Here is a 144179-nt window from a genome sequence, read left to right on the forward strand (position 1 = left end):
GTTCACAAAGGAAACTACTGGGGCAGACTGCTTGCAAGGTGAGAGAATAGTTGTCCAGTTTTCATGTGTGGATGGACTAAGGAATAATCACTCAAAATTCATAATTAGTTGTCTCTTCCTATAGTCTGTGAGCCAGTATTAACTGCAAAAACTGCACCTCTTCTGTGGCTAATATTAATTTCATAATGATCCTTTCTCCGTGAAGTCAAGCAGCAAAAGTTAAGTGATAATGTGCAAATACTACTGGCCCATTCTGGGGTGAACTAACATGCAAGACTAGTCTTACATGTCAATGTTTATCACACAGAGCGTCCATCCTTTGCTGGGAAGCTTAAAAAAATACTGGGGGCATAAATTAAGAGTATACCCACTTCTCCAGACACCACTACATCACTGAGAATAGGTAACTATGGAGAAGGTTTCGAAAAGTTACAATTATACACAACATATGGGTTTAAGTTCACTAAACATACATAAGTGTCAAATCGGTCATCAAAACGTGGCCTACAGCTGAGAATGTTATAAATTACCTTATCCCATGCTGTGCCATCCTCTGTCAAGTTATTCTCTCGCACACTCCAAATAAATGAGCTATATCTCCAGCGGTGTGTCCCAAAAGGAGGTGTGACTTGATTACATGCGAAGGTAAAAGGTATGGTGCACGTCCCATGTATGTTTCCGTTTCTGAGCGCATGTGAAGCTGGCCTGCTGCGTCTTGAAGATGCAAATCATTAGCAATGGTACTTAAAAAACCCGGAATATTTAAATTTAGTTATACTTAAGTCATTTCTCGTCCTCCATAATATATAGCCCATGTGGGGTCCTTGTGTCTAAATGTCCCCACAAGGATAGTAAAACCTGAGATCACCTACATTGTAGGGACCAGCCAGTGGTCCCCACGAGGGAAATTGGTTAATAAACATACTAAATTATATTTTTGGGAAAATGTAAAAATGCAGAAAGTTTTGTGTGATAGGTTTAGGGGTAGGGTCAGTGTAAGGGGGCAGAATATACAGTTTGTACAATATAAAAACCATTACGTCTATGGAGAGTCCCCACAAAGATGGTGAACCAGACTGCGTGTGTGAGTGTATGTATATTCTTAACTTAATTTATACAACACACTATTATTGGTCTAAGATTCTGTCATTAATTTCTTACCCTCATGTCGTTCCAAACCTGTAAGACCCGTAAGGCAACTGAGTCAATTCCTAACCTCTCTGCGCTCTGTGTTCCAGTTCCTCCTGCTCTTTAGTCACGCCAGCTCCGTCGTGGTGGTCACCATTCCTGTCAACTCTGCTGTGGCAATGTTCAGCTCCACCGTGGGGATCTTCAGTACCGTCTGCTCCACCATGGTGGTCTCTAACTCCTCAGAAATGGTCTTCAGTCCCATCAGTGCCCACAGGGGGGTGGGGGGGGGGGGGCCTTTGTCACGATCACCAGTTAGAGAGCCCTTGATAGGGCACTTCTCCCTAGTCCACTGCCATCAACATGGATATGAATATGATTTCACTTTTCTAACTTTAGTTAGTGTGTAATGTTGCTGTTTGAGCATAAACAACATCTGCAAAGTTACAACGCTCAAAGTTCAAAGCAAATAGAGATATTTTCTTTTAAAGAAATCACTTTTTATCGACTACAACAAACGGCTGGTTGGGACCACATGACATTCCTCCCGGGTTAGTGACGTCACCAACCCTAAAATTTACATAAACCCCGCCCCCAGGAACGCGATTTATAGATTATCAAGACAGAATATGCTAATCAATGACTAGAAGATAACTACACAAAAGTTACATAAATTCACCAACTAACCATTCAGAAATGTTGTCTACATGTTTTCTTGAGTCTCTCCATCTTTCTGACTTCGGTTTGAACAATTTTCAGTGCATGTCTGTGTAAGATAAAAGTACACAAGCTCTTGAAGCTCCGCCCTCTGTGCCGGGAACAGCAGTTCATTTGCATTTAAAGAGACAGACAAAAACGGTGCGTTTTTGCTCACCCTCAAAAAGTGACAACTTTAACATGCTATATAAAAATATCTGTGGGGTATTTTGAGCTAAAACTTCACATACACACTCTGGGGACATCAGAGACTTATTTTACATCTTATGAAAAGGGCATTATACCACACCTTTAAATCAGTATTTCCACTTGCCATTGTGGAGGGTTTACTACCGTAAAGCTGACCGAGTGAATCTCTGAGCTGGTGTGAGTGAGTGGAGGCGGGGCTCATTTGCATATTCATGAATCCTCGTATACTAAATGAAGCAAGGGTATAGAGTTACATTCAAGCTATTTTAAGGCATCAATAAATAAAAAATTCATAGGAAAAAAACTTTTAAATATGTTATTTTGGTGATCAAAGATGAGTTTTAAGGGATACAATTATTGACCACTTACTCTTTAAGTACTCTATTGATACTTTTTTAAGTAGAGTAAAAATTTTAGCAATGTGTTGGTTTGTCCTCAAGGTGTCACTATTGGGTTAGAGATCACACCGGTTAGAAACCGCAAGGATTGCATGTCATTGGCTCACATATTCATTATCAAAACTGTTTGTAACTATAACTACTGAAAAGTTCGGAAATGCTCATACTGATGATCCACTAACATAATTTTAGTGTCTTGCGTGGTTATAAGGCTTGTGCATCACTTTTAACTGTGTTTCAAATGCTATTTTTATAAGATGCATGAAGAAGAGAAAGTGTTAATGAATTTATGTAAAATTGCATTATTTATTTTGAAACTTGTGTTATTTATTGCATTATTTATTTGACATGTTACATCATTATTGTTTATTGTGGTTGGATATCAGTTGGGTAATTTCCATGCTTGTCTTTGCCCTGACATGTCACTGCAAAGTTTTCCTTTCCAACAAGGTTAAAAACAACGTCACCCAACGTGACTGGCCACGCCTTGATATCGTAGACGGACGAATGAGAGTGGTCGACTTTTGTTAGTGCAGATGCAACAGCCAATCAAAATAGATTTTGCTGATCTTTGATTTGCATGTGTCCAATAAGGATTATACTGCTCTCACTCATTACAGCTCTCAGTTCAAGGAAATTAAATCGAATGCAACGGCTCACACAGCGTCAGATTTAACCGGTGACAACCAGAGACAGAAGACCTACGAGAACTCGTGTGGATTTTAAAAGGAAAGTTATTCAAGTCCGTGCTGGATTTTACGTGCAACATGACTTTTGAGGAACTTAATGGAGATTACTCTATTGAAAGGTAAAATTGACAATATGCATTCACTTGGCAATTCAGAGATATAACATTAATATAGTAATTTACCAATAATTGAATAATGTACTTATAAATAAACATAAACTATGTGAAATTAACATGATGATTTGGAACATATTAAATAAAGATATATCTCAAACACATGTACCGGGTGAACTGTCAGTCAGCGGCACGAGCTCAGCTCACGAGACTCGAGTCTCACGAGACTTTTCGCTTGTGATTTGCCGGATTTTGTAATCTTTAAAATTTTGCTAAATTATTTTTGCTCATATTTTATCTGCTTGTATATGAAAATTCTCGGTAAATTACTCACTTACTCGATCAAACTAGCATATACTCTAATTATTAGATTTCAACCGCCGCAGTCTTCGTGTAAACGGTGCACGAGCTGTTGCCATGCACAAATGTTCAATCGTCTCGACTTTACTAAAGTCGTATTATTTAATAATATATCCAAATTTTGTTTTTTACAGGATGGATTCTGTGATTAAAGCTCTAGAGGAGGTCCTGCGCTCCGCATTACCGCAGGGATCTATTACAGTTGGGGTGTACGAGGCTGCAAAGTCACTCAATGTGTAAGTTTATGGGCTTTTTCAATGTTACTGGTTTTCAAAGTCATTGCATCTAGAGCAGTAGTTTAGTAAAGGCTAAATGACTAAAATCTCAACTCTTCTGCTCAGGGATCCTGATAACGTGGTGTTGTGCATCCTGGCCACTGACGACGACGATGTGAAAGATGTGGCGCTTCAGATTCACTTCACTCTCATTCAGGCTTTCTGCTGCGAGAACGACATCAACATCCTGCGCGTGAACAACACGCGCCGCCTCGCGCACATCCTCGGGGGCGCGGGCATGCACGGGAGCGAGCAGATGGATTTGCACTGCATTCTGGTCACTGTAAGTGTCAACAAATCATTGCGTCTGTTCTTAGAAATCTAAATAGTAAGAAAAAGCCACAATAGGCCAGTAAACAGCACGTGAGCCACACTTAGTAACTTGTCAGGATTTTTTATTTACTTTTTACTTGTCAGGACAGGTCCAGGTGTAACTGCCACTGCATGACATCCACATGAACATCCTGCTCTGTACTCATTCATATGCAAATAGGAGTTTCTTGACTTTATGTTCCAGGTTTCTATTTGAATTTTATTTTGAAATCAAATGAACAGCTGCCTCGGTATTCATCATGCTTATATTGCTTCAAGAGACTTCATAGGAAGCATTCAATAAGATTTGCATACTCCCAAAATCACTGGTCATTTGAATTGTCATCTATTGCAACTTGACTTCACTTTGACTCCTACACGAGATTTGTTTTGGGAGGTCAAGGGGTCAGACTCATTAATGGCCAATACTAAAATGCAGAGAGCAGGATGGCTGTGGTGGAAATAATGTTATATATGTAATCCACCAAAAAAATTATTTTACATTAAATGTGCGCTATCCATAGACAGTGCTGTCTGTAAGAAGAACTGGAAAGGACAACGCTTAGAAGTTACACAGCAGGACATGTTCTAGCTGATACAAACAGATTGTAATCCCATCTCTTCCTCTGATGTTCACAGGTTCCACATGCATCCACATGGAAAAACCCAGCTCTGGGAAAAGTGAACCACTTCTGCAGAGAGAGTCGCTGTATGGATCAATGGGTGCCCATTATCAACCTTCCAGAACGATGAGGACAGCTAAAACCAAGAGGGGGAAACATGGATAAAAATATCTAGTAAAAAAGATAAAAGATAAAAAAGGATGGTCTCAAAAAGGACTGATTGCCTAGACCGGCGGAACAAGGGACTGACCTTTAGTATAAACTGGAGGAGGAGCACCTTTATGCAATCTGAGATGAGTCAGCGCTTTTTGGCTTTGTTTGTGGGACTTTTTAAGGACGTCACATGAAGCTAATTGTGAATGGAAGTGAGCACCTGAGTATCTTGTGAGATAGTTTATTGGTGGGGTGTCAAAGCACTTCGGTTAATTACAGGATGAAATATTTCTCAGAGCAACACATGAAGCACTATTTTTCAAAGAGGCTGGCCTATTTTTGTATCTTTGCCATCGGTTTGGAACAGTATACCATCAGTACTTGTTTATTAATAAATCATTTTAAAAAGGAACTTGCTTCTAAACCACTGAGATGAAAACTATGCATTCACAGTATCTGGTGTGTTTTTTTGTACATAAGTTAATTGTTCTTTTGTGGTCTTTAAATTATTTCTATTCTATTAATTTAAAGAAGTATTTATGTAAAAACTTTTTATACTATTATATTCAAACGTGAAAATGAATTTTGTGTTGCAATAAAGTATTTTTGAACACAACGTGGTAGTCATGTGAGTTACTCTGTTGGAGGTTTCTGGACTAGTGGAATTGACCCGACAACACCAGTGGGGATCAGCGGGGTCACGCTGGACTCGGTGGCCTTCGTGACTCCCTGTTACAGTCCGACAAAAGCCATCCAAGCCTTTCTTTTGTCCTGCTTTAGTTTGCGTGACCACTGCGTCTATTCATCAGAATCCTTTTTCAGCTGAAATGCATTGCTCAGGTTCAGCTTACTGTATCGCTTGCTCATGTCAAGGTCAAACTTGCTGTCATAAATCAGTTTGCTCTTAATTGTGCTATGCGTGACAAACTGATACTACTCTGTAGGCCAAAAGTAAGTCACTGCGTAGCAAGTACGCAAGACGTTACACAAGCCCATCTGGAGAACGGAAGCGCCTCAAAAAGTGTGTAAAAGGTGTGGTTGTGATCACATGACTGGCACATATTGGGTCAGGTTTCCAGACGCCGCATACCAGTAAATCAGTTGTGTAAGCCACCACTTCCTACACACAGGTTATGAAGCAAGGTTTGACTGATGTTAGGCCGACGCAAGGCAGGTAAACCCCTGTCATGTGACATCAGAAAAAACGGATTTGCTCAAGGACAAAATAGCATTTCTCAATGACAATTTACATGCTAAACATGTCTCTGCAAATAGTAGATGAACCAAGCAATCCAGGTCAAAAGTCAGCTAGTGTCTCAACTTAAATAATGAATGCGCCTTTAGGCGTTAGCCAGTTTCAGTTATTTGACATCACTAAAAGGATTATTTTTAGACCGCAGGTACAAGGACCAGGTGATATAAGAGCTGTTTTGTCACAACTTACATCAATGCACCACCACTCCTTGAGCTCAGAATAACACACAGCACACACCACATTAACTATCCTTTACTAACAATCATTTCTGTCACATCTTTGATGGCTAAGATGAATTTTAAACATCATCCAGAATATAGTATTCACTTTAATAATGATATTTTGTTATTTTAACAGCCGTTCAAAACTTTTTTTAAGTAATTCATACTTTCAATCAGCAAAGATGCATTAAAAGTAAAGAAATTTATAATGTTACAAAAGATTTTTAACCAAAATAAATGCTGTTCTTTTGACATTCTATTCATCAAAGAATATGGGGGGGGGGATGAATCAAGGTTTTCACAAACAATATCAAGCAGCACAAATTCTTTTTGAGCGCCAAATCAGGATAAAAAAGTAGTGTTCTGTTTCCTTTGTGTACAATAAAGGGATCATTCACCCATATGACTTTCTTTCTTTCTTTGAAACACAAATACAGATATTTAGCAGAATGTCTGAACTGCTCTTTTCCACACTATAAAAAGTGGCTAGAGTTACCATTCACTTTCAGGGTACGTTTACACAACAACGATGTGCTAAAAACGGAAAAGATGACAACGTAGACAAAATGATCCCCATTCACACGGATCTGTGAAAACTATTAAAATCGCTGTATTATTCATGCTAGGCCAGTAAATGGCGATGTCACTTAGTAAAGAAACATTACGAACATGTGACATAGGCTACACATGCACATGAAGTCACCATTTTCACAAATTTGCATTTTTGTAGTTCACGACGATGACGGTATGGTTTTCAAAAACTTGCACTTTAAAATGAATGAATGTGTAAATGAACAGCCAAAACGCATACAAACTTTTCTGTTTTTAGTTGAAAAACGGCCCCTCATTCTATGAAAAATAACCACATTTTCAAATGATACACTAATATAATAAAAACTGTTTAAACATTAAGACACATGTATGCGATGCATTTTGTTTTACTAATTCACAATTTAATAAAATCTTTCTTTCAAGGTACAGTACGTATAGCACATGTTATGAAGGCTTGCAAAAATACAGAAATTAGAAAAGAAAAAAGAAAAACAACCAAATAGAAACTATTTTCTTCACAGAGATACTGAGGTCACAGGGATTTGGTCTCAAATCTCAAATACTGCATAACTTCTGATGTCTCTAAAATAATACAGACATATCCGCATCGATACATGGTTGCTCGGTCAATTCAAGGTGTGAATGTTAAAGTAACGTTTCATGGCTGCCCTGTTTGGAAAAATCCATTCAATTCATAGACAAGATCAAACAGTAGTGGTCTTCGTTTCAAAATTGTGTCTTGACAGGAAAGAAACGTTTAAAACAGAAGGAAAAGGCAATTGAAATCTAAAGAAACATCAGAATAGAAAAGTTACTCAGGGTCAACATCTCATCTTTTCAGTCGTATACATCAATAAGTAAGGATTGCTTTGAAAAATCTAAGGCACATGTTTGAAAGTGCAGGGTAAAGGAATCGGCTCTCTTTTCCCATAAACCACTCTAATAACTTTTCTCTAATGGCTTTGCACATAGTGGTACTGCCTTTCATTGAGAACAAATCAGTATTTGTGTGATGTGATATTGCTTACTATATTGTTTGTTTACCCAGCATGCACTTGACCATTGGTGATTGCAGAAGCCACATCAGACACATTATCCAGTACGAAAAATGGATCTTTAAATTCCACTTATTTCAGTCAGTCCCTTTGCTATAACATTATTCATAGAAGCTACTAGAGGAATATTTAACCCACGTCTACTTATTAGACATTAAGAGGGATTTCATCAGTTAGTGTATATCTGCAAGCTCTTTATATAATAATGTGACGATGATATCTTTAAAAAGTGTAACTAAAGGCACCATTTGGTGGAAAGAGGAAATTAATCACAATTCAAGCAGTTTAGATGTTTTAAAACTGTGTTATTTCCGGGAATGACTTCAGTTTGGCCCAAACAGCCAAACAGGCAACCAAAATGGCAACTAATTAGTACTGATTGGAGTTTATTTACAGTAATAAATACTGTAAGAGCTAAATATAGTTAAGACATGGCACAAAGTTATACTAAGGAGCTAAGGCAAAGTTGAGTAGAAGTAATTAAATAAGACGAGCGTACACTACAATATAGTGCAGGGCTTTCTGTCCTTGAAGGGGTTTTCTGAGGCAGGGATGCCCATGAGCAGGGGGTCGTATTTGGCGTTTTCTCCACAGTAACGCATGAGATCAGCAGAGGCCTTGGACACCTGGATGAGACAAGGCAGAATGTGAAAAATCTTTTTTATATTCATTTAACCATAGTGCATGAATCATTAAATCACAAGGAAACTATATCTTATGGTTTATTTTTACTTCAAAACAAGAATTTATACTTCCGTTCAAAAGTTTGGGCTCGCAAGATTTTTTTATTCACCATTAATAAAAAAAAATTGTTCACCAAGGCTGCATTTATTTGATCAAAAATACAGTTAAAACAGTTATAATGAGACATATTATTACTATTTAAAATAACTAATTTATAACTAATTTATTTCTGTGTTCAAAGCTGAATTTTCAGCTTCATTACTCCAGTCTTCAGTGTCACATGATCCTTCAGAAATCACTCTAATATGATGATTTACTGCTCAAGCAACATATCGTTATTGGCCGACATATGTTCATTATTAATGATATCGTTATCGGCCCGATAAGAAAATTTTGCCGATATATTAAAGCAGATAAATAATGGATTATTTCTTTCAAATAATAATCCAAACATGTTCATCATGATGGTTCTGAATTGCTTGAAATATGATTGGAATCACTTCAAAAAAGGGAAATACACTATGCAACATGCAAAGCACTAGTCTGTCATACAGGCTACATAACATTTTTATGAGAACATTATGATTGTGTGCTTGGGACATGGCTTTTAATGGTGAGACTTTTGTTTTTGTAATAAGGCTCTCAAAAATCTGCCAATATATCGGTTATCGGCTTTCAAATATGAAGAATTAACTGTTATCGCTATCGGACAGAATTTTCATATCGGTGCATCCCTATTATCAATGTTGAAAATAGTTGACCTGCTGAAAACCATGATACATTTTTGAGTTTCTTCTTATTCTGACAAACACAAAGTTCAAAAGAACCTACATTTTTTTGGAATAGGCTATTTAATGTATAATTGCTGAATAAAAGTATATTTAAAAAAGTTTTTTTTTACCTTACCGACCCCAAACCTTTGAAGGGTATCATACCATAACCTTTTTCAAAAATGATTTCCTATCTCTATTACAGCAACACAATCATGCACATAAATCCTTACTGTATTGTACATCACTATTTTACCCAAATCGATTAGTCGCTATTAATCGCATTTAACGTGTATATATATTATTAAATGTATATATCCTATACGTCGGTGTGTGTGTGCATGTCTGTGTATATGTACATATACTGTATATGTGTGTATATACAGTATATATACACACACACAGAAATACAGTATATAATATATATAAATTTAGTTTTATATATTAAATTCTGTGCCCAAGTAGCAGTGCTTCGCCTGTGCTTCACCCCAATATAGTCCCAAGCCAATATCTGCCTAGGAAATCGCCTCGTCTTAATCTGCATTGCTATTTGTACTCGCTGTGAATACGCAGGCCACAAGAAGTAATTATTTTTTTTAATTTTTTTAATTTTTATCACTTTTACTCATGACATGCTAGCTGGCAACAAAGGATTCCATTCATTATGCTAAGCTAAGCTAGCGGTGGCGCTTCCAAACTAAAACAATGCATGCACTGAGACAAAAATGCGTTTGCCCATCTATCTAAATGTAGGAAAGACGGTGAATAAGCCCTATTTCAAAAAACGGTGGAGTGTTTCTTTAATGGTTCTATGACGAACTTAACATAATTAAAAAAAATCATAAATATTTTTTAGTTTACATGAAGAAAAAAGTGGTTATTTTAAGTACTTTTGACTGAAAGGTTCTTTTGGGAAACCAACAAATGAATTAATAATGCCTGAATGAAAATGTTCATTATTTTTTATTCTATTAAAATGTACAGATCACCTGGAATAAAATATATTCTAGAGTTATTTGGCGTTTCAACCACTTTCGTCAGCCATGTTGTATTTATTTTGTTGTAAATAAAAAAAAGCACAAATCACACAAAAAAGAGGATGTTCATCTTGGGAAAGGGTCAAAGGTGATCATCCATGCTGGTAAATAAAACGGATCTGTTCACAGTAATGTACACCAGCATAAGAGGGTTAATTCACAACATAACATACCTTTATCCTCTCGATACTGGCCTCGACTTTCAGTTGCTGGACCATCCTCCTAGCATGTGTCAGGTTGTTTGAGCCCGCCATTTTAGAGGACATTTTTTAAACCATATAACTGCAACAAAACACACAAAACATGCAGTTACAGAATAGATGTCATAAAACACTCACATGTTGTTATATGCCAGTGTCAGATAACAGAAAGTCATGACAACATCGCATTAACAAATCCTTCCTCCAAACTTGTCAAATCAACACCCATACAGTAACAAATGAAATCTAGAGCAATTTCACAATAAAAAGGCACAAAATGGATGCAAACGAAAACAGTCTTCCTAATATAAAAACATCTGACTGTAGTGTCATCAGTTAACAGGGACGTTCACTATGTGCCCTTACCCACACAACTCAATACGCAATAGCTACTGACAGACACTCAATTGACGCTTAATTCTCTGCAAATAAAATGTCAAAACCTTCTCAGGAAGCAAAGTAATACTGGTATTCAAGTGCTTGTACTGTGGAAATCAAATTATTCCCTGAGCTTTTAGAGGCTAATAGCACCCACAATTGAATTCATTATAATGTCAGTTCTGTTATATATGCATTTCTGTCATTCCTTGCTTTCATTTTTAAAAACATTTTATGCCTCTCATTACATCTCTAACCTGAAAGACTAGAATCTTTTAACAGGACAAACAGGATCAAATTAAAGAATAGCTTCTTCATTCAAAGCAGGGGTTGGTCATGATGGTCAACAAGTTGACATTTCCTCTTATCTATTGTTTTATTCTTCATGTTTAACACTAAGATTATTTCAGTTTATAAAAAATATATCTCTGCATTCAGTTCACAGTCAATTTTTAAATGCAAGAAGAAAGAAATGCATCTGTAATCAGGTCAGGTGAATTTAACCAGCATGATTACATAAATAATTCAAAAGTTCCTGTAATGTCTTACATAAATTCGGTTTCCAGTTTCCTGCATTCCCTGCATTGAGGTAGTCAACAGCATCTATTGTCACTCATAAATACTAACAAAATACAAAAGGTTTAGGTTCTGGGCAAAGGAAGAGGAAATATTGCAGTTTTAGGTTACTAGTCCACAAAAACAAAACTTAAAAAAAAAAAAAGTATGTCCTACTTTCCCTGGCTTGAGGAAGTTTGGCAGTGGCATGATGTCACGCACTTACACAACCGGAACAGTGTTACAGTGCTCTCTATCGGGAAAGCTTACATAATCACAAATGCTCCTCCAGAATATACTGCCCCCGGTCGACAGACAAACTGCAGGAGACCGTGTCTCCACTACAACTGAACAGTTTAAGCTATTCAACTTAAGTTATGCCAAAGAAACTGATTTAACTATCATGAAAAATCATAGCTTTCCAATTATTATCTATATGACATTGTCTGCAAGGTCATTTCCCGTTGATATTACCCATGAAGTCAGAGAGGGACATTCCGAAATAATTTATTATGGTGTCTAATAAAATCCTGGAACATTTAGGCTAAATATAGTAACTGAAGATACAAAGTATACACAATCTGCAGCACAGATAAGTGTGCGTCTCTTTGTCTGAGTCACAGAAAATGTGCTGATGGCTTTATGTTCTGCATAAACGGGGGGTGTATGGATGCGTGTATGGGGTGGTACACTTTTGGAGAGAGCACAAAACATTTCCCTGTCTGAGTGGTGACCTATTAGCCCTGAGGTCATCAACAGCTGCCACTACACAGTTTATTCAGCAGATGTTATCAGCTGCTCCTGCTAACTGCTCGTTTAGTCACATGATCTCACGGTGACACCAGCACACCCTGATCAACACACTGTAGAAATGCAACTCATTCTCACTCAGCATGTACTATTGTGACTATTCAGCACATTTAGACTTGTATCACCCGAAGGCAGCAAAATTGTTTTAGGTAAGCTCAGGTTTTATGCAATAAACATGCTAATTCAATATGCAAAAAAAAACAAAAAAACATTGTAAACATTGCAAACAGATTTAAGAAAAAAGTCCAACTGCAATTTAGTATATGAATATTACAACAACGTCATCAATATCCGTTATTTCTTTAAATGCATTGAATGAAGTTAATTTTACATTTTGAGGAAAAAAACCAGGGCTGAAATTATCTACTAAAAGTTTGAATGGCTTTTGGCTGAATTATTTGCACACATTTAAGGCTTCTCAAACAAGAGGCCCTTAGATGTCTTAAAGCTGGCATGCAATTAAAATTGAGATTTTTAAAAATGAGGTTTAAAAAAAATTGACAAAATTAACAAAATGCCATAATTAGATTTTCCTTTGAAATTGCCAGACTTCTCTCTGGTGACATATGCCAGACTTCTCCAATCATTTCGTACACATAAACCCCGCCCCTTACAATTGACTGTAAGCTCGCATTCAGATCTACCTCCGTCCAATCAACAACAAATGCAAATTCCCCAACCTAATTTTTTATTTTTCGATATTCCTTTTCTCTCAGACGTACGTCACAATATGAAAGATATGAACTGTCACTATTTCTAAATAAACATGCTATGTTTCCTTCGAAGAAAAAAAAAGACCCGCTGAGCAGAGTAACAAATCTGCATCTGGAGAACATCTGTTGCATCGGGGTTTTACACTATGAAATGGTCATTTCATGATGAATGATTGACAGGCTGAGAGATGTAAAGATAACCAGCCTAATATCTTACAGCCATCTCTCTTTCTCCATGGAAATGTTCTTAGTTAGGGCAGAGCCTTCTACAGAAAGTGATCTGTTAACCCCCAGGGTCCAGTTCTGTAGAAACAGAGATCTGCATGCACAGTCAAATGTGAAGTGGTTTCGAGAGCTGACAAAGAGAAGCCAAAACAGTTATTCTACAGAACGCATCAGCCTAGACCATTTTTCATATAATCACATTTATCAAAAGTACACTACAGACAGAAATTACTCAGAACTCTACCGAGGAATAAAAGTGTAATAAACGTTCAGTGCAGCAGAATTAACTACAATGATTGATACCAATAAATGAATAAATATATCAACCTATGTAAAATATGGTCCCAATGTACTGTGTGCATTCTTGGTTTAATGGAAAACAAAACAAACATCATATTCAATAAAGGATCTCTGCTAACTAATTTGGGAGTTTATTAGACAAAAAAACAAAACATTAAAAGCATTGTAGCACAATCAATGTGGCCAGTTTGCTTTAGTATTTAACAACTATAATCTGATTTGCAACCAACAGCGTAAAGCACAAAGGTAGTGTCATGCACTTGCCCAAGCATCATTCAGTATTAATGACTAAGTCAAAAATAGCCACAGTGCAGTGACTCCCAGCAGATGGGAATATGTGAATAAATCCTCAAAAAAGAGCCAATCCACAATGAACAACACAGGGCCAGGGCTACATAATGGGCCATTATCAGTCAACACCTGGGGCCTAAACAAACACCAGCTCTTGGAGATAATGTCTCATCTACGTCAGCATGTGTGTGGGCCTGATAACCAGGAGCTGTGTGTAAAGGTTTCACCCATTGGAAGACAAATAGCTTTGTCGTGAGGGGATGAACTGGTGCAGAGGTAGTTCCCGAAGTCAAGCAACCCAGGAAAATTCTGGGGGAGGGAACAGTTGGAAAGCGAAATAATCATATTTCTGTTATTTTTTGTGGTTTAAGGGGAATTACATGAGAGAGAGAGAGAGAGAGACAGAGATGCAGCTGTGAACGAAAGGTTGTGCGTGTATTGTATGGGAATGATGCCAGATATGCTGGTGCAACAGAGGTGCAATAAAACTCCCATCCATTGTGTTCTCTGCCTGCCACCCCCATCTAAATGCCCCCATTCATCTCAGCAGCTGAGAAATGCACAACTATTCAACTTCGAACAACAAACTCACCCCAACAGAGCTCTGCGTTTAGACTACAGCCCTAAAACAAAGCAGTCTTTATGAAGCCCCGGTCACTGGCAGCTCCACTGTGTATGAGTACATCAGATTATATACCGCTATCCAAGGCCAAAGGTCTGCGCTCGGCTCCTCCCAGTTAATATGCTGGATGGCTCAATAACAGGGAAAACACTGTAATGTCACACAGCAGTGACTGGTTTGGGTTTTTACAGGGAGGCTTTGTGCAGAGGGGCTCCACTATAGGAAAATTGAGACAAGAAAACAAGCAGAAATGTAGAACGAGAGAAAGAAAAACTTGCTGTGAGATTATGGAAAACAAGTGATCTTTAATAAGATAATCTTAAAGGGGTCGCTCACCCAAAAAAAATCCATTTACTAATAGTCCAGTCATTTTAAGCCAAAATGGGGGTCAACCGTGAACAAATTGCAACAGAAGCAAACTCAACTGATTTTGTATCCTCAATATGTCCTGAATAAGGGAAAAAAAGCCCAGAAGAATCCCATTAGGGGAAAGTTCCGAAAAAGACCCAAATATAGCCTATTCATTCTTTTTCTTACGTGAATAGGGTAAAAATTTTAACCTTTAGATATCACCATGAAAATTACTGAGTGGATTACTTACATCAAGACAAACAAAAAATGTATTACAAGTTTTTTGAAATTGTTTGTTAACATGGACAAACGGTGCATAATCTAATTACGTATGTGCTAATTTGCATAAATAACACACCAGGTCTAAACATTGGGTATAGCCAGGTGAAAATGTCTTGTTGAATCTTGTTGACATATAACAGTAAAATACTTGATGTTAAGGTCTGAATGGAACCCATTTAGGCTACCCATGAGACAGGCCCACGGACCCAGCCCCAAACCCCATCTCTGCAATAATAATTAATAAAGTCTGGTTTAAAGTACTTCTTCCTGCCTCTATGTATTAATGTTCATGGGTAGCCTAAATGGGTTCCATTCAGACCTTAACATCAAGTATTTTACTGTTATGTGTCAACAAGATTCAACAAGACATTTTCACCTGGCTTTACCCAATGTTTAGACCTGGTGTGGTATTTATGCAAATTAGCACATACGTAATTAGATTATGCACACTTGTAATAAATTTTTTGTTTGTCTTGATGCAAGTAATCAACTCAGTAATTTTCATGGTGATATCTAAAGGTTAACATTTTTACCCTATTCACGTTAGAAAAAGAATGAATAGGCGTATGAATAGGCTATATTTGGGTCTTTTTCGAAACTTTCCCCTAATGGGATTCTTCGGGGCTTTTTTTTCCTTACTCAGGACATATTGAGGATACAAAATCAGTTGAGTTTGCTTCTGTTGCAATTTGTTCAACCTTTTTTCATAAAATGACTGGATATAACCATTAGATTGTTCCAAACCTGTGACTTTCTTCTGTGGAAAACAAAAAATGTATTTTGAATAAGATTTTTTTTTTTTTTTTGCAATTTTGTTTACACCCTAATGTTTATTTATAATATTTTCTTTTGAGTTCAGCAGAAGAATAAAAGTAATACAGGTTTGGAACGACATGAAGACAATCAAATTATGACAGAATTTCCTGTAAAGAAAGTATCTAAATGACAATATTGGTTAAAATTCATTCATGTATTGATATAAGTTGCAACTAGACTTATATTTTAGGTAGTTCAGAGTGTTGCTTTGCAGTTGCTTTGGTGGTTTTTAGTTGTTATGCATTGGCAAGGGTGTTTCTGGGTGGTTTCCAGGGTGTTTTAGCAGTAGTTGATCGCCTCACCCCCATGTCTTTATGATATTCTGGTCCCTATAAGGCTCCAGTCCAGGGCTCCAGACTAGAAAAAAATGAGTCAATGGCTCCTAAAATGAAACATATAGGAGCCAAATTAGATGCTTGTTCAACAGCATCAAAAAATGCATGCACCACTTGATGGAAATACATGTTGTGATGGTATTTCCATCAAGAGGTACACTCTGTAAAGTTTACTCCAGCATATCCCAAGGATTTTCAATGAATTTAAGGTCTGGACTCAGAGGTGCCAATTCATGTGTGAAAATGATTCTTCATGCTCCCTCCCAAGCATTCTTTCACAATTTGAGCCCAATGAATATTGACATTGGCATCCTGGATAATATGGCCATGATGTGTCTTCCTACATGGTTGTTTAAGAAATGAAAAGCTACACACTCCATCAATTAGGGTTAGAATAAATGTTGCCAAACATATAACATGCTAGAAACATAATAATCACTGCAATAATGATCCAGTCCAGTCCTATGATATATATAGGCTCTAAAGCATTTGCCTATTTAAATCCAAACAGTGACTTTTGTTTTGTTTTTTTTTAGGCCGGGCTGTTGTTTTGTAAGAATATTCATGCTTGATTGAAAAAAAGAGAGAAACTTTTTGTTCATTATGGTTCCAACAGGTCTACAAAGTAGCCGTTTACTCCATACAAGTTTCCCTTACAATCGATTCAATATTACAATTTGGCTTCACTATGCTGAACAATAAACAATAATATTTTTAGAGAAATATATTTAAATGGAAACTTTTATTACAACAAACTCTGATGTTAATATTAGGTGACTGAACGATTATGATACAAACCTCAAAATTAATAACATTGAATGACTCATTAAAAGGAACCAGTTCATAAGAGTAATTAGTTCGCAACGGCCCGTGCGGATTTCAGTGGATCATCAGGAAAAACATGGTACACACTCTAAAGATGTAAGATAAGCCATCTCAAATGATGATATCGGAATAAACCGCAAATGAACGCACACAAAATTCTCAACTTCCACTAAAGAAGATTTTAAAAAAAATACATTTTTAAATTACTAAAAGGTTTACATTACTGTTGAATTAGATATAAATGTAATCTGAGTCCTGCTTATCTCTCCTTCAATGTAAGCATTTGGGATTTTTGCACATTTTATAGTCACTAGGCTTAGAAAGGTAAATAATTTGAAGTAATATTTTGCAGGTTACTAGCCAAAATTTTATACTTGAGGTTAAGAGTTTGTCCCAGTCCCATCAAGCACAATTAATGAGCAACGCCCCAGTCACAACAGTGGTCTCGTGACTCTACAGACGTCTGAACGGTGTAGCTTACAGGAGAGGGTTGTGTGTGAAATGTCAAATATTTCCATAAAGACCATGAAGAGAGCATGGGGAATGAAGAGGAACATCAATGCAGTGTACAAGACAGAGCAGCTTAGGAACACACGAAACAAGCTAAGACCTGAAATGACGTGCAAGGTATGTTTTGCATATATTTGCATAAACCATTATTTTTTAAATACACATGAACCTATACCAATGAGCACACTCACATTCACTTTTGTACAGCAAAAGTGAAATACTATTTCAAAAGTGAAATACAAAATACTTAGAAATGAAAAAAATATTCTGATAATAGACAAAGCATGCTATGGTTAAAATGTAATCCTGTCGAGCCAGCCTCCCTTTGCAAAAAAAGGAAAGAATTCCACATATGAACGCCTCCAGAGTTTCTGCATGTCACATGAACGGATGTGTCATCATGGGATCAAAGATCATTTGCATGAACTCATAAGCACATGATGACACCCATATGATATATTGCTCACATGGCTTCACAGCATCAAAGGTTTTCACTAATGGAATAAATACGGAGATTGTCAGGTTTGGGCATCGAGCCATTTTTAATATGGGGGAAAAACAACTGCATGACAGGATCTCATAAATACAATTGTTTACTAAAACTAAATGTTTTCTGAGTGGTGCCACTGCTACAATACTGAGGTGTTGCAAGGGTATTCTGGGTGGATGTTTACAGGCCCAAGTCAAAAAGGTGTACCGCCAAGTCTCTATGATATTCTGATCCCTAAATTACCAAACTCCGGCCCCTCCTTCAATGCAAATTTATGGAATTTTTATGGGAAGTCCAAATATATGTTTTTTTCATGTCTTCATCTCTCCTCAACAACATGTTTTGATATATTTTTATTTGATATAAGTTTTATTACTTAGGGTTAGGGGTTCGTTCTGGAAGCCCATTTCCGTCTTGGAGTAAGAAATGAAAAAAGTAATTGTGAGATAAGTCACATTGTGAGAAATAAAGAACCAATTATGAGAAAAAAAAGTCAGAGTTATGAGAAACAACATCACATTTGTGAGATATTAGGTCGCAATTACTAATAATATGGTTGCACTTGCAAAACAAAGTTGCGATTGCTTGTTTTGTTTTATTTATTTTTATTTTTTGAGGTGTAAAATTCTTGCATGGTTTGTTTAGTTCCTCAGCCCCAAAGGTGCCATACATTTTGGGGTTCAAAAATTTGCATGACCAACTGAACCCGATGAAAAATATGCATGGGGAAATCTTTTGCTGAACACTGATAAACGTGACCAAGTATGAGCAATACTAAAATAGTGATGTTCGGCTCATTAACCACAAGCATAGCACTATATAGTAAAGAAGTGATCTTGCTGAAGGAACACACTGGCTGATGGAAATGCATTTTCAAAATTGCACACTTTTTACTATTTCGCATTAACATTTTTAACATTTTCTAAACCAAAATTTGTACAAGATATTTGTGACTGGCTGAAGAGGAGACCAGAGGCACAGAAGACAGCGGCTCATGTCTCTCAGAATCAGAATTGTGGTGGTGTTTAAATATTTTAGACCAGGCAGAAGCTCAGAACATGATGACACAAAGGTGCACCTGACCTGACCGGCAAAACCGAGTACTTGGAAAAGGTCATGTCAGGGATCTGGGCCTTGTTTCTCTAGAATTTATCAAATAATTTCACCCCGATATTATTTGCACATGTAACCTTCTGATCTGGATTCAGGCATGACTCAAGAGGTCACAATCATTTTATGCCTTATATGATTAAGGGAAACAGAATGTGGCCGAAACATACTTTGGTTCCAGGTAAGCAGAGTTAGTCAAGGACAAATGCACATGGAGCATGTGACTGGGGGAGAAGAAAACACACGGAAAGAGACTTCAGAGAAGAGAAAAAGAAAGTGTTTCTAAAGTGAAACTCAATGGTGTGGAATGTAGTACCAAAAACTTCCAGCTAGGGGCATGACAAGAAAACTTCTTTTCACTTCTTGGGAAAACCACAGAGAAATTCAGTTTATATCTGTTATGCCAAATTATCAATAAAAGTTATTTTGTAATTTGATAGGGATAGAGGACAAACATTAACTACAATGTCTAAAGGAGTTCCCCAAAACTCACACAATATGAAAGATTCCCTCACAATAGGCTAGAGAGAGTCCTGAAATGTCTTTGCTGCGTCCTAGTGTTTCCCTACAGGATTTCCCTACATTTATTACAAAAAAGATCTGTGGATGTGTATCTTTAACAAGTTCAGTCAGTAATGATACTGGCACAAAACTCATTTCATTTTGATATAAACACTGAAAATAAAAACATTCAGTTAAGTAAGTCAGTCAAGATGTTGATTCAGTAATCGCTCTGATGGATTCAGCCCAGAAGGATTCATCATAAGGACTAGTCAGAGTAATTTGGGGGCACGACTTTAAGACCATTAGAAGTGATAATTTTAAGATATATCTGTTAAACATGAGAACCCAGGGCATTCAGGAAGAAACTTTTGTCAATAATGAGTTTGTTTTCCTTGTCGTTCTTGTTCCTGGTTATCAAACGCCTTTGAATCTAAAATGAAGACTAGCTTCAGTTCTAACATCAAGTCCAGTTGGGGCTCACAAGGCAGGAAGAGTAAGTGAGATAGTTTTCCGAACATAGAGGGCACTTGTATAGCTGCATGCCACCTGCACACTCCATTCTCCTCAAAGAAGAGCAGTGGGACAAAACACTTTGGGGCCCTACGGCCACCCCGAGTGTGAGCTTCTCCCACACAGAACCTCTCACAAAACTCCCTTCACAAGTCCCCCCAACAGGCCAACCTCACGTCTTTGAGGAAGCTTCCCAAACTTCTCATAATCCCCGCTTTGTTCCCCCTGACAGTGAACTTCCCCTTGGACTCTCACAGAGCTTTGTTTCCTCATCACAGCCACCTGAGGCTGCTCACAGCAATGGCCACTTTCTCAGTTTACACCAGCATGAAACACCTTGCTGGATCAATGGCTTCCATTCATCAGTTGCCTCATGGGAGCCACTTTCTTGAGTCTTGCCCATCTCTAATCTCGGGAGGAAAAAATGCTCTTGCCACCTTCCCAACAGGAAGATAATTTTGGCAGATTCCTGTGCAGAAGTGAAAATTATGCCCAAATAAGAATAGGTAGCAGCAGGTTTAATTCCCAGAGGAAACAAGATTCCCATAACGAGCATCTGGTAAATGCATACATTTAAAGAGGATTTAACCAGAATCATTAAGTTCTTTATGACTCCCATTCAGAAAAGATGTGTCTAGCACCTTTTTAGTACTCCCACAAACAATTGGGAAATCTATGCATTTAAAACTGTTGCTGTTAAATTCCTCAAAAGTCATAAATGCAGTGACAACATTTTTATACTACTATATAAAGATAAACTGTCACTACTACCAAATAAAGCAGCACCTCAAAAAGGATAAGACCAGGTTATAGAGTAACAGAACCTTGTGTTGATATCTCTGACACATCTGTTATAACTCCATTTATGGTAAAATCCTGTGCTGTTGTAGTGATTAGTGGAAGAAAAAAACGATTACGGTGAATTTGGACTAGTTTCTAACAGTTGTAGTTAATGAACAAATATGAAACCTCAGATTTACTCTGTATTAATCACTCTTAATGTTGGTGTCAGACAGCAAGGAAAAGTAAACTTTGACCAACTGTTCTTGGTCAAGTTTAAAGGGGACGTATCTTTCTGACCATCTGTCAGTGTTAATGGGTGTTTACATGCTATGTCTCGCCATGGGTCTGACCCCTACCAAACTCTACAATGGAGAACTGTGTCAAACGGCAGCATTTATTTTAAACTATGGCCTCAATGGATTTCATCCACAAAATCAAGAGTGCAGAATCAAGTGTGATCCGCTAACGCCACCTTTTGGAGACAAATGGTATAGGGCTGTAGCTGCCAAAACAAATATCTTTGTGGTTACAGGCCAAAATTTGAATATATAAATCCCTCCCAGATATACATTACCAGCAGATGGCATCCTTATATGTAGAGTTTGAGCTTGGTTATAGCAGACACATAATCTGAAACCTTTCGATTTAACAGTACAAATATTCCAATATTCCATTTAGGAAAAAAATGCATGTTCATAATAAATTACAAATTACTAACCTAATAATAACAAAATAATAATAATAATAATAATAAATAATAACGTTTTCACATTTGACATGAGAACTAGGAAACTATTGACTAAAATTACACATGATCTTGTAATGCTATTGCATAACTTTAATCTTCCAAAGTAAAGTCTTTTGATTTAGTGTTCTGAAGTCATGTGCTTAACATTTGTTGCTAATGGAATCAGAGGATGAAAGTGACTGCATGAGCCTGATCTTGGCAAAGACATTTCTCTGTGAAATAGCAGGAGTGAGAAATCGGGGTATGACACAAGTTGACAAACCCACATCACCCGGGAAGGACTCAAACCCATTCTAGTGCACCAAATTAAACATAATATAGTCTGATCATAGCATTATATAGCCAGTCTATAGAGATCATGTGCCAGTGTAATTTTAGTATAATTTATATAGTAAATATAACTATTATAGTATTTTCAGCTCAGTTGTAGTAATTTTGCTATGTGATTGTCATTTTTATTAGTTTTTTTATTTTTCAATTTCTATTTAGCTTTAATTTATTTTTACTGCAGCTTTAGATTTTAGTACTTCAACTGAAACTTTTATAATTTCAAACTTTTTTCACCTAATATTTATATTTTATTGTGTTTTGTTAACAAAAATTATTTAGTTAACAACAACACTGCCACGTGCCATTACAGAAGACTACAAACTATGTCTACATCTAGTTCAAGAACATCTTTGGAAAGACATGATATTCAGATCTTTCCTTGTTCCATTCTACAGGGCATCTAGCTGTAATGTGAGAGTGGTGGTGACAGATAAACACAACTTATCTCAATGTGGCTTCTGGGGAAACCAGAATGGTGCAACACTCAAGTTTCTCAATCAAATTGAGAAAGGACTAGGCCTATTGCAACAATTACGAACATTGGATAAAAGTTACAATGCCTGTAGACAACCTTTTTTTTTTTATTAGTCTTACAGCCTAAAACAGTAGTAACAGTGAATATATTATAACCAAAAACTAAACAAAAGAAAGAGAAACTAAGCTAAAACTGCAGTTTTCAGAGTGAGCAGGGCATTTACGTTTCCTTGTAATGGAAAACCATCTGTGTTTGCCGGTTTTGAAAGTCTTATAAGCCATATTGCAGCCAAATGTTTGAGGGCTTGTGGGTCTAAGGAAGTAGTACAACCTTGATTGTTTTGAATTTCTAAAAAAAAAAAAAAAAAAAAAAATTTGTTGGTTGGGTCATGCACATGCAATGTAATTGTCTTGCCTAACTCAATACTGATGATTCATGTGTAATGATACCAAAGGTACAACATGTCACACAAAACGTTTAAGTTGAAGCAGAGGTTCTGGCAGAGCTCGGTTTCCAGTAACATCCTCTGACTAACAGACAGAACATAAACATAGAGGACAGATTTGTACAGAAACAGAACTGTGGTTAATCACTGCAACGCTAATAGCCACCACTATCTTAAAGGGAAGTAAAGGGATTGTGTGGATGAAAAGATCTGTCGCTACTATAGTTTCAACACGACTTGAATATTACAGAATATTAACGCGGCTCTTAGCCTTTTCCATACAACAACCATTCATGGTGACCACATCTATCAAGCTTAAATCAAATCAGGATGTGAATTTAGAGATCCAGAAGGCTGATCCTCCATAGGTTCATTCAGAAAAGTGAAATGTTTATGCCTGTTATGAAATGTTTTCAATGTTTTTTGTGGCATCACCAAAAGAAAAATCCTGAGAGAGCCCATGATTAAAGAATGCTAAGGATATTTTAATGTACATGAGATTTGACATCAATAACATTTGGTCACCAGAAACATGAGAACCACTGACGTTTGATGTTCTCTTTCATCATCTCGTGTTTGAGATCCAGGGCATCCGCACCTGACCTCTGCAGAAGCATCCAATTGCACCAAGTCTGGCCTGACAAACAGAAGCGCGTGTCCAATGCCCGGTAAGGGACCCGTCCTATTTATAGTGTTTATAGTGTATAAACACTAGCACGCACTATCTTACCTCAGTTGTTATTCGCTTCTCGCGACCTCTTTGCTTCGGAAATATCTGTTTCGATCAGCCTCCGCCAGGCGTGATTGTCAGACGGTTACGCTTAGTTGCGATTTATTTCTGGTTGCAAGCCACCCACGCTCGCTACCTGGATTTGCTCAGGCTGCCCGTCTGTTTTCTTATGGATCACAAGCTCCTCGGTCCCGCTAGCTCGTCGGACTCGCAGTCGAGTGCATGCCCTGTCGCCTGCGGTTCACTCATTGCCGTGAGGGATACCCGTCCTTTTTGCGTGGTATGCATGGGATTGAAGCATGAATTTCAAAAAAATAAATAAAAATAAATAATTGTTGGTTGGGTCATGCACTCGACTGCGAGTCCGACGAGCTAGCGGGACCGGGGAGCTTGTGATCCATGGGAGAGGTGCCATGGGAACCCGCCCTCTGGCTCAATCTCTCTGGTCTGCCCAAAAGCGAGAAATGACGCATAGCAGGAGCCCCAGTGGAACAAGGCCAGGCTCTTTTTGGCCCTGCTGTTGCCCTTATGCAACAGCGGTGCGATGATAAGGAGGAGGAGGATGAGGCGTTTAAACTGTGCCTGCCTAGAAAGGCCACTCCATATCAGCCCCCCTCAGGCCCCGGCCATGGGACGGCCGTACCATAACACAGCCAGACCCAAGGCTCGCAGCAGGCCACCCAGCCAGCAACCCAACCATCCTCCTAAGCCCTGGGGTAAGATGTCTTTCGCTGCGGCCGCAGCCAAAAAGCCCACCAACTCTACCCCGTCGGACGGGAAGAGGAAGAGGCCTACCTGATGTTCAGCTCCAGGGGCTTCTCGGTCCAGGTTTTCGGGCGATCAGCCCATTGGACACAAGTTTGAGTTTTTCCCCCTCTTCACCCAAGAAGAGGAAGTTCTCCCAAGAAGAGGAAGAGGAGGGCCGACTGATAAAACCCACTTCATTCATGAAGTGGGTTTTATCTCTTCATCTCAGCCCTTTACGCGATCTCCGCCGCTCTGTCACAGTGACGCGCTCGTGCACAGTAGCGCTGCGCCACTGGAGGAACGCAGAGTTTTACGTGCATGGGACCCCTCTCGGGGTGATTATGCTTCGGAAAGTAGTAACGACAGACGCGTCCTTAACAGGATGGGGAGCAACGCAAGAGGGCAGAACAGTGAATGGTGTGTGGCCAAGCACACTTCACTCAGCCCATATAAATTATTTAGAGCTCCTCACTGTGTGGAAAACTCTGAATCACTTTCTGCCCCGCTTGCAGGGGCATCACGTGCTGGTGCGCTGCGACAACACGACAGCTGTAGCATATATCAACCGCCAGGGGGGGATGCGCTCCTCCAAGCTGCATGCTCTCACTCACAGGCTTTTAGTATGGAGCAGGCGGCACTTTGTCGTTATGGGCGACCCATACTGAACAGGGGCGCAGACCTCTTGTCAAGGGCAAACCCTCTCTACGGGGACTGGCACCTCCACCCTCAGATAGTGGGTCTACTGTGGAGGAGGTTCAGCCAGGCAACCGTAGATCTCGTCGCCTCGCACGAAAACACCCATTGTCCTACGTTCTTCTCGCTACGGGACGAGGACGCCCCCCTCGGCGTGGACACACTGGCCCATCCGTGGCCCAACGTGCTGCTCCACGCATTTCCTCCCCTTTGCCTCATAATGCCGTCTCTGGTCAGGGTGAGGGAACGGAGCTTGACCATGATTTTGATAGCTCCCAGGTGGCCCAGGGCACCGTGGCTCTCAGAGATTATCCCTCTGCTGTATGCCCAGCCGTGGCCCCTCCCACTTCGCACAGACCTTCTGTCCCAAGCGAATGGGGAAATCTACCACCCGCACCCAGACAGGGTGGCCCTCTGGGCCTGGCCCATGAGAGGGACAACTTAAACACATTGGGGCTCCCCCCACGTGTTGTGGCCAGCTGGCCACCATTCAAGTGTGCCAGAGCCTCTTCAACACGGTCCCTTTACAACTGTAAGTGGCGTGTGTTCGAAACATGGTGTGAAGGGTGACAGTTAATATCATATCAGTGCTCAATCACTGATATTTTATGCTTTTTGCAGGACCTTATGGATAAGGGAAGATCCTTTTCCACTATTAAGGTCTATTTAGCGGCTATCGCTGCGTGTCATGTGGGGTTCGACAGCGCTACGGTGGGGCAACACCCCCTTATTCGTAGATTTATGAAGGGCGCGCCGCTCTCTTCCAGTCCCCAGGAGAGTAGTTCCTGAGTGGGACCTCTCCATGGTGCTGGAGGCAATGTCTCAACAGCCGTTTGAGCCCCTGGGAAGTATTTCCCTTAAGAATTTGTCTTTCAAGACAGCTCTGCTCCTGGCCTTGGCATCTGCCAAGCATGTCAGTGATCTCCATGCACTTTCTGTTCATCCCTCGTGCACTAAATTCTCTCTCAGTGGAGATAAGGTTTTTCTCAGGCCCAACCCGGCCATTTTGCCAAAATGCTTCCCGGCATTCACGTGTGAGGTGATTGAGCTTTCTGCGTTTCACCCAGCTCCTTTCTCCTCCACAGAATGTTGAATGCTTTGTGTCCTGTTCGTGCCCTGCGGGTGTACTTAGACAGGACCAGCTCGTTTAGAAAAAGCGACCAGCTTTTCATCTCTTGGGGCCCCCTGTACTCAGGGAACCCCACTTCCAAGCAATGCCTTTCTCATTGGCTTGTGGAAGCTATATCTTTGGCATATGAATCTAAGGGAGTGCAGCCGCCTGAGGGCATCAGAGCTCACTCCACTAGAGGTATGGCTGCCTCTTGGGCTCTGTTTAAGGGAGTCTCTTTGCAGGACATATGTGCTGCTGCAAGCTGGGGCCTCTCCCCATACGTTTGTCAGATACTACCGGCTCGATGTCACCAGAACTCCGGTAGCTCATTCAGTCCTGGGTGTTGGCTCTTTGTAGCTTTGTGCTCTTAGGCCCTCTACCCCTAATTTAGACTGGGCTGCTTAGTCCAGCATTTTTTAAGTCACTAAGCATGTTTCTAACCTGCACCTGGCACCATTTACTCACCATTATGAGTGTGGTCAGGTTTATTCACGAATGCATGTTACCACGTTATTCTTTGTTACTATGTGTCTTCCTCACTTTGTGTGGTGGGTTCCTTGTGACGTGTCATGCACCGCCTTTCCAGGTGACCGTCCTCTGGCTTTCAGGGCCTCATTGTAGTGTATTGGGCAATCGGGGAGTTGTCCATATCTCCCATAGGTGGATCTCGAACACGAGATGATGAAAGAGAACAATAGGTTACTGTTCGTAACCCCGGTTCTCTGAAATATCGAGTGGAGAGATCCACAAAGCTTGCCCCGCTTGCTGCACAAGAAGCGAATATGCTCACTGAGGTAAGATAGCGCGTGCTAGTGTTTATACACTTGGTAAGGGGCGGGTCCCTTACCGGGCATTGGACACGCGCTTCTGTCTGTCAGGACAGACTTGGTGCAATTGGATGCTTCTGCAGAGGTCAGGTGCGGATGCCCTTCCCATAGGTGGATCTCTCCACTTGATGTTTCAGAGAACCGGGGTTACGAACAGTAACCTATTGATTTCAAGTTGGACATCAATGACATGTTGCTGACTGGAAAGCTACAGTGAAAAATGTATTTATCACAAACACATCATATGGCTCTAGAAGAATTGGAATATAGCACTTGAGTCATATGGTCTGCTTTTATAGTTTTTCTTCTTTGCCCATTTTGGACTTTGATAGGCACAAACAACATGGTGGGGAGTAAAAAAAAAAAGTCTATTTTTGAGTATTATAAGTATTCTAACAGAAACCTGAATCTGATTTAGTTGTATGTATGGGAGTTCAGTGACATCCTCCGGGCCATGAGTCCGCTTTTAAATGAGATCAGACTAGATTCAAGGCAATCTCCTCCCTATGAATACAACATTGATGTAACAAGGTAACATCAGACTGTTTCATTGCTCAAGGACTCAGTAGGACGGTCCTTGATAAGTGTTTGATGAAAGAGAGAAATGAAGGGCTCAAATGGATTCTGGGTCATTAACAGTGTAGTCATGCATGCATACCCCTTCAGAGGGACAAAACTAGGGGTTTAAACATACTGGACTACAAGTTTCTTAGCCTGGATTTAATGAGTAGCACAATGGGAGGAGTTTAATTTTTTTTAAATGCCACTGACCCAAAAATATTCTTATTCTCATTTGAGGGTCCCCAATCCAAAAATATAAAAGACAGCTATATATTTTCATGTATAAAGACCCAATTTATAAAATGCATATTAGAAACGTGTAAAACTATGAGTACTATTAAATGTATTATTTTGTTTATTTATTTTTTATATTTTTGTACTATTAAGTTATTTAAATCAACATGTTTAATACATTTTGAACAAAAAGCACTAAATATTTGATGTTTATATTGTTTTTATCCAAACTTTTGCACAGACCCCCTAGCACTCTCTTGTTGCCCCCTGAGGGACCCCGGACCCAAGTTTGAAAACCTTGCTCTGACTGTAAAGAAATACAATTATATTATCTTAGTCTACTTGTAGTTTGATCTGAGGCAGTTTCATAGAAGTTGAGAAAGACTTAAAATTATTTCTGGTGTAGCCTGTGTTAGTGTATTGTCATCTTAAAACAATCATACCATAATAATGATGGCCTACTATAACAATGATATAATAGAGGAATTTCCCTCGCATAGCCTACCAAAGGGTGGATACTAGACATTCGTTCAACTTTAACTTTGTAGTTAATGAGTTTGATTTATTAATCCGTAAATAAATAGGTGCCTAACTGTGTGTATTTCACAGTGACTAATACCTGTTGAATCGTGTGTGTTTGTTATCTGCTTCACAACTTGGTATAAACTCCAACTTAAAGGATTACCAGGCTACAACTTTCTATTTTCGACACACAAATATATCTAGGCCACAAAACTAAGCAATAGCGTTGCCACATCAAGTGTTATATATGAAGCACAAGTACATTAAATCCGTTACACACTCATCCGACGTCGACAGTTTCACTCTTACCTTTAAAAAAAAATCTCCCAAGCGTGAGTCCTGATAAATCAGTGAAGAAACGGAAAATACGACCCCCGGATAGGTTTCACGTAAACTTCAAAAGGTCCGTGTGAAAAAAAAAATTGCCAGGGAAAAGGATCTCAATACTAATTCAAAGTTAAGTGCATTCTTTATCACTATTGTAAATGTATTCTTGTTACTTTGTGAATGACACCGTTTGTAGCACTTCCACCTACGCTGACCAATCACAGTCGGCGCACGGCATGACGTCATCATCGTCGACCTTTCGAAGCCATCGAGCTGTGGAGAGAGAGAGACGCCGCAGATTTTTTTCCGCCTCTTTTCTCCCGGATTCTCCCAAATTCAGGCGCCCTCTTTCTGTGACCCTGGGAACAATCAATTCTTGCCTTGACAACATAACAGAAATGTTGTGGCATTGGCCATGTTACTTTGGTACTGTCAGGAATTTGTCGTTGTAATGATGGTTGTCTCTTTACATTACGACACTGACACAGTCAAATATGAGATGTGGCCCACGTTTCTGCTATTAGTTGTGAAAAATTACTACATTATCACCCACCACTTGTCCTCACATTGTAAATGTGCTTAAATATATCCCTTTTATAAGGTTTTCATTTTGTCAACACCAGTCACTCTTAATTTTTCCGCATTTTACTTGTTCACCATAATTATATTATTTTCTGTCAACCATTATGAAAACTCTGTTACACAAATAAAGACATTTAAGTTTAAGTCTCATTATGAGCTAGAAACACCATACAGAAGCAACAGCCACTGCATTAGGCTACATACTAAATACTTGACCCATTGTTTTATATCTAACTGTTTATTTACTTTGAGTGGGATAATGAGAAAACAGGTGAAGCTACATTAAAACTGGTGAATTCCTGTCATAATATAGAACCGATTAGGTACAGTACAAATAAATCCTTAACATGTAAACTTTTTTTCAGTTTTGTATTAATGACAAATCTTCCTGCAGAATTAATAGGCTTTGCCCACTCTGAAGCAGAAAATCTCTTGCCCTATAGTGTATACTGTATATATTAGATAAATGTTAGATCTCTATTATTACACCAGTGGAGCACTAGATTGCACCTGGTCAAAGAACACAGCAGGAGACTGTTGAGGCTGAAATAAACTGAAAGGCTGCTGTGTTGCAGAGATGAGCGGCAGGAAGAGGACCACAGCATACTAAGCAATGAAATAGTGTTGGCAGGGTTTGCTATTTAATCATTTAATCCTAAATTCCAAAACAACTTTTTCTCAGATTTTTTTATAGTTTTGAGTTCGCTTTTATTTTTGTGTTTTCAGTTTTAATTGGAATTTTTAGCAATTTTATGAACTTTTGTCTTTTTTTTATTAGTGTATTTTTAAAAATATTTTTAAATAATTGTATTTTTATTTCAGTTATCACCATTTTTAGTTAGTTGCTGAATTAAATTAGGTTATTTAAGTAGCTTTTGTAAAAGTGCATTAGAAAAATCTTTTAACAATAGTTTTAGATGGCCTACCTCAATCCTGTCTCACTAACAGTTGTGTATATATATATATATATATACCTTGATTTTTATTTCAATTATTGTTCTTTATGTATTTTTTTCTTCTTTCTCACTGTAAAGCATTTTGGATTAACTACAGATGTGTAAAATTGTGCTCTATAAAATAAAGTTTGACTTGACTTCTTATGAAATAGAATCCCATGAATATAAAAACTTGTTTTGACTTAGAGTTCAATGTTTGTGTCTCCATCACGACTGTCCAAACAAATCTACAATGTTTATTTAAATTAGCATAAAAAGCATGAAAAAAACAAAACCCTAAATTTCCACTTGATACAATCGGAAAAAAAAACTCAGATACTCTTTTTCTTTTCTTTTTTTACAACATAGTGATACAATACAGCTACTAATGCTTTCATACAGATGAAAATAAGCACTTTATAAAAAATATATCTCTACATTGTAACATAGAACAAAGTGTTTGCCATTCAGAGCATAAGGACCGATCTATACGTCACTTCACATCCACATCTTGTCCTGAGACCTTGAACTCAGTTACTCAGGTTATGTGTTCCATGGGTGAGTTTACATTTGGTGGAGAGTGTTTAAGGAAGTGAGATGAGGAAGGATCAACCGACAAAATCATACATAACTATACAGTATGCTAACAGTTTTTCTTCCTTGTTTTGTAATCACAAAATGAAAGGGGAAAACGATGATCTCAAAATATATCAATAGGAAACAATGTCCTTGTTTCCATTTCCTCCTGGTTTTTAGGAGTACTTTATATTGGTCCTTGCAAACACCAGTGTCTTTGTCTATCCACAGTGCGAGATACATGTGATAATTTCTCCCAGCACCACAAGATGGTGTGCAACTCCATGTCTCTACAGCTCGGCACAAGCAGCAGTTCTTAAACGGAACCTCAGTGGAACGGAAAGTCAAACTGTGAAAAAGGGGCTTAATATTTGAAAACCACACAGGACACCCAAAAGAGTATTGTTTGAACTTTTGAGACTTCTGCTGGCTCTTGTTGGACTGGGTAAAGGTGACGGCTACTCTTGAGCTTCTTTCCCGGTCATTTTGTAGAGCTCTGTAGGCCCGTCCACATGTGTGATGGTGGTGGTCAGCTGAATGTCCTCTCCACTGTTTCCACCTTGATCAGCTATATGGAAGAGGAGAAGAGAGGAAAAATGTATCAGAGACTGATCAACACTTACACTAACAGATCATTACAACAGGGTAGGAATGGCAGGAAACATTTAAAATTTCAAGGCGATGATATTTTCTCTATGTGAAGAACCCAGCATAAACAAAATACCTCAAAATTGCAAAATCTTATACAAGTACATTTTTGCAATCATATCTTAGGCAATTGTATTAATTTTGGTGAAATTTGACAATTCCCGACTCACAACAGTAACAAAAGAGGTCAAAACAGAAATGTTATTGATTTCATTTGAAGGAGGAAGTTTTACATCCTTCACAATAATTAGTTGTTAACAAGTAAATCAGACAATGCACTGTGATATCCTCGCAGCTGTGGTCTTGAAATAAAATCCTCTTAGTCTTAGACCGAGACAAAACGGAGTACAAATTCTGTGAGACCAAGACAAGACCTTCATAAAAAGGCCGGTCTTGAGTACAACAACACTAAAAACCATTCTATACAGACCTAATGCCTCCAAAACGTTGAGCTCAAAGAGATGAGAAAACATTACAGATAAAATCCGCATGGGCTGCTTTTGTAAGGACAAAGGCGTTCCAACTTATGTGATGAGGATTTCAAAACGAATGCAGGAAAAATGGAGCAGCATCATCTCGCTCTCCAAAAAAGCGGCCTGTCGAGTCACAGTGCAGAACTCTTTCGTTACACAAGAAAACCTCCGCGATGGAGGAGACCGGTATATATTGTGATGTTCAGTGATGTAGTCAAACCCGGCTTCGCTGTGCAACGAGGGATGCCGTGTTTCCATCACCAGTTTTGAGACCATTAAGAGTGACGCAAAACAGTGAAATCCAATTTGAGCAGCCAGGACGTCCAGACTGAGGGGCCGTTTACACTACACCATTTTCAACTAAAGACGTGAAACTTTTAATGCGTTCGGTCATTCATTTACCCGGCAACGGAGTTTTGGAGGCCTGCAAATGCAAACGATACCGTAATCGTCTCCATATAAATGATAAAATCGCACATTTGTGAAAACGGTGACTTAATGCTTAGTGTTTCTTTACAGTGACATCGCCATCTACTGGTCTGACAGCAGAATACAGCGTTTTGAGTCGTTTTTGTGGATCCGTGTGAACGGGGATCATTTTGACAATAGTGTTGCGAAAATGCGAAAGAAAAATGTTTCTGTTTTTAGAACATTGTTGTTGTGTAAATGCCTAAAAGGAAGGAAGCACTTTGTCACCATTTCTTCTAACCCATTCCCTTAGGCCGTGTGTCCACCAAAGCATTTTTAACCAGCTGAAAAAACCAGCGCTCTTCTGAAGCTTCGCTGAGGGATCTTGAGTGCGCTTCAGCGTTTTTTTAAACTGAGGCTCAGCGGAACTGTTACTAGTATCTGATTTCATAAATAGTTTGTTTCTGAATATAAATGTTGACACAATGTAACGTACTTGATCTGGCACTAGTTTTGGATGAAGAGATGTGCTTGTCATCATTTGTTATAGTTGTACAAGCAGAATGTGATAGTCGGTCGTTGTGGTATTTGTCCCGCCCCTCCTACACTGTGATTGGATGGCTGGGTAAAAATAGATAGTGATGAGCACTGCTTTTATCCAAAGTTGAACATTCAACTCTCACGACCGGTAAAAAAAAAAAAACATTTAACACTTTAAGGTTGGTAAGAAGTCTCCAGTGCCAGCCAAAGCTGGATATATTTGATCAAAACTACAGTAAAACGGCAATTTTATTGTCATAATTTAAAGTAACATTTCCATTTGAGTACATTTTAAAATGTAATGTCTTCCTGTGATGGCAAAGCTCAATTTTCAGCAGCATATTCTATCCATCAAACATCTTATCAGTAAAGTCATTATGAACAGATTGTCAGCTCTTACATTTACTCAAATTATAATAATAGGAGAATTTAGGAAGGATATAACCATTGACAACTCAAACAACAATTTCATTTTGTCTTCATGTCAACTACAAAATGTTATGAAATTGGAGCCTGAGAGCTGAGGGTGACACTTTTTACCACTGGCTCAAGCACCTTAAAACTATTTTTTACCCATAAAAAAGGCATACAAAATGTTGAAGTAATTATTGAAAAACACACTGAATGACTAATCTAATAACAACATATGCCCTTTGGGAGCAAAAAAAACATGAAGAAAGTTTCAAGCATGACATCAAGATATTGATGGTTTTCATTACACCAGCCCAAGTAGGAAGCCTGGCCTAGATTAGAGACACCCACTGCCGCCAAAGAGGCCCATTTCCCCAAAGGAAAAAAAACACAAGCCCCACCTTTTCCTGGCATCAAGATGAGCTCGTCTTAAAACAAACCAAACACCAGCACTGTAAAACATGGTGCCAAGTGAATGCCTTCGCAGTACTGCAGGTACTGATTTCTTCGTGCTGCAGACATGAAACGGCACAGTCTGACTATCAAGAGACATCTTTTTAAATACTAAAATTGATTTAGACAACCCATCCATTTAGATACAGCACAATAAAAAAAAAACATTTTGGGGAGTATGACATATTTCTCAGGCTTCATGGGGCAAAACTGAGTGGTTTTGGGTGGGTGTGCCTCAAAGTGTAGTCTTAGTTTGTCTGAAAACCAAATAATTCTAATGTTAACATATTCAGGGTTGTATATGGGTAACATTTTTGCAACATTCTGAGCAAAACCACAAATCTGGCCTTCATTCATTTATAAGTTATTGTTGATAAGACAACTATCATTCAAATAACTTACTGTAAGTGATTCACTACTTGCACAAGGAAACCAGCCTTTGATATCTCCAGAAATAGAATAAAGATTTAGTTTTAACTGTCAGCAACAGGTCCATGTCAAAGCCCCTTAAGGCAGTCATTTGACTCGGTGACCATCTATGATGTCACTATGATGTCATAATACTCATGCTCCACCCACGACCACTAACGGACTGTCCCATATTAGCATATTTCTGCCCTCAGCCAATCGACATCCCCTATGGAAGAGAGGGGTGGGATGAGCAGTTGCTGCTCATTATCATTTAAAGAGACATGCACCGAAACAGGTCACTGTGAACAAAGCTGTTTTTGAGGAGGTAAAAAGGGGGTTGTTTTACTTAACCAGTGAGGAATTTTAACCAAAGTATATTACATACTTTACATGAACACCCTAAAGAATCATACCAACTTGTGGAAAATGGGCATCCGATGACCCCTTTAAAAACAAAAAGTACAATTTTAAAAATCAACACGGAAATTAAAGCTTTAGCCTATGTTCTGCCGGGAAGACTCAATTGTTGCATCACTTATTACCTTCTCATCTATCCAATCATGTTCTATTACTAGAAGTATAAAGGACCCGTACTTACACTTGTCTGAGTTTGCAGATGCTGAACGCTTTCACTCACCACCATCCACCCAAGATGGTTTCTTCCCTCCACCAATAAGATGGCTTCTTCCCTCCATCTTCTCTACCACCGCAGGATGGTCCCTTCCCCTCCAACCTCCCCACCACCACCTTCATCTTCAGGCAGGAAATGCTGAATCCGTACCCTCGGATTGCGAGTTACGGACGGGGCCTATGCCAAATGCTGTACTTTATCGCATATATTGCTTGCTGGGTCACTAATAAATGCATGATTGTTACAATATCTATTCTCCCGAGTCTTTCTGGTAGAACTTGACCGGTAGCCAGTGTAGAGAGTCAAGTACAGGAGTGTGTGTATATGTGCAGGTTTTCTAGTTTCAGTCAATAATCTGATAAAGTGAATTACAGTAATCTAATCTTGATTTGATAAAAGCACGAATTTCGGTTTCAAGGTCCTTCTTAGAAAGCATCCTCTTGATTCTGGCAATTGATCTTAACTGGAAGAAACTACCTTTTACCACAGCACTGATCTGCTTATCAAACGACAACGTGGGATCAAAAATAAAAATAACAACAAGTTTTTAACCCAGTAGCACATATTAGAAGAGAGGGGACCAAGCTGCTTAGCAATGCCAGAAGTAAGAACTGAAATAATGTTTTTCCCCTACAGCTTTATCACTATTTAACTGTAAAAAAATGTGTCTATCCAGCATTTAATGTCTTGAAGACAGGCAAAAAGATAACAGAGAACAGGTGTTATTTTTAACGGGAAGATAAAGCTGAGTGTCATCAGCATAGAAATTATACGATAAGTTGTTTCTGAATAATATAACCAAGTGGAAGCATATATAAAGCAAAAAGAAGAGGACCTAAAATAGAGCCCTGTGGAACACCAAAGAAGATCAGCATGAGATGAGAAACATTTCCCCAAGTTAACAGAAAAAGTTATATCCTTGAGGTAAGATGCAAACCACTCTAGCACAGATCCCTGAAACCCAGCTACATGATCAAGTCTTTGTAAAAGGATGTCATGATCTACTGTGTCAAATGCTGCACTTAAGTCAAGAAGAACTAAAAAACAGCAAGAACCAGAATCAAGAGAAAGTAAAATATCATTGGTAACCTTCAATAAAGCAGATTCAGTGCCATGAAATTCTCTAAAACCAGACTGGATTGTTTAAAAAAAAAAATATATATATATATTAAAACCACTCGTGTACGATGAGATCTGAGAGTAGACAACTTTTCCAGGACTTTTGGAATGAAGGATAATTTGGAAATAGGTCTATAGTTATTCAAATAATGCTGATCAAGATTATGCTTTTTTTAAAATGGTTGGACTATGGCATGTTTAAATGTGGCTGGTACAACTCCACTTGCTAGGGAGCGACTGATAATAGCAGTAACAACTGGACTAAGAATAGGAAAAGCCTCTTTAAAAATATTAGAAGGCAAAATATCAGAAGGACAGAAAGATGGCTTCATATTAGAAACAATATCGAAGAGCTGTGAAGATGACAGGTTGAAAAAGAGAAAGGGAGCTCTGATGAGGGACTCGTTCTAAAAGAAGAGAGTTTTGGAGTGGTATGTTAGACCTAATGCACTCAACTTTATGGATAAAATTATTTAAAAACTGTTCACACCAATCAGTGGAGATCTCCGATGGGGCACTAAGAGTAGAATTTAAAAAGGCATTAATTGTACTGAAAAGAACATTCAGTCTCTGTGCATTTTGTACAATTAAATCAGACATATTTCAACTGTGCTTCGTTAACAGCTTTCTGTTAATGCTCAAGACAATCCCTGAAAATTTCATATGATATCTGAAGTTTGTCTGTCTTCCATCTGCGCTCAGCGCGCCTACACTCCTGTCTGAGGGTGCGAGTGGACCCATTCAATAATTATGATTACAATGTCACTTCAATACATTGTTTACAATAATTTTACTTTGTCTTAATATACAAAAACATACATATATACCAATAAAAAAAACAGTAATGATAACAATTACATAGAATCTTTCAATTTAGTATATGATAATTCTAAATGATTCCAGGAGAAACCTTTTTAAAAATATATATTTTTAAATATATTTAAACATATTTTTAAAATTCTATTAATATAAGAAATTCTTACACAAAAATCACAAACTGGTCTCTCTTCCCCTTTCGATAAGACAATCATATATTGCTGGTCTTATTTTAAAATCTTGTTTCTTTAAAGAGTCCACTTTTCCTATTATGCTGATAATTATAGGATGTTGTTTTCAAAGACTCAAAAGTGCTTGTAGGCAGGATTTAGAATCTGTGCAAATTTTTAAAAAAATGACGCTGTTGTTCATTTTCTATTTGTTCTAGAGCTAAAAGTAATGCACAAGCTTCAGCTGTGAAAAGTGAAAACTGACATTTGTCCAGGGATACACTTGCCAAAACGTTTTGGACCAATCACTACTGCAGCAAATACATGACTGTCTGTCTTTGATCCATCAGTGTATAATGGTACATGAGATGGTAAGCTACATCTTATATCCAGAAATGTCTCCTGATAAACATTTGGATGATTTATCTTTTTTTTATTTTATACCGAGCCAGGTTCACGATGACAGTAAGGTTTTTAATATTGATTATTAAATATTCATATATATTCATATATTTTAATATTTAATATAGGGCACAGATGTGTCGATGTTATATCTATATTAATGTCCGTATTCAACAACCCTATCCCTACCCCTAAATCTAACCCTACCCATTAGTTATTCCTAAAATCAGAGGGAAATGATAGGTGAATAACACTGATGTAGAAGCACCTGGTTGTAAGCCAAACATGACATAAACTGTAAACTTGGCGCTCAAATCTGATTGAAATGTTGTTCCAGAATAAACAAAGATGATGTTGTTCCAGGAACATGTTGCACTTGGTGAAATCAGGTTCTGCAAATCCAGGTGTCATACAAATTTCTTTGCTCTTCAGGAGTCTTACCGCTTGACTGCTCGTCCCCGTAGCGTTTGTGAGACGGTGCATAGAGGAACATAAGGGCAAACACATAGAGGTTCCACATGCCGTAGATCCCAGTGAAGAAGGCGCTGTTGACCTGAACCGTGTACCCGCCCCAGTGCCAGTGACCCTCATTCACCTGTTAACATATAACACGTACATAACAATGACCATCATCTGAATGAATCCATCCACCTATAATCTACAATGAAATATCATGTAGAAACCGATTCAGTGGATAACTAATCTATACCTGGCTTATGATGAAGAAGATTACAGTCATGGCAGCACATGCCAGCGTGACCAACATCAGGAATTTGAAGCGGAAGATGAGGCCCTAAGATAATAAAATAAAATCATCATTAAAGAAACTCAAGCTATAAAAATGCAAAATGGTAAAATAAACACATGGAACTTTTAAAATAAAAGTATTATAAAACCTATAATCCATAAAACAATTATACATAATTGACATTAAAGCTGAATTAATACTACTACTCAATTTGGAGTCAGTAGTATAATTTGTATATAATTATACATTTCATAGACGCATTAAACTGATGAAAAGTGATAGAGACATTTATAATGATACAAAAATTTTCCATTTCAAATAAATGCTGTTCTTTTAAATGTTCAACAAAGAATGCTTAATATTTTTGTGGAGCCTGTAATATGTTTTTAAGCAGCTGTTTTCATAATTGATCATAAAAAAATTCTCTTGAGAATCAAATCATCATATTAGAATGATTTCTAAAGGGTCATCTGACACTGAAGACTGTAATGATGAAGTAATGATGCTGAATATGTGAAAAATATAGAACAGAAAACAGTTACAATATTTCACAATATTAGTTTTACTGTATTTTAGATCAAATAAATGCAGCCTTGGTGAGCACAAAAATTTAGGACAGTAATTCTCATCATATGATCGCATCTGATCATAAGCTATTCACTAGTCATATAAAAGCTAGCACTATCTATCTAGGTTACACATTACCTCATAGTGCAGTCGACGAGCCTTCGTCATAGCAGGTAAGGACGACCTTTTCCCGCTGACGTTTCTGAACACTTGGAACACCATGAAGCACAGGAACAGGAAGTAGAGACATGCACAGATTCCTGCTACAATAATGAAGGCCATCTGCACCAACCTCAGTTAAAGTCATAACTTTACTATACTATTGTGCTGATTTCTGTACTTCTGTGATAGTGTTGTAGTGTGCATGGTGTTAAGACTTCTTCCTGTGGATCATCATTTAGTCTAGATGCCTTTACTACATGTTAAGCCTGAACAGATGTGGTATGCAAGGCAGTAGAAGATGCATGACCAGAATACAAGACTGAACACCACTGGGTTTTGACCATCAGCCACCATCATGAAGAGTTTCTCTTCAATTAAGAAACATCTGTACCGACAGCCCACACTTTCAGAAGGATACAGCCAGCTCTGTCCCAACATCTGAGGCCCAGATACTGTAGAAAGGATTCTTCAGCTGTACTCCTCTAAAAAGTAAAGAAAAAATATTGTTTACCCAGCAGCACTAAGCACGAAAGAACTCGAGTTAGATGGGAACTAAAGAGAGTTACTTCATGCAAAGAATGCGGGAAGTTCAACGTTGGCTCACCTCTCACACATATCAAAGATGAAGAGGCAGAACGAGCCAAAAACAATGGGTCCAACCTGTTTCCAGTACACAGAAAAACGGTTTCTCTCAGTCTGGTCCTAGAAGAAAACAACAAAAGAAAGCATTATAGTAATACGTTTTGAATATGGAAAACAGGTCAAGTAACTCAATTAGAAGCTCTAATGCTTCCTCAGTCTTCTATTGTTTGGACAAAAAGGAAAAATTGGCTCCAACCATGAGATGTTCTCCACAGAAGATGATCCAGAAGGAAAGCAGCATGGCGTAGAAGATGCCCTGACGGATGTCACCAAAGAGCAGCATCCAGGTCCAGTCGAAACCCACTGAGAACCATTCCACTGGGATATTGATGAAGGTCATGGAGATTCCCAGAGCGAAGATAACCCTGAAAGAGAGCAAAGAGTACAGAGATAGGATCATTATCAATATACTAGCAAAGTCACTTTATTACCAACAAATATCTGGGAAGTTATCAAAAGAGTAGAACCAAGAAAAAAAAGAAGGTCAAACAAATTTGACTCCATCTTGCTCTTTGTTCTCTAGTGTTCAAAAGCAGGCATGCTAGGACAAGCTAGAAGACCATTTGGTGAGACCGAGATAGGGTGTGACTTCAAACACATGAATCACATTCCAGGCTGCCCGATCGGGGCAGAAAGAGACCATATTGTGTTGGAATGCTGGGAATTTCCCATGAGTTCAACTCTGGTGAGGGTACGAACTACGAAGGTGCATTTGCATTTGCTGCCGATGTGAACAAAGCAGCTTTTCAGCTGTCGAAAAGTAAAACTTGATATTAAATGACAAGCAATCCTTTTTTAAAGAAAGAAGGCATTAAATTGATAATACTTTAAGACTGTTAGAAAAGATTTCTATTACAAATAAATGTTGTTCATTCATCAAAGAATCCTGAATAAATCCATCAGAGTTTCCACAAAAATATTAAGGAGCTCAACCGTTTTCAACATTGATAATAATAATAAATGTTTCTTGAGCAGCAAATCAGCATATTAGAATGATTTAAAAAAAACTAAAAGAACTACAGGGAAAAACTAGGCATTTAGCTTCCTCTTAAACATCAAGGGCATAAAAAAAGCTAGCTGTGAAGTGCAAGAATGCAAGACAGCACACATCCATGACGTCAACTAAAAAAAGCTGTTCCCTGGAGACGTGTGTAACTCGCACACTCTGTCGGCTCCACTGGCATGAAGCAGCATTCTGGCATCATTCCAATAATAAGAAAATCAGCGGGGAGCTCATGTCACACATTCTTGGGCTTCTCTCTTTGTGATGTAAAAAGGGATTCTAGTCCATCTTGACACTTAAGTGGAACAGTATGCTAGTTGGCTCGGCAAAGCTTTTAAAACATGAAAGAATAATTATCCTGCCTGTGAGTCACACAAAGTATGACTGCTTGAGAGCTTTCGGTCTTCTGGGACTGCTATTGCCAAACCAGAGTGAGGGGGAAATGGATAGATTGTGCATGTGGTGTTTAGTTTGTAAAGAAGAAAGATGAAGTATATGAAAAAATATGAAAAAGATTTCATCAGGAAATATCAATTTCTAAAATAGTATCATATCAAACACTGTTCACAGAGTGATGCATTTTGTATTGAGATATTACATGCTAAATGCATTCCTGTAGCTCAAACAGTTGAGCCAAGGTCATGATTCAATTGTCAGGGAATGCATGAATTGATAAAATGCATAACAAAAATTCAATGGAAGTTGCTTTGAATAAGCGCGTGCATACTATACGCATATATATTATATATATATATATATATATATATATAAAATGTTTAGGATTTATGATTTTCATCTGAATTAACCTACTCTGAAGGAGGGTCCTGAGCCATATTTAGAGACCTGAATATCACAGAGACTTGAGAGAGGACTCATTTGACTCAGGCCAGTAAGCAGGCACCTAGCAACCACATAGCAACACTGTAAAAACAACTCGTAACCCCTTTCAACCAAATAGCAATGCCCTGGCAACCTCCCCAGCCAGAAAATGTTAATAATAAAATGTTTCCTATAGTCACACCAGTGTGAGGATCCTTTATTCCATTGACCAGTAAACTAATAAAACCAGAAACATTCTAGTCCTATGTTAACATTTGACCTAGAAGCCAAGTTTAAGTGACAGAAACATAGCTTTACTTTTCCAGCAGGACGGGTGGCCTGGTCATCTGGGTGATTCTCTTCCAGTACCAGATCATGATAATGAGGATGCTGGGAGTGAGGAACGTCTTCATGGCAAACCAAACCTTGGTGAAGCCACCGTTTTGATGAATGCCCTGGAAATAGTGACATCATGAGAAACACATTAAGGACACTTAATTGATGGGCATGGTTGTTTGCTGAGAGTCAAATAAGAAGAGCAAGGCAAACAAAAGTGAAGATTAAGAGGTGATGCAATCCAGATGTCTTCAGTCCACTAACATTTGTATAACCATTGCCCTGTCCAGAAGTGTGTGCCAATTATAACAAGCCGAGACTGGGCCAAAATCCTCCCATGCAAACAATGCTCAAACAAAACCATCTACACAACAGTGAGTTTTAAACATGCATATATGACTGTATTAATCAAAGTCACAGTCTGAAAACTCACCACAAGACGGATGTCTTTGATTTCTCCAATCCCGATGTTGACTTTTTTGCGTTCGTTGACAGGTAGCCGGATGTTGAGGAGATAGTACTTATGGGCCACGCTGCCAACCTCCATAAAGGGCAACAGGTCACAATCATAGTAACGGCCTTCATTCTCAGTAGTCTGAAGAAAGAAAAAAAAGTGCTTACAGAGACTGAAGGGAACTAGTCATGTACAAGCTAGATTCATTTTGACAATTTGAGAATAAAATCGGCCGACGACAAGCCGCAACCTTGTAGCTTGTAGAATGGACTTAACACTTCCAGCAATGGGTGTGTTTGGATCTGGTATGGGTCAGAAATGACTAGTGTGTTTACCTTGGTTGCAGTGAAATTGCAGCTCAGTTTGCGATGTTCTATGGAGTGGGCCATCTCAGTCCACTCACTCAGGGTGCTGTCTCTGTAGGCCAGACCAACGTCCATGGTGACCAAAGCTCCATCATCTACACACCAACATCCAACACACTTACTTCAGTTTGAAATATCAGAACGATTCTGCAATTTAACCAGTCACGGTGGCTGCATTATAGAGTAATCAATTAATATAATTGAATATTAACCCATATGACTTCTTTTCTACTGTGCAACACAGAGGTGATTTTTTTAAAGAATATCCTGCCCACTCTTTTTCAAATTATGAAAGTAAATGAGGAGTCTCAATCTCCAAAAGGTAAATAAAGTATTTATATGACTAAAACTATATCCATATGACTCGTTTTCCAAGTTAATCCAAGTTCCCTGAAAACATACAATAGCAGCTAATTGAAAAAACAAAAAAAACAAAAGTAGTTTTAAGTAATTTAATTTATTGCCTGATAATCTTCCCCCGTTAACCGCTACAACTGGATCAGGGACGGATTCACAAAACATTAAGAATAAAATTCTTCCTAATTGCAATTTTCATTTAATATGATTATTATGGTAATCTGAAGGCAGTGCAAAAAGAGCTGATCAGCGAGTCTTCGGCAAGAACCGCCATATTTGAGAACTTAAAGAGTTTTTAAAATATTTAGACTTCAAGAATTGCACTCTTATAAAGAACTTAAAATTCAACAAAACATTTCTTAACTTCTTTATTAAGAATATTTCCATGAATCCGGCCTCTGGTTTGTAAATGAATAATTTAGGCCAATTTTGTGAACTAGATCAAATCGATTCATTGAAATTATCATATTTCTTAGTGAATGTTAAATTCAGTCACTTACTCAATCATTGTCTTAAAGGGCAAGAGTCGTATGAACCATTTTTACTGTGGTTTTTCTGCTCATTTTAGATTAACATTATTAGTCAGGATATAGCTCAAATTCACGTTCTGTGTACCAAAAAAAAAAAAAAGTCAATCACATGCAACATGAGGGTGAGTACATGACAGAATTTTAATTTGAGACAACTCTTATCTCTTCGAGACCTTCACATCTGAAAAAAATGAAATGAGTGCCTGCTGACTGAAGAACAGCAGTGGACATTTACACACAAGGCCAAATGCAGACATGTGAAATGACAGATTCATGACAGCTCATACCATTCTCATGAATAAACCCTGCCATTGTTGTGTGGCTAAAAGTAGCTCAAGGTAACCTGGGAGTCATTTAATCTACGGAGACCCTATTCAAGTCAATCATAACCTCACAGACTGGCATTTTCGTAAATGTTCAAAACTTGGGGATTGTCAAAGTATTAGAGAGTCATGTGGTGTGATTCTCCTGAGCTTTGGGAAAGCAGGAGGTAGTTGGGAAAACAGGAGGTAGTTGGCAAAGGGGCCCGTGGTTTAGATCGCTTTGCACAGTCCTGTGTGTTCCACTTCACCTCTCTAAAGAGATCCTTGTTGTGTTATGAAACAAGCTGGAGAGCACTAAAGAGAATTCCTGGACGTGGAGGACTGAGCTTTATGGGGGGAGGGGCAGGAGGTAAAGAAAGGCAGAGAGCGGCAGACATTATTAGCCCGGTCCTCTCTCCTCCAGCGTGTCTGCAGTGGCCCCCACCTACGAGCGGCTGTGCCAAAGAGCTTTGAATGTCAGCTTAGCGCACACAAACATTCCGCCCGGGCGCAGCGCGCATCACCCCGGCGACCAAGCCATTTCAACAGCTGTGTTATTGCTGGAGACCGGCCAAACTGTGGCTGCTTGGGCCAGAGAGATGAGAAAGCGAGAACCAACGGCACTCCATGGAAAATGAAGCAGAGGGGCTGGTGACAGGGGCGTTGCTAGACCCTTTTTGAATAAAGTTTTTTTTCTGTGCTCCTGTACAATTTTCCTGATGAGTAGATATGTCTGAAAATAGGCTTTCCTATTTATTGAACATAGTCATTTACATAATTTGAATTACTTGAAGTAACAAGAAGCGAAAATATCCTGCGCATCCTCTTCAGTCACACACCTCGGCTCCGCCCTCTCGCTGTGCTCCTCCTCCTTCACTTTTCCCTGTTGAATACTCAACTTGCGGCCAGTCAGACGATCATAATACGACGTTGTAGTTGAGGAGAGGTAACTACCAGGCTAATGCTTGTTGATGTGATGAGTAGTAGTAAATTTGAATTTGTATTATTTAGTAGAATGAGGACATCCCGTTTTCCAGATTCAATTTACTTGGCACAGATTTTATCGTTGGCTTCTTAACTGCTAAAAAAATACTTGCTTACCTCTACTAATTTGGCATTGTTTGCTGCTTGATCATCAGTGAAGTAATATGATTACAGAAAATGAATAAATACGACTCCTAAAGTCACCAGAATTAAATGTTTTGGTGTGGTTTCTTGAGGGGTGCGGGGGGGGTTATGCCCCCTAAAATTTTGGCCTGTGCTCCAGTGATGATCAAACTCTAGAAAAACCTCTGGCTGGTTCTGGCAAATTCTATAAATATACATTACTATAATTAAAAAAAAAAGTTTGCTTAAAATTTGAGGATTTCTTAACCTCGTATCTAGATTCTGACAATTCTTTTGTATAAATCAAACAAAATCAAAGCAACTGCAATCTGATGAGGACCTGTGAAGAGATGACACCAACCCCTGCAAGGACTTCAGATGACGGCAACTCTCAATCAACATACCTAACTCTAACCGCAAAATTTTCTATATATTGTAATTATTACGATCACAACTGCTGTAACAATTGCTTTAATGAGATCGTTTCTGCCTAAATTAATACATGTTATTAGCTAACTGCATTATTTGTATTATCTTGTGCATTTATGATATTTGGACATTACTTTGACACAGTCACCTCTGATAACAGATTACTGCATTTTTCTGTAAAGCTGCTTTGAAACTATATGTAATATGATATGCTATAAAAGCGATATAAAAATCTATTTGAACTGATTGGATGTCATGAAGCAGCAGTGCAGCCAAACTTCGTCTCCAGGGTTTTGGTAACACAAAATGTGTTTAAGGAGCTGATTTGCATTGGTGTCTTTACCCATGCGCCATCTGTAATTTAGAAGCAGCAGTAACACGCCTCTCTCTTTTTCTTTCTCTGTACAATATGTTACTTTTTCAGAATGAATTGACTTTCCAAACATTGCACAGTACGCCTGTGTTGGGTAAATGCGGAGTGCCAAATGAATCCCTGCTAGGACCTTATTAGAGGAGACCGTTGACAGTCTGTGAGGTCTTGCTCAGAGAACAGGACACACACAGAGAGAAACAGCTCTGGCAGAAGATCACACAAGACTCACGGTAAACACATAACATCTGGCTGAGGAGGATCTTCTAGGAGAGAGCGCATTCCAGATGGTGCTACAAAACCCTGAACAACAAAAATAGTTTCTTCAAGTGCCAAATGCATAAAGAATAATGCAATGATAGACATTTATAGTGAAAACGTTGTGGCAAACAAGCGAAAACCTTTCTTTTTTGCTGGTTTATGCACAAGCATGTGCTTCAGGGTGGAGTATATAACAGCAGGAGCATGGTGGCTTCCTTCCACACTAGCAGTTAACGTGTTAAGAAACCAAAAAGACTCCTCCTACATTTCTCAAGACATGAATAGCCAAAGGTTCTCCTGCTGCTAGAAGGAGCCGATGTTCCGCTCACTTTCCCAGACTGCTCTAGCTCAACAATGGCTCTTCATTAGTGGCCAGTGTTATCCGCTTAATCCCGTCTTTGAAAGGGCAGACTTGGAGCCGTTCCAGATCCACACCCTCCCACAACCAGATGATTTTAAATGGCAACAGTACTATGCAAGTCTTCACGGCTGGAACCAGTCAGGTTCAAACAAAGACACAGTAATTTGACAAATCAAGAGAAACTGTCAAGAAGAACCTGATTTAAATAAAAAATTGTGATGGAATGGAACCATCTAATAAGCTCAGATATTAATAGACATTATTTAGTCTACACTAATCCAGGTACATTTGAAAAAGCATCTTTCTCTCCATGTCTTTTTGTCCTGCAAAAACTGTGTATACGTATTAAAAAGCCGTTTTCCTGTTGTAGTGTGGACTAAAAAATGAAGGTATTTGAAAATGATGACGCATGTTTAGTCATGTGATTATTGTACCAAAAGATCTCTCTTTATAGTGGTATGTACCTGCTGTGTGCTATTCATTTTTCACGTTGTTGCTAAAGATAAAGTTTCCTTCTTCATATTACATTCCTGCAAAGATGATAGAAAATGTACTCGCAATTGCTGTCCAGTGGAAAAACATGTTGACTAGGGATGCACCGATATGAAAATGTTGGCCAATACCGAAAAAACTCTTTATATTTGAAAGCCGATAATCGATATATTGGCCGATAAATCTAAATCCAAAATTTGTATCATTTTTTAAGAGTCTGATTACAAAAGCAAAAGTCTCACCATTAAAAGCCATGTCCAAAGCACCTTAACATGATTCAACCATATACAGTACAGTAGCCTATAGTGAACCAGTGTAAGATTCCTTAACTTTTAAAATGAATTTTACACTCTGATGGCCAAATTTCTCTATCAAAAAACAAAACAAAAAAACTACTGCCTTACAATGAAATAAAACAATGCCTAAATTGGACTACACGTATAAAAAATAAAAATGCATATGCCATGGATAAATAAAATGGAATAGCCTACTCAGACAATAATTAAATAATTTTAATTAGACCATTTTGGTTATGCAAAAAATATGAGAAAAAAGTGCTAGTTATTGTTGACAATGGTCAACAGCAGCATTTTCCTTAAATGGAAGGGCGACCTGAACGCAACAGTAAGTGGTGATATATTTTGCTACTAAAATGATTGTGCCAGAAGAACAGCGTGAGAACTTTGATCTCTCAGTTTCATCTCAGTGAGCTTTTATGACGTTTTATTAATGCACAGTAAGGTGACTTAAGCATTTTCTGACATTTCAGTGTTGACCAGAAACTTCAGGAAAACGCTAGTGTGGATGGAGAGCTTTTGAAACAAAAACAATGATTTCATATGCATCTCTGGATTAATGTAGACAAAATCTTAATCTTCAAAAGGTGATTTTGTAGGTGTATCTTAATTCATGAAATGGCAATGAAACCAGATGGCAGGACTACATTCCTTTTATTATCCTCCAATTGTCTGTGTCGAAGCCTAGAGCATTTCCCCCCTACCTGCATGCTGACTAAATCCTTATTGAGGTCCCTCAGGCTCCAACTACAACAGTGAGAAAACAGACCATCCATCATTGTTAGTCCTCTCACAGCATGTGAGAAATCCAATCTACTTTTGGGTGAATAGAATGGGAAAATCCTCTGGGTGTTCATTTGTCCCCTCCTACACTTTCAGCAAAATAGCGATGTTCTCATAAGCTTAAAAACCATATGGTGATATCATGTTTTTGGAGGGAAGATGAGCAAAATATGACCTGCTCAAACACATACAATCACACATTTTCATCACTTACCAATCGGGTTTTGCATTTTGAATGCGATGTCAAGCTGGAGGATAACCAACATGAACTGGAACCAGGCACTCATCTCTCTGTTGGGCAGAGGAATGTGGACCGCAAACACAATGTTATTGGCCTCGATTCTCTTGGCCGTGGCTTCATCAAAGTCTCTGATCTTGCTGCACTGGTCGGGGCCCCATGGCATGAACCATTTGGAGCCCTTATGGTGGGTCTTCACGGTGTCCACACACTTGGTGGCCAGGTAGTGGACGGCGGTGGTGGGGCTTGGAGCTGCAGAAAAAGATTTAAATGATTCATTTTATGAATAATTTAAGAACAGTCTGTCTAACAAGTTATAATAACTTGAGATATTTTGTGTCCATATTTTGCACATAAGCAAGAGATAAGCAAAACCTCTCTGCATTTTACATAGAAGAACCTTTTTGAATTGCATGGAGCATTTATATATATTCATATTCTATCTATGCATTTTCTCATTATTGCTATTTGATTGTCCTGAGATGACCACTTCAATAAAAGCAATATATATTCATATAACATTTTATAAAATGTTATAAATTTGATAGTTTCATAAATTTTTAATCAAATACAAAGTAAATTTTATTTTTAAAAATATATAAAAAACAAACAATGATTTAGTGTGAATGATTTGTAAATAATAATACATTCTAAATTCATACAGAAATCCATAAGTGCATATCAAGCTAAAACAATGCAGACTGAGAGAAAAGACCAGTGAATGTGAAAATTAATACTTTTATCCAGCAAGGATGCATTAAAAGTAACAGTAAAGACTTTTACATTGTTACAAAAAATATATTTCAAATAAATGCTGGTCTTTTGAACTTTCTATCAAAGTACCCTTAAAAAATATATCACAGCTTCCACAAAAATATGAAGCGGCACAACTGGTTTCAACATGGATAAGAAAACGTTACTTGAGCAGCAAATCAGCATATTAGAATAATATGTGAATGATCATGTGACTATGTAGACTGGAATAAATTACATTTTATTGCAAAATAGGCTATTCAAATAGAAAACAGTTCTTTTAAATTGTAATGATATTTCACAATATTACTGTACTGATCAAATAAATGCAGCCCCAAACTTACCACCCCCAATATTTTCAACGGTAGTGTATAATGAAAAAAAGGCCCTAGACAATGAATACAAGACTTGTAAAGTGACTCTCTGATATACTCTTGCTAAGAGGGAGTCATTAGCATGAGAAAGTACGGACAGGCTTCCTCCACCATTCAGGAGGCTGGTCCTGGTAGTTTGTTAAGTATGAGTCAATAGATCCCTTCCTGGGTCATTGAGGACATCTGAAGTGACCGGGAAGTGCGAGATAATGTGAACCAGCCTATGGCTTGAGGACACTGATCAGGTTCAGTCTCGATTCCAAACAGTGAAAGCAAAGCAACATTAAAATGTCCCCAATATTTTAAAAGCTAATGTGTGGGCTTATAAATTGCTCTGTTCCTGTTTTGAGGGGTACAAGCTACAACCCTGTTCCTGTGAAATATACTGAGCAAACTAAATTAGCTTTACTAAACCTCTTTCAGTTCAATTATTCATTGACCCACAATCCTGAGAACAAACCCTCTTCAAAATACCACCATAAAATAATGGTCGCCTTTCGGCCCGGTGACCTCATGCCGTGTTTAAGATGTCCAATAACAGGGGGAGCAGTGCGCCTTTCTACTCAATTACTCAGTCTGCCACCAGCCACCGAACAAACACAAAAGAATCCCGCTTCATTAAATCAATCGCAGGCAAGAATAGCCAAAGCAAGCTAATTTATCACCATTCATCCCACATTCTGCAGGAGACCAAGAAATGATTCCCTTCCTATCAAAACCAGAAGGAAGTCTGAGGTTGCGAAGGGGAAGTGTGGATTAGGACGAACCGTGTTTCCCCAATGGTGCAAAACAGAACAAGCCACATGGAAAAGAATACTCAATCCTTAAGATAGAAGGGAATATTTGATCGCTGTACAGTCAAAAAGGGCGTAAAATAACATGGGTGAGGACGATTGGAAATGCAGGCAGGAGCTGGAAGAGCCTGTGGGAGCAGAGGGCTTGTCTGTTCAGATGTAGGATCAAAGAAAACTTCTAGAGATGCACCTCGTTTAACCCTTTATTGGCCCTTATTTATTAACCCTTTCACTGCAGAATAGAAACACTTTAAGTTAATTCTCTACACTTCCCTAAAATAAACATAACGTTTGTAATATACAATATACTTCACTGTTAAAGGAAATGTTAGCTAGCTTTGTCTATTGTTTGCACACAGAATAACATCTGTCTACAACATCATGCTTTTGTTTTGTTGTAAATATGTTTCTTAAACGTTGTACTAAGATTTCTCCTGAGTTGTATTAGTCTAACTGCTCTAACTTCAAGTTATACAATCATACTGAACAGCTATTAAAAAGTTATTTCAAATGTAAAATGTGCGTTTATGATACACAAACCACGCGCAGGTATATAGCAAAAATCTCTTAATAATTATCCAGCTATTTTTAAACAATAGCCTACTGACCGACAAATACACTCTTTCACGGTCAAATATTCAAGTTTTTAAGGGTTCAAGGGTGTAAACAAGCAGAGTCTTTCTCGGGCTAGTTCCTCAAGGCTTTTCAGGTAGGCTACCTGGGAAAAACAAGAAACTTCAGGGCGCAGAAGTAGCGAGTAAAACTAAATGTCGCGTCTATCGTCTATCGGCTCTCAAACTTCCAGGCGGAACGCTGAAAGCAGCAGCACAAAGACTGCAGCAGTCGACGGGTGAAAATAAGCGCCCATCTTTGACACTACTGTAACAAAGCCATTCCGCAACTTTTCACTCCTTGCCATTACGCAAGTAACACTTATTTTTTGCTAGAAAAACACAGAATGTTACACACCAGAACGAATGACTACACACCGTGCAGCAAAAAAGCCAGAACTAAAATCTAGGCGTATTTGTAAAAGTAGCCACTCACCAATCAGTCCTCCGACCATAAAGGAGAACGCCTGGAATAAAAGGAGAATTACTCCCACAATCACCAACTTTTTGGTGCTCATATTCTCAATAATTGCTCCAGCCATTTTCAAAGTGTCTCTTTCGCTAGGATTGAATGCAAAGAAACGAAAGTCACTGCATCCAGGTGGACCAGTGCGCTGTCCGAGATTAAGTGCTCGACACGGGCTGTGTCTCAAACCCCCAGTGAACTGTGTTGCGCTCTTCATAGGGAACTGTATGGGAAAGGGGATGACCACGTGACCCACCCTGCATCAGGAACAGAGTGCACGTGACGTCATGCCAGACTCCTGGCCAGATGCACAAAACTCAAAGCTTTTCATTGGCCACAGTGTGCAAAACAGCAGTGGTTGATTTTATGCTTTCAACATTTTTAGTACGTAATCATTTTAATACCAAACATTTGTCATATTGTCATCTGTGATAATCTCTATATTTCATTATGTTTATAATAAAAATAATAATAAATTGTATTATTATTACTAGAACAATCTTCATTCTTAAAAATATCTGATTGGCTTTAGAAACCAAGATTAAATTTGTGATATTTTGAGTATAATAATAATACAAAATAACACATATTTTCAGTATCTATAAGTATTTATCCCAATTTTTTTCTTTTGTCAAATCAACTTACATCATTTATGTGGTTCAGATAACACAATATTTTGAGTTTCTGATGATTAAACCAATCTCCTTCATTGTATTAACTCAAATTTTTTAATTCAATTAACGCAAATTTTAAGGCAACCAGGTTACTTAGCCTACTTTTTTAAGTTAAACCAACAATCATTCTTACAGTGTAATAATAATAATGTATTAATAATGTATTATTATTATTATTAGGAATTAAGATCATTCTCATTTGAAAACTGAAAACAGTAAACAGAAAATGACACTATACAGGAAACGCATTCACTGACATTCTATGTGGCTAAAATTATGCTGTTCTATGAATTTTTCAGATTGTGCTGGAGGCAACTGAGAGCCTCCCCAGCTGCCATGCAAAACCTGACAATAGCACAGACCTGCTTCATTTTAGCATTGTGTTGCTGCTACGGTTGGAAATATTAAACTCTGAGCGAGTAATAGATGATACAAATATATTTTACAACGTTATATGGGTGTTATTTAACCGTTTCAAATTCAGACTACTCGTTTTTAATTGTGTTGCCCTTTCAGTTTTTCATAGAGCCTGAATCCTCAGCTGTCAGCATGTGAGAACGTAAAGGTAACATTTAAAATCAAATAACAACCTCTGTAAAACGTTCTCAGGTCTTGAACATGACGGTTGATTGATCACCGTTTTCCACAATATTACTAAAGAAGAAGCTTTGCATTGTTTTCTAGCCCTGTCCAGTGCCAGCTCTGGGGTTTTTTGGTCAGCAGGCAGCAGCTATATGTTGAGTTAAGCAATGTATTATCTCTCCTGGCCGCTACATGAACACATTTTCAAACGTGTATACAGAGAGAGCTGTAGATCTCAAGAGGATGACACAAGATGACTTCAGTTCAGGACAGTCATCATACCCATATCCACATATGATTCTTAGGACATCACTCAGCTGCTGTAAAAATGTGTTCAAAACTTGCATGTGCATCATGATAGCGATTTCAGACAAGTTTGTGGCAAACATGGCTTTTTAGGGACGATAGGTTGTCTAGAGAAAACAGGTTGCCTAGTTACCCAGCTTCTTGGCAAAAGAGAACAGCGTCATTGAATAGTATGATCTAGACTAGACCAATGCCTATGACTCATGTGACTTAATGCTAGAGATCCTGTTTAAAGTCTAACTGAGGTCTAACTTTATACTAACAGATAAACACATAAGTCTGTCATTGTGATACAAATTGAAATGGATGTTGTAATAAAATAATATTGTGGTAAATCAATTATTATTTAAAAGTTTGGGGTATAAGGTTTTTAAATATTTTAGAAAAAAGCCTCTTATTCTCACCAAGACTGCATTTATTTGATTGAAAATTCATTGAAAACAGTAATATTGTGAAATATTCTTAAAATAGAAAACAACTGTTCCTAACTAGGCCCTAGGTATGGGTAGATTGTAAGCAAACAATCAGTTCTCACAATCAATGTGTTGGATGCAGGAGAAATGGGCAGGAATAAAAATTCCTTTGACTAGGCCCAAATTGTTATAGCAATGCAACTGGGTCAGAGTATGTCTGAAATGGCAAGGCTTGTGTGCTGCTCCCAGTCAGCAGTGGTGCGAATTTACCAACAGTGTCCAAGGAGGGACAAACCACAAACCAGTGAAACCACAAAGCGCCCAAGGCTCATCCAGGCTCAGACCAGACGGGATACAAGAGGGAAACGAAGACTATCCCGTCTGGTCTGAGTCAACAGAAGGTCTAGTTTGACACAAGTCGCACAAAATTTTAATGATGGTTATGGGATGAATGTGTCACAACATACTCTGCTGCGTTTGGGGCTGTGTAGCCTATGATGACCCCTGTCCACCACCGAAAGCTCCTTCAATGGATGAGCGTCAGAATTGGAGCAGTGGAAGAAGGTCGACTGGTCCGATGAGTCCATCTTTCTTTTACATCACGTGGACAGCCATGTATGTATGCACCGTTTACCAGGAGAAGTGATGGCACCAGGATGCACTGTGGGTGGAGGGAGTGTGATGCTCTGGACAATGTTTTGCTGGGAAACCCTGGATCTGGCCACTCATGTGGCCATAATTTGACACGAGCCACTTACCTAAACATTGTTGCAGACCAGGTACACCCCTTCATGACAATGTTCCCTGGTGGAAGTGGTCTCTTTCAGCAGGATCATGCACACATTGTTCAGGAATGGTTTGAGGAACATGATGAAGGTGTTCAAGGTGTTGCCCTGGCATCCAAATTCCCCAGATCTCAATCCAATTGAGCATCTCTGGGATTTGCTGCACCAACAAGTTTGATCCACGGCAGCTCCACCTCGCAACCTACAGGACTTAAAGATCTGCTGCTAATGTCTTGGTGTCAGATACCACAGGACACCTTGTGGGTCGGCGCTGTTTTGGCAGCACAAGGAGGACCACGAGCATCTTAGGCAGGTGGTCATAATGTTTTGGCTCATCAATGTGTATTATGGTTATTAAAATGTTGAATTTGTATGTCCATGGCATATGCAGTAAATCTACAGTATAGCAAATTAATCTTCTCAAAATTTATTGAAGTTGAACTCAACAACAAAGAACAAGCTGAAAATATATCAATGGCTTTTGTGTAAAAAAAAAAAAAAATGAAAAGAATTTTGACACATTTTTATAACATGTTGACACGTTAGGAGGTCATAATGGCAGTGTCAACCTGAAATAAACAGTCTAAAGACTTTCAACAAAAAATAACAAGGGTAAAATAGGGTAACTCTAATCCACTATTATGAGTGCTAATCGTTTTGGCGGGTTTCCTTCTTTTATGGCAGCTGGTTCTGGTTGAACATAGCTAAACATCCACTAAAAACCATTTTACTAGACTAGGTTCAATAAAACTAGATCTGTAACTCTGAAATCTGATAGTCTTAAAGGTGCACTAGGTAATTTTAACTTTTTAAAGAAATCAACAGTACTTTTGTTAATGGTTATCAGTGGTACTAAATAAGCTTTGTTATTTTACATAGATTGGGTTGCAGAGAACAGACATGTTGAGATCACATGACCAGCCAAATACTACTCACTTTATCTCAGTAACTCATCTATTACTGGACAGTTTTGCTCACAATTATGGCTTATAGTCCAAGGCCCACTGCTATGCTGGCTAACACAATGTAAACCAAACAAACTGCCAAGTGCACCTTTAAGTGAGGTGGGCATTTTAACAGTCTTTAAATTTTGTAAAACATGGGAAAGTTGCAATTCATGGCACAGGAACAGGAAGTGCTTGTATAAAAAAAAAAAAGAGGGAACGGTTCTGGATTTAAAAGGAAGATCGGATTCTCTCCAGAGGGTCAGTGTCCCACATTTTAGCGTCCCAAGCCTGGAACCAGCCCGTGAAGGTTGGGGGCTCGGCCCCCTGCTTTATGGTTGTGATGGGCAGCCCACGACGTCCAGAAGGATCAGTGTCCACATAATCCTTAGCTATAGACAGAGAACATCATTTTAGGCTCAAAACATGTTTAACAGAACATGGAGTGCTGCAGGAATCATGTCTTTTTTTAAGCCAACCCAGAAGTCAGCATCATCCTGGTTCCCTCCATTGGCTTTTCTGATTATTGCAGAAAATAAGCTCTGTTATCAACAAAAGATTATCATTCTTAAAAAGTTTGTTCATTAAGGTAATCTTCACAAACAAACACTTTCATTTTCACAATAAGTAAAAGCTTAAAAAATTATAACCCGTTTTAACTGAAAGCTTCTTGCACTGACATATCTTAAAATATGTATCTCAAGATGCACATCAGTAATGTTTTTTCTGAGGCATGTTTATAAAAGATACTTAAATGTCCTAATTAAACTAAGGCCTAATCCTGGCTTAATCTAAGCCATGTCTGTGAAACCAGGCCTATGAGTGGGGTATTACAGCTGTATTTCATGCACTAGAAAAAAACGTGAAAATATGTTGAGCTTGTGTTCACCACAGACCTTATTTCAGATATTTAACCAAAGTCCTATTTAAAAACAAAAAACAAAAACTGATTGACTTCAGGACAATGGAACCAGAAGTTCAAACATGCTGACTTGATTTTGGGTTTTGGACTCATTCCTGCAGCACTTTATTAATAGAACACACTGTTGAGTGGAACATGACTGGAATTCTGTATTGAACAATCAGCATCCAGGACCAGAAATATCTGGTTTATGATGGAGGATAATGTGAGTGATTCTGCTCTGGCAAAGAAAGATAAACTAAAACTCAATGTTTTATGAAAAATGATTTAGTAAACCGTTCACTCACCTATTTTTGGTGACTCTGTTTTTTCGACCTCATTGGCTTCCTTACCAATCCAAAGAAAGATCTAGAAAGAGCAGCAGTTCTTTAACATTACAAGCGTTAACTACATATGAAGACTTCAAATGCAAAAATCTCTAAGTCTGTCAGACATTTTTCTTGTAAATGAGCTTTTTTCATTTTTATCAGTTTTTAATTTTACTCTTATCAGTGACATTTTTGAAAATAAGACATTTCAATAACTGACTAATAATCTTTTCAATGCCATTAAAGTGAAATTATTGAACCTAAAAATAGGAGCCTGACAAAAATGCTAATTTAAAAAAAAAAAATTTAACTCCCAACTATGGTCATTTCTTAGAAATTTCTACTTAAAATATTTTAGAGGCTGACATAACTTTAAAGAAAAATTATATTACAAAATAAAATTATAATAAAATTATATTAGGCGTTAACTCACCTGATCCCAGGTGTCAAGCAACATGACATCATCGGTAGCCAAGTCTGACTGATTAAAGTCTCCAGGAACTTCCTCAACCTGAGAGAAAGCACAAGACAATCCATCCATGACATTATCATCACATTCACAAACTGGAGCTTTCCTCCAGCCAGCATGTGTGGTTCAGTGACTCTCACTTACCACTAGCCGGCCCGTCTTATTGGAGCATCCGAACAGGCGTGGTGGTTTGACCATGTTTCTTAGAGTTGGAGATGTCTGGTATTCCTTCTTCCCGCCCAGAGCCGACCAGAATCCAGCTGGAGAGAGAGAAACATGAGAAAGGAGTTAAAGAGATAGTTCACCCAAATTTTTTAATTCTGTCATCATTTACTCTCCCTCAAGTTGTTGAATGAGTTTCTTTCTTCTGTTAAACACGGAAGAAGATATTTTGAAGAATATGGGCAACCAAACAGGCCCAAGGTCCCATTGACTCCCATAGTATGGGAAAAAAATCAACTGTTTGGTTACCAACATTCTTTAAAATGTATTTTGTGTTCAGCAGAAGAAATAAACTTATACAGGTTTGGAAAAACATGAGGGTGAGTAAATGATGACAGAATTTTTATTTTTGGATGAACTATCCCTTTAAGTGAAATCAACATGGCGGACTCACCTGGTTCTTTACCCTCGGCCACATCAGTGGATTTTTTCTCCAGCACAGTCACGACATACTTAGCAGCGACCATTTCTTCCTCGCTGGCACCTGCTCCTTTCCACACAAACACACAGTCTGGCGTTTTCAGCACAAACACGTCATTGGTGTTTAATTTGGATGCAGATGGTTCAACCTATAATGGAAGATAAATGCAGTGGTTAATGAGGAGCATCATACAATATGTATGACAGTGTCCAGACTGTGACTGACCTCTACGGCACGTGTGGCCCTAGAAGAGCTCTGTCGGATGTGGAAGAGGCGTGTGCTGCCTGCTTTGGTCTGGCCGTCCTTGCGGGACGTGCCTCCACTGTGAATGATCATAGGTTTGCCTTTGAACAGACTCATCAGGTGGGGGGGTTCCTGACCCTGTGTCACTCGCACCTGAGCAATGAATTCAGATGGATAAAATCATTTCAGTATCTTTTTAATGATGGTACATGAGACTACAACTGATAAAAGTCACGACACACAAGAGCATTGTGGGATTACAAATTTAGAATCTGTTTAAGATCTGCTGATCCTACATCCTTACACAACATCACATGAAAAACTAAGGGGAAGTTCATTGTATTTCGAATTTAAGGTAAAGATGATGACATTAGATGAATGATTCTGTTAAGCAAAGGGTTTAGCAAGAGGTTCCTGCCAGTCTTGTTCTCTTTATTGTAAGTCAAATGAGTCAGATTTCCGAGACTCTCACATTTAGTCTTTAAACGCACTTGGAGGCCCCGTCCCATCCTTTGATTAGTTATGCTGATTGGATAAGGACTGGTGACACACTAGAGTCTGGGGCGGGTTCCTATACCTGGATACTTCATTTGCATGCTTCGTTTAAGGTCGTCTCCCAGGTGCTTTATCTCCATTTCTAAGCACTGCCGACTAAAATCTATATAAACTACGATGTGTCATTGCCTTAGACTTGATGACTGCAGCAACCAACAGCTCGTCGATAAAGAATCCTGCTGAAGATACAACCGAGTCTCCTGGTCTTTGCTTCTGAGTTTCCAACAGTATTATATTTAATGACTCTTCTGATCAAGATCGCACCCTGGTGGTTACCATCAAAAATACAGCAAATAATTCCATGTTGGATTCTATAGACCTTATTCACAGCAGCGCCATCTTTGATTGGGAATGAAAGTGAGGCTGTATGGGATAGACTACACTACCGTTCAAATGTTTTACAAATGATTTTTAATTTTTTTAAAAGAAGGCTCTTCTGTTCACCGAGGCTGCATTCATTCGATCCGAAAACAATTCAAAACAAAAACATATAGCAAAAACATTAATATTGTGAAATATTTTTACAATTATTTTCAATATTTGAATATATTTTAAAATGTAATTTATTCCTGTGTTCAAAGCTGAATTTTCAGCATCATTACTTCAGTGTCACATGATCATTCAGAAATCATTTTTAGGATTCTTTGATGAATACAAAGTAAAAAAAAAAGAAAACTTCTGTAACATTATACGCTACCGTACTAAAGTATGGGATCAGTAAAAAAAAGAAAGGATGCCTTAAATTGATTAAATGTGACATTAAAGGCATTTAGAATAAACAGGTAAAATGCTGTTCTTTTGAACTTTCTATTCATCAAAGAATCCTAAAAAAAAACAAATTGTACACAACTGTTTCAACATTGATAATAAAAATAAATATTTCTTCAGATTCAAATCAGCATTAGAATGATTTCTGAAGGATCGTGTGACACTGAAGACTGGAGTAATGATGTTGAAAATTCAGCTCTGCCATCACAGGAATAAATTACATTTTAAAATATTAAAATAGAAAACAGTTATTTCAAACTGTAATGATATTTTTCAATATGCAATTTTTAAAATAAATGCAAATTAATCCTTTGTGAGCAAAAGAGACTTTCTTCAAAAACATCTTACCAACCCCTTTTAAACGAGAGTGTAGATACTCAAGTAGGCATGAATCTGATTGTATGGTTCTCTCTTATGTGGACTGCAATGAAGACTATGCTGATCTAACATGTTAGCCAAAAACACTACTGTATCAGTGATAACAAGAATTGTTAGGGCATAATGTATTGGAACTCTTCACAATGCTGTTCTCTTCCACGAATGGATTATTCCCACCTGAACGGGAGCTCCTCCCATGGAGTCGTCCAGCTGGACAGTAAGGAAGGCAGAAGCTGCCAGCTCATCCTGAGTGCACTTCAGTCCCTGCCTGCAGCACAACGACACACACAATATGATGACACTTTGTTCATATGTCACAAACTATATAGATATTATGACACTTTAAAGATGTTATGGACTGACCAGGTGTAGATGATATGCTGCTCTCTGCTTCCCTGTTTGTAACTGTAGAGGATCAGGTAACAGTCTCCTCCAAAGAACTGACCGTAGGTAGAGGGTTCCACCGGGACACGGGCCCCTCCTTCCACACGCCAGATCTGATTCAGACAAACATGAGTGATTACAGAACATTGCCTTGAACTTGATCTCCCCTTTATACATATAATCAGCAACATTAAAACTCAAATGAAACTTGTCAAAACTTGTTTTTTTTGGTGACTAGCAAGGAACTTCAATATATAATATGGTTTAAATTGTATTATAAGAAGGATTACATCCTCACTGATGTAAGTGATGTGGAAAAGACAAAACATTATAAGGGAAATAAATTCCAGTCTAATCTCATCTTTTTTATTATTATTTTTAAATCTTATTCTCATAAGAAAAAAATATATGCATTTAAAATTGTACAAATGAAAATACATATAATGGCTTGTAAGAAAAAAATATGGTTAGTAAATGTTTTAATAATTTATTACAAAATGTAATCGGCCTGTTTAGCAAAAAGTTCATTTGATTCTATATCAAATTAACAGCTTACAAAGATCTTTGGGTGCCACTTTATTATTATTATTTTTTGCTAGAATTTGTTCAAAGGTAAGCCTATAGATCTAAAATTATAGCAGGCCTTACATATATTGATCAACATTATTTTGACTATCATTCAAAAGATTGGGGTCGGTAAGATGTTTTCTATTATGCCTGACCAAGACTTTATTTGCATTTTATCAAAAACACAGTAAAACAGTAATATTGTGAAATATTAATACAATTTAAAAGAACTGTTTTCTATTTAAATATATTTTAAAATGTAATTTTTTCATGTGATAAAAGCTGAATTTTCAGCATTGTTACTCCAGTCTTCAGTGTCACATGATCCTTCAGAAATCATACTTATAATTCTATGGAACCTGTGATACACTTTTTTTAATTTTTTATGGAAATCTTTTCTAACTTTATAAATATATCTTTACTGTCAATTTTTAGCAATGTAATGCATCCTTGCTGAATAAAAGTATTAATTATTTTTCTTTTTTTTAATCTTAACGACCCCAAACGTTTAAACAGTAGTCAGTGTGAGAGAGATTGATGACCAAAATGAAACTGACCTGGACTTTTCCAGAACCATCATCGACCATGTTGTGCTGGGCTGCCATGGCCTTGTTGCTATGGAGGCTGGAGGCATCGAAAGGAATCTGCTCCACATGGGCTATTTTGCCAATGGTGTAGGCCTTGGTAGGGCCAGTGGTTTGGTCCTTGTCCTTCCAGTTAGAGAAGAACTGCTTGAACAGGGTGGTCTCGCCCCCTGCAGGAAGCACCTGGATCTACAGCAGCAAGCATTGAAAGTACAGTATCAGTAATCCAAACATTAGCTCTTTAAATGTACAGTACTAATCTTCAATCATATTTTATGTAAGATGTTATATGAAATCAGCAAACATATAAACCTTTGCGTATTCAGACATGTATTATTGTATAATCATATACATTGTTTCGAAATGCAAATTTTTACAAACCAGAAAATGTGTCAATATTATACTGTAAGTGTTGGTAACACTTTACAATTAGATTTCATTTGTTAATACTAGTTAACAACATTAGTTAACATGAGTGATACTTGTACAGTGTTTATAAATGTTAGTTAATGTTAAGTTCAACATTTACTAATACATTTTTTATGATCAAACTTTTTATCTGTTAACATTAGTTACTGCACCGTGAACTAACATGAATCCGTGAACACTTAAAAAGAATATATAAAAAGTACACTCAACTTGGATGTTTAAGTCATTTCAACCTAAATTACATTCAACTGACTTAAAAAATTTCGTACAAGTTCAATCTCGTATAACTTGCTAAACTTATTTTGATGAGTTAAAGAAATGTAAAAACATGTTGTCATAACTTATTGATCATATAATATTTTACAGTTTGACTATCAAAAGTTAATAAATGCTGTAAAAAATATTTCTCATTGTTAGTTCATGTTAGTCAATGCAACTAATGTTAACAAATGAGACCTTACAGTAAAGTGTACCCAGTGTGTGTGTGTGTTTGTTTAAATTGCTCATTATGTATGTACCTGTGTTTTATTAGAGTAGTTCTTCTCTTTAACAAACTGCTCTGCTGATTTCATAGCCGCTTTGCGTTCAGATGTGTTTGCATTCGGTCCTGTCGGGAAAAGGAAGAACGAGTCATACGCTGAATGAAGCTCTGTTATTTTTATGAAAAATACGTGGCACATGTAAACAAAGGGCCCCTAGTGATCAGCAATGCATGCCATTGTGGGGAAAACACACAAAGATGATATCATTGTGACATATCTATAATAATACATAATAATGTTGGATAACATTAATTAATAGCCTGCATGGTCAGATGACATCAGATGAAAAGGAAAGTTGTTTCAGAGGCGGCTCAAGTTATTTCATTTGAATGAATTTGTTTTCATTGGAATAATGTGCACAGATGAATGATGCACAACAAGACTAGGAATGCGTATTAGAAAAGAAAAGAGGATCGAGTTGATTTTCAAGTTGTGCACATTGAGAGACACACCTTTCCATACAAACACATTCTTATCAACTCCGTTGTCCAGGATGTAGCACTCTTCGGGGGAGAGCATCTCCTGCTTGAACGGGCTGCTCTGGGCCACGACAGATGTTTTCATGGAGCCAGAGGCATCTGAGATCTACAATAACAATAGCAAACCACACGAACTGAGAAGCGATAAATAAAGGTGTTGAACGCTTAAAAAACATAGCTAACGAGAAACACAACGTTTTGTCCTTGTGTGAATGCTGTCGGAAGCGTTTTAGGCTTTACAGCTGTCAGCCATGTGAATGTAAAACGGTCCACATAAATAATTAAGAACTAAATACGTACCAATGAGCTAAAATATGAGTAGAGATAAGAGTCTTTTAGTCTTATACTACACCCTAAAAGTATGCACTCTTTTTGTGAAGAAAAAGTACATGCTTTTGAGTGTGTGGCAGAAGAGTAGGCAAGCTCTGTCACTTATTTACATGCATCCTGTCACCATTTAAACTGCCCTGTCAATCATCTCGTCACATTTAAAATATTCCACGTTTAATTTCCTACAGTATTGATCTGCCTGTTGTGGGTCTGTGTTAAAATAACGATGCATTTTAAAAGTTAATGACCAAACCTATCTTTATAAAAGTTCACAATGTTGTTCCAGATGATATATAATGTGGATAACATTGAATAAATATGTTTTCCTCATACTGATTATTAATCACTCAAACCCCTTTAGCTAAACCTCTCTACTCTACTTGTAGTGTACAACAGTTTGTAGTTCTCATCATATCCTTGTCCAGCACACAATGGGTTAATTCAGGTTAACACACAAATTCTAATTCGAATACTATTTAGCACGGATAGTATGCAAATTTGGACGCAGCATTGATTACCATGTACAATGCTCCCTTCTTCTTGTTGGAGGTTTCCACTTCCTCGTCGTCTGGAGTTGCAGGGGCGATGCTGGTTTTGGGCCCAAGAGCCTGCGGGAGGAAATACAGGATTAAAGCTCATATGGACACAGTGGGGCTTTATTTCTGACACTTATCTGATGCCAAGCGGACCCTATTCAACCCTGTGCTGAATGACCAGACAGCAGACTGAATATTTGGCATGCAAAACTCTTCCTTCTTCATTAAACACACGATGGATGCATTCTCATTAGCAAAATACACAAGCCAGAGCCAGAACACAAACAACCAAGCCATAGTGCCAAGTTTTACATCAGGCCTGGCTGATGGTGTCCATACCGTAATATGTGGTCATTCAGCATCCATGGAAATGTAACAATGCATGAACTTAACCAGCAAACACAAACAAATCAAATGAGAATGATTTTGAAGTGGATTTCTTCCCATACTGTGGAGTAAGTCAGATGGTGGTGGTGAGGAAATTGTTACAGGAAAAGTTGAGTTGAAATCTTTCACTCACTTTAGTCAGAGCCTCTGGTTCAGCCCCGTCCTCCACCATGACCAGCTTGGCCCTGCCGTTCCTCTCATTGTCCCGGATATCGATGGCCAACTGGGAGGCCTTCAGACGCTCAAAACGATTGCAGTCACTCCCACACCACTGATAAATATCCTAGCAAAAAATGAGAGAAGTGTCTTAAAAATAACTCAAATCAACACTACCGTACAAATGTTTGGGGGCAGTAAGATTTTGAAGACTGAAGACTGGAGTGATGGTTCTGAAAATACAGCTTTGCATCACAGAAATAAAATTACATTTAAAAAAATTCCAAATTGTAAACAGGTATTTTCAATTGTAAAATATTTCACCTGGGTGAGCATAAGATTATTATTATTTTTTTCAAAAACATAAACTTTTGAACATTAGTGTACTTAAAAAAAGCTAAATTATGTTTTTAACAATCTAATAACTATATTATTAGGGCTGTCACATAACTGTGACTGTCCTGTACATAAATTCCATATTTTCTCACCATCAGAGCAATACACAATTTGATAACAAATTGGAGTGACTGCAAGCCAGTAATAATAGTAATAGTTATAATTAGTGATAGTGAAAATAAAAATACAATATACCCCTATTATGCTATTTTTAAAGGTTCCTAATTTTGTTTTGGAGGTCTCCTACAATACGTTTAAAAAACAGTGTCTGAAACGGTTCAATCAATGATTCAGTCTCTCTAAACCCCTCCTTTCTGTTAGCTACTCTGCTCTGATTGGTCAGATGGCTCAGTCTGTTGTGATTGGGAAACTACATGCCTATTACCATATCTGAATTTTAGCTGTGGATCTTCCTCAGAATCGATTCTTTCTTTTAGGAGTAACTTTTTTTGTTGTGCACTTTGATTTTTAAAACTTTTCAGACCTTTAAAAAAGCAAAACAGGGGCACTTTAAATATATATTGATTTCTAAAGCCACATCTATTTAACAGTTTTCTTATCCGTCACAATAATATGTCTTTGAATTATCTTAAGTTTTTTTTTTTCTTTGCAAAAATTGAGAAGTGAATTGCAATTATGTTTTATTAATTATGAGCCATGTAATTAATTCCATTCGAATGTTTTCTATTGGCAGCTCTAATTGTTAGGGGAAAGTATCTAAATAAAATGAGTGGTCAGGTCAGGTTCAGATATCCATACCTTCCCCAGGTCTACAATAAAGCAGTCTCCTTTGTTGAAGCTGCTCCAGGACATTTCCACCTCAGTGGCTCTGATGGCCCTCCTGCCCTTGATGTGCAGCAGACGCTTCACATCCACATCATTGGTCAACACGTGATGGAAGCCGGACGCAACCCCACCTTGCTGAGGAGTCGAGAAAGACATTACATAAAACCGTGCTAGTGGGATAATTGCCAAAACACAAGCAAAGAACTAAATGCAAACCACTCAGCAGAGTGCTTCTCAAAGAGACAAGCAAACTTACTGAGCTCAACAAATTGCTGAATATAATGGAAAGAATGTGGCATGACTAAACAGTAATGGATGTTTTAGAGCCATAATTGACTCAACCCTGGTGCTTCAACAAAGCAAAGCCAGCAGGAAGTCTACTTCTGCATTCTCACTGCAAGTTAATGATGAACTCTGCTTCCGAGAAGGGCCATTTTCATTCATACAAAGCTGAGTTTACCTTATACTTGATGCCAGACTTGAAGTAGCCCAGGAAGGTGAGCGACTCGTTGTTTTGGACCTCGCGGAACTGAACGGGACCACCTCCGAGAAAGTCATCCAGCTGTGTGGAAAAGATAGCCGCAGCTCCACTTTCATCTTGAGAACACTCATTCCCTGAAAGAGATGGAAATCATCACAGGAGAATTAGTGGAATAGTTGTTAGTGCTTATTAATATAATCCAAAATACATTCAAATGCTATTCACACATCCAATGACGTGAATACAATTTCTGTATTGAAATTCATTTTGTATTTATAATGAAGAGAAAATCCTCAATAAGAGAATGAAAGTTTTGAAAAGAAATACTTATAATGTAGTTTTGCAAAATACAGTATATTATTCTAATTTTAATCTATTATTATTTATCAGAAAAAAATATTTTAACAAAACTGCTTCACTTATTAATATTTAAAACACTTTTGGTGCGACCAACAAACATGCAGAAAGTGCAGGAAATAAGCATAAAACAGGAAATGGCATCATAGAGAGGACCCCTGAAGATCCTCATGTGTTGTTTTATTATATTTTGAATTATATTTTTTAATATATATCTTTTTAATTTTAGTTTTAGTAATTTTGTTACGTGCTTTTGTCATTTTTGTTAGTTTTAGTTTTTTATTTCCATTTTTTTACACTCATAGTTTAATATTTCTATTTGGTTTTATTTTTCAGATTTATTTTTATTTTTAAACTTGTTTAGTAAACTTAAATTTACTTTTTTAATTTTATTTTATTGCAGTTAGCTCCCATGGCAACATTTCTCATTTTCATTTAAGTTTTTCATTAGATATTTATATTTTATTTGAATTCATCTTTATTTTAATTAACTAGAACTCTTTTAACAATAATAACCCTGGTGTGTCAATAAGTCTTAAAATATCGAATAATTTGGCACCTTTTTGACAAGTCAAGGTTAGTTCAGGTTGTAAAATATCATGTGGTGCAGCTCCCAAAAAACGAATGACATTTATGAATGAATAATTCATGATATTTTAAAAAAATATTATACATTTTTGACATTTATACATAGATTATTTTTGACATTTATTGAGTCATTAAATCATTAAATTAAGTTTTAAACATAATTTAAAGTTAATTTCTTCTGAACTTTAATATTATGATTCAACTCTGACCCAAAAGCAGCAAAAGACAGTGAAAACATGTTTCTAGGCCTTATTGGACACTTCTGTCAGTGAAAAAATGTCCTAAAACTTACAGGAACACTATAACTGCTCACTTACCAAGCAGCTCTAGCAATGTATCTGTTTTTGCTAAAATAAGAACCAAATGAAAACCCCAAAGAGGCCACATGGTGCACATTATGAGTTTTTCCACTCTGTGTCCTCGAATAAACCTTTTCTTCTCACACTAGATCCAGTCAAATGTCTGAGAACTACTATGGTTTGGAGCATGCCTTCGAGCACATGCTTCTTTTTCAAACAACTTCTTCTGAGTTTAAACCACTGGGTGGGACAAAACCAGTTCCTCACTGATCAGTCTCTGGAATTGTACAGTGTACCACATGAACCTAAGTGGGCTGAGAGCCAACTGCCAGACAAACAAATGAAGGCACGTTGTAAACTGTGGAGGAGACTAAACCTCAAAGTGACTACCCTTCTAAGATATGACATCTGTACTTGTACTTGTACAAATTTCTCCTCAGGGGTAGGAGGGATTGTCTAATGGGCAAAGCTCATGAGTCAGCATACTGCCTATGGGTTTTCATTTAAAAGAACAAACTGAGCAGTTATTAGCTTTATTATACTTAAAGGCAGGGGTAGGTGATTTGTTCCAAAAACATTTTTTGTTGTGCTGGTTGAAAGTCTCTTCCCATCCTGATTGCAATCACTCAGTTAAGTGGTCTAAATGTATTTATATGTATATCGTTTCAATGGTAACACTGAGCCAAAGTAGAATCAGCTTTTGTGGATCTCCTTCCTAAACGAGTGTTTTAGTGCTCCATTTTAGTAAATGATTTAATGACTCATTCATAAAGACAGTCATTGGGTCTCATTCACTCGTACGTACGCACAAACATTTTCACAAATCATAATTCACCAAAAACTTTTGTATTAAATTTATTCAAAATGTACGAAAAAAATTAGGAAATGAAACCACATGAACGCAAAAAGCACTTGCTCTGTGACCTTATAATCATGTTTAGAAGTTATATTTCAGCTTAAACCGATTATATTATATTATATTGTATTATATTATTAATAAATAATAAAATTACATTTCATCTTAAATATATTTCATCATACTATTTACAGTGGAACATTAAGAAAAGCTGCTTTATAGCTTCAGCTGCAAGGTTTCTCTGAATAAAGCAGATTTGCGTGTATGTACAGCTGGCTAATGAGAGGTCTGTAATCTAGGTCGGATTAAAAGTGTTTATTGTGTTTGAACTGGTTTTGAGAATAATACACTTGGCATTACTCGAGGATCTGGAGGGAGCGCGTCTGAAGAGAGCGGCATTTGTTTGAGAGTGTGATGAAAGGCTGTAAAGGAAAGGTTGGGCGAAAGGTATAAAGCCCTTATATGGAGATGTTTGGGCATGTTTTATGCAAATGAGTAACCTTGTGCACGCAGCCGCTCATTTAGAATACTCCGAATTCGTTGGCACCGATAGCCTCGCGACATATAGCGCTGTTGCGCTTCGGGCGACCCAAGTTCGAATCACGGCTCGTGGACCTCTACCGATCCCGTCCCCTCTCTCTCCCACCTTGCTTCCTGTCCACTCTATATACTATCCTATCACAATAAAAAGTAAAAAATACTAATATTATATATATTAACATTAAAATAAGATTAAGAACAAATTCATGTGCGTACGAACGTGTTGTGAATTAGGCAGAAATTCTTTGTGAGAAGTTCTCCTGTGGGTACAAATACAAAATATTCCATGCAATTATTAATTAATGAGACCCATTGTTTTATTCCTGAATGAATCAGTGTTTTTAAGTTAACTGGTTGAATGAATGATTCAATGACTCATTCATAAAGACAGTCACTTGGTTCATTCCTGCATGAATCAGTGTCGTTGAAACGGCTGAATGAATGATTCAATGACTCATTTATGAAAACATTCACTTGCCGCCATCTGGCGTAAATGTACTGTCACATTAGCATGGAAAAAGGTCAAATTAGAAATGCATGAAGCTTAAACAGAAGTCACTTTCAAAATAAGCGACCTTCTATTGGTCAACGCCATAAATTCAGGTGCCCAATTTGAATATGTGGCGAAATCTGTGAAATCACATTAAAAATTCCTAATCGCATCTCTGTTTCATTCCTATTGGAATGCCTGGATTATTGTCTCAAAAATTCGCCAAGCAATGGTAAATGCATGTCACTGACAGAAATGATAAACAGCATTTCTTTGGAAAGACCAGTTAAAAAACATACATTTCTAAAGACCTAACCAAACAAAGCAAACAAACTCTTAAAAAATAAATTGAGACAAACTAAAAAGATGACAGACAAGCCACATCCTTCCTCATTTAAATCACCATGTGTGAGAAGATATATTTTTAATATAGTATATCCGTTGGTAAAATGCATCAGCAACATTTGGCTCTGAGAAAATCCTGTTCCAGGAACCAATGATACTTTTAACTCGAACGCTAGGTGTGTCACTTACCCATCCACATGTGTATATAGTAGGAGGGGGCGGTGGTGGTGTACAGCAGGAGGTAGGCGTCACCCGTATAGAAGTTGCCATAGAGATTCTTAGGCACTGGCTTCAGGTCCATGTTCTCAATGCGCCATACCTGCAGACCAGGAGCCTTTCCTGCAGTCTCAAACTCCTTATGGGACACCATAGTGACTGGACAGGAAGCAAAACATAAAAGGTTTGGGTCTCTTTTCAGAGCTTTACTGTGAAGTAGATGTTTCTCATTTTCCCAGTATGATGTAAAGCCTTTACATTATACTGGGAAAATGAGAAACATCTAGTTTCACAAAGGAGAGGAGAAGTAGACTTTAGAGAAATAAGAAGTATCTGTTCCCATGAGAAAGCCCTGGTTAGGTCAGAATCTTCTTACATCTCTGATTCTGGAATCACCTCCCATGGCGACTTTGTCTGCCTGCACAATTTACTAACATGCACAAATTCAAATGCAAATGCAATAAACCATACATCACAGCTCTGTGTCTGTGTGACAGGGTTTAGATAAGACCTTTGAAAAGAGGACCTTAGTCATAGTGTTGTTGACTACCTCAAACAGCTGATAAGGAAGAGACACACATGATCAAGGTGATAAACTTGACTTGGACGCCAAGGAGGGAGGGAGTCAACAACCCTCAGCCAAACCAATCTAAACATTTAACAAGGTGTTTTGTATAATGGTGTAATCAGTAAATGATACATTCTGAATTCTTCATTCAGATTGATTGCAAGTGGTTTTCATGCTAGTAGGCTATGAAATAAAACCCTGTATGCTAATGCAGTTCATTTACAGCTAACGCTAATGAGTTTTCTTTTGTCTCCATTTGAAAAAGTACACAATTAGGACATGATGTTGAAGCACAAAAACCACAATACATGCAAATATATGCTTTTACATATTCCCAATCCCTGCAGCTAATGTAAATTATTCTCTCAGTAACTTTAATAGACCTTCTCCTTTCATTATTTGACCTGTTTTAATTATCAAATCAACAATTTTTTTCTTATTCTCACCAAGACTGCATATTTGATGAAAAATACAGAAAAACATTAATATTGGGAGATATTATTACAATTTAAAATAACAGTTTTCTATTTTAAAATGTAATTTATTCATGTGATGACAAAGCTGAATTTTCAGCATCATTACCCCAGTCTTCAGTGTCACATGATCATTCAGAAATCACTCAAATATGATGATTTGATGCTCAAGAAATATTTCTGATTAGTATCAATGTTGAAACAGGTCGTAATATTGTTGTGGAAACTGTGATAATTTTTTCTCTGGATTCTTTGATTAATAGAAAAAAAAAATGTATATTATTTATGCACTTTTATATTTATATTATTATTTTGTAACATTATAAAATGCATTTACTGAAGTGTAGCAGAACATGCATTTTAGATATTACAATGCAATATCATGTAGACATGTCATAACTTCAAATCCTGCAACTCTGCTGTACTTTACTGTATTCAAACAAAGCATGTCACTTTTCACAGAAAATAATCACTTGTGAACTTTAACAAGCAACTACAGAAAACTGGACTTTGTCTCATAAAGGAATCGTGACGTGCATTATACCGCGTTCACATCTGGATAACATATTTCTCAAACTCCGAGTTACTAAGTGAATATGCACTGAGTAACATTTACGTTTAATCAGCTGCATTGCTTGAGGGGGAGGAAATCCCTCATTCATTTAGTCTTTATTATGCAGAAAGAGAGATATGACGTAAAAACAGAATAATGAAAACAACTTACGAGATTTGTGGCAGTCGCAGAAAGCTGTCAGTGCTCGAGAAAAGGCGATGTGTTGGTAGACAAAGTGTAGAATTTCTTTTTCCGAATCCGCGATTTAACTGGAGGGAGTGTCTGTGTAACAGGGGCGTGTTTGAATACACGGGCAGGCTTCCAACCTCTATGCTTCCAACACAAGTGTCTTCAAACCTCATGTTAGGTGACTTGCTTAGCATGTTTGGGCATTAGACTCTCGTGAATGAGCACGTTAAAAAAAGAATGCGTCTACAATGTAATAAGTTCGCTAGGTTGCGTCTTTCAACATGTGATTCTAAAAACGTTTGTTTTGTGGAGATTTACTGACAAAAAGTGTAACTGTAGTCTTTCAACACTGCCATTTACTAAAACAACTGTCAGTGCTTTTCCCCCCATTTGCCACAAATTGCACCTTTTAGGTCAGCTAGGCCTATATTAGTTCCCCTGCATGCTACAGATAATAGCATTCACCTCCCTCAGGCTTTCACTGATCATCATTTCATCAAACTCAAGCCCAGCACAGACAGATGTGGGTGTCACAAGTAGGCTATATGTTTGCCTAATGCAGGAAACATTGACCACACAAACAGGAAAGCAATGACCACACAATACAAGAACAAATGCAAGAACAAACACAGCTTACTCAAACACTGTTAGCAAACTCAAACACATTTACAGCTTCTGATACAGGTTGCGCTGCATGACTCCAGAAAATGACAAAGACAAGGCCCTTGCAATTGGCAGACTACAATCATATAATGTCAAATAAGAATCAGATGCTGCTTTTGTGGGTTGCCCATCACTGAAATGGTAGAGTCTAGAAACTTAAAACTCCCCCAAACATGTGCTTGCAATTAACCCCGAGACAGGAGAGGCCATTTAAAATGGCATCGGGTAGGCCTATATTACATATAAACTTGAGTGAGAGAAGAGCTGAAAATTACATTACAGAGGCATGTAATTGTATTTTATACATTCTAAAAGACAATTCATTGATTTCAACTCAAAGAAATCTGATTTACAGGCTCATATGTCTAGCTTTCTGAAGTAAAGCATGCATAACACTGGCACTTGAACACTAATTTCTATTTTTGCAAACAAAACAATGACAGCCATAAGCAAAATTTCCATTTGGTGTTGAGACATAGTGTGGAAGTTCCACTGTTAACCTAATAACCACACAAAATGACAACTTTATTTGGTAACACTTATGAAGCACTTTCTAAGTATATTATTAATGCATTATAATACAAGCATATTGCCTTACAAACAACCTTATAATATGTTGTACCATCTGATAAATAATCAAAACAGTTACAATACATTATAACACTTACCTATTTGTGGTTATAACTTCTAAGAGTACAATGCATTATAACACCAGATGAAGCCTGCATTTATAATGCATGATAAAGGTATTCTTAATGCTTTATTATGCATGCATAATGCCTTATAATGTGTTGTATCATCTCATGAATAATCATAACAATACCTATTTGTGTAATAGTGTATAGATGATTTATAACACATAATGAACATAATTTTATCCACTTAAATTGTAATGGATTATATACCCCATAATCTCATATCTTGACATTAAGATCTTCACAGCATCATACTACATCTTTTTCTAAAAAGCTTTATAATGTGGTGCAAGCAGAGCTGAAGGAGAGCTTATGTTAAAGCCGAACTGTCAAGTTAAATAATCAACAGACTGATGGGGATCCAAAGAGCTCTCCGAACAGCAATGGATTTCCGGGATTAAACCGTAGCACAGTGTGATCACGCTGGAATGACAGTAACTCCTCAGGCTATGAAAATAAATGCGGTGGACATTTGGCCGAAATTGTGGGAGACAAATATATGGTAATGTCGATAGTCAAACAAAGAGAGGGAATCACCAGAGACTGTTAGTGTCTCATGGAAACTGTTGCCATGACTGCCATTGGGGACCTCTCAATTGTGATGGTCACGTTAACAAGAGCAAGGTTTCAAAGACAAAGACAGTAATGATGGGTCCGCTATTGTAACTGGAACATTGGCTGCCCTAACTGGAAACCCATCAGACGGTCAGACTGTGGCCTAGTGGTTATTGCAAAGTCTCCGGAAAGAACAGTCCATGCTCACATGGGAGATGCGTGTTTGAGTCCGTAATTGTTATACATAAATGTAAGGTCTGTTTGAAAAGTTAGGAGGAAGTGTTCAGGATGATAAAGCATGTAGACCACGGCTTTGTTTGGAAAGTCAACTTTTCTACATCCTGTTTCTGATACAGTAGATACGTCTAATTAAATTATGACTTGTATCCTCAAACACACTTTTATGAAGAAGTTAGCATGCTTTTAAAAGGAGTACTTGTTATGGAAATAATATACATTAAATAAAAAACTTATTACGTTACTTAGAAGTTTTTTTCGTGGAAAGTATGTTACGTTACTTTTTCTCACCTGGTCTTGCTTGCTTGTTTTTGTAAAACAAACTGAGTGTACTTATTTAAAACATGATAAAAGTTTATTAAAATAGGATTTTAAATTTCAAGTAAAACTTTGGTAACACTTTATTTTAGTGTCCTGGTTACATGTACTTACTGTGATAACGGTAAATTGTGCATAATTACAAGCAACTAACCTATTCCGAATCCTAACTCCAAAGCAAGCACTTTGTTAAGACTGTCAAACCTGTCGCGTGCCGAAAGCCAGATGCCCCGTTTTGAAAGAACTGAAAGTGTTTGTGGTTCTGCTTAAAGCACCACAGAAAGCTAAATGCAACAAGATCAAAGTTTTATGCAGACAGAGGAACCAACTCTGTCCTCTCTGTCTTTAAGATACACCTCGTACAGCCATTTAAACATTGTCATAACATTCTTTATAGGTAAGATTACTAAATATGATGTTAAAGAAATGAACTTAAGTATGAGGGGTTTACTGATGAGAGAGAATAGCGTGAGCAGACTGCTATAAATCACCAGTCTTTGACCACATCCTCTTCAAAACTAACCAAAGTCTCTTGAATGTATATGCAAACGTTGCCGTCTCCAGCAAAATGAGAGAAAACAGAAGCGGCAATGCATTGCTAGTGTTCTCTTAGATACTTTTTTTACCATGCTTTTGCATATTTAATATTTGCAATATCTGCTGGGGATATCTGGTTTTAGTTTTGTAAGTTCCATTTTATTTGCAAGCATTATTGTTCATCTAGTTCTTGACTTCTTTCTAAAGTTAACAGAACAGACACAAAATACCTGTCAGACCTTCTCTGAGCAACAAATACATCACCTCCAGCACTCCCGACATTTACACACTTTACTGGTTATTGTGTCGTTAAACAATGGGCCTGTGTAAATACGTGCATGAGTGCACACATATGTAAATATACACACAAATGTATTATTAAAGGGCTACGTGTTGTTATACAGCTGAGCTCATTTAAAAACTACCTCACTTCCTGTTGACACACTATAGTGGTCTAAGATTGAAACAAGATGACTAAAAAAAAGATTGGGTGTTTAAGCATGACAGTGAAGACTTTCAGAATATCTAAAAATTTATTACAAATCAATCATTCACATTAGTAATATTATAAATTAGCATTATAAAATCGAAAACTTTGTAACTAAAAAAAAATATAGCTACATACAAAAACACCACAGAAAGTTAATTTCAAGTACAGAGTTGGGACAGGCGTGATCATGATACCGGAGAAGCTCTAGCTGAACAAAAATCATCCACATCTGAACTGAGGTTAATGCAATATTAAAGCTTCATACAAAAATAATAATAATCTAATAGGTCAGGGCAAAATGAATGAATCCACGTGTTTTGGATGTTTATGCAGTTATTCTGTAAAGACTTCAGGACAATGAATTGTTGGTCTGTTCTCCTGTAAGGACAGATGCAGTGTAGCGGCCCCCTCGTTACGTTCCTGTAGGAAAAGTAGAAGATTGTCATGAAAAAAATGTGAAATAAATATCTAATTAGTGGTGCTTGCACCTAGTCAAAGGTAGGTGTGTGAAGTGAAAAGTCATGACTTATTCAGACAAGATTAGTTATATGTCTGTGAATTTATTGTGAATTAATTGTCACTGCAGATGTGAACTGTAATGTTAATGGATATAATGAAAGTCAATGGGGTCCAAAACAACACTATACACTTTTCTGTTCAGCAAAATAAAGACGTTTAGACAGAACTTTAATTTTTGGGTGAACTATACAAATTTTAAATGTAAAAAAACCCACATGCTTATAGGCAGTTATGTTACTTGCCTGTATCGTGGATGCTGGTGTCACAGAGGGATTGTTGCTCTTGAAGGGCCAGAGTCTGGTTCACAAACCTCAGCATACCTGACAGAGAATCTAGGTCTGGTTCCTCTGGGTCCAGCATGTACGTGAGTGGATTAAAGGACATGTCTGTAGTGGAGGTGGCCTCATGCGTGCTTAGACCCTGCCAGGCCTGGTCTGGGGAGGGGGGCGGGTGCAGTGCAGCCTGCACACTGGCTTTCAAACTGTCCGAAAGTTCCAGAGAGGCATCAGAGAAGGTGTTGTGCCAGGAGGAGAGGCTGGAACGTGCTGAAGAGATTTTGTGGGAGGGGGACGGGGAGCAGTGAAGAATCGAGTCTTTGAGAGGAGGAGAGAGGGGGGGAGGAGTGCTGGGTTTGTGACCAAGTGTGATGTTGTGTAGTTCTGAGGCCCTTTCCAAGCTGGAGAGCTTGGCATGAAGACGCGTGATCTCAGACTCCTAAAAAAACAGAGAAAGGACAAGAAGAGTTACTGAAATTCATACATAGATCTGTTCCAAAACCTAGTGGGACACCTACCTACAACTCAGTTTTAGCTATTTGAGTGGTGATTATTAAATAGGTTTAATTGATTATAATTCATTTATTCTTTGTTTAAAAGGGTGGTATAATGCCCTTTTCACAAGATGTAAAATAAGCTACACTATGAATAAGCATTCACACCCCAGAGTGTGTATGTGTAGTTTTAGCTCAAAATACCCCACAGATATTTTTATATAGTATGTTAAAATTGTCACTTTTTGAGGGTGAGCAAAATCGCACCGTTTTTTGTCTGTTCCTTTAAATGCAAATGAGCTGCTGCTCCCGGCACAGAGGGCAGAGCTTCAAGAGCTCCTGTCCTTTTACCTCTCACACACATGCACTGAAAATTTCAAAAACTTTTAGCCTTTTATGTTCAAACTGGAGTCAGAAAGATGGAGAGACTCAAGAAGTGACAACATGTAGAAGCAACAGGACATTTCTGTATGGTTAGTTGATGAATTTATGTAGCTTATGTGCAGTTATCTTCTAGTCATTGATTAGCATATTCTGTCTTGTTCCGGGGACGGGGTTTATGTAAATTCTAGGGTTAGTGATGTCACTAACCCTGGAGGAATGTCGTGTAGTCCCTACCAGCCGTTTGTTGTAGTCCTTAAAAAACTATTTCTTTAAAAGCAAATATCTCCCTTTGCTTTGAACTTTGAGCGTTGTAACTTTGCAGATGTTGTTTATGCTCAATCAGCAATATTACACACCAACTAAAGTTAGAAAAGTGAAATCATAATCAACCACCCCTTTAAGGCTTCGGTTTTCGGCCAAGTGCATCCTGAATTTTTGGTTTCGGCCTAGAATTTCATTTCGGTGCATCCCTAAAAACTGCAATTCCAAATCATGCAGCCCTAGTGCTGCTTGTACATATACTTTCCTCACACTGTAACTATTGATATTAATTGTTTTCTACAGGTAAAATGTTTGATTTGAGACTGGCCATCGATCCAGTTTGTTTCCCTGCCATCGGCCTGTGATGCTGGGACAGACCCGACATTGGACAAACGGTTTGGAGAATGGATGGATGTGTAATATGGATGTAATATGAAAATGTTGTCTGTGGAGATTTTGTAAACACCACACAGTGAGTCATGTACCTTGATAAGCAGGTTCTCATTAGCACTCTGCAGGAGCTGTTCTTTGCTGTGAAGCTCGGCGTGTAGGCGAGCAGAGGCAGATCTGGCCTCCTCGAGCTGGTCCCGGGCCTGTTGCAGCCACTGGCTCAGCTGCTCCTGAGAGTTTCTCAAGCTGCTGGAGATCTGATCCGACACCTTCAGCAGCTGCCCACGCGTCTGCTGCACATCTGAAAGCTGGGAGGCAAAGAGAGAGGGTCAGGTCCAGCAAACCAGCTCAACTGTCCTATGAGAATGAAGACAAACTTTCTGTTTCTCTGAACCTCTTTGTGATGCTCTTCTCTCTGCTGTTCAAGCTCCTGCTGCAGGGCAGTAATGGTGGCCTGGAGTCTGACCTCAGCCTGTGTGGAGCGCTTCTCCATCGCAGACATCTCATCTCGCAGTTGATGAATTTCACTCTCCTACAATAAACAACAACAAGCCTGTTAAAAAACAGTTCTCTGAGAGAACTCAAGAATCTGAGAGACGTGTCATGAAAAGGGAACTTTCACTTTATCTGCTCATCTAATCATCTGTACTTTTTTCTGCAGTAAGGATGCTTTCCTGTTACATATTACACATGCACACCTCAAAAAGATGATAGAATATAGGTAAAGGGGTTTACATGCAGAGCGAAATTGAGGTAATGGGCAAAAATCTGGCCGCCGATTGGTTTATTCTAAAAAGCCGACAATAAAAGTAAATGGTTTTACAGGTCTGCATGACAACATGCATTGTTGGTTTATTAAGCATAATCAAATTAAGAATTTGCATGAAAACGAATGACAAAATAAATGGTGAAAGATGAAAAAGCACATAAGGTCAGGAAGTGCCTCCTCGTCGATGCAATTGGCTGATCGCGCTGTCATTCCATCCATGCAAAAATGCCCACAACCGGTTTATAAATTGTACTGAACTTGATCCACTCGCTTGGAAAACCCTAATGGCCACATCTGAATGGAAATGAACTTGAAATGAGTTTAAAGTTGCAGATGTTTCACCTTCTGACGTGCTTGCTGGGTGATTTGATCTATCTGTCTGTTCAGAGAGTCACAGCGTGTCTGTGCCCCCTGTAACTCCTGCACCGTCTTCTGGAGCTGCTCACGATACACACGCAGCTGCTGGCCATGCTCCAGAGCACCCTGATACACACACAATAAAAATGAGACTTGTAAGTCTTACTCGTTAACCTTTCAGTGCTCTTTAGATCATATAGTGTAAATAGACTTTACATACATTAGATTACTTTCAGAAAAAAAGTATCAGTTCTAGGATTGATAAAATTATTGTTTATCAGAATGACATGGCACCCATGATAAAATAAGATGAAATAACTGATCTTGTTAGAGCTGTTTAACATTGTTAGTGTTACACAACCAAGTTAGTATTGTTTAATTTCTGTATAGCAAGAGTTTAATGTTGTAACTTTGTTACTTCTGTTTATTTAACATTTCATTATTCACATTTCCCCCCACAGACTTGTGTGACTCAGATGGGCTGCACACCATGATACTGTATTCAGAGGGTTGAATTTCCCTTAGGAAACTTAATATTGTGATACTAAAGGTCAAATGGTCTTAAAATGGCACAGTTGTATTGCACTGGAGAGAATAACTTACATTATTAAGGGCAGGACAGTATTAATTATTTATGCTTATATCAGGGTTTAAAAATGGAAGAAAAAATAACCAATCGGTTCACTCTAAGCAGAATCAGTATTTTAACGTTTCTGTTAACATTCCTTCTGTAATCATTAATATTCCGAAAATGGTTTGATTACTTTATGCAAGAACTTCAATAAACAACCAAGTTAGTATTGTTTAATTCAAGAATTCATAACTCCAGTGTATCTACAAACTGTCTGCAAACCTCATACAGTAGCTCCACACACCTCAATCGTGAATGAAGTCCTGCACGCAATTTGGAAATTTTCTCTACTTGTTTGGGTAAATAAAGAACTGGTTGTTTGAATAAGAACTGTGTTTTCTTTACTCCTGTAAAGGCTAATGTATTTGAGGAGCAAAGAGAGTCTTAAGGGCCGTTCACACCAATAACGATAACTGTAAAGATAACTATATCAGCTTCCACACACCAGCGGTTGATATCGTTCTGTTTATTCTAAGCGCGTGTTTGTCTATAACTTTAAATGCTCAAGCTTGTTATAGCAAGATGAATTCTGATTGGCTGTCAGTGTTTTTATCGTTCATCAGCTGGATAAAATCGTGCTGAAAGTGATTCCAAAGATATATCGTTTCTCTCTGTGTTGTTATCGTTATAGCTGTGGTGTGAACTCTGCTATTCTTTAATACTGAGATTGGTTTTTAGAACTATATCTTTATCGTTATCTTTATAGTTATCGTCCTTGGTGTGAACGGGCCATCAGTCTAGTATTTGTCGTCTAGTCATAGCCAATACCGCCTGTGCATAGCACTTCATCTTTTGTAACACAAGAGTTTGGCCAAATGTATTAAACGACAGGAAAAACTGAGCACCCACATTACTACAAAAAACTTTGCAACCAGTGATGAAAACGTAATGCAATGCACTTATTACTGCCTCAGATGTGGCCGTTGGCGTCACGTTTGCGTAGGCCGTACTCTGAACTCATGATTGGTTGACTTGCCAAATTAAAATATTAAACAGAACGATAAAATAACGTTATTAACCAGTTAAAGGTCATTTAAAATAAGCATTCTGTTCAGAACGATTAAACTTGTCGGAAACGGTCGTTTCCGGTTTATGTTTTCATTCCTTGAACTGGTTCAGAGCTCTGGCTGTTATATTTGAAATATGTATGTCCTAGCCATTGTATAACTACTTCAAGGCCCTTGTAATTTATGGATGCTGAGAAAGGGGGCAGTGTGGAGGATGGGAAGGCAGTTAAAATATGTGTAAATTGTGTTCTTTGGAGAATTTCCTGTAATTTTTCATATTTTTTCAATATAATATGGTTAAAAAAAATTATTGGACAATTGCTGCTGTGCCTTTGGGAAATACTACTATATCCTTCCTTTCACTTTCATTCAATATAGAGTAAACAAAATGAAAAAATAAAATGTCTGAACAAAAACATTTCAAGCTACAATAAAAAACTAAAACATACAAAATAAAACATTTTATAAAATAAGAAAAAAATATCTTGCATAAAGGAAATAATGCTCATTTTAGATTGTTTGCATGGTAACAAATTTATTGACAATTAAGCATATTATCCCCCAGAATTATTATCATCAAAATAATGCATCTGGACATTTTTTGGTAATTCTCATATTGTCATTGTCATTCTGTAATAGTATTTGTTTTACTATTTGTAGTAGAAAGAATGTATTTTAAATAAGCATAAATGAATGGCACACTATGTATTATACAATTTACATTTTAATTTAAATATGATTTTGATTATTAATATGATTATTTTATCATGATTTTTGCATTACAGTAATGAAAATTGGGGATGGAGGTGCTTATTTGTCATGAAAATCAAATTCAATGCCTTAATCATCCTAAAATAAATTAAGCAAAATGAAATGTTCAGATATTGATTTTGGGGTAAAAAAAAAAAATGACCCAGACAGGATTTGTGAGATTTAACACTTTCCCTAAAATAATTCAAGCATGTGCTTGTGCCGTACCCTCTCAATGTCCTCCTTAACCTGCAGCTGTGATTTCAGCATCTCCATCCTCTCCGTCAGGAACTGCATCTGTCCAGAGAGCAGCGGGACCTCATCAGTTCATTTTTTGTCCATTAGTAAACCTTTCAACGGTCACTCTCAATGACTCACCTGCTGGTCTTTCTCCCTTAACTCATTCTGGCTCTTCTCCAGAGCTTCCTGTAAATACTCCACCTTCTTCTCCATCTCCAGCTTGTGCTCCTTAATGGCCACATCCAGCTGTCCCAACTCAAGAGAGAACACAGTGCTTTAGTAGAGTGGAGACGTGGCTGTAAGTGATATTTTGCTCATGTTTGTGTGTGGTACCAGCTGCGCTCTCTGCTGTAGCTCCCCCTGTCTCTCTTTCAGAGCAGTGTCCAGATCCAGCACCTCATTGTTCCTCTCCTCCAGCTCCCTCTGACTCTCTCTGGAAACACATCCAATGATGGAGAAAACGATTATTGTTTTTTCATTTATTTTTTTGCATTATGATTAGAACATTTTTTTTTTTTTTTTCTAGGTTAACATACTTTTTCCTATCCCATATGCAAAGACTATAGCTATAACTATAAATATGCAAGTATCGGTTTGAGCATGATGTCTGGCCAGACAGGACTTACTGTTCATTTGACTATTCGCTGATGGGGAGATTGTTTGTCGAATCTGTATGTAAATGGTAATTTTATCAGTTGCTTTTGGTGTAGAAAACACTCTTCACTTTTAACTTGTGGCCAGTTATGTCACATTGCCAAAAGTATAGATGTGCAACATGTTAATGAGGATTTGAATTTGTTCTACGAGGTAAAAAATAATAATAATAATAAAATGTATTTTGCAATCCTGTTAACAAACCAACAGTCACAGACACCGGAAACCACTGCTAATAGACCTCATTCAGACCAGCGCCATGACAGGTATGAAAGTGAGGCTGTGAGGGATAGACTTACTGTGTTTTCAATGGGATCCGCTGTAAAAAGCTGTATAAAGCTCCTAGATCACTTATAATTTTGCACAGATCATACTGTCTGGGTTTTTTGGTCTACTGTAATTTCTCAGAAACATATTATTTTTGCATTAGTTCGTCAGCAGAACAATCCACAAACACATTTAATAGCAGTACAACCCATTGAAGAGATGCATGTCTATCCCTCACATCCTCGCTTTCATTCCTGTTAAAAATCAAAGATGGCGCTGCTGTGAATAAGGTCTATGTTAACAGAATTTACGACGTGACCGAGTACACATTTAGTTCTGTTTTTAGTCCAATATGTAACATGGGGAACATAGGACAATACAGTTCATAAACGTATGACAAAAAAAAACATGATCGTACAGAATCATATATGGTGCGAGTTGCAGGGATATTTCCTGTGCTTATTATATGTAAAGTTTTATATTAATAAAGAAACCACTTGATTTTTGTAGATTTTGTCTAAGCAGATGAGGTGTGTGGCACCTTTCAACAACATTAATATTCATGATGACAAATTCACAGTCACTACTGTTTTTCCTTCTATGGCTTGACTGAAAATGTTGGGGGTGGGGTCGAGTTGTGAATGTGTGTGTTTGTTATGATCATGATTTGATGAAAACCTTATCAGTGATCATTCTGAAACTGATGTTGTTCTGAATAACGGAACAAGTGTTTGAGTTTTCTTCCTCTGGTTATTACAAACATATGCAGTCATGAGCCAAAAATAAAAAAAGAAAAGAAAAAAAGAAAAAAACCAAGAGCAAAAATGTGTTACATGTCACGTACACTACCGTTCAAAAGTATGGGGTCAGTACTAAGTCTCTTCTGCTCACCAAGGCTGCATTTATTTGATCAAAATACAGTAAAAACCTAAATATTGTAAAATATTTTTCTATATCTTCTCCATTTCAATATATTTTCAAATAGAATTTAATCCTGTAATGACAAAGCTGAATTTTCAGCATCATTCCTCCAGTCTTCAGTGTCACATGATCCTTCAGAAATCATTCTAACATGCTGATTTGCTGCTCAAGAAACATTTCTGATTATTATCAATGTTCAAAACAGTTGAGCTGCTTAATATTTTTGTGGAAAGTGATGTTTTTCAGGATTCTCAAAAAAAAAAAAAAAAATCTTTTTGAAAACCAAACTTTTGAATGGTAGTATATAAAATATCATTTTACAAAGATTCACATTTACAACACTTTTTACAAAGATTAAAGAAAAACTAGAGAACTTAGTTAAATCTAAACCAATAAATGATGTTTATCACATTATAATACATAAATAACACTGATTAGTAAAAACAAAAACAATGAAAATGTAAATTATAACAATGCTCATATTTACAATTAAAATAATAGAATTAGACAATTAATATATCAGAGCAACATTATGTGGTTTGTATTTTTGTATTCAAAGTGCATGTACTAGATTTATACATATAAACATTTATGAAGTGTTGGAAATTGGGTTTTAGGAAATAAAAGGAAACTGGAATGACTTTATACGTCTCTACTGAGACAGATTAAAAATCAGGAAGGAAGAATGAAAGACAAGCCACCAAAACCGGATGTAACCAGCAGCAGGTATTTACAAGGAAATATTTGTTCTTTTGTGCATCCAATATGGTATGCACAAAATGGTATGAAGGTGATTATAAAACTTGTGTTTTGAGGCCTTTAGAGATCCATAATAATCTATTTCAGAGGCATTCGAGCAACAACAGAAAGTGCTCAATTCAGGTTGTCCTCAGCCAAACATGAGTAAGGGTGTAAGAAACCTCAGAGGTGCTCAGTATCCAGTGATGGACAGACTGCTGTGATTTCCCAGCAGTCAGAGCGAAGAGGTGGAGCAGCTCACCTGAGCTCAGCAGCCAGTTTATCAATGGCTGCTTGGCGCTGGTCTGACGACAGCTGTGTCCGCTGTAGCACGTCTCTCAGCTCCTGCAGGTGGTCCAGGGTGTCTGTCAGCTCTCCACGCACCTCCTGCAACTGTCCTTCCATCAACTGCGCCCGCTGCAGCGAGTTCCTCCTGTCCGTCTCACTGCGGTGGAGCTTCTCTTCAAGGTCCATAACTGGGACACATAGGCAAGAAAACATAAGACTATTATTCCAGTCATCTTCCTCAGAGTCATAGAATAGAATAAAACATAACAGAATACAATACAATAGAATTATGGATGCCCCTTTGTGGGGTTCAAACAGCAAACTTTGGGTGAGCATTTCTCAAAGTGAGGTCTGCAAAACCCTAGGTGTCCGTAGAGGTCTGTTGACATGTGGACCGTACAAAAGAGACCAATCACTTTTCCAAAGGCGCAGATAAACTCAAGCATAAAAGTTTATGCCCGTTATTTGTTGTTGGTCACTGGAGCTGCATACCCATTTCGCTCTTCTTATCCAGCAGGCCTCTGGTCTCCTTGAGTGTCTCCTCCATCTGATTGAGCTGAGACGCTTTCGTGTTGCTGTCTCTCCTCAGACGCAACAGCTCCAGCTCCATGTCTGACAGCTCCACTCGACACTTGCTCATCTCTGAACTCAGCTGCCTGAAAAACAAACACAGATTAACATTACTATCTTTTCCTCAGTGCTTTTACCATTGTCCAAATGCTGTCAGGACAAAACTGGCCTTAGAAAGGACAGAAAATCAAGCAATACAAATCCTAGTGGTCTTATGTGATCAGCCAATATGCGAAGGGCGTTCTTCCTCAGTGAAGATAGTTCATGGTTAGCAGTATATATACAGGAGGAGTGCAGCAGGAGTGTCTACAGACACAAAGGCCCTGAAGCCATAAAGCAGTCATAAGATCATCTCAAGGGACACCCTCGGGACAAGACGCATGACCTACTTTTGTGGTGCCTAGAAAAAGCAATATCCTAATCAGAATGTCTCTGGATGTATTCTCAGATGACACTCCTGCATCTGAGATTTCATCACTCTGTCTACTAGAAGACTACTGTTTTACCATTTGAATGAGATTCAACTTTGTTGCACATCAGGATATTATTGTTGCATCATAATTTTTTACTGGACATAAACACAGCTGAACAATTAATCAATAAATAGTTATATTGTAATTATTTAATCGATGTGCGCAGCTGACATATGTTCAGGGTTCGACAACCTACGTGCCAGAGAAATTTTAGCTGATTATTTAAGAAATATTAATGTACCTCGCATCTGCACCCATTACCCATCAGCCTACTACTTTGGCTGCCTACTTTATTTAGCTGTCCAATTATCAAAATCACAGACCTTTTCGACACAATTTTGTCTGTTTTTGCTCTATTTCACCAAAAATAGTTCCAAACAAAGCCAGAGCAGAACCATTGTGCGTCTCTGTTAAAACACACAGTGATGTTTTGTTACTGAAATGATTCATTGCCTCATTCATTAAAACAGTGATTTGCACAACAGCCACAACAGTGTCTCATTATTCTAACTAAATTTCTTGAATACATTTAAGAATTTGACAAAGGTTAATGCAAACATCGAAAAAAGTTAGAAAAGAACTGCATGTATAAAAGGTAAAAATACTACTGGAAACCAATCAGGACTGCTGTGAACAAACCAGCATACAAAAAATTGAAAGAATATGAAAATCTTCGGGAGTCAGCTGCCCATGACGGGCCTAAATCAGGTATGAAGGAAGTGAATTGGCAGGTGGTCTCACGTTATGGAGCCGGAGAGCTCGGCAGCCTGCCTGTCCTTCTTCTGCACCTCCTGGGTGACCTCCTCCACTTCTCTCTCCCTTCTCCTCAGAGCCTGAGACAAGGCAGTGCGCTCCTTCTCCAAATCTTGTTCCAGCTGGGACACCTGTGGGTGATCAGTAGATGTTATCCCACTATCTGCACAGATGAGATGAGTCTTTCAGGCTGTAAGGTCATGAGATTATTGTCTAACATGTTTTTGCTTTTTCTAACTCTAGCTGAATTCTAGTTAACCGAGCCATGGCCTGTACCTGGGTACAGTCCTGGGTTTGCAGAGATAGAACAGCGTTTATAGTGGGGAAGTGTATCATAATAGGGCAATTCTTCAATTGCTGTGGCAAATGGTGTTACCCTAATTTTCAACAGTTAAAGTAAAACCAATAAATTATAAAATGTTTGCATATTTGTATTCTGTGGAAATGTTATATATATATTTTTTAATCAGCATGTTCCTGCCATACCTCAAAGAAGTAGATGTAAAAGTAATTTTTAAAACAAATAAAATAGTTATATTGTGATTTAGACTTAAACAAGAACAATTTAATTAAATTGTTTAAAAATAATAAACATTTTGTTATATTTTAAGACAAAGTTGTGACCCCCAACTTCATGTCTGTGGTGTTACTGTTAACGTAATAAACGTTGTCCATTTAAGAAAAGAGGGAATTGTATTTGGACAATCCTGTGTGTAAAGGTCATTGCAGGTGGTGGTTGTTCAAAGGGGTACATGGTCAGTTGATTCTCTCTTATTAATTTTCATACATTTTGCTGACAGTTTCATGTGTCTGTGGTGTAACTCTACTAACTTACAGATTTTTACAATTTAAAAATAAATAAATACACAGTCTAATTAATATTTCTAAAATGTCCCCAGACATTGAAAACATAATGATGACAGCCTCCATTTTAGAAAAGATTCTAGATTTGTGCCAATTTGTCTGTGGTGTTACCGTCTTTCATAGCAACACCACAACTCAACAGACAATATACAACCAGAAATGTTCCATTTTTATATAAAAAAAAAATCATGGAATTTTCTTAAAGGTGCATTGCGCAAGTCTCTGAGTTTTTGCAGAACTATGCCCCCTCTGGCGACAAGCGAAACTGCAACCAGAGGTGTGCACGCTCATGGACCACAAGCACACGCACGCTTGCACGAGCACGAGCTGTTCATAACCAAAGGAGCATCAGCCGCACAAATCTTTTGTTTACAGTCATAATGTCTTCAGAGGTAATAAAGTTATAAATCTGCAAGTCATTTTAAATATGTGAAAGGAAAGGCATTTGAGTAAATTACACACTTATGTGTGAGGGGAAAACGGGGGTAATAGAAAACTTCGGTTTTTGTTTCCATCTATCTCCATGTTGAACTGTTTTATGTGTTTACTGTATCCACTTATGATTGTATTATTATGGAAACACGTTCATGAACAATATTAGTTATTACTTTGTAAAAGCTCAAAATAATAATCATACCATACACAGTTGGTCAACAAAGTACAGTCAAATGTCTCAAGGTAATATTCATAGATTATTACATCATTTGTTGTCATAGATTTGCCGTATCAGACATTAGAGACTGGGCTATATCTTACCGTTTTATCAAGAAAAAAGCCAACTGAGGATCCCGTTTGAGCCCTAGAGCAGACCGGAGATTCCAACGAACAGTATTTATATAGTTTTTACCTTTTGTACACAGCCACGTCCAAGTGATCTGAGGGCACGGGCGCGGGCGCGGGCGCTTCCTAGTGTGTGCAGACCGGAGATCTCTCCATTTGTTGAAAGCCTTCCCGATGTTGACTCTCGTCTTATTCCGACGCCTGTGGCACTAGACAAAAGTTTTCTTTTCTTTGTCTTACGTGGAGTTTGCGTTGGGGTTTGGAATGAACTACAAGCCGGTCTCTTTGAATCCATCTTCTACTTTTGTCGAAAGTTGACTAAAGTTTTGTCGCTCGAGTTGTCTTCGCTGATACGGAGAATGGCGGCGAATACACAAACCTGCCAGACATAGCCAGGTGAGCGTGAACGCGCATGACGTCACGCCCAGTCTCAAATTCCGTCCCGAATCCCTCTTATTTATTTTACTGTACAGGATTATAGAGGCAATCGCAGTGATCAGAGAAGGGCTCATTCAGCCCATCAGGCAATTGTTTAAGCATGTATGGGTTAGAAAAACGGGTATTTTTAACATGAAATGTTGCGCAATGCACCTTTAAGGGCATTCCTTTATAGACAGCATAGAGTTCTGGACCTTGTTGTAAGTCTATGGTGTTATATTACGTCTGTGGTCAAAATGCATATGAAATTTCTTTCTTTCAGAGCCATTTAATCTTTTAATTTAAAGTTGAGACCTTAAAGTGATTTTAAACCTTTAGATGAAACATTATAAAGGAACCAAAGACCATTTTCCATATCTTATCTAATATCTAAATACCAGAAAGAAGCCATACCAAATGACAGTTTGCTAAATTAATTAAAAAAAAATAAAAAAAGTATATTTTAATGTAATATAGATAGATATATAATATACTGTTAAACATTATACAGACCTATGGTCTGTGAATGAGGAAAAGTTATTACATTTTGAGCTATATTTTTATTTTTACATTTGATGTGATTATAAAATGTTCAATGAATAGTTTAAATGAGACCAAAAACATGTTTTAAAAAATGAGTCAACTTTGACTTTAAAGTTCAATTACTCGTTTGAAGGTTCAGTACAAAGAGTTTTCTAATGGAAAAGAAGCTTGCTTTGTGCTGGAGAAGAACAACCCTGAGGCACAGCTACATATATCTTCACACACATGAATGACTCCATTATTCATTGATCAGACATTAATAAAGACAACATTTAACAATCACACCGATCAGGACAATGAATACTAAATATGCAAAAATGATCAGACAGAGTGAATATTATGTTTGATGTGTGATCAGTTACTCCAATCAGAAGTGATGGTATAGTTTCATGTTTCTCACAGTAAACAGTGTCTGCTAGTCAGGCTATATGCGATGTCTGACCTAAATGTGAAGCCTATCAATGTGACCTAAATCTGAAAGGTTGTTGTGTGTAATATCAAATAGATCACTCTCTATTTATTTCTTATGCAAAATGCAAACCCAGACGTATGGATAGTCACACGTATTGTTACAAAATTAAAACATAAAACATACAATAATTTTACAATAATAAATTAATAATTAAGGATAAAATGTATTACTTGCTACCCAAATTTTACAAAAAGCCTAATTCAAAAGAAAAAAATGAATCTAAACTGGACCAAAGCCTGATATGTGATGCATTGCGGTTAGTATGTGATGCATTAAGGTTAGTCAGTTCTAAGTAAACAGCTACATTGGAAAGCAATTGAATTCTATGGCAAAACTTTCTCAAGATAAGTGTGGATATTTGCAATTAATTTCAATGACTTTTACAGTCGTTTGTACGGAGCCCCTGAGGGGACCTGTGAAAAAAAATAAATAAATAGGACTTTCGCGTGCGCACGAGAAACTTTCGGTTTGCATTATAGCGTCATTAATACAAATGTGGAAATATGGATGATGTATATATCATTTATGTTGTTGTTTGACGTTTTGAAGTGTATATTTTAGCAAAAATCTCAAGCAAGGTGCTATTAAAGACAAGACTTAGAGGCATATTTTAGTCACAATTCAAATAATTGTATTAACTTTGAATATAGGCCTACTTTTAATAAACTTTGTATTTGTATGTGTATTGATAAAAAATAAACAACAGGCTATAATCTTCTGCTACTGAGATGAAGGAAACATTTTTTTAAAGAAGTAAAGTTCACACGATTGCTATTTATCTTGATCAAATTGTTCCGTCATCAGCTCTTCCTCAGTTCTGCACTGCAGAATAAAATAGTCATCCTCTGCTGCAGTTGTACGGATTCTTAACGCATTTATTGCAACTACATTTCATCTTTTTCTCATCAAACAACCAGATTAACGAATGGTTCGACACAACCTGTACAGAAGAGCCTAAGGGCTTTCTTCTGTATAGATATACTGTATACAGGGTAAATGACGACTGTTGGCCTACCATGGTCGCCCTCGTCCAGTAAGTTTTAAATAATAATAATAATAATAATAATAATAATAATAATAATAAAAATAAATTAAGATATAAATCAATATAATTCGTTGTAAATTAAATATTTTAAACAATAGCTACAAAAAGGTAATAATTGACTGTATAGTCCTAACGTTCATGCATGAACTGTCATTCAGACTTACTGTCTAACAACCAGAGAACAGAGAACATCAGAGATATTAAAATACATACTCTTCTGAGTTTTATGATGTAGGCCTTTTTTATTAAAATGTATTAGCCTAGAATTTATAAGGATGCGCGCTTGTGCGTGGCGCGCTCAGTCATGTTGAGAGGGAAACACGCATTATATTATTAGGCTAGTATTCAGAAATAGTGTAAAAGATCTGTAAATAAAATACAACATTAACATTATAAACACTATTAATAACATATAGGCTATGCGTATTTTACTTCCCCATAGCCAAATCCTTAAATGAATGGAATCAGAAAACAACAAGAAATGAAAAATAAGTAACCACTTATAATAATAATAATAATAATAAATGCATAGTAGTCTATAAAAATAGCCCATTGTGCCCTTTATTACAAACAACTTTTAGCCTATTTTAAACGCCAAGCCTAAACGAATTTATTTGAATCGAAACTGAAACTATACCGCAAAGTTGGGTTCGCGCATCTTTCGTTCGGTCCAAAGTTTAATACTGAACAGGAATTAATAATCATTTAATAATGAACCGGCTGTGATGTCAAGTTAATGCCAGAAGTGAACCGATGTTGTTAATAGCGCGATTCGCCGGCGCCATCACTTGAATTTGTTCCTCAGTTGGGGAAATAACTTAATACTTTATCGTTTCATACTCTGTCATTCGAAACAGTAAAATGTATATTTTTATTTATGTACATTCAAAATGACTACAAAATGTCATGCCTTTGAAAAAGAAAGAAAACAACATGATGCGGACGTGTAGAACTTTATCCAAGAGCTGTTGTAAAGCCTATAGCCTATAAACAATCTGTTACAGTAATTTTCTATATCCAAAAGCTGCAACCATATTGTTAAAAGCGCTATATAAATGAGGGCGACTTGACTTGACCTGACTAGAAATCGAAAAAAGAATGATGACAAAGAAAGCTGATGACTGTTCAATGAACATTCTGCAAAACATTTTTGTGTTCACAGAAGAAAGTCTGAAAAAGACAATGTTTTAAATTTATATAAAATATAAAAATATAAATTTTAGATAAAGGTTTGATTTTTTTATTCAAACTGCAATTAGTGTAATTGAATCAGTGTCTTTCGTTCAGTATAGTTTTTTTTATTTAATATTTAAAGTAGAAAATTAGAAAAGAGTTCCTTTTTCGTTTTATAAACAATATTTCTAAAACGTTTTTCGTTCTGAGGTAGAAAATTTAATAAACAGCTTGAATTGTTCGATTTCTAGTCAGGTCAAGTGAAGTCGCCTTCATTTATATAGCGCTTTTAACAATATGGTTGCAAGCAGCTTTTGTATATAATATTTATATACAAATTGTTTTTGCTATTGTTTAAAATATTTAATTTACAACGAATTATATTGATTTATATCTTAATTTATTATTATTATTATTATTATTATTATTATTTAAAACTTACTGGACGAGGGCGACCATGGTAGGCCAACAGTCGTCATTTACCCTGTATACAGTATATCTATACAGAAGAAAGACCTGTCTAGGCTCTTCGGTACGGGTTGTGTCGAACCATTCGTTAATCTGGTTGTTTGATGAGAAAAAGATGAAATGTAGTTGCAATAAATGCGTTAAGAATCCGTACAACTGCAGCAGAGGATGACTATTTTATTCTGCAGTGCAGAACTGAGGAAGAGCTGATGACGGAACAGTTTGGTCAAGATAAATAGCAATCGTGTGAACTTTACTTCTTTAAAAAAATGTTTCCTTCATCTCAGTAGCAGAAGATTATAGCCTGTTGTTTATTTTTTATCAATACACATACAAATACAAAGTTTATTAAAAGTAGGCCTATATTCAAAGTTAATACAATTATTTGAATTGTGACTAAAATATGCCTCTAAGTCTTGTCTTTAATAGCACCTTGCTTGAGATTTTTGCTAAAATATACACTTCAAAACGTCAAACAACAACATAAATGATATATACATCATCCATATTTCCACATTTGTATTAATGACGCTATAATGCAAACCGAAAGTTTCTCGTGCCCACGCGAAAGTCCTATTTTTTTTTTTTTTTTACAGGTCCCCTCAGGGGCTCCGTACGTTTGTGATTACAGGATAAAAATGTAAAAATCATTCTTGTTTAGACCAACTTATTAATTTATCATACAGACCGAACTGTGAACTAGCTCATTAAGAACTGAAAACACTTGACTCAAAAGAACAATTTGCACACAAATTAGACTCTCCCCAAGAGCAATGTGTAGCTGATTCAATATTTCACAGGAGAGCATCATAAATATTATATTTAAAAATATAGTTTTGAAATATATATTTTACAAATATTTACTACTGAGATTGCACTGACTTGACAAGCTGTCAAATTCTTCGCTGGGCTGTGATGTAAACAAAATGCTGTTTGCTATTCTTTTAAAAGCGACAAGCTCTTAGATATGTCCTATCCAGACTTCTTGTTTCAATCAGATCTACATCAAAGCATCGGAAAAAAACTGCGCTCAAACCACATAAAAAATTCCCAGATATTTCCGGGTTTTCCACGGCCATGGGAACCCTGGTGTGAGTACCTGGCTCTGCAGCTGACTCTGGCTCTCCTCCAGCTGTGCGATGCGTGACGTGCTCTCCTGCAGCATGGTGTGCTGGTTCTGCATGGAGTGCTGCAGCTGCAGGTTCTCCTCACTGGAGCTCTGATAAGCCACACATTTCCTCCTCAGCTCTTCCTGCAGCTGTGAGAGCTGATAAACATACATCATTAAGTCATACATTAACCAACAAGTGTCACTTAATGTCATTCAAATAAGGATCCCCAGGAGGACAGGAAGAGGAAGTGTCCAGCTCCAAGGACTGACCTCACTGCTCTTCAGCTCCAGCTGTTTCTCCTGATGTTTTTTCACCTCCTCCATCTGCTGGAGGTACTGACTCAGCACCTCTTTACAGGAGGACAGTTCTGTCTGCAGGCTCCTCACCTGGAAAGATCAAGACAGAAATGACCAGTGTCCTAACCAAGTCTGACACAATAAAGCAACAAATCTCATTTTAATTAGTTTTTGTTCTATAAAATCCTCCTTAACATCTGCATGTTAAACATTAAGTATGTACTTGTCGGCTGCCACATAGTGGCAGCGTTTTGCTTTCATTGAAGACAGAATGATTACTTCACACAAGAAACTTTGATAACACTTTACAATAAGGTCATTAAGTCACAGCCAGCAGCCATATCACCCTGTAGCCCAAGACTGGTTGCCCACTAAGCAGGGTTGAGCCTGATTAGTACCTGGATGGGAGACCTCCTGGGAAAACTAGTTTGCTGCTGGAAGAGGTGTTAGTGAGGCCAGCAGGGGGCGCTCACCCTGTGGTCTGTGTGGGTCCTAACGCCACAGTCTAGTGACGGGGAAACTATATTGTCAAAAGAGCACCGTCCTTCAGATGAGACGTTAAACCGAGGTCCTGACTCTCTGTGGTCATTAAAAATCCCAGGATGTCCTTTGAAAGAGTTGGCCCATTGGCCTCTGTTCATCATAGCCTCCTAATCATCCCCATATATTGATTGGCTTCTTCACTGTCACCTCTCCACCAATTAGCTGGTGTGTGGTGGGCGTTCTGGCACACTATGGCTGCCGTCGCATCATCCAGGTGCTGCTGCACATTGGTGGTGGTTGAGGAGATTTCCCCGTTCTATGTAAAGCGCTTTGAGTACCCAGAAAAGCGCAAAATAAATGTAACAAATTATTATTATTATTATTATTATAATTATAATAATAATTATAATAAAGTCCCATAATGAGCAATACATTTGTTACAGTATTTATTAATCTTGTTAATCTGCTTTAACGTTGGTTAATACAAATATTACTGTTCACTGTTAGTTTAATTGTTGACTCAGGTCCATTAAATAATATTAACAGATCCAATTTTTAATTTTAATTATTAGTAAACATTGATATTAATATTAATTAAGGTTAATAAATGCTTTAGAAGTATTTTCAATTGTAATGTCAACTAATGTTGTAAACTAATGTTAACTAATGGAACCTTATTGTAAAGTATTACTGAAATTTGTCATCATGGTGTATGAATTTCTTTACACCAGTGGTTCTCAACCAACATTCAAAGCAGCCACAGGGCTTAAAATTATTTAATTACATAAATAAAATAAAATAAATGTAATATTTTAACACTTCAGTTAATAATACATTTAGAAAACAAGTAGCTTTGTCATAATTACAATAGAAATACTAAAGGAAATATCTCTGAATATCATGCTGGACAATGGGGGCCTTTGAGTCTAAAACTTTGAGAACCCCTGCTTTAGACAAAGCAATGTAACAACAAACAACCTGTTCTGTTCATCATAGTGCTGAGCAGACAATAAAATAGTGAGTCAGTCTCACTTTTGAAGCAGAGTCAGCAGCTTCCTCTTCGACATTTCTGAGCGTCTCTTCACTGCATTTAGATTTTGCTTCAAAATCCTGTTCAGGGAACAAAAAGATACTCGCATCATTGATAAAGTGATTCAGATGTGTCCAAAAGTCTGAGGAAAAGAAAATTGCTTATATTTTGTCTCTTTTACATTTAAAAAGGCCATATGAATCATAGTATATAACATGATGCTATTTGAAAAGGTCATTATTTTATCTATTGGGTCTAGTAGAATAGGTTAACATAGGTTAATAAAAAAAAATACCCCCCCATTATATTTTGGATGCTGTTCATTATTGCAGCACCTCTATTTCCAGTCTGTCTGAAATGCTCTTATTGAGTTGCGGTGTCTACAAAGCCCCGCCTTCTGAAAAGCCCAGAGTGCTCTGATTGGCCAGATGACCTAGTGCGTTGTGATTGGCTTAACACCTCAAGCATGTGTCAGAAATGAAACACCCCTTGCCATAATCACAACAACGCTATAATTCACTGAACCATCACTTCTTTCTTTGATTGGCATTATGCTAATACTTAATATTGTGACGTAGACGTTTGTGGAAGTGATATCTGGCGTTTGATCGAGGCGCGGGTCTGGATCAGTGTTCTCCATTTGTGGGAGACAATGAGCTTTGTAACTTTGTAGATTGCATACATGCACAAACAGATACATTAAAGGAAAAGAAAATCATTTAAAAGAATCATATGGCCTCTTTAATATATATATTTTTTCATTACAAATTAATGTGACGTGTAAAACATGATGATCATGTTATCCAGCATGATCTGAGAATGAGCCAAAGAACATATTGTGCTATACTGGAAGCAAAAACATCTGACTTTCTATACAAACAGTCACATGATGATCAATATCACAAAATGACTGATTATTGACCAAGAAATAGTAAAAAATAATCCATGTAAAAAAATAATTAAAAAAAAAAAGCTTTTGAAGCCCTCAGTACCAGCGGGATGAGTTGGCATGAAGGGTGAGTTCTGACCTCAGTGAGCTGATCTATAATGCTCTGCAGAAGACTGGCTCTCTGCTGTGACTCCTGTTTCTCTGAGTGAAAATTTTGTTCTAGCTCCTCAAGTTCAGTCTGTTTCTGAGCCAGAGACAACTGCAGCTGAAAAACACACACACATCTTATTACAATCACAGGATTTACACACACAGAAGTGCAAAATAATTAATAAACGCAAGAATTGCACACGTACCACCTCTATTCGATCCTCCAGTTCTCTGCATTTGTGTGAATGTGCATTCTTGATTTTCTCTACAGTCTGCTGATATTCCCTCTGTTTCTTGTTCAAGACTGACTGGTAGTGCTGAATACTGCTGGCCGTTTCCTAATTTAACACAGGTACAGAGAACAGGATAGATTATATCTTAAAAAAAATCACTGTTTGTTTTATGTGTGATATTGCATGTGTGTATATGTTACCATAAGGTCTTGTTCAAGCTGGCCGGTCTTCATTACAGTCTGTGAATAAGCAGCACTCTTCTCCTGCAGCTGTTTCTCCAGGACAGTTATACGCGAACTCTTCTTTTTTAGCTAATAAACACAACTTTTGATCAGTCAGTTTGAATAAGTTACCATACTTCTAGCATATTTAAAACAATCTGCAACCTTTCTGAAAGAAGTTTGTTATGCTCACCAAGGCTGCATTTATTTGATCGAAAATTGTTTTATACTTTAATATTATTTATATTTTATTTATATATAGTTGCAATCGAAATTATTCAACCCCCATTGCAAAAATTAAAGACTTTCAGCTGTTTGCAATGAACAAATCAAACAAAAGTAATTCAAACAGCTCAACACAACAAATGTTTCAAGTGGTTTCCCCAAATGTAACTGAAAATGCAACTTTTAATGACTTCTGCAGTTTAAAAATTATTCAACCCCTTGAATAGAATCCCTCACATCAGCACAAATCTGCAAAAAAAGGTGTTGTCAAGCACACCTAATGCAACTAATCAAGGGCTTCATTAGTTGCATCAGGTGTGCTTGAGCTAGAACACATGAAATATCTGAACTGGCTAGGTTTGTTGAGTGTCATGTTTGACTGCAAGTTAGAATGCATTGACATCAGTCCGAAGTCAAACTCCGACAGTTAATGTTATTCCCTATACCCCTTAATAACTTCAGGGGACGTAACATGCTTAAATGAAAATATTCTGACAGTGAGACTTGATAACCACAGGCTACTCACTCCCACTGTATATAAAAAAAAAGCCTAAACACAGGTTAAAAACTATACACACCTTCACAAAGAAACTGACATAATTTCATAACAAAAATGAATTATATATTCCTCTACCCATCTAATAAATCTAATGCAATATAGTTGACTATAACATTATTCAATATAAATATTCCACATTTCTGCCCAAACCATGATAAATTACTACAGAACATTCATGGTAAATGTTTGTAAGGGTGGTGATTTAAAGTCTTCTAATTTCGTTCATGGCACAGTGTTTCTGCTGTTTACTTCATCAGTCTTGTTGGGAATGTTGAGGCTGTTTCATCCGATTTAATACAAGTCAAATCATCAAGTGATTTGTTGTTTGTAACAGAGAGGTGTCTGTTGAATTGAAGCGCTTCCCACTGGTTGCTGCAACGCTATTTAATAATAGTGTCCGGGACCGGGAGTAAACGCAACTCTGTGCTGGGCCGTGCTGAAACAACTAGTGAAACAACTGAAAACAGCGCTAATTGTTGTTATTGTACTGACCGAAAAAACGCTTCAGATTATTCAGTGACAGAGCGGTCCAAACGAATAGTTTCAGACCGTCATGAAAGAATTATCGAACTTAAAGAATTATTAATTCAAAAATGATTGGTATCGCTGTTCAGTTGACAGAAAAATGGTACACACATAATAACTGCTGAAATATTCGCAAATAAAACGTTTCTCAGGTCAGTCGGACCACGGTGATGCTCTGCTGCTGTTTTGAATCTAGCATTGGAAACCTGCAGTGTGTGAAAGGCATGATGGATTTATTAATGTATCAGGAAATCCTAGGAGAAAACATCATGCCATCAGTGAGGAAGCTGAAGCTTGGACCTTCAACCAGGACAATGATCCCAAGCATACCTCAAATTCCACCAAGGCTTGGTTTCAGAAGAATTCCTGGAAGATTCTACGGTGGCATCACAGTCACCTGGTTTGTACCCCATAGAAAATCTCTGGTGGGATTTGAAGAAGGCGGTTGCAACACACAAACCCAAGAATATTACTGAACTGGAGGCCATCGCTCATGAGGAATGGGCTAAGATTCCTCAGAAACACTGCCAGAAGCTGGTGTCTGGTCATACATCTCATTTGCAGCAGGTCATAACAACAAAAGAGTGTTCTACTAAGTACTAAAGATGCTTGCAATGAAGGGATTGAATACATTTGAGACTGCAGAAGTCATTAAAAGTTGCATTTTGAATGACTGGATGACTCATTAAAATAATCCAAACTCAGGAGTTTATGATACTCTTTTCAGTGATTTATTAAAAGTTTACTTTTTTTATGTGTGCAGCCAGCAAAGACAATGCAGTATAATTATGTTTTTCATGGTACCCGGCAGAATTCAATTGATGTGTTGCTTACCTCTTTCTCTAAGGAGGTGGCCTGAGTAGCCTTGTCCAGGAGCTGATTGTGGAGCTGCTGGTAGTGAGAGGATCTCTCTGTGATAGAGGTCTGGAGGGAGGAGATCTCCTCCTGGGCTCTAGTCAGTCTCTCCTGTAGCCCCTGAGCAGCACTGGCCTGCCGGGTCTTTTCCCTCTCAACCGTCTGAAGCACCACCAACAGCTTCTGATAGCCCTCACCTACATGAACAGGGGAGAGGTTAAAGCAACAGTTTGTCCAGGAAAATACTACAAAATACAAAAGAAGCATGGATGAGTGAAGGATAAGTCTCAGGAAGGCAGCAGTATCCTGTTCTGAGTTAGATGCTCACCAGGTTTGTGTTTGAGAGATTCAGTGGTGCTTGTGTAAGACAGTGCGGACAGCAAACAAGGGTTCACACACAGTGCACCTTCCCGATTCTGAAACACAAGTCATTCCACAGCCAAGAAGATATTTTGAAGAATTGTTTTAACTGTTTCTGTCCATAAAATTAAAGTCAGTGGGGTCCAATGATGTTTTAGACCATAATGACTTTCAATGCATGAACTATTCTTTTGTTCATTATCTTCTTTTGTGTACCACAGAAGACAGAAAATCATAGAGGTTTGGAACAACATTATAAGAGTGAGTAAATGACAAGATTTTAATTTTTAGGGGAGCTATCCCTTTAAATGTGCACAATGACATTAAATTGTAAAGGTAATTCATTTTATTTAGAAGGTCTTTGCGGTTGTGTGTGTAGCCTGGTAAATCCTACTTATGGGGACAAAATGTCCCCACAAAGATGGCAATATCGAAAACCTTGTCGGGACATTTTTGGTCCCTATGAGGAAAACAGCTTATAAATCATACTAGTTTACACGACAATGATGTGCTAAAAACGGAAATGTTTTTTCTTTGTACAGATGACAACGTTATCAAAATGATCCCAGTTCACACGGATCCAGGAAAACAACTAATAATGCTATATTATGCCTGCCAGACAAGTAGTTGGCAATGTCACTTTGTAAAGATAGACTACGCACCCGCGGAGAAATAAACATTCTTTTACTACAGTGCACTCGAGCTGAACGCACATGCCTAAAGACACAATTTACATAATTTATATATTTTTGTGTCCGATTTTCATTCTAAGGATGTTAATCTTTATAATACTTTATTATTACTTTGTCTTCTGGGTAATTTTCATCTTCACAAAGCCAGAAACATTCACTGTAACCCCAATTTTAGAATGTTCTCCTCTGACATAAAGTCCCATTTTACTTCCTTTAAGAAAATGTAAAACCTTTGAAGTTTGAACACAAAGGATTCAAAAACATTCATCATCCTTGAGCCTGTTGTAAGGAACCTTTAATTTTTCATGATGACAAAATGTTATATTGTGTTGACTTTCTTATTCTTATATAACCACGTGATGATGTCCGTATTCCTCCCCTCATTTCTTACTGTTAATATCTGTATCCTTTCATTCGAAAAAAAGCCAATAGACTAAACACGTAATAGCCTACGCATGCGCATGACGTCACAGATTCACAGTTTTGTAGTTTACACGGAGATGATAAGGGTTTCGTTTTCAAAGACTTGCACTTTGAAACCCGTTTCCAAAAGTTTGCGTTTTCAAGCCACCAAAATGCCATTGTCATGTAAAAGAACAGCCAAAACACATAAAAAGACTTCCGTTTTTAGTTGAAAACGGTGTCGTGTTAACGGTCCCTAAGGTTTAGTGTAAGTGGATAGAATATACAGTCTGTACAGTATAAAAATCAGTATGTCTATGGAAAGTCCCCATAAAACATGAAAACACAACATGTGTGTGTGTGTGTGTATGTGTGTGCATTCCAGCACCTCTCTCAGATGTAATAAGTCCAGTACGTTCTCTAGGCTGGCCAGCTCGGCTCTGTCCTGTTCTCTCTCTCTGTGGGCCTGAGCCACCCTCTGCTCTTGACAGGCCGTGAGGAGCCGCAGGTCCTCGTTCTCTCTCTTCAGCCCCGCCACCTCCTGCAGCTGCACCTCCTTCTCAGCCAGCTCCCTCTGCAGCTGTTTCAGCTGATCTGAGAACTGCTGAACCTGAGACTGCAGCTGTAAACGCTCAGCGGAGAGAGACTCAGAGCGGCCGTGAACCTCCTTCAGCTCACTGATCAGAGAACAGAAACACCAGTTACAACTAACATGAGCAATTTACCTTTTCCAATCAGGCTAGAAGCTGATAACTCGTCAAGTGATCGGCTCTTTTGGCTGATGAACATATTAGATGATATGTGTATCGTTGCGAAATCTACTGATTGTTACATTAATAGAAAAAAAATTGTTTTGTGAATTTTGTTTGGGATGGTTCGATGACCTCGAGCCAAACACCCCCCAGAAGCCTTTTTTCCCTTGGTTGAACATTATTAAAGTTAGAGCTTATTTAGAGAAATCAGCCAGATGGCTTAGTGCAGGTGCGAATGGATCCTATGATGTATCACGTAAATTACCCCACTAATAATGCCCAGAATGGTACCAAACTTATACAGTAGTAAAATGAGGCATTGGAAAGTTTTGTAAGTACATCAGGAGTTTATTTAAATAACACTTGTCTTACGGCTTATGCTACCGCTAACCCAGAGGTCGAGGTCACTTCCGTGATTTGGGAAAAGCCACGTAAAAGTCCTGGCAGAAAGCGATGCATAAGTATGCTCGAGGTCATGGTGCAAAGGACCCTAGGTTGATTTTACTCCGAACCATCCCTTTAAGCATAAATGCAACAAAATTGTGGGAAAAATTCAATTGGGTACAAAAACATTCAACATATGTTCTTTGGGAAAATGAAATCTTAATATTCTTTGTTTTAACATGTAAATTGTAAACATACAGTCAGGTCCATAAATATTGGGACATCGACACAATTCTAATCTTTTTGGCTCTATACACCACCACAATGGATTTGAAATGAAATGACTGTATGAAATGAATTACAACAGTTTGTATATGTGCCTCCCACTTTTTAAGGGACCAAAAGTAATGGGACAGATTAACAATCATAAATCAAACTTTCACTTTTTAATACTTGGTTGCAAATCCTTTGCAGTCAATTACAGCCTGAAGTCTGGAACGCATAGACATCACCAGACGCTGGGTTTCATCCCTGGTGATGCTCTGCCAGGCCTCTACTGCAACTGTCTTCAGTTCCTGCTTGTTCTTGGGGCATTTTCCCTTCAGTTTTGTCTTCAGCAAGTGAAATGCATGCTAAATCGGATTCAGGTCAGGTGATTGACTTGGCCATTGCATAACATTCCACTTCTTTCCCTTAAAAAACTCTTTGGTTGCTTTCGCAGTATGCTTCGGGTCATTGTCCATCTGCAATGTGAAGCGCCGTCCAATGAGTTTTGAAGCATTTGGTCACAAAATGCTTTTTTCATAACATTTGGCCAGATCAAGAACATTCTCCAGGAGGTAGGTGTATGTGTGTCAAAGTCAACAATCAAGAGAAGACTTCACCAGAGTGAATACAGAGGGTTCACCACAAGATGAAAACCATTGGTGAGCCTCAAAAACAGGAAGGCCAGATTAGAGTTTGCCAAACAACATCTAAAAAAGCCTTCACAGTTCTGGAACAACATCCTATGGACAGATGAGACAAAGATCAACTTGTACCAGAGTGATGGGAAGAGAAGAGTATGGAGAAGGAAAGGAACTGCTCATGATCTAAAGCATACCACCTCATCAGTGAAGCATGGTGGTGGTAGTGTCATGGCGTGAGCATGTATGGCTGCCAATGGAACTGGTTTTCTTGTATTTATTGATGATGTGACTGCTGACAAAAGCAGCAGGATGAATTCTGACGTGTTTCGGGCAATATTATCTGCTCATATTCAGCCAAATGCTTCAGAACTCATTGGACGGCGCTTCACATTGCAGATGGACAATGACCTGAAGCATACTGCGAAAGCAACCAAAGAGTTTTTTAAGGGAAAGAAGTGGAATGTTATGCAATGGCCAAGTCAATCACCTGACCTGAATCCGATTGAGCATGCATTTCACTTGCTGAAGACAAAACTGAAGGGAAAATGCCCCAAGAACAAGCAGGAACTGAAGACAGTTGCAGTAGAGGCCTGACAGAGCATAACCAGGGATGAAACCCAGCGTCTGGTGATGTCTATGCGTTCCAGACTTCAGGCTGTAATTGACTGCAAAGGATTTGCAACCAAGTATTAAAAAGTGAAAGTTTGATTTATGATTGTTAATCTGTCCCATTACTTTTGGTCCCTTAAAAAGTGGGAGGCACATATACAAACTGTTGTAATTCCTACACCGTTCATCTGATTTGGATGTAAATACCCTCAAATTAAAGCTGAAAGTCTGCAGTTAAAGCACATCTTGTTCATTTCATTTCAAATCCATTGTGGTGGTGTATAGAGCCAAAAAGATTAGAATTGTGTCGATGTCCCAATATTTATGGACCTGACTGTATATATTAAAGATATTTATACTGGAAAACAAGACAAAAATATAATATATGTACATCTATATACATTTTGACCTTAAATATTGATTTACTTATTAAAATACTGAAATATTGATCTAAAAAAGTTGTGTCCATGTAGTCAATTACCTCAACAGAACACACTACTGTTTGGAAGTCTGGGGTCAGTAAGTATTTTTTTATTTTTTTAAAGAAATGTATAGTTTTATTCAGCAAGGGTTCATTAAATTGATCAAAAGTAACAGCAAAAACATTTATAATGTTACAAAGGATTTCCAATTTATGTCATCAAAAAATGTATCATGGTTCTCACTATATTAAACATTTTCTTTCAAAAACATTTTAAAAATCTTACCGATCTCAAACTTTTCAACTGTAGTGTGTATTATATTGGCATTAAATTAACCATCATATGAATGATCTTCATAGTCCACAACAACACAGAAATTACCAGATGTTGTGACGTAGACCCTCCTTCTCTCTCTCCAGCTCAGCACACTTCCTCTCCAGCTCCTCTCTCTCTCTGTCACACTCCATCAGACTGACCTTCAGCTGGCCCTCACTCTCCAACACCTTCAACAATACAGAACATGCATGTCACATGCATGGAACAGAAAAGGAAGTGATATCTCTGAACACAGAATGATTTATATGAATCAGTTTTAGTCAGATTACCGTCCTGAGTTTTTCAGAAACATCATCTTTGTATTCTTTGAAGGTGACCGTGAGCTTCTCTGCATTTCGGAGCGCTTGGTTTCTCTGCTGCTCCGCACTTTGAAAGAGAATTTTCAAAGAATTTTAAGCTGCGGTGTTTCAAGAATCACAAAAAGACTTCTTGTACATGTGAAGTAATTCCAGCTTAAAGAGATTACTGCTCCCAAGATGAATTAGTCTGTGAAGTTTTCATTAGCATAACTAATCTCATACCGTTTCCCCAGACGTGTTCTTTCAGCTAACTCGGCTTTAACAACTCTCAGCTCATCTCTGAGCTTCTCCGCCAGCCTGCTACTCTGCATCACTGTCTGTTTGCTTTCTTCCAATTTCTGCTCTGCAGCCCTGAAGAAACAAGAATATGCTGCTCCAGAAATCTGACAGAAAAAGCATCAGATTTTTTTAAGAAGATGTAAGTGGTAGAATAGATGCACCTACTCTAAAGCTTTGGTTTGGGTGTCCAGTTCTGCTTCTAGACCCAGAATCTGCTCCTTCATGAAAGACACACTGGAGGTCCTGGCTCCCACAGTGGATCCCAACATACGGATCTATACAACAAACGTCAGTTAATAAAATAAACATCGGCTGCGAACAATACTTGAAGAGACCAGAGAGAAACCAGAGAGAGATCAGTCGTTTCACCGGAAGATCGAGTTATGACACCAATGGATAAAAATGTTCAATTTTCATTTCATGTTGACATTAAGGTGTTTCAAAAACTTCATAAAGAGATTGTAAAACTAATCCATAGAATTGAGCAGTTTAGTACAAATTTTCTAAATAATATAAACATTAATCAGTGAACATAAACAGAAGCTCAACTGAACCTGCTTGACGCGCGAGAACAAACCTTATTGGTTCTTGCTGAAGCTCAAAAGTGCTGCATAACACAAGAATGAACCTCATTAGTTCTTGCTGAAGCTGAAACGTGCTGTGTAACACGAGAATGAACCTCATTGGTTCTTGCGGAAGCTCAAATGTGCTGCATACCACAAGAATGAACCTCATTGGTTGATGCAGAAGATTTGTTCTCATTGGAACCAGTTGCGTAGTGGTAGTGGTGGTTGCGTAACTGTCAATGGAGGAACAGAAAACTCTCAGATTTTATCAAAAATATCTTCATTTGTGTTCCAAAGATGAACGAAAGTCTTACGGGGTTGGAACGACATGAGGGTGAGTAATTAATGAAAGAATTTTCAATTTTGGGTGAACTATTCCTTTAAGGTTAACCACTGTGACTGAATCAGTGAATCATTAACAAACCATTCAGACCCATTTTTTAAAATGGTTCAATGGTTCATTGAAAAATCCAACAACAAAAAAATTTCTTTAATGAATAAGACATCACTGCTTCTCATAAGCACATGCCAAGGACTGCTTAGGTCATGCTGGACAACTCTGACCCTGACCCCGAGGTCCACTTTCCTGCAAAGTTTGGCTCCAAACCTAATCAAACACACCATAACTTGAAGTGGTGCAGCACAGACTGATCAATGTATGACATCAAAGTAAGTTGAGAGCGACTGGAAAGCATACAGAGCAATCTACTCTCTAATCGCTCTCAAGGTTCTTTTATGTCACACACCGATCACTCTGCGCAGCACTGCGTCAAGTCAAACATGCCTATTATCTTCAAGATTACTAGAAAGCTACAGGAAGGTGAGTTTGATCAATGTTGGATCTAAGTTCTAAAGAAAAGTGGATCTCAAGGGACAAATTACCCAGCCCTGGCTTAGGTGGATAAATGGATGTCTAGATCAGGGGTCTCCAATCCTGCTCCTGGAGGGCCACTGTCCTGCAGATTTTAGCTCCAACCCCAAGTAAACATACCTACCTGAACCAGCTAATGAAGATCTTACTGGGCATACTAGAAACCAAAAGCATTGTAAGCCGAAGTAGATTGCAGAACCATTGGCACCAATGTTCTCTACGATAAACTTAGCTCACAATGCTTCTGGGAAACGCAACCCAGGAAGGTGTGTTGAGGAACGTAAACTCAGCAGGACAGTGGCCCTCCAGGACCGAGTTTGGACAGCCCTGCTCTAGATTTTCAAGTTTCAATCAGTTTTCAACAAAAAATTATCAAATGGCTTCAGAAGACTTTTGAAATATAGTCCACAAATTGTATGGATTACTACAATCATTTGTACTTAAAGTTTCTTAACCCAAGTATGAGCAATAGTAATAGTGATGCTTGATTTAGTAAACACCTATAATTTACTGTAAATAAATTATGTCGACTGTAAAAAATTTGGGATCAGTAAGAAATTAATACTTTTATTCAGCAAGGACACAAAAGATTTAAATTAGAAATCCTGTTCTTTTGAACTTTCTATTCATCAAAGAATCCTGAAGATTTTTAATTAGTGATGTGCCCGAAGCCTAAATCTGAATTCGGAAAAGCACTGAAAAATGAATAACACATTCTACGGAGCCCCTGATTTGTAATGTACATTACAAATCAGATTTTCATTTATCATGTGAAGAGAGTAAGGAGAGATGACTGACAGGACGATGTCGGAAGATTTGGTGTGCAACAGATCCTAACATTGACAAATATCTTATCTTGTAAAATGTGTGGTCACTGCTCCCTATACACAGAGTACGCATGATCGTGCATTCAAAAGTGATTTCAATACTCCCTGATGCCCGCAAATTATATACAATGACCAACTATTATATACAATACCCAACTATATAATTGCGGGAGAACACAAAAGCATTGAAAAAAATTTTTTTCCTCCCATCTCATATTTTTTCTTTATGTCTCTTTAGGAGCTCCGTAGAATTTCTTTTCCAAACATTTCTTTTCCAAACATAGTATTTTCTTGAGCACAAAATCAGCATATTAGAATGATTTCTGAAGAATCAATTACTTACAAGACATGAGTAATGATGCAAAAAATTCAGCTCTGCCATCACAGCAATAAATTACATTTGACAATATATTAAAATAGGAAACAGTTATTTGAAATTGCAATAATATTTCACAAAATTACTGTTTTTACAGTATTTTTAATCCAATAAATGCAGCCTTGGTGAGCAAAAGAGACTTTTCAAAAACATTTTTCAAAAAATCTTACCGACCCCAAACTTTTGAACCGTAGTGTACCTCTTATATAACTCCACTTAAACTCAACACAGTACCACAAACACTATAATAACCAATCGCTATGTGAAGAGCATTACCTTGGACCTTGAGCTGGCTAACTCAAGCTGAGCAGCTTCAATGTCACCGATGAGCTGCCTGTTCTCCATGACCAGAGAAGTGTTCTCCTGCCTGATGGTGTTGAGCTTCCTCCTGAGAACAGACGTCTCCATCTCCATTTCTCTGTCTGACTACAGATAAACACAAAAACACGTCAAATAAGAAAAAAAACCTTTGAAATCTGTAGGTTTTCGGGTCTATTTTAAGAACAAACATATAAAAGGTGACAATATTCATTTATCTGCTGCATCTTGTGTCTTACCCAGCAGTCACAGGTAGATATACGTGCACATGCCCTCTGCTCTGGGTGTAAATATACTGGATCAGGCTTCTGAAGGTCTTCTAATGTAAGACGACCTGGGAATCCATCCACGAAACTCCTGTTATTATCCTCACCAACGATGTCATTTCCTGATCGACTGAAATGAGTGAAATGCTAACAATACAACAACAAGTGCAATAATACTTAGCAGTAGTGCTGTAACAAAAACATTATTAATATTAAAATATGTAAATATTTACAAAAAGGTATCAATACAAACAACATTTTAAATTACATGGGCCAAGGCAACATAGCAAATTAAAAAAAATGTACAAATTATTTATCACCCATAAAAATTTTTATCTATGGATAATTTATAATCAATCTCTTAACAAATTATATAATGAACTTTAAACAATTTGTTAAGAGATTGATTATGATTTATCCTTGTCTCTAAGTCTCTTTCCTTTTAAGAAACAATACATGCTATTATTTCTCTTCAAAAACAAAAAAAGCTTGTTTTGTATTACAGTTGTTTTGTATTACAATGATTATGCTATTATTATTTCTTTAATACTCTTAATTCTTCTTACTACTTGAAGCATATGAGTCTGAGTAAAGCACACAAATGAAAGATATATTACTGGAAATTTAATTGTATGTTGTATATATTTAATATGTATATCATTTATGTATTCATATGCAAGTTTAAGTTACTGTTCAGTAACTTACTTGAGTTTGTAAATTGAAATTGTTCACACAAACACACAGGCAACATGGCAAAGAGAATCTCAGAATCATATATGCCTTTTTAATCATATCTGAAAGATCTATCATCATGTAAAACGCACAATCCATTTCAACAACAACTCTCAATAGAAAAAAGCCTCACCTCAGTTGTTCCCCCACTGACTGTAGGTTTTTCTCAGTCAGTCGCAGCTGATTCCTTAAGGAGAAAACATCCTCTACCAACCCCTTGTTGTCTTTGAACATTGGTGATTGTTATGAAGAACACTGTAAATAAATGTTATTATCCATGTTTAAATGGACTCAACTGAAAACAACGCTGCGCACGCACATTTGTTGTTGCTTTAAACTCAAATGATTTGACTTCATTTCATGTATTCAACAGGTTGTCAAGGAGCAGACGGTCACTCTATTATCCATTTCTGCTCTCCACTACTTTTAGGCGGACTAATTGACAAAGTATTTCTATACTAGTGAACAACTGCTTACCAGCATTTTCAAAACAGCAGTTTTGTGCAGAAGAAACACCTTACTTTCCAGTAGATTTAGCTTAGCATTCACTGTAGCGACATCTAAACACAAGGCGCGTCCGTTGATTGGCTGAGACGAAAAACCGTCTTCACCGTAGTGACGTAATGCTCACGTGGTATGGCCGCGAATGTTAGCGCGAATTTTACAGCGGTAAAGTTGTTCTGTTGCTCGGTTTTCGTACTGTTATTATTTACATTGGACTGTATGTTGGTTAACAACAGCTTTTTTTGCTGTTTATTTGTTAGGGTTAAAGTTTGTCAAAAGATTTTTAGGTAAAATCTCTGGTTGTTTTAATATAAACAAATCTCAATTCACCGTTATGGTAAATAAATTAGCTGGGCCATAAGATGTTAATTGCATGTTTAGAATTAAAAAAAAATCTTGGTAGTGTCAATATACATGTAGTAAATAAATGTTCAAATAAATTAGCTCCTCAGACATACTTATTAAATTATTTAATAAGTCTGTATAAATTTGTGTCAAAATAGTGATTATTTTTCCCCCTGCTGGGTGTAAAATGTCTAAAACATAAAAATAAAAGTCCAGTTACACCAATAGGGTTTGAGATCTTTATTCTTTGGCTAAAGGAGCCTGCTCAAAGCCAGTAAAATACAAAGCAAGCTTTTCTAACACTGGTACACCAACTGAATAATGCTTCATACATGTAACATAACAAGAGCTTAATATTCATAGGAATTTGTTCTCTCGAAATAAGGAGGTATTAATGTTTAAGTCCAAAGCTTGCCTGATACCAACACTACTTCCACCCTCTGCAAAGTGTAAGATAATATTATGGAGAACAGGGCATTCTCAGTCCAAAAAAGAAAAGAAAATAAGTTTTCCACCTAAATTTAAAAAAACTCAAGGATTTTAGAAATGTATGAAAATACAAAGCTGAGAATTGAAAATCTCATTTGGATGTCCTATCAAATCTTACAGCGAAGCTGTAAAGTATCCTGAGTGCTCTCGCAAATGGACAATTTGTTAGTGTACACCGTTTGAAAGCAATAAATAGCACCACAAAAAGCCTGAGTCAATTGTAACAAAACTATTGCTGCCGATTTCTGATTGTAATGAGAAGCTGAAGCTGCAAATAAAATATAAAAAAATACACAGATCTGTTTAATTCATTGCATAGTATAACAAAAAGTACAAATAACTATCCCTGCCCCACAAAAATGAAAATTAGACATCGGATTTAAAATGAGGAAATTAAACTAAACTGATACTTAAGCTAAAAAAAAATCCCTCTTACTTTAGAACTTAAATTCCCATGGCAGATATCAACAGCTGAAAAGTTTTTGTTTTAAAGGGGGGATATACGAAGACCTCTCAACGCTACAGCTCTCTGTCATATGCTTTAAAGATAAACATATTAAAAAAATTTAAAAAAGGATAAAAAAAAGGAGGCCCTCAGGAGACAAATTACAAGCAAAAATCTTTCTATTAGCCACCTAGGAATTTGTGGAACGTCCCAGAAAATACCAAGATCTGATGTAAATATTAATGCTAATCATATATTTAATTTTTGTTTTGTGGCATTAAAAGAATTAACCATTTTACATTGGGTTTTTTTAACATCATAATCTCATTTCATAACGAAAATCACAAGCTAGGCTGTTTAAACTGAGACGAGACAATACTGGATGTACAGAATGAGAGCTTATGTGCAATCAATTGAAATGTAAAATAAAAGTGCCCTACTGACAATAGCGCTCTCTCCTCTTGGCAATGTGGGCTATGAGAAAATATTTAACTGAATAAGTAGAAAAAAAGTCCTCAGTCTCCAGCAGCATATATCGTATCTGTTTCTCAACCCCTTAAGGCACCTGCACATCAGAGACAAAAAGCGAGGACTCTGGTTATTTTCACATAGTAGTGAACTGATTATGTCTTTAACCTGAAACTACAGCCACCTTCAATGTTTGAATCCAGTCCATGTGAAGGCAGTCCGTTTAAATTTCCACAGAGACAAGTCACACACAAAACTCTACAAAGTCCCATCTCTTCATCTCTATGGTAGTCCTGAGGCCCCTCAATTACCTCAGTCATCCATGTACATTCACTTCCCTCCTTACTTGTCACAAAATATAGTACATTACTAGGGCCAAAGCGGACCGTACTTTCACCAGAAATACACCCGTATGAAGCTCAGGAGGCAGTGACGCCCTCCCATTCCACCAAGTACTGTACTTTTCCGTCGTCAGTGACGCGGCGAGCGAGCACACGGTACTTCTCCCCACAGGCCAGGCGACCCGCGGCTCCGAAGTAAGTGCTGATGGAGCTCTTGAGGTGGGTGAGCTGGGTGTCGGGGTCCAGGCCCTGCATGATGTCCATGCCGCTGTAGAGGCAGGAGGGGAGGGGGCTGGGCTCGGGTTGCGGCTCTGGGTTGCAGGGAGGAGAAATCTCTGGATTTGGGGGCTGCAGTGCTCGTCGCGGACGTCCCCGTCGCCTCTTTATTGGGGGCTGTGTGAAGGTGGGCCATAAGCATCCAGTGCGTGGTCCGCTCGGACTGCCCAAACTGGAGATGAACAGGGTATATGCATCACACTTCTGAACAATTAAGTATGAAGTTTATCATCAATGTTAGAGGTCATTTACGTTGAGACCTGAAGATGCCACCCGTAAAATAACTTAAAATGTTCATTTAATATTTTATTATACATTACATGCATTGCAATCCCACAAAAACACTACATTAAATTACTATTATAAAGACTATATAAAAAAAAAAAAAGCATAAATGAGCAAATGTACAGAAAATTATAATTTATGAATTATTAAACAATTAAATAATTTAATATACACTACAGTTAAAAAGTTTGAGGTTGGTAAAATTTTCTTTAATGATTTTGAAAGAATTCTCACCCTCACTGCATTTATTTGATCAAAAATACAATAAAGTATCAGTGTCAGTAATATTGTGAAATATTATATTTCAATTTTAAGATATTCCATTGTTTCCTATTTTAATATATTTTAAAATAGAATTTCTTCCTGAATTGTCAGCATCATTACTCTTCATGTGTCACATGATCCTTCAGAAATCCTTCTAATATGCTGATTTGATGCAGAAACATTTATTATTATTACCAGTGTTGCTACTTAATATTTTTGTGGAAACTGAGATATTTTTTCCAGGATTCTTTAATGAATAGAAAGTTTGAAAAACAGCATTCATTTAGAATAGAAATATTTTTAGACTGTCATTGTTGGTCAATTTAATGCATCCTTTTATGGGGGAAAAAAAGTTAAAATCTTTTCCCAAAAAAGAAAAGAAAAATTGTACTGACCCCAAACTTTTGAATGGTAGTGTATATATTTTTTGTACATATTCACAGTACTGATGGGAGAATAATTGTCACGAACATAATGTCACAAATTGAAAAATGAAATCCTTAAAATGAAAATGAAATCACCTGGACTGCCTTGAGAGGCTGGTTGAGGTAGTTTCACTTGTGCTGGCGGCACCAACGGATTCAACATCTGAGGTACTTGATGAAGGCAAAGATTTCTCACTTTTGGCACACAAAAAAAAAAGGTAGGGAAAAATATTTTTGTAATTTAATAAATGTAATTTGGCCTCATTTCAAAAACTACAAGATTCATTTTGTGTTGATCTCTGTTTCACCTTTTTGAGGCCATCAGGTCTATTGAGCTATTGTCTAGAGTTGGAAACTTCCCATTATTCTTCATAGAAAAAAGGTTAAAAACAAAATGTTACTTTAAACTTTTTGGAATAGTCATTAAATAAAGCCAGCAACGTATGTAATTTTTTTTTTACCTGAGCCAATAGTTCACTTGATCTTCTCAATTTCGCCAACATCTCTAAAGAGTGTGTGTGATGCTTCCTCTTTCCTTTCTTCACTGCTCCATTAGTGACAATGCTAAAAAATTAAATGTAATATTTAATTTTCATAATAAATGCAAATAATAATGAAATATAATTTAAATTTACTTAAATTATATAAAATATTAAATTTACTTAAAATATTTAAAATGATAAATTTACTTAGAATATTTAGAATATTAAGGAAGAAACAATTGATGACTAACCTGGATAAAAGAGGGGGTTTTGAGGCTTTTCTGCCTTTGATTTTGATCTCATGGGAAGCTTTTTCCGGCTCTCGGTCTGACAGGAGCTCGGAGCTCTGGGGGGCCGGTGGGAAGCGAATTCGTAATCCAAACAGGTGCTTCTTCTTCTTTATCTCTTTCCCTGACATGAACCTAGAACCCAACAGGTCATAGACTATGTTCACACTGTCAATACAAATCTGGAATCTGGTCTACATGATTGACGGTCAACACTGTGTATCGCAACTGTTCAAATATGATTTTTGTGTCCCGTGGCTCTCTTTCGTATTTCAAAATATCTGTGTTGGTTTCCATGGCAATGATTGAAGACACCGGACCAAAGAGATGTCTCCACTATATTATACATTTTCTGCAAGACCTGCACATTGACAGAAAAAAACCCAACTTTGTTTCTGCAACGAGGTCTGACGCGTTTACGTGGCGTGAGAAAGTGACATAAGCAGAAAAGCTATGTGAAATCCGATCAGAGCGGTCATGCTGAAACGGATTTATGGAAATGCGATTTGAATAGGATTTCAAACCACATATAGATGTAGCTTGAAACAGATTTGTAAAAATCAGAGAACGCTTGCAAAATATGATCAGATTCCAATCGGAAATGCACAAAAATTGGATTTGGACTGACAGTCTTAAAGCTAAAAGGGCCAGATAAATTCATTCAAGCTCTTCAAGACAGAATGCCCGTGATGGGCAAATAGATAAACTCACATGTTGAGGTTGCTGTTAAGTGCTTCCAGAATGCATTCATATCGTTCTGCTCTTGGGGTATCTGCAAGCTGGAGGTACAAAGCCAAAAATGAAATAGAGCGACATTAATACTAGTTGAACATAGGGGTGTGACGGTTAGTATATAACCATGAGACCGACGGTTATAGTTGAACACCGTCATTAGAACTCTATAACCGCCAAAACCGTGTTATTAAAATATTTTTTACAAACATTTTTTATCATAGAGAATGTTTAAATACTAATTAAAAACAATTGTTAACAGTCTGTGTTATTAATGGTCTACGTCGTTTCCAACTGTATTTGATTCTTTGCCAAGTACCCCCTGACCGACCGCCAATCATTTGAGATAGAAATAAAAGCTATGATATAGTGATGCGCCATCATTATGAGATTTATTAAACAAATTAAAAACATTTGCAATAATAAACATTAGCAATAAACATTTGCAATAATAAACATCATTACCGATAACTGATCGTGCAGTTTAATTGCCCCTTGACTGGCCTCAAACATGTTTGATAAAAGAAACATATACAGTGTGTATATAGCCTATATGATGTGTATTACATTTTAGCTCAAAAACAATTGTAATAAAAGATAGAATCATAAGATGCGCAATATATCGGGAGACATCGTTTTTACCACTTAATGAAGTTTTGTTTTGTAAATCATCAGACATGATTTTTACCACTTTTTTTTTTTTTTTTGCTTTGTATAAAGCCTTTCTTTAAAGCGAATTTCGTTTTGTACAAATTGTATCTTAATTTTAATAAATGTTTCATCAACCAAATGCATGTATTTAATAAATAAAAAGCAAATATAACAGACAATATAATAACAGTGACATGAAGGTGCCGGTGCGCCGCGTTCACTTGCATTGCATTGTGAACTAGAGCGCATCTCATCGTAAATGAATGAAACTCAGCGTAGGCCTATGCCTCATACATTAGCATTAAATATCTTTGCTGCATCGTCCATAGACCGTAAAACAATCAGCGGATGGCGGGCAGGTGCGGCTTTTAAATTTGGTCAAAAAACGTTGGTGCGGATGATGAGTTTTGTGATGCAGTTACGGATGAAATAATACCCCATCTGCGTATCTCTATCGATAACAACATTGAACATTACACAAATATTAATTTTATTTTTTTTATTTAGGCGATCAAGTAGCTAATCAGTGTCTGCTTGTTTATTCAAACTAAGTTGTCCTATAACAGACGAACGTCGCAACGCCGCCCCCGCCGACGGTTATGTTACAAACCGTCACATTTGACTCACGGCATAACCGTCATCACCAATTCTGAAACCGGCACACCCCTAGTTGAACACTAGTGCAATTACAAACCACACAAAACAGACTGATACCTCGCCAAGCTGAAGCCGATCCCAGTTTTCATTGATGTAAGTCATCAGTTCGAGTTCTGAGTCAAAGTATTTCTTTTTATGAATTACACTCAGGTTATAGAGACTCAGGTGTGCAACGTCTTCCCTGTGAATGAACACAACACACATGATGGAACACAAAAATCCTCGGTGAAACTACTTAAAACAAAACATTTAGATAAATGTTTGGTCAATTATTTTTATGTTATGGCTGATTACTGATATGGCCTATATTAAAGATCTATACTACATGGTTTAAAAGACACTTTCACACTGCAGCAATTGAACCAAGTGTGAAAAGTCCAAAACTCACCATCTCAGAGGCAGGCGTTTGAGGTACTCTGGTCCACTATTACAAACGGAACAAATAAATAGATAGAACCTGAGAAAAAAGACAGAAGTTTTATTAAACATGACAAGACATCAATCATTGGGTTTCACTTCATTCGGATGATTCAAGAGCAGTACTTCACCTGTCTCCAAAGAGCATTGGCTTCTGAAAACACTGGATGCAGGCTTCATGAAACCACTGTTTACACTTATTACACTGCAACATCTTCAGATACCAACTGAGGGGGGAGAACATAAGTATCATTACGATTCTACTTCCTGAAGTCGTTATTGTGTATCTACAATCTTCTGCAACTTATGATGGGGATTATCTTAAGAAGAACTATATCACACAAAGGTGTTTTTCAGTAATGGTGTCTGTGTGTACTCACTCGCCAGGACCTCCACAGTAGCAGTAGCACTGCTGGATGTTGGTCTTGTGGCCCTGGTCCCACACTAAATCTTCAAGGGCGTATGGCAGAGACTGCTTCATTTCCTGTAGGGCTTTAGCATTTGGCCCCTTCTTAAGCGCACCGCCTCTCTATGATTTCAGAGATACAACCACAACAATTTATGTCAGACAAACATGCCTCTAGCCTGCATATGGAGTCACTCAATTCTTAGGTGGAGTCAGAATTCTGGAGACAGGGTTTACATATCCCTTCTAGTCATACCAGGAAAAAAACATGAAGAGTGTCCTGGGATTTCTAAGGCGCTGACTGTATTTTATACTACCGTTCAAATGTTTGGGGTCAGTAAGATTTTTTTAAGAAAGAAATGAATATGTTTATTCAGCAAGGATGAATTAAAGGGGCCATGAACTAAAAAAAACTATTTTCCTTCAGCTTTTGACAGAACCCAAAACTTCCTTGTTAGTCCAAAAACAGCTTATATTGTAACCAAGCCCAGAGAACAACTCGTCATGGAATGTGCCTATAGATAGGTGAAAGACGAGTGATACAGGATCACTGAACTAAAAATAACCTTCAGAAATTACCTTCCAAAGGATCCTAATGCTAGGAATGTGATTATTTTCAACAATGTGAATGTCTCAGTTGAGCATTATATATTTGCATTCTTTACATTTCACTGTGGATTCTTTGGTACATCAGTCGCAATTTCGGCACTGGCTTTGCAAACAGACCTTTGTGGACCAATATGGACTCGACAGTAATGTGACATGTTAATTCTAATGCCTGATCTGTGACCAGTGATTTCTGATATGTTATGATTCATGTACAGTCACATGTTTGTCAAATGTTCAAGGTTTCAGTAAATCAAACCAGTGGCTAAACGGTCAACTTCATATTGTTTCTCTTAGTAGGATAACAAAATAATCTGTTATTTAAACTGTGATTAAATTATATAGAGAAACTTTACAATCACTGGAGCGCTTCAATCAAACGGCGAGAGTTTATCAGTGACTGAGTTCTGGACTCGTGCCAAAACTCTCACAAATCTCTTATTTACATCATATTTGCAGAATAATTTCTCAAAGATCATGTGACACTATTACACTGGAGTAATAATGCTGAAAATTCAGCTTTGCATCACAGAAATAAATTATATTTTCAACTATATTAAAATAGAAAACCATTATTTTTAAATTGTAATGTTATTTCACAATATTACTGTTTTTTATGTATTTTTGATCAAATAAATGCAGGCTTGATGAGCATTAGAGACTTCTTTCAAAAACATAAAAAATAGTAATGTTTCCAAACTTTTGACCGGTACTGTATATGTATAAATATTTTTTCCCCCTCGATTCATCCACCAGAGTCTTTATATATTCCCACATCCACAACCCTCATAGAAGAATGAAAGTTATGGTGCACTTCTGTTGCAACAGTATCAGGAAAGAGCATTAAAGACTTGATCTCCTACAGGTCATTTAATATGTAAAAACAATGGGTCAAGAGGAGTTTTTGACATGATTAAATAATGCAGCATCCTGTATGCACATTAAAAACCCTGTAAATGATAAGAATAGGGTCATAGGCTGCTGGACACCTTTAATAATTATTCAGTTAATATATTGCTTAAAACAGGATTGAATGTGGCATCAACAAACCTTTGTTGTTGTGGCGAACACACACTGTCTGCAGAGCCATTTGTCATCAGAGGCAATGACACTGGGGTCAATTATGGGAGCATGGCACAGCTGATGGTATCCTGTGGAAGAGATGTTCAGCAGTGAAATCTCCAACTCAATCCCTAATGTGGTTGAGAGAAGTGACTCCGATTTACAAGAAGGATAGAGGCAGTCTACCTTGTCCACATTTGTCACAGATGACTATTTCATTGGGGGGCTCGGAGCTTTCATTCTGACAAATAGAGCAGAGCATTTCCCCTCCACTGTCCCCTAAAAGAAAAAACAAAAAGAAATGAACAAGTGTGCGGCTGTACACGACTATCTTATCAGGGGGATTTCCAAAAGATTTCTGAACTTCTAATGGAACATGTGAAAACCACTAAAGTTCACAAAAGGAAGAAAGATGTGCTATAGTTGACAATGATGGTGAACAAATACTTCACTGCAACTGCCACTTGAGACAAATATGAACTGAAGATAAAACTATGAGTAAGTTTCTTTTATGCGTATGCATGAATGCCTTTGTTGAATTGTTACCAAGAGATACAGCGACAGATGCCATAGGTACCTTCCCTATTCTCGCCTCCTGGCTCGATGTGGAACTTACACTAGACTCTGAGGTCTGTCAACTGTCAGGGACAAATTAAGAAATTACTCAGGCTGAATGAAAGAGATGGGGGAAGAGAAACCAAACAGCGGCAAACAACAAAACCACAAAGTCAGACAGCATGAAAGAAGCAGAATAATAGAAGAACGGACTCTTCTTCTATTGAAATGATCAGAAAGAGAGAATGAATATGACGTGGAAATGAAAGTTAGGCCTAGAATCAGTCAGTGGATGGTGTGCTCATAAATCTAACTCAGGATGTTCATGACGAGATCTTCTCACTGAGCCCAGCCTCAGAGATGCCATCAAGACACAAAGATGGGTAACAGGGCATCAGTATTCTTCAAACACAATGAATGTAAAGCAGTTTGTATTTACCTGTCTGAATGTCCTTCCAGAGAACCCAGGATTTAGACTGATCTTCAAAAACCACAAAGCAGCGATGCTTATGTTTATCTATCTGTGGAAAGCATTAATCAAAAGAAGTTCTGATTACTCGAGATAGAAGCAAGCTTTTTGGTGATTATATTGTGATTATTGAGGGAAACAGTGCCTGCCCACTTTTTCAGCAGCCTTGGCTCAGGGAGTATTTTTCCCATTCACTTTTCTTATAAGGATTTTAAAAAAGAAAAAAAAAAGACTACAAACTTTGATTTGAGGCAACAACAAAAAAGTAAAAAAAAAAAAAAAAAAAGTCAGTAGACAACTGTGTATTTATTGACTTTAATGAGGGAAAAACTACAATCCCATGAAGTATTGCGAATGACAAAAAAAAAAAAAAAAAAAAAAAAAGAAACATTGACTTAAAGACGTTGATAACATATATACAAATGTATTTTACATTTATTATTACATTTAGTTTAAATTGTACATATATATATATATATATAAAATGTACAATTTAAAATATATATACATTGTACAAATGTACAATGTATATATATGTGTGTGTGTGTGTGTGTATATATATATATGAGTAACCTGACCTGTATAAACAACCGTTGCCCCAGGACAACTGATTACCTATATAGCTTTGCTACTTTCATTTATTTTCATTCAATTTACTCAAGTCAGTATCTGACTTCCATTTATTTATGTTAAATATATTTTGATATAATGAATTATCTGAATGTATTTTATCCCTTACACACCTTGGAGATAGTTCCCAGGTAAAACAAGCCATCTGACCATCGGGCCAGGACGTCCTGCCCTTCTTCAAACTTGTTGGCGAGCCTGACCGTGTCGCTCAGCCCATCTTTCAGGGGAAATCGTGACAAGGGCACCGGTGACTTGTGTTGGCGATTTGGAGGTGTCTTTTGATGGGCGGCCAGGTTATCTGCATTTGCGGAGTCTCTGTCAAATGAGCAAAAAAAACAGCTCATGAAAAATATGATTCAACCACATTTTTGCCTACACTAACACACACACACACACACACACACACACACACAAAAAAAAGCATTTTGCACCTGGTCAAATAAACAGTTAAGGCTGAAAATGTAGTACCAGACTATCCTCGAGCACATTTCAGAGGCATTCACGTGTAAAAATCGCCGTGGGATCTTCTCCGGGACTGAGTGCACTTTGTATTGGCTGGTCAGTGAAGCGCCCATACAGAATGACAGTGAAAGCAAAAAAGCCTCTTTTGTTAGCAGCATAGCTGGAGAGAGCTAGCAGGATTTCTCATTTAAAACAATGTGCCAACAAATAAAAGCCACCCGTTCAAAACCCTGAACAAACTGTTTCACTGGCATCAGAAAACGCACGTTTAAAGCCAGTAATTTGAACCTGCTGGTAAAGTGAGAGATGAAAGCCCCCCGCACACCCCCTTGTTGTAACGTTATTGTAACAGACTGATGTCTGGGTCTCTCTTACCTCATTCGGCCACTTTCCCGGGTTACAATGTCGCACAAACACAAATAACTACACCATAAACGGGCAGCAGGAGCTCCGCTTTGAATAGTTTTGATTCTGCTTTTGCGAGATGATTCAAACGCATGAAGTGTTTTACATTACGGTAAACGGCTGGTTTTGCTCGCTCGCTCTCGCCATTTTTGTTTCCCGCTGAGCGGCGAGTGCATTGTGGGACGCGCTCGCGCTCCGCACGGACTCACTTTCCCTCACAAAATTTGAAAAAGCGTTAGTGGGAGGATGTTTACCTCACTCACTCACACCGTCACTTAACTCTGCGCTTCTTTGCCCATTACACTTCCGCGTCCCTGTTTTGTCTTTACAGCGACAGACAGTCAAAATATGTATTTTGGTCAATGACAAATCAGTCCGCGATTATAAAAAGCCATCTTATAAAAGTATAATTTAAAACACATGTTCCACAATTTTGTTGGTTTCATACATTTAAAAAAAAACAAATACCAAATTTTTTACCAAGACTTTATGACTTAAAAAGCACTAAAATAATTTGCTCACACACAGTGCAAGTAAATCTTTATGTCTATTTTATATTTTAATTTTTTTTTCTATAACTTCATTAATTTTGAGCTACACTGTAAAACATGATATGATCAATAAGTTATGACAACAAAAGTTTTTACATTGCTTTAACTCATCAAAAAAAGTTGAAATGACTTAAAAATCCAAGTTGATCGTATTAATCAGCATTTTTTTTACAATGTATGAATATTTAGAAGTTTTATTTGGGTGACGTCCCGTCTGTTTGGTTGTTTTCCAATAAAAGCATTTTAAAATAGTTTCTTTAATAATATAAAAGATTATTTAAAACTACTTGTGCCCACATTGGTTCCCCAAACATTTATGTACTTAAGGATGTTAAAATAAACAAAAAAATAACATCATGTCAATGATTCTTTCATATTGAACAACTTCTAACTTAAAGTCCAGGAGCTTCACACTTCCTTTTTAATAACTATGAAAAACTAGCAGCTATTTGAATATTATTTAGTGTAAGAATTACCAACGTTTTTGTTTCTGTTTTAGCTGTAATATAGGCTTAGAGGCAATATTTAATTTGAATGTTATAAAACCCTGTTTAAAAAAGGCCATGCAGCTAATATATAGCACATGGCACCAGCTATCTTGAAAAACATGCATAGCAAACAGATGACAATTATTTATTATATGCAAAGATATTACAATATGGAGGGTGCAGACTATGATTAATCAACAGCCTGGAGAGATGAAAGAAGATGAAAGAGGCATGGGGCTGCTTGAACTGAATTTGCACATTAGATTTTTATAAATATAAAAATATTCTGAGCTTTAAAGACAGTTCATAAACAACTTTTAATATGAACTTAAATATAGCACTATATCATTGTATGGAAGTGCTGTGCCTTACATTTATGCACCTCTACGGTGGCCTCACCAATGAGGCCAAACCTGGCATGCCAGGAATACAAATGCTGCATTGTAGCCTACTAGCTGCATGCTACCATGCTTTTGATGAAAGTTATAAAAATAATCTTTATGTTGGACAGTTTTGAAGTTTTGTTTAGTATTTAAAAGCAGATAAATAATTAGCTTGTTTCTATTGTGCCTTTTCAATTTAAAATGATTAATTTAGCCATGTAGTATTATATTATTAATTGTAAAACATGAATTAAATAGCCAATTTTTTGTGATTTAAAAAGTGATTTATTAATTTATTTCTGAATTATTTATCCCTTTATTTTATATTTAAGTGTCACCTCTAGTCCTCCCGTGAAAAAAGTCTCTAAACGAATCTTTCTCAAGGCTTAAGCTTGTCAAGGCTGGCTATTAAAGGTCATAGTCTGGAACATTCCTAAATGGCACTGCACATTCTGTATGTTCCTTCAAACATTAATTAGCCTCTATATCAGTATTTCAGTATAATTAAGATTCTAGGATAGTTTTTATTCATATTTTTAACTAGTTATTTTGTTGTGTTTTTGTCAAAAACACAACAAATCTTTTTTTATTTCTGTTTTAGTTTTTTATGTCAAGTTAAAGAAAATGAAAATAAGAAATGTTGCCTTCATAACTAGCTGGAATAAAATAAGTGAATGTTTTTCCATTTTATTTTCATTTCAGTAAACAGTTTATTTCAAGTAAAAAAATGTACAGCTTTAGTTTTAGTTAAAGGTACAATAGCCTATTAACTTTTTTTGTTCAAACTTAACAAAATTTTAATAATGAGTCAATACATTATCAATCCTATCCTCTAAATCGTGTTTTTGTATTACCCTGATTCGCTAAATCTGTGTGTTTATATTTTAGATTTGTCGGGATGGGTTTCGTGGGAAATTGCATACATCTCTCACCCGTGCATCTAGTCATATAAAATAGAGAAAAGTTGGTCAGCTACTTTGATGCGTGTAGCAGTGGCATAGTTGTTGCAACGAGCAAGAAAGGTTGACATGGAGGAGCACGATAAATCTCGAACAGAAAACGAAGGGAAAAAAAGCGAACAGAGAGTTTGCCGTCAAAGAGAGAGTCACGAGTAAAAAGCTTGTAATAAAACGAGAATCAATTGTGCAAACTCGTTGCCTTAATTTAATTAAGCATAACTTAATTGCATCAAGTTCTTCTTACTTAATCCATTTAAGTTTTGTCAACTTAATTCTATCTGTGACCTGAGGAAGTGTACTCACAGAGTGCATTGCGGTATGAATAAATTAATTGCTTTGTTTTACTATTTTTGCCTTTATTTTACCATCACAATTTTATTTGCTATCGTTCTTGGGGTTATACTGACAAGAGACAGCAAATAAAATTGTAATGGTCTAATTAATTTTAAAAAAAAAAAATTAAACTTGTTATCATTGTTGTGGTTTGCATGCTGAATGTTGAAGTCATGTGTGTCTCAAGCAAAATTGCAAGATATTGTTACAAATATAGAGGGATTATATCAACCCAATTAAAAAATGATGCCAATAGTGTTAGCAATAAAATGTTAAAAGATCATTATTATACATGAAATATAGTTATGTTATATATTATTAACATTCATTCAAAACATGAAAATTATTTAAGTTTAAATATACATAATATTTAATACTTCACTTCCCTTGAAATCAAATAACTGTGATTTCATGTTGCATCACCAACCAAAGGGAACACTAATCACAATAATGGTGAGAAATTTTAGAAAATCAACTTATGTGATTTTTGTTCTCCCCAAATTTTTTTGTTGCATTGACAATAACATTCAAGATGACTGGAAAATGAGCGAATGCAAGAAGAATGATGACTGCAGAAGTGGAAGAAATTAGTGAAAAGTCTATTAAGAATTGCCCTGCCTCAAAAACCATTTGCCCCGCCTGGTTTTTATTTACTTTTTAAAATTTTTTTGCTTTGGCAAAATGGTACTCAAACCAGTCAAGTAATGTTTACTTGGGTTTTCTGGGTAACGAAGGCACAGAATGCAAACAGCAGATTACAAAAAAAAATTAAGTTCAACAAATTATTGGACATTAAGTAAAGTTAACTAAAAAGTCTTAGTAAGAACAACTGTTAGATTTTACAGTGCAGAGCCAGCACAACCAAAACAATGTTCTTCCACAAAATGCTTTTTTTTTTAACCGCCAGAGGGCCATACATATTGTTACATGGTGTACCTATAATCATAATAATCCTGCTCTATATACAAGCATGACACAATTCAGTTTAAAACATTCAAGACAGCCTAACTTTTAGCACTGGGCAAAAATAAAACTGAAATAGTTTACAAAAATGTCCAAATATGTAATATTTGTAAAAATATAACATATAATGTAATACATACTAATCTACATAATAACAACAAATGATATATACAGACGTGTCACGTGACAAATACATAATTTGTACATGTTTATGTAGGCCTACTGCAAGTTGCAACTATATTAGCATTTATGACTATTAGGTGTTTTAATTTGCATATGATACCACCAAAAATGTATTATGTGCATGGTGTTCAATAGAGGGCGCCAGTAAACATGACGCACAATTTGCTCAAGAAAAAAAAAGCACTAGCCCTACATTAGGTCGGCTGCAGAAATTGAATGTGTACGCCTGCGCCCTTGACATGCTGCTGTCTCGCTGCTTTATAACAGCTGTACTTGAAAGTGTTAGACGCTGGATACCAACCCTGACGAACCGAATAACATGAATTCTTAACACAACGCGTAAATCTACACAGTATCCTTCGGGGAGTCTAATAATATATGTAAGGATATCGGCTGGCCGTGAGCACAGTACACGTCATGTGTCGCGCGAGCCGAATCACTTGAAGTTCGCTGAACATTATTTAATTTCTTATTCGGCATATGGAGACTCTGCTCTAGATAGCTCACAGTCTTTGAGATGATCCATTTCTGCAATGGCGAGGGGTCTGTTTTCACGGGCCTGTCTGTCAAAGACTTACCACTTTCAGGTAATAATGCTTTTGAAAATGTATATGCAGTAGCCTATTTTTATGCTGAAATGAAATGCTATATCTCAGCGAATGCTTGGTGAGAATGAACGGAGCAATGTGAATGACCTTTAAAGCCGAGAGATTTTTTTCTTATATTTAATTTATATTGTTTTTAACGAGTGCAGCTGCTGCTCTAATCTGCGTTGAATCTGTCAGCTCTTCTTGATCAGCGGCCGTTGTTGTGTGACAGTAACTCTCGGTAACTCTCGCTTTTGAACAGCAGTTCAGAATATGTTTTTACGTCAGAGGCAAATGGTTAGGGAATTCTTACTTATTATTTATGGAAATAAGTTCTCCATTTACCCTTGAGAGGACTGGGTTGCCATGGGCTTCTCTGCTGTGAGATTAATCCCCTTCACTGGACGAAGTTAAACGGTCTCATGTCAGCCTGTATAACTCCACAACAGGACTTTAAGGAGCTTAAACAGAAGCCAGGCTTACAGCACACATGAGCAATGTTTGTTTAATTTGCAAATAAACGGTTGTGAATCATTGTTTATGGTTCATATGTAGCCTAAACTAGAGGTAACTTATTCATATAAACATTTAAAGTAGCAAACTATATGTGAAAGCAATTAGTTCACTTGGTCAATGGCTTTAAATGTGGAATTACTGGAATTACAGATGAAAAGATTACTTGAAAAATACACTAGCAATTAGAGTTACAAATATTACCAAGTTTGATATTTTGAGGTTATTATTAGACATAGAATATATAATAACTATAAGTTCTTGTAGACTCAGGACCTTGTATTCTCCAAAAGCTCAGTGAGAATTTTTCTGAAAAAGCAGTCAATCCGGTTCCAGTTTGTTTAGCAGGCTGGAATTTTTTTAAACCATTGTACACACCTTTTTTTGCATGGTATCATATTTTCCTTATTTTTAATCTGTTCTTTGCAGATTTTGTGTTTTTGGTATTTGAAAGTGTCCTTAACCCTTAAATGCATGAATGTTTCGCCAATTATTATTAAGTATCTAACACAGATTGATCTCTACCTGTGGTGATAATATAAAATAATAAAATAAAGCATATTTTGTTACCTTTTGGAGATTGGAATGGTTCAGTTTGAGCATATGTTTAATACCATCATCACTGGAAATGTAGGCTACTCTTGTACTTCCCAGTACATTCAGCATCTGGCTCATATTCGCCATCTCAAACTTATTCTCAAAACTATCATTTTCAACATCTTCAAAATCAGTATTTTGATCGCTGGCAGCTTTTTATCAGATCCACCATCAAGTGACAGTGACACTAATATTTGATTGCTTTCAGTACTTGCTCTGCAGTGAATCGTTGAGCCATTTCAAGTTTTGCTGATGAAACTTCCTATTCTTTTGTTTTCTGCCTGCTATGAGTGAAACGTCACTTAAAGGCACACTATGCAGTTTTCCGTTTTTGTCAAACAGTGACCCCTAAGGGGGGTTACTGTTGTAAATACCACTCACGCAGAGCCGGTTCCTCACATGGTCAGTTTCTCGTTTTCTTGTCCTTGACTCTTCCGACCGTGTTTCTTCGTCGACTCTGCCATGATTCACGTCTGAAATGCGTGCTAGTGTCTTCCATAGAGGCTGCTTCATATGTTGTTGATGTATGTGACGTCGTGCCATAAAGCAAGTCGTGATTCTCGCGAGATTTGTTGGGGCGCCACCTCTCAAACCTGCATTGCTGGTTTTGCCAGCGGCATCCCCCCCCCCGCTTTGCTGTTGGGATGATTCGCCTTACTACGTGTTTGTTTACCATCGAAATGACTTCGAATCTGTTATATAAAGGTACAAATCTTGCATAGTGTGCCTTTAAGCATTGTGAATCAGACATTGACACCTTGTGGAATAAAGGTGAATTGCACTTATTCAGTAATCAAAGATTCAATTATTGTTGTGCAGAAAAAAGATACTTACACTGTTACACACCTATACAATTTTTACAAAAAAATGAATGGGAGAGCAGGCATTCTTTTATAATTTTATTATTTGAATTGATTGAGGAATACTAAGAAGGTTGATGTATAACTTAAAAAAATTATTGAGGAAGAGGGTAGTGAATGACGTCCCGGGTCACTAAAGACCACCAGAGGTATGCGTTTCAGGGTTGAATAAAAAATAAAACCATAAACCACTTTTTACAGAATGCACTGAAAACAGTAATATCCCTCATTATGTTTATTTCAAGTGACAACCTCCAATAAGTTTGTTTTCTTCAATTGCTGTCCTCTGCTGATTTCAGAATGACCAAATTTTTCTACTCAGACAGGCTTGAGGTATGATTTACATTTTTAAGCAAAAAGAAAGTTTTTCAGAAATGAAAGGCAGAAATGCCACCAAAAGTGGGGAAACAATGCCCCAAATATGTACACTCAAAAAAATAACTCTTTGAATGAACATAAAAAAATCATGATGATTTCCACATGATTAACTTGCTTTATTTCAGCATTATGCAATTCTGTTATTCCAATTTAATGTACTTATGTTGGGTCAACTTAATTTATTAAGGTTGATTTAACTTATTTACTATGGTTGGACACAGCTTAATTTAATAGTGTCAGCCCAACTAATTTACTTAATTTGCATTCAACTTATGTGTTTGTTATTTTCATTCACCCATTCATATTTTATTTATTTTAGTGACACATAATTAAATGAATAGACTATAGCTAGCTATTTGCTAGCAGTAGCACATATTAGCATCTTAAATGCTAAGATTTACATGCTCCTTCAACCAAAGCAGTTAAAAGTAACCAAATCAGTCCACAGCCAAACAAAATGCTCCACACTTCTCCACAATGGTAACCCACTGTATTTTAAATGGTTCTAATAATTCCAACGTAATTGAACATTAAACACAATTACACACTATCAAGTCTTCCCCTTTTCTCATTTTCTCAAAAAAACATAAAATAACACTTAATTTTAACATTTATTCTCTCTTAATTCAACCATATGCAAAGCATGCTGGCAGTGTTGGGGAGTAACGGAATACATGTACCGGCGTTACGTATTCAGAATACAAATTATGAGTAACTGTATTCCGTTACAGTTACCATTTAAATAGTTGGTATTTAGAATACAGTTACATTGTTGAAATCAATGGATTACATAACGATACTTCTGTTTCACGAGTTTATTCACTCTCTAAATAAATTAAGGCAACTCCATGCATTTCCCAGAAGCCCCAATATGAAAACGAAAAAATGCGCGGTTTGCGTGATCAGTCACAATGGAGTCGGAAGAGGAGCAGCGGGAGCTAGAGGTAGAGATGGAGCCGGAACAACAGAGCCAGGGCAAGAATGCGTTTCTATCTTGGAAATTCAAACAGCATTTCACATTAAAGAAAGAGAAGGGAGCACGAAATATAACTGTGCAGTGCGACCTCTGCTTGCCAGCAACCAACCTCCTTTCAGCGTCCAACTCCACCTTCAACCTGAAGAAGCATCTTAAAGTAGGCCTACGGGGTTTTTTTGTTTTTTTTTTCAAATACGTGCAGTCAAAACTTGAAATATAAATTCTCAGAAAATGCATTAATACCAATAGTGAAACATCTGTATATATCCATACTCCCTTAATAAAGGAGTCCAGACATTACAAAAATATCGGTCTACATGCGTTTTATTTTTAATATGAGGGAAATAAAACATGCATGACACAAAAAATCTTTAACTTTTAGGTGCCAATCTGTGAATTACACTGCGCAAACCAAAAGTAATACTACTCACCGGATGAAGCAGGGTTGGCTCTCCACAGAACATAAAATATTCATTTTATTTTATTGCATTTATGAAAAAAAAAAAAAAAATGTTACGGTCGTGTTCTCCGCTCAACCAAGCGGCACTAAAAGACTGCTTTAAAACTTTCACAGAGACCTCAAACAGAAAGCACAAAGCCTTTCTTTAAAGTGAATTTCGTTTTGTATTAATTGTATCTTAATTTTAATCAGTGTTTCATCAACCAATTGCCTGGATTTAAGTAAATATAGCAGACAATAATCAGGACACGGAGGCGCCAGCGCGTGAACTGGAGCTGGTCTCATAAATGAACGCCCGTTTCACACATACTCTGTTTGCAGTGCGGTTTTTTTTTTGTTTTTTTTTGTACCCATGTTAACAGGTTAGAGCTTTCACACTGCGGCCCGTTTATCCGTTCCAGGAGCGGTGTGTAGATCGTTTCCGCACCGAGTGTATTTCTGCTGTGCCGCAAACGCTGAATTAAAGTGACAGCGCATGGTTCGTGGTCAAAATGAACACAGATTGAGCTGAAAATGTAGTAATTTCACCATAAATGCATTTAATTAAATAAAATGTAGTAATACCATCATAAATGTATTTAATTAAATACTGCTTTTTTTCACAGTCATCTTTTTCTTTTAAGACCGGGGTAAAGCAATGAAAACAGTTTACTTTAACAAGGCGAAATAATGAACAACACTCTCTGATTCGTGGAGGTTGAAAAACAAGTTATTTGTGGCATGCAAGATTTAGCCTATTGTATTAAAATTTAAATGCAAAAGAAAAGGCATGAGAGTCGGCTGTTTTTGTCAATTTTAAGTTTTAATTTAAAATGTTTGCGATTTTAATAGCCTACATGTTAAATTTGTTACCACTTGCTTGCACAACTTAATCTATATAGAAGTAATGCATTGATTAATATGTTGTTTAAATTGTTTAAACTTGAATATGTCTATTAAAGAGTGAATATGTGTAAGAAAATTGCACCGGTGACAAAACTTTTTTTAATAAAAGTTGCTGAAAACTTCTGGATTTGAAATACAAATATTGTGTATGTGTTTGTGGTATCAGTGGATCAGTTACGCACTCCAAACGCATCATATGTGAAAGCACTATAGCGCGTGCTGCTCTCCTGTACCACATACACACCGCAACACGCAGCGCATCCGTATGAAATGTGCATTTCTCTCAGGCGCGTTCACTAGGCTACTGCGAAGATCGCGAGTCAGCATCGTCAACCTCATCTTTGTAGCCGACACTGACAAAGAAAACACTTGTTTATTAATAAACAATTAAAATATCTCCTTTCTATATTTGACATATTCATAATTATTACTTTTGCCGGTTCTTTGTGACAGCTTTTAGGTGCTTTATTGGCATACGCGTCACCACCGCATTCACTGCACCCCACAAGAATAGGCCTGTTTATTAAGCAGGATTTGATGTCCGACACTTATAAAATGCAATTCAATGTGGAAGTAATCCAAGTATTCAGAATACGTTACTCAGATTGAGTAACGTAACGGAATACGTTACAAATTACATTTTTGGGCATGTATTCTGTATTCTGTAACGGAATACATTTTGAAAGTATCCTTCCCAACACTGCATGCTGGGAACTAACAAGCACTGCCCAGTTTCAGTTAATGCAACACAAATCATTCATGTAATCCAACACAAACGGATTAAGTAAACTTAAATTTTACATATTAAGCAGATTGAACACAATCAAATTAAGTTAGGGCAAAATGGCAGTTGGCGTCGCACTATACTGCCACCCTCTGGATGTAAGAATTTTTTTACTTAACATAAATGGTTTGTGTTTAGACAACACCTTAGGATTTTGTACTGTTAAGTTGAGACATAATTACGTGGACCTTAATAGAAAAATACATTTCAAGTCAACAAACACAATTATTATAAGTAAACTAAATATAAATATATTATCTAAAGTGTACAACCTTCCTAGTTCATTTTTTTGAGTGTAAAATATTGGGGCAAATTTGCTGAAATTAACTGTTGTTTTCTGTGTATATTTATATGCTAGGCCTAGAAGGTGATGTGGTTATTAGTCATATTAGTTATAGATTTGCTTTCTCAGAGCTAATATGACTTGAATTTTGATATAAAAAAAGCTCTGAATAATAACTCCAAACAAAAGACATAATAACAATAATAATAATAATAAAGTATATTAATAATAATACTATTAGTATTGTGATATGAATAAATATTGCTCATAAACGACTGTTGAGATAGTTTTCTTAATTGAACCGAGTAGAAGCTTGGAAGCTTGCGTCATGACTAGAGATGTCAATTTACATAAACCCATAATCAATCATTGTTTAAATTAACGATCAATTAATTGATTATTCATTAACCTTAATCTCTATGCTTTTCACTACGTTTTTTGTTTGTAACTTCACGTAACATTAGTTAACTATAGTAGATCGCATTATCTTTATTTAGAGCATGTGGTCTCGAACGAGCCAAACATAACATAAGACAATGCGTGGATCACAGAGTCACATGACATGCTGCTTTGCTAAAGCTATAGAACTTTCGGGATCCGATCGTGTCATGATCATGAGTTTTTCCAACGTCATTTGGAAGATCAACCAATGGAAGCTGGATCTCAGGTGTGGTGGGTTTGTATAGTGTGTAGAGACCAATCAAACACCGTTTTACAGCTGGAGCGCGCTTCGATTGGTTTTATTGCTCAGGTTGACAGGTTTTGATTTACTGTGTGCATTTGAAACAGTGCTGGCTTAATCTAAGTCCTGTTTGTGAAACAGGGCCTTAGAATATGTCACTACGGCTCGCTCGCTTCATATTTCCTCTTGTGTCTGCTGCTTATGTTTTGCGCATGAGCCGCACGCACCTCAAAACTACTTAATCTAAGGATGACCTTAATCTCTACCATCGATACATTTTATTGATTAAATTCTTATCGATCGCCGATTAATCGTTAGCATCCCTAGTCACAACTTAACAAGTGGATTATTTCAAATGTATTCTAGCAGAGTGTTTATTGAAAAAAAAAAAAAAAAACAACAACAAAAAAACAATATGTATTTGAGGTACACAGAATAAGGCAGTCGTGTATTTATAAGTCATGTTTCAATCTTCTGTTTATTCAGCTACAGCGATAGGGATTTCCTGGAATGATCATCATAGACTGTAAAAAATATGGACAAAGCGTCTGTGACGTCACCCATAGACTTTCTGAAGAACGGTTTTGAAGCCGTTTATGGGGGGTATGGGCGGCGCCATCTTGGAAAATCCTAACCCTGCCCACCTTCTGACGCAGCGCGCGTCACTCAGCTCGCTCTGCTACTCCGGTTATCTCTGTATATTTTAGGCAACGAAATATGTTATAAAACACCATACTAACTCTTTTCGTTTTCATTTAAAGAAATCTTAAACATTATAGCCACACAAATGTGGTTCAGGCAACGCGTATTAATTATATTCACTGCATATAACGTTTGCCTATTTATAAATAAACAAAATATAAAACACAAACCTGCCTCTTTTCGTTTTAAATATAATATAAAAATATTAAACATTTTAATATGGTCCAGGCAATATGTGCATTTGTACTAAACAACAGATTTTGCAGTAAACAACATTACAGATCATCTTCGTTATATTAAAATTTAAAATGACAAAACTCAACCCAGTCTCTTTTTGTTAAATTTCAGTTTTATCAATATTAGCCATTATAAAAGTATAAGTAAAAGGTATAAGAAGCTATACAAATAAAGCAAACAATTCAGTCAAACATACAAAGTCAGCGCTCTAGTCTAACCATACAACGGTAAAGTTAAATAGCTTATAAAGTTATGAAACTTCCCCTCAGCCAAAGCGATTGCCCAGGGAACAAATTATAGATTCACGAGACCAAAAATCGCCCATTAGATATAGACAAGACGAATTATATCTCATGTTTAACCACTACAGATACGCCAGAGTCAGCGGCAAACCTCAGAACGACTAGCCGAGGAAAGGCTGTTCCAGGCGGGGTACATGAACACCGAGCGCCCGGTCATCGCTGGATCTCACAACTGGTTAAAATTTTCATAAATCTTTAAATAAACCACAGATTTGAGCTTTAAACAACTACATTCTCGCCTGAAAAACTCTTAAAACTACATTTCATGATACAGAAACAGTAGTATTATATTTCAACTGTGTTAAAAAATGGCGTTTCTTATGTTGTCATTCTCCTTGGCACAGCCTAAGCTGTCAATCAAGCTGTCGATCAAAGTTAACCACGCCCTTATTTGTCATACATTTTATATCTAAATACGATCTAAACTAACGAGTTAGAAAAAAATTCACTCCCCTCACAGTTGTCAGGCACTCGGAAGCTATCGAAAAATACAATAAAAGTCCATGGGACCAACCTGTAAAAACATGAATTTATGCTGTGAAAACGGACATTTTAACATGGGGTCTATGGACATTTGCTCCCTTTTGGGACCTTCCTCTAGCGGATTTTCGATCTATTGCAGTTTTTCGCACTTCTGGGTAGGCTTCATTTTTCAGATTAGAATGTTGCCGCTTGGGAATGATGCGCATTATTGTACTTCTGCGGTGGGGCATATTTAGCGTGTTTGTGTGAGAGCGCCCTCTGGCGTTCAAATGGGGCAGTATTTACTACCAATCAGCCGCACTCCACTGACAAGCTGCGCACAAAATAATCGCAGCCTTTGCCCAATCGCGTGCAATTTTATTGCGATTAATTGTGTAGCCACTGACAGTTTATTTCAATTAAAGTCCATGAACTGGAAGTATCAACTGACTTTACTTCAGTATTGTAAACAATTTGAAACATAATATTAATCTAAGGGCATCTTAATTTTCAGATTCTGACGACAATTTTTTTCTGTGGATTCATTTGCACAGATTAATTGTTCACCACAAGACTGTGTGCTAACAAAGTAAATAGGGCCGATTTTGTTTTAAATTGAAACAAGTTGAAGAATTTGACAGATAGACAATTTTTATATGGTTAGTAAAAATGTCCTCAAAATGAAAGTTAATTCCAGGGGTCATATCCTTAATAAAAAGTTTATTTCTGGCAGTACTTACAGTGATGATTGTTGTATCGCACATGAACTGAAGTGAAATGGCGTGGAAGTAGAGTTTCTCGTAACTCATGACACTTCACAGCTGTACCAAAAACAAGGAATTGAAGGTGTGTGGTCAAGTTAATCACATCAGAAGGAATCGGCAGCATGATGAATTGACTTGAGCTCTGTGCTGACAGTGCCAGAGCTGGTGCTTCCATGCAGGAATGCTGACTCTAATCTGGAAAGCAGCAGGCCGTAGGAACAGGGAGCATGTGGCGTCAGATTGTTCCGGTGTTGATGGTGTGATGGACCAATGATTTGTGGACAATAAAATGTAAGGCATCAGATGTTTTTATCCATTGTGAATTGATTAGATGGTGTTTTTTTTAAGAGAATGAAACCAAGTCTGAATGCTTGTTTGAAGTCACTTATAGAGGACTATTTCCTCCTGAAACACTGGAGGTACACTGTTAAATTTTCAAGCTCTTGAAAGTCGGATGGATTCTGATTGGCTGTCAGTGTTTATTGTTGGGGAAAAAATTTGCTCTGAATGTGATTCCAACACGATCATTCTACTATGCTGTGTTATCATCCTAGTTGTGAACAGGCCGCCATTGCACGAATAAAGTCGGCATGAAATTGAATGTTGCGATAGTTTTTTCTTCCCTGTTGTGACGTATATCTGAGTGAAACGTCTTCTGAAATGAGAAAAAAATTAAGAAAGGACTCGATATTGATATTAAAAAAATAAGAATTGTCCATTTTGATTTCATAGTGACTTTAAAACTATCTGACAACAGGTTGTCATCTGACGAGGAAAGTTGCTTCAGAGCAAGTTATTACATTTCAATGAAAGATTTAACCTCAGTGATTTATTACATTGGCATTAGGGCTGCACTATATTGGGAAAAAAACTGACATTGCGATATTTAGTTTTTCTGCTATATAGCCTATAATGCGATATGAAAATAATTTCACCAGATGACTCATAAAGCTCTATTTGTAAAGAATTTATCATTCTAAGATGATTAGGGTGATTTTGTAGAAGAGTGTATCTGCAGAGAAAATAATAAACAAATTACAAGCATAGATAAATACAATAGAATAATGATACAAATGAAATAAGCAGTGCTTTATGTTTTTCAGGTAAATCGGGTACATAGATTGAATAATCAAATATAAAATAACACTGCATAGTCTTCACTGTATAAATTAAATATAATAAATTTAATTAATTAATACAATTGTTTTTTGTTAAAGCTACAAAAGTCATTTTCTCTTTCTCGTTTGTTGTTTGATTAACATTGGTGACACAAAGCTGGGTTTATATTAGGCTGCTGTCACTTCAAGATGTCATCCAATATAATGATACGCATCCGTTTTCTTTTTCAGTTGTTTAACACAACCGACTGTGTTTATGAGGATACTCATCGGGACAGGCATTTTGACTTAATTTTGCGTTCACCTGTCCGTTCAAGTTCAAAAGACGATAAAGAAACCTGAATTTGGTGTTTGAATTTGGCACAGAAAACAGCGCTCGAGTTCCAGTCTTCTTGCTCTTTACATTTAAACTGACAGGACTTAAAAACGCATGCAAAATAAATTATAAACTTTCACTTTATGGTGGTTAAACTTTGCAATTAATCCGCAATCACATGAGTTCCGAACCGGAGCCGATCAACTACGATCCCTATCGCGCATGTGACTATCCCAGATGGCACATCGTGATATTGAATTATCGATACTAATATGATATATCGTGCAGCCCTAATTGGCATTGCTTTTAGGTGACAACTGCACAAGGACACTAAAGTACTCTAGGGCTGCCAAATTAAAATTCGAATTTCGAATATTCGTTGAATTTAAAATAAAAATCCACATTTGAAAAAAGAAAAGGTGCATTCAGAATGTGCTAGAGCTAGACGGACATCTTTGAGCGTTGCACTCTCATGACAGAGCCACATGCTTAGAAAGCCATGTAAAGTAAAAAGAAGTTCAACTTTTAAAAAACATGTCTAAACTTTGTAGGGGGGGTTTTATATTCCACTGCATGTTTTAAAACGAAAAAGTACTCGTTGTGATTGGCGCCTTGGCCCTTTGTATTAAACTATGCATAAATACATGATGCTGTTTTGTTTATAATTGTTTGTGCAATTTACAAAATTATATTTGATTCATTAACGTAATTAGTTTTATTTTGGTCTAAAATTCAAATTTAGTTTTTCAGCCATTTTGACATTCCTTAAGTACTCTTGGATTTTAATGCTAGCAATTATCTTTATCCTCACTATTTTAAATAGTCTAAGTATAGAGTTGGACCCTTTAGTTTTGCAAATGTGAGCATAAATAGCATGAAGAAAGTCATTCATTTTGAAAACGCCTTAAATTGACAAGACAGAATGGTTTGTCTTAAAGTGTTCTCCTTAGCGTTGTGTCTGGCAGACTGGCTCTGTATAGGGCTGTCAGATTGATTTCTGAAAATGGACCCAGGGCTACGTTTATGTGTGAAACAGCTTCTCCTTAGATAATTGTTCTGGGCTGAAGTTGCTTGTAAGCCAAAACAGTTAATTACGCCATTTCAGCAGCAAGACAGCAGTTTGCTGAACTCCTTGTTACACTGAGTAGTGCTTGCGAAGGTTGAGAGGAAACGTTATACATAGTAATGTGAAGGTTTGGGGTGGTTGATTTGCAGCTCTATACTTGGACACCACCCTAATGTGCTCCATAAAACACAGACTAGCGTGATTTGGCAGCAAGGAGCTTAGTCTGAAACAAGCTCCACTGAGACATTTGTACGGGGAATCTGGCATTTTCCTCAGTTTATTGCCTCACATTCATCTCATGATCACACACACATCTGGATGGAGTTTTTCTTGGACATTTTCCTGGACTTCTTTTGTTCAAGACAAGTTCATATGCTGGACAACATGATTGCTTCTTTTCAATAGGGTTTGAGTAGCAACTTCTTAACCTTTTCAGCCATGGTACAGGATGTTTGTAAAGTGATGTACAGTGTTGGTTGTTTGATACAAAGGATGGGGGGAAGGGAGGCTTCCAGTGTCTGAACTTCATTAGATGACATAGCCTACTTTTGTTGTTGACTCTCTTCATAAGCAGAAAACTTTTTTTTGTGTGGTATTACAGTGGTGGTGTATTCCAGAAAGTAGGTTATGCAACATACCCGGGTAAGTTTACATATAAGTATGGGGATAACCTCAACTTCCAGTTTCCAAAAATGTAATTAACTTTCAGGCTACAGTAAGTAGCCATAGCAACTTACTCGTCACAGGGTTAGTTTATTTCAGAGGTATTCAGTGCATACGTGCTGATACACTATATATATATATATATATATATATACTTTAGCATACCTTTTCATTGTGACTCTGTGGTGAATCTGGTGCACTATTAAAAATGTCTTTGGGCTTTCACTATGAACATACTCTGGATTGAACTTTGCGTTTTTGGAACCAGCATACCCCGAGTAAGCAAGGTTTGGTTTGATGAACCGAGAGTTCAGAGTATAATATAGCCCCTTTCACACAGAGATTCCGGAAAATACACGGATAAAGTGACCCGAGATTTGACCCGGGTTCGTTTGATTTTGGTTCATTCACACTGCCAGTGATTTTCCGGAATCAGAGAGTAACACAATATCACACACAACCCGTAAAAATCCCGTGAAGACACGTGACATCGATGTGACTTGTAATGTATCAGCAGCGTCTTAAGTTTGCTTATGAGCTGCGATTTCTCTCTTGAGAAACCACGCTTGCGCATTTTTTTCTCTGATTCGATCATAAACTTGCGCATTACGTACCGTTTCACAGCTGGCGAACGATCCCGGCTTCAGCGTCATCACTACGACATGGCATTATTACGGCTTTTGTTCACACAGCGTGCGTTCCGGGACTGAACACGGCAATGTTACTAGGTCCCCAACCCGGCATCGATCCCGGCATCAATCCCGGGTCGTGTTTGCGTTCACACAGAAGGCAATTTACCGGGTTCAAAGCGTTGTGTGAAAGGGGCTAATGTGATGGTGGGTTAACCTTGCTTTCTGGAATACCCCCCAGATATCAGAAATACCAAGTCCTGTCAGAGCCATAGGGTTCAGAGCATGTAATCTGAGTTTAGGTTGCTTATAATGTGCATTTAGGAAGGCAACGGGTGCTAATCATCTTCCCAAACTTCCCTTTCCCGATTCACATCTCCTATCCCTATCCTTCTGTCCTCTGCTTCCTGTCTCAAACTGTTCTATCAAATACTATCAACAATTTAAAGAGGAAAAAAAGAAAAGAAAAGTCAAGTCCTATCTTAAAGTGATGCGAGGACTGTATTGTCTGGATCTCCAAAAATCATGTGAGAGTAATTATGAAAGGCTGAATGATATAGGAGTCACAAGGGAGAACATTTCCGACAAATCTAATTTGGACTTTTTAAAGACTGAGTCCTTCTGGGAAACTAACCTGTAATCATGTCTGAAGGAAACCAGTATTTATACCTACCAGCTTCATTGCAGTTTTCTCCTATAAAGAGTGAATGGGATTTCTGAGTTATGGAAGGAAATAAAATCTGAGCTTGCTGTTGTATTACAGAAGCAGCACCTCAAGCCCACATAATGGGTCTTCTACTACTTTGATTCACATTCTTAAAGCTGAAGTGTGTAATAATTTCCGCTAGTAGCACCAAACAGAATTGCAAAAGTAATCACCAATGTTACACCATTGGTTGAGTCAGTGTTGCTGCTCTTGGCTGGTTCTCACATTTTAAACACATTTGTCTTATTTTAATAGCAGTATGTCTTAGATCATGACTAGGTATTAACTGTAATTTTCTGTAATCATTTCACTGTAATTCCAGATGTTCTTTAGACTTAGACTTCCTTTATTAAACCCTGAGGGGAAATTAAGGTGTTACAGCAGCAACAGAAAACGAGACAATAAGCATAACAAAAATAGACAATACAATCAGTCAACAATCTCAATAAGAATATCTATCTGAATTACAAAATACCATACAACGACCTACTTAACATAACAAATTCTAAAACACCTCCAATTCCCTTACCCACATACACACTCAATACCCAAAAACAATGCCACTCAACCCCTAGTCCAAGCAAAAGCTTTCAAAATATTTTTCTTAAAACAAGTTATTACGGTAATATGGACTAAAATAGTAAATAGACTAAATAACTTCCATTCGTGCATCTACATAAATACATATACGCAAATATGCAAACCATACATACTCGTATACATCCCTATGCATACGTACATACCTAAATATACCCATACGGGTCAGTGACGTGCCGCACTGATTTGCACTTCCAGGAGCAATAAATATGATATATTTATATAAAATAGGTTTAAAATTATATATATGCTTTAATCTCACATCATTTGTCCTCCTCACTGTTCATAATTGTGTGAAAAATTCAAAAATAGGTAACTTTTAGACTATTAATGTGGTCAAATGTCATACGGTCAAACGGAATTCACTTAAAGTTATTTAAGACAATTGCATTTCAAATGATTAAAAATGTTTCAAAATGATCACATTTTTCATTTGGCATATTTTTTCAAGTCTTAAGATAAGCATATTAAAGTATCAGTGAGATAGACCTTTAAGAAATGTCATTAGTATCTAAAACAAATTGTTCCGCAAAGACACATTTTCCCTATGTCATACGGTAAAACAGCCATTTTGGAACTGAATATTAATGACTTAAGTCATGTGACATGTGATGACATCACTCAGAGGACCCCTGAAGACCAGCCAAGTTGAAAGTAAGTTTAAGATTTTGCTCCTAAATTTCAGGTAATTTCACCTTTTCCAAGTGTGTTACCATGTGTCACAGATTTGGGTGTCATATGGTCAAACGTCAAAAAAGGGTTTAATACATTTAAAATTTGAAAAAATATTGATTTACAGGTGAAATATAAAGTTTAAAAGTCAAGGTCAAGGGTAAAGGTGGAAGGAGGTGGCCAAGCAACTGCCTGTTATAAATGACAAAGCATGAAAATGGCATACGGACAAACGATTTTACCGTATGACATGTTGTTATACCATATGACACAGCGCATTTAACTGAATTATTTAGTTATTTCTTAATTGTTTTAATCACATATATATAGTTTGTACAACTACTATGAATTAATATTAACATATATAATATATTTCTGCCTATTTCAAGCATTTTTTCACATTATTACAGATGCCTCTTTCTAGTAAGGAGAGGGGTGCACGTTTCCGTGCAAAGCTAAGGGCAGATCCTGCAGCTAGAGAGGAGAACCTAGCAAAGAGGAGGGAAAGGTATAACTGTGAGAGTATATGATGTCTGAGCTCTGAAACCTTGGAGAGAGACCAATTGGTACCGGTCAGGTGTAAGCCTGGGGACTTCCTCGAGTGTGAAGGTGGTGTCTACGGACGCCTCCTCCTCAGGATGGGGAGCGCTGCTCGAGGGCAGACCGTTCTTCGGCCAGTGGTCAGAACGGGAAAAGCTTCTACACATAAACTGCTTGGAAATGATGGCAGTCGACAATGCGCTGAGGCGTTTTTGTCCCCAGATAAAAGGACACCACGTTTTGGTCTGTTCGGACAACATGTCGGTGGTAGCCTATATAAATCGCCAAGGAGGTATCAAGTCCCGAAACCTCTACTGGTTGACGGAGCGCCTCTTGGTCTGGGCTCAGCACAATCTGTGCTCGCTGAGAGCAGCGCACGTGCCAGGCCACCTGAATGTGGGACCAGACAGACTGTCCAGGAACAATGTTCCGGCAGGAGAATGGTCTCTACGCCCACAGACAGTCCAGCTGCTGTGGAAGACATTCGGCAGAGCGAAGGTAGACCTGTTTGCGTCTCAGGAAAACGCTCACTGTCCAGAGTTTTTCTCCAAAAGCAGGGATGCGCTGGACCACGTCTGGGCCCCGCTGCCCATTCTATGCTTTTCCCCCGTCACGCTCCTACCTCAGGTATTAGAGCGAATCAGGAAAAACGGATGCTCAGTGCTAATTGTGGCCCCATTCTGGATGAACCAAGCTTGGTTCCCGGTTCTGATGCAGCTGACGAGCACTGCCCCATGGCCGATATCAGTGAGGAGGAACCACCTCTCTCAGGCCAAGGGCTCGATCCGGCATCCTCACCCAGAGCTTTGGTCCCTACATGCGTGGGCCATCAACGGGTACCCACTAACCTCCCGGTGGGAGTGTTAAACACGATCACGCAGGCTAGGGCCCCGTCTACTAGACGGCTCCATTCCTCAAAACGGTCTGTGTTCTCCAGCTGGTGCACAGCTCGTGGCTTTTCACCCTCAGACTGTGGGGTGACGGAGGTTCTTTCCTTCCTGCAAGAGCTACTGGATAAGGGCAGAACCCCATGCACGCTCAAGGTTTACATGGCGGCCATAGCAGCGTTCACTAACCGACGCTTGGCCAGTCACTTGGAAGAAACGATCAGGTCATCCGCTTCCTTAGAGGAGCTAAGAGGCTGAATCCTCCCAGGCCTCCCTCAGTCCCTTGAAAGGTGCCCCATTCGAGCCAATCCAATCAATAGATATCAAACACTTGTCTTTCAAGACAGTGTTTCTTCTGGCTCTCGCTTCAGTAAAAGGACTTGCAAGCGCTCTCAGTGAGCGCGACGTGTATGGAATTTGGGCCAAATGACTCGAAAGTCATACTCAAACCAAGGCACGGGTACGTTCCTAAATCCCTCAACACACCGTTTAGGGCTCAGATGATTTCCCTGTCGGCCCTGCCGGTCTCTAATGAGGAGAAGGACGCAAGCTTCCTTTGCCCGGTCAGGGCATTAAGGGCTTATGTGTCTCACTCGACTGTCTTCAGACAGACGGAGCAGCTCTTTGTTTCGTTCTACGGACGTTCTAAGGGACTAGCTGCATCGAAACAGAGCCTATCCAGGTGGATAGTTGATGCTATAGCGCTGGCTTACACTTCTAAGGGCCTGCAGTGCCCGTTAGGTGTCAGAGCGCACTCCACAAGAGGCATGGCCTCGTCGTGGGCTTGGTCTAGTGGGATTGCCTTGCAAGATATCTGTATGGCGGCAGGCTGGGCCTCTCCGTCTACATTTATAAGGTTTTATAACCTAGAGGTTCCCGCCTTGTAGGCTAAGCTGCTTTCGGTCTAAAAATCAGTACTGTCTGCCCGAGGCTATCGGCTCAGAATACTGAAACTGCTCGAGCGCCGCTCGCTGATCGATTAAATAACTCTATGGGCAGTGTGTTAGACCCATAATATTCATCAGACCAGGCCGAGTTTTTCGCCCTGACTGTGTGGAACACTATTGATATAATTTGCTCCTTATAGGATGCTACTTATTACAGGAATGATGCTGTTCCAGCCCCTCTTTCCTGGACTCTCTGCGAGTCCCTGATGATCATGCACTATATGAGCCCCGGGCACCTGCCCTTGGGACTTTGGTGTTGGATCTCAGCACGCACGGCGTTTTACACTGTGTTCCCCTAGCGTAAGATATTACGCAGTACGAGACCTCTCGTAAGAGAACGTACTCGGTTACTAACGTAACCTCGGTTCTCTCTAGAAGAGAGGAACGAGTACTGCGTATCTTTGCCGTGCATGCATCACACTCTGGTTCGCTTCGGCAATGAAAAAACAGATTCTACAGCCTGTCGAGCTATATTTATAGGCCCAAGCCACGCCCGTTTCGGCGGGACGTGACGCAGTGGGCGCGAAGCGCCCTCATTGGATCTGACGTCACGAGGGGCCTCTCTCGATAGGCTGCGGCAGTTGCCGCAGAGCAGCCAATGGGAGCGCAAGCTGTCTCGCCTATGTCTGCATGCTGCCGCAACGCGTTTTACATTAATTCAAAATTAAGGATAATTTTTGGCTTCAATATCTCGCGGAAAAGAGGTTTTCCCACATTCTCACAATGTTACTGTTATTTGTTATACGTTTTTCGTGAAAAAGTGATGAATCTTTTGATATGAGCTAAAAGAAATGTTCAAGTGTTGGGAAATATATTCTACTGTTAATAAAAGGTTCACTTGAGATGCCTTGTGTTTCTTTGAAATCATTCTGAATTGGCCTACATCAATTTATTACATAAAAAATGCAATGAAACATTGAAATTGTACTATGTCATACGGTAAAACAAAATATGTCATATGGTAAAACATTGAATTTTAAAAGAAATAAAAATAAATACTTTGTTTACATGGTTCATGAAAATAATGGAGGAGAGCTAGTATGATATATATATGTATATAACTTCAAGGCATTTTTGACTAATTTCTAGCAAAAAAATAGAACAAATGTCCATAGATGACATGCTGTAGTTGTTAAAAAACAAAATATCTAGTATTTGTGGTGTAGGTGTTTATATTTTGCAACTTGTTATAGAATACTTACAGATCAACTATTACATTCTTGGTTGTATTTAACCATGTCATGAATATCAAATTTAATTTATTTCTAAAAATCACTTTGTTTTACCGTATGACATTTTCAAGGACTGTATACAAAGAAACACATTAAAATGTCATATATTGTTATTTTTTATAAAGGGCACTAATAAAAACAAAAAATATACACATAGATTTACTTAAAAAATGCTATATTTAATTTGTCTTTTCATTTTTATTTTTTTACTGGTTTGAAATTCTAAAACGTCACTGACCCATATACATATATACCTATACATTCACGCAAATACACACATAAACACTTCTATCCATATAAATGCATATACATATACCCTCACTATTCTGCACATACTTCAAATCAGGGTGTGGTTGTACAGCCTAATCACAGCAGGAATAAAAGACCTAAAATATCTCTCCTTCTTACACCGAGGAGGAATCAACCTCCTACTAAATGTACTCTCCTGTGCACCCACGATACCATTTAAAGGGTGAGCAGTTTCACACAAAATGACAGAGAGTTTGGCCAGAATTCTCCTCTCCATCACCACCTCCAGCGGGCCAAGGGTAGTCCCCAACACAGAGCTGGCTTTATCAGTTTATTCAGTCTGTTTGCATCACTGATCCTGATTCCACTTCCCCAGCACACAACAACATAGAAAAATACTGTCGCCACAACCAACTCATAAAAGGAACTGAGCATTTATCCCCGAACTCCAAAAGATCTCAATCTCCTCAAGAAATAGAGACGACTCTGTCCTTTTTTAAATCAATGTTAGTGGCCCAGCTCAATTTGTTGTCCAAGTGCACTCCCAGATATTTATAAGAAGTGACAGTCTGAATCTCTTCACCGTTAATTCCGATGGGAGACACTGCATGTTTAGATCTCCTAAAATCAATCACCATCTCCTTAGTTTTGTTTGTGTTAAGCTGGAGATTGTTCTGCTTCCACCAGTCCACAAAGCTTCCCACCAGGTTCCTATACTCCTCTTCCTTTCCTTCACTTAAACATCCCATGACCACAGAGTCGTCTGAAAATTTCTGGAGATGGCATGCCCCAGTATCATACTTAAAGTCAGAGGTGTAAAAAGTACTTGTACTACAGTAGCACCTGCTAGTAAAATCTCCAAACAGCAAATGCACAGGCTGAGTTTAGACTTTACGCTGAGAATAGACGTCTCAGACATCTGAAGCGCAATGACTTATTTCTATCAAAAAGAACACATTAAGCTTTGCACTGCTTTATTTACATATGGACCTCAAGTACATACACCCACAGTTTGCATGTATACACCCACAGATATAGCAATTACTTTCACACAGGCCCGCCCCGTACACAGGCATGAAAATTGCATATGTAGTACACGGCTTTAGTATGTAGCCCCGTACCTAACACAAATATGAAAATAGAGCCTATAAACACCTACGCTACGCCAGTACCTTGCCGTTTGCAACAAAGTGAAAGAAGCAGACACTTAGCCACATTATGCAGTTTGTATTCTAACAGTTTTAATGAACAAATAAAATAACAACTAGTGTTGGTGTTTATTCTTCATACTTGACCTGAAGATTTATAATGTTTTACAGCATTTGCCAAGTAATTAAATAATTGATTTTAAGCCATTGTTGTATATTCGGCTCTACTGTAATCTAATAATGTAAACACTACTGTTCAGATGTTTGGGGTCAGTAAGATTTATTTGTAATTGATATGTTTATTCAGCAAGGTGTAGTAATTGATCTCTAAACATGTTGCGCTTCAGGTGACCTGAGTTCGAGTCCCGGCTTGGGTACCTTTTCCGATCCTTTCTCTCTCTCTCCCACTTTGCTTCCTGCTAGTTCTCTGTACTATCTCAGTAAAGCCACAAAGGCCAAAAAAAGAAAAAGCACAAATAGCCAGTAAAGACAACTTCTAGTGGCTACAAAGCTACTACTCTACATAGTGATGCCCCCTGATGCCTTTCACTTTAAACTGCTGTGAAACTCGATGCCCAAAGTGACATGGTAAAGCATTGGTGACCGCAGTAGCCACAGCCTTTTTTTATTTCTGCAGCATAAAGAGCTTCATGCAGGTCTTTTTGTAGTTCAAAGACTTCGTGTGCAGGAGAACCAACCCTCTAGTCTAGGGTGTCTGTCATAGGGACTTAATTAAAATGAGTTAATGTAGCAGATGAGTATTGACCTTGCTTTAGTTAAGAATGATCAAATTGTGGCTGTACTCATTTCATGACCCATTGGCTGGTAGTTAGAAAATAAGTGGTTTGTTGACTGTTGATGTGGGTGTATTTCTTTGGACTTGTTGTAGCAGGAAGTTTTCTGTTTGTGTTGTAACTTGCAGTATGACATACTGCTGTATATATGCGTATACTTGCTGTATTGATGTGTGTATTCAGCCTCTTTTTTTTTTTTTTGAAATTTCACATGAGTCATGAAGTACAAGTAAACATTTGACTTCTCGTGTTCAGTCAGGATTTGAGTTTACTTTTAGCATGGACTGTGTTAAAGTTCACGACCCAGGCTTGTTTACTTTATGCTTCTTTCCCCTTAGGCTCGTCTGTCCTACACTCGAGTGAAGTATCTCTTTCTCACATGGCTTGCTGTATTTGTGGGTAGTTGGGTTGTGTATGTGCAATACTCTACTTACACTGAGCTGTGCAGAGGACGAGAGTGCAAGAGCATCATTGTGAGTACGACCCTCTCTGACAGTTGCATTCATTTCAGATTCATCTTGGCACACCTTGATCTAATTTTACATTTAGTTTACCTTTGCCATCTGACGCTCACTTAAAGTTAATCTTAAACACTAATAATTTAACACTGTTAACTGTATTCTTTAGCAAATCTTTAGCAAATGATGTGATGCCTAAATTCATTTGTTGTATTTATTTTAGTTTCTTTTATCGATTATTGGCCACATAGATCAATAATGATTTTAATATTGGTGCAACCCTAATAATGGTACAGTGACATTTAAAGGGAATGGTTCACTTAAAAAGAGAAATTAAAAGGAAAATTCACCCTCATGTTGTTTTAAATGCATATTTTCCCTTCTTCAATAGAAAGCAAAAAGACATTTAGCAGATTTCTTTGAATCCGACACACAGAAAGCTATTGTACGTCGGCATGAGACACTGCCACTGTATTGAAAAGAGCAGCTTAAAAATTCTGCAGAACATCTTTTGTGTTCTATGGAACAAAGAACGTCATATGGGTTTGATATAACATAAGGGTGAGTAAATTATGGCAAC

The 144179-nt window shown here is 37.5% G+C and overlaps 7 protein-coding genes across 9 annotated transcripts in view; 2 read left to right on the plus strand and 5 right to left on the minus strand.

Moving 5' to 3' along the window:
- The first annotated feature begins 3048 nt into the window (after positions 1-3048).
- On the plus strand, positions 3049-5573 carry gadd45aa (growth arrest and DNA-damage-inducible, alpha, a). Its single transcript, XM_084119374.1, has 4 exons — positions 3049-3240; positions 3729-3830; positions 3936-4152; positions 4821-5573. The coding sequence occupies exons 1-4, from the start codon at positions 3200-3202 to the stop codon at positions 4932-4934; spliced, it is 474 nt and encodes a 157-aa protein (XP_083975500.1). The 5' UTR covers positions 3049-3199; the 3' UTR covers positions 4935-5573.
- Positions 5574-7364: 1791 nt separating this feature from the next.
- On the minus strand, positions 7365-29112 carry gng12a (guanine nucleotide binding protein (G protein), gamma 12a). Of its 3 annotated transcripts, none has more exons than XM_084120805.1 (3): positions 28874-29112; positions 10705-10813; positions 7365-8666 (listed from the first exon to the last, which is right to left on the minus strand). In XM_084120805.1, the coding sequence occupies exons 2-3, from the start codon at positions 10795-10797 to the stop codon at positions 8541-8543; spliced, it is 219 nt and encodes a 72-aa protein (XP_083976931.1). In that variant the 5' UTR covers positions 10798-10813; positions 28874-29112; the 3' UTR covers positions 7365-8540. The 3 variants fall into 3 exon arrangements, with proteins under 3 accessions (XP_083976931.1, XP_083976933.1, XP_083976932.1); XM_084120807.1 differs by lacking the exon at positions 28874-29112 and adding an exon at positions 16377-16650; XM_084120806.1 differs by lacking the exon at positions 28874-29112 and adding an exon at positions 11659-12061.
- A 1499-nt stretch (positions 29113-30611) lies between these two features.
- On the minus strand, positions 30612-51344 carry wls (Wnt ligand secretion mediator). The gene is made up of 12 exons (XM_084120425.1): positions 51057-51344; positions 48065-48340; positions 42533-42657; positions 42177-42338; positions 41726-41862; positions 39782-39950; positions 39548-39645; positions 39362-39425; positions 38920-39063; positions 38176-38259; positions 37908-38061; positions 30612-31552 (listed from the first exon to the last, which is right to left on the minus strand). The coding sequence occupies exons 1-12, from the start codon at positions 51301-51303 to the stop codon at positions 31443-31445; spliced, it is 1770 nt and encodes a 589-aa protein (XP_083976551.1). The 5' UTR covers positions 51304-51344; the 3' UTR covers positions 30612-31442.
- A 2908-nt stretch (positions 51345-54252) lies between these two features.
- scinlb (scinderin like b) lies at positions 54253-70717 on the minus strand. The gene is made up of 17 exons (XM_084120531.1): positions 70590-70717; positions 68798-68983; positions 65113-65267; positions 64626-64787; positions 63448-63597; positions 62910-62999; positions 62035-62167; positions 61559-61647; positions 60585-60800; positions 59440-59573; positions 59254-59344; positions 57358-57528; positions 57106-57280; positions 56634-56749; positions 56454-56531; positions 56000-56060; positions 54253-55182 (listed from the first exon to the last, which is right to left on the minus strand). The coding sequence occupies exons 2-17, from the start codon at positions 68976-68978 to the stop codon at positions 55022-55024; spliced, it is 2163 nt and encodes a 720-aa protein (XP_083976657.1). The 5' UTR covers positions 68979-68983; positions 70590-70717; the 3' UTR covers positions 54253-55021.
- Positions 70718-74129: 3412 nt separating this feature from the next.
- Positions 74130-107174, minus strand: ccdc18 (coiled-coil domain containing 18). The gene is made up of 28 exons (XM_084121081.1): positions 107060-107174; positions 106716-106837; positions 105824-105980; positions 105543-105692; positions 102792-102901; positions 102570-102698; positions 102318-102414; positions 102094-102215; positions 99026-99314; positions 97512-97599; positions 97163-97380; positions 94999-95109; positions 94772-94903; positions 94555-94680; positions 93529-93606; positions 91987-92103; positions 91705-91872; positions 84832-84974; positions 83540-83703; positions 83022-83235; positions 80513-80612; positions 80318-80434; positions 80168-80236; positions 77537-77677; positions 76820-76957; positions 76521-76733; positions 74864-75335; positions 74130-74522 (listed from the first exon to the last, which is right to left on the minus strand). Exons 2-28 carry the CDS (start codon positions 106814-106816, stop codon positions 74515-74517), a joined length of 3972 nt encoding a protein of 1323 aa, XP_083977207.1. The 5' UTR covers positions 106817-106837; positions 107060-107174; the 3' UTR covers positions 74130-74514.
- A 482-nt stretch (positions 107175-107656) lies between these two features.
- Positions 107657-118419, minus strand: mtf2 (metal response element binding transcription factor 2). The gene is made up of 15 exons (XM_084118785.1): positions 118216-118419; positions 117492-117693; positions 116719-116800; positions 115911-116003; positions 115713-115813; positions 114031-114179; positions 113782-113877; positions 113622-113690; positions 113291-113414; positions 111905-111972; positions 111158-111328; positions 110886-110988; positions 110733-110791; positions 110521-110619; positions 107657-109622 (listed from the first exon to the last, which is right to left on the minus strand). The coding sequence occupies exons 1-15, from the start codon at positions 118218-118220 to the stop codon at positions 109253-109255; spliced, it is 1791 nt and encodes a 596-aa protein (XP_083974911.1). The 5' UTR covers positions 118221-118419; the 3' UTR covers positions 107657-109252.
- Positions 118420-122301: 3882 nt separating this feature from the next.
- Positions 122302-144179, plus strand: part of dipk1aa (divergent protein kinase domain 1Aa) — a 26643-nt gene continuing 4765 nt past the window's right edge. The window contains exons 1-2 of the mRNA XM_084120046.1: positions 122302-122692; positions 143480-143614. Coding sequence (XP_083976172.1) covers positions 122639-122692; positions 143480-143614 — 189 coding nt within the window. The 5' untranslated portion in view covers positions 122302-122638. The remainder of the gene's footprint in view (positions 122693-143479; positions 143615-144179) is intronic.

The sequence above is a fragment of the Abramis brama genome (genome assembly GCF_963993115.1).
Source record: "Abramis brama genome assembly, chromosome: 7".
Classification (NCBI taxonomy): domain Eukaryota; kingdom Metazoa; phylum Chordata; class Actinopteri; order Cypriniformes; family Leuciscidae; genus Abramis; species Abramis brama.

What these genes read in the sequence shown, in the direction of transcription:
- scinlb (XM_084120531.1), bottom strand. Translation starts at nt 68,978, where the DNA reads ATGGTGTCCCATAAGGAGTTTGAGACTGCAGGAAAGGCTCCTGGTCTG. An exon ending in TTATTGTAGACCTGGGGAAG is followed by an intron (nt 63,598 to 64,625) that starts GTATGGATATCT and finishes ATTTTTTGCTAG; the next exon opens with GATATTTATCAGTGGTGTGG. An exon ending in GAATGTGTTTGTATGGAAAG is followed by an intron (nt 61,648 to 62,034) that starts GTGTGTCTCTCA and finishes TTTTCCCGACAG; the next exon opens with GACCGAATGCAAACACATCT.
- mtf2 (XM_084118785.1), bottom strand. An exon ending in CCAATGCTCTTTGGAGACAG is followed by an intron (nt 113,691 to 113,781) that starts GTGAAGTACTGC and finishes CTTTTTTCTCAG; the next exon opens with GTTCTATCTATTTATTTGTT. An exon ending in CTTAACAGCAACCTCAACAT is followed by an intron (nt 111,329 to 111,904) that starts GTGAGTTTATCT and finishes GTTGGGTTCTAG; the next exon opens with GTTCATGTCAGGGAAAGAGA.
- gng12a (XM_084120805.1), bottom strand. Translation starts at nt 10,797, where the DNA reads ATGTCCTCTAAAATGGCGGGCTCAAACAACCTGACACATGCTAGGAGG. An exon ending in CCAGTATCGAGAGGATAAAG is followed by an intron (nt 8,667 to 10,704) that starts GTATGTTATGTT and finishes TGTCTCATCCAG; the next exon opens with GTGTCCAAGGCCTCTGCTGA.
- gadd45aa (XM_084119374.1), top strand. Translation starts at nt 3,200, where the DNA reads ATGACTTTTGAGGAACTTAATGGAGATTACTCTATTGAAAG. An exon ending in GGAGATTACTCTATTGAAAG is followed by an intron (nt 3,241 to 3,728) that starts GTAAAATTGACA and finishes TGTTTTTTACAG; the next exon opens with GATGGATTCTGTGATTAAAG. An exon ending in GCTGCAAAGTCACTCAATGT is followed by an intron (nt 3,831 to 3,935) that starts GTAAGTTTATGG and finishes TCTTCTGCTCAG; the next exon opens with GGATCCTGATAACGTGGTGT.
- ccdc18 (XM_084121081.1), bottom strand. Translation starts at nt 106,816, where the DNA reads ATGTTCAAAGACAACAAGGGGTTGGTAGAGGATGTTTTCTCCTTAAGG. An exon ending in TAGCCAGCTCAAGGTCCAAG is followed by an intron (nt 102,902 to 105,542) that starts GTAATGCTCTTC and finishes TTTGTTGTATAG; the next exon opens with ATCCGTATGTTGGGATCCAC. An exon ending in ACTTATTACATCTGAGAGAG is followed by an intron (nt 97,600 to 99,025) that starts GTGCTGGAATGC and finishes CTTGTGTTTCAG; the next exon opens with AATCGGGAAGGTGCACTGTG.
- wls (XM_084120425.1), bottom strand. Translation starts at nt 51,303, where the DNA reads ATGAAGAGCGCAACACAGTTCACTGGGGGTTTGAGACACAGCCCGTGT. An exon ending in TCTGTGGAGAACATCTCATG is followed by an intron (nt 39,646 to 39,781) that starts GTTGGAGCCAAT and finishes GTTTTCTTCTAG; the next exon opens with GACCAGACTGAGAGAAACCG. An exon ending in ATCTTTGATATGTGTGAGAG is followed by an intron (nt 39,426 to 39,547) that starts GTGAGCCAACGT and finishes TTTACTTTTTAG; the next exon opens with AGGAGTACAGCTGAAGAATC.